At 38.5% G+C, this 131560-nt stretch overlaps 1 protein-coding gene, 1 long non-coding RNA gene and 1 pseudogene across 4 annotated transcripts; 1 reads left to right on the forward strand and 2 right to left on the reverse strand.

The window, feature by feature from the left end:
• Positions 1-9617: 9617 nt before the first annotated feature.
• LOC131507112 (uncharacterized) lies at positions 9618-121285 on the reverse strand. 3 transcript variants are annotated; one of them, XR_009259335.1, is made up of 4 exons: positions 121223-121281; positions 69856-69952; positions 28284-28484; positions 25478-25672 (listed from the first exon to the last, which is right to left on the reverse strand). It is a non-coding gene; the product is annotated as an uncharacterized LOC131507112 (long non-coding RNA). The 3 variants fall into 3 exon arrangements; XR_009259334.1 differs by lacking the exons at positions 25478-25672; positions 28284-28484; positions 69856-69952 and adding exons at positions 9618-9773; positions 98208-98270 and having other exon boundaries at positions 121223-121285; XR_009259336.1 differs by lacking the exon at positions 69856-69952 and having other exon boundaries at positions 121223-121282.
• IL21 (interleukin 21) lies at positions 49660-58208 on the forward strand. The gene is made up of 5 exons (XM_058721454.1): positions 49660-50156; positions 50265-50300; positions 54652-54807; positions 56599-56676; positions 56773-58208. Exons 1-5 carry the CDS (start codon positions 49989-49991, stop codon positions 56794-56796), a joined length of 462 nt encoding a protein of 153 aa, XP_058577437.1. The 5' UTR covers positions 49660-49988; the 3' UTR covers positions 56797-58208.
• Positions 96070-96799, reverse strand: LOC131507110 (large ribosomal subunit protein uL16m-like; annotated as a pseudogene).
• Positions 121286-131560: the final 10275 nt, after the last annotated feature.

Here is a 131560-nt window from a genome sequence, read left to right on the forward strand (position 1 = left end):
CCTGGAAGATTTTCATAATATACCCAGGCTCTTTCTCTGAGAACTTTCTGATGGATTATATCATGCCAGCACTGTTGGGAACTTCAGAGACTGTAGGGTATCATTGAAAGTGAATTCACTTCAAGGGACATTGATCCTGCTCCACCACTCAACAGCTGACTGATCTTGTCAAGTTACTTAACCTTTCTGATTTTTCACTTCTTCATCTGTAAAATGAGTATAATAACTGGAAAAATATAACTGAAAAGCACCTACCATAGTGCTTGACACATATTAGGTGTCAATAAAAGGTACCATTATTATTACTAGTATTCTGAAAAAACTAAAAACAGCCAAAAAAAAAAAAAAAAACACAACAACAACCAAAAAAAAAAAAATTAAAAAAACCCAAGCCGACAAAACAACAACAAAATCTCTTCCTCTTCTCTGGTATTCTTTCCTCTGATTTAAAAATGCACAGGTCTGCTCAGTCCTGGGGAAACCTTTGTTCAACTACAATGTGCCTTTAATCTACCATTTTATCTCCTCCCTGACTTTTAACACCATTTCCTTACCATTTGCCATTTCATTAACACTTCAAAATTTAGCTCTTCTGAAACTTCATCTTCACTCTGTTGAAACTTCAAGATCCTCAGTGACTCAGTGTCACACTGTGTAGCATTGGGCAATTTTAAGATTTCCCCTCCCTTGACACACACTACTTGTCCTTTTACTCTTCTGTTTCTTCTTCCTTCTTCAGTTGATTTGTCCTACCTCAACTCTGTCCCAATGGTGGCAACTGCCCAAGTTGTCCCAGACCTTTGCTTTACATAATCTCTACTCTCACTGAGGAATCTTATCAACAAATATCTTTATGTAGATGCCTTCTAAATCTTTCTCTCTACAGCAGATCATTTTCCCATATTACAGTTGCAAAACTGCTCACCCACCATTTGAACGTCTAATGTCTAATAGGCATCTCAGACTCAATGTACTAAAGTCCATCATCTTGCCCAAATATAATCTCCCTGCGCAAGTTTTAAACCTTTAAATCATCTTTGATTCCTCCTTATCTCCCCACATCACATCAGACATGGAAACCTGTCAATTCTTCCTTTCTCATGTAACTCAATGTGTCAATTCTTTATCATCCCTCCGCCACCGCCACTACTATCAATTATCACTCTGTTTTTGGATTGTCATTTTCTCAACTAGTTTTTTTTCAATCTTAATCTATCCTGCATACCATTATCAAGTTAATATTCTTTTAAAAAAAACTGCTCTCATTAAACACATCAAATAACTTCCCACCTCAAAAAATACATGATTCCCTAAATTTTAAGGAGTAGGTGACCTATCCTGTATTCCAGGTTGGAATTTCTAAAATTGCATTTAATTTGCCTTTTTAGACTTACCTACAACTAATTCTTAACATTAATGTTTATTAAAATAAAAATAGCCTAATTACAATTCCTAAAAGCCCATGACGTTTTTGGACTCCAGCATCTATTCCCTGTCTTTCCTTGCCATCTTCACTTAAAAAAACAAAACAAAACACCCAAAACACAAAACTAATTCCATGATTTTTTCTGGCATATCAACTCTTACCTCAATATCAATCCATTTGTTTGCCAAGGTTCTACGTCCAACCTGCGGAGAACGGCATATGACCCAAGCTTGTTCAATGTGCCAAATCTTCCTTGACCATAATAATTGTTTCAGGAATGGTTATATGACCTGTGTATGTACAATTAGAATGAATCCTAGGGCCTGTGAGGGCGTTCCTGAGAAAAGAGTCAGGATAGGATTGACTCGGCCTCAGTAACAAATATCAAATCTCAATGGTTTATTTCTAGCTGATGTCAGTTTAATGTGGGGGGGGGCTCCCCTTCAGGGCACCCCTCCAAGTGGTAGCTAAGTGATCTAGCATCCTGTATACTGCCATTTTAAGCAAATGATGGCAAACAAAAGGGGAGGAGAACATGGTTAGTTGTGGATTTTGTATGGCTAGGTTTGCTTTATATCCAGTGGCCTAAACTCAGTAAAATAGCTTCAACCAAGCTCCCAAATAGGTGGAAAATATTGTCCTTCTATGTGTCAGGGAAGAAGAAAGTGAAATAAGATTTGATAAACACACAGAACTCTTTCTGCCATGTAAGGAAGGGTATGAGCGAAAGTTAAATTATAGAGTCACTTAAAGATGCATAAAATGTCAGGATTAATCTTTTTTCCATAAAAAAAGTTAATATAAAATTTTCCAAAATGTATAATACGCCTAGAAATAGTTGCAGATGTGCCTGTGCCCACCCAGAGGACCCATTGCTTCAACTCCCAGGAATGTAAAATGCACTGAGGTAGAATTCTGGTCCTATTTCCTTATTTTTTTCTTTCATTCAGCAATTTGCCTCACTGTGGATTGCCTATAGAAGGGAGGCGCCCAAAAGAGAAGTACAGATGAGAAAGGGGAGAATGAAAAAGAGCAGAGAGAGAGAAGAGAGGGGCACATCTAAAGAGAAAGAAGAGGAGAGGAGTAGGGAGAAAAAGAAGACAAGTAGTGGTAAGACCCATGGCATTTGTGCTTTGAGTTTTTAGTACATCATCTAAAAACTCAAAGGGCATTAATTCTGCATTTCTTGCAAAGAGATTGTGGCCTCACACATATGGAGAAGTGTGACTGATTCTGCTTATGTATAAAATAATAGAAAAAATATATATTGGCCACTGTCTCCAGTTCCTGGCACAGATCTCCTAAATCCCTTGGAATTGCCTGGATGATAGGAAGGTGTAATTTTTTAAAAAAAAATACTTATTGATTTATTTTGAGAGAGAGAGGGAGTGAGAGAGAGACAAAGAATGTTCACTGCAGAGCCTGACACAGAGCTCGATCTGACAAATAATGAGATTATGACCTGAGCCGAAATCAAGAATCAGTTGCTCAACCGAGCCACCCAGGAGCCCCAGGAATATCTTAAGTTTAATGAGGTGACTCCTGATGGGATCTTGGATGGGGGCTGGTTACCAGAAAGACCAAACCAGGATCAGAAGCTTAGAACTTTTAGCCCCATTCCCCATTATCCGGAGATGGGAGAGGGGTTGGAAATGGAGTTAATGATAGATCAGGCTTCCATGAAGGAAGTACGAGGTGTAGGGATGTGTCACCAGGTTTGGTAACCAAACCCGGTAACACATCTGCATACCAGGTGGGTGTTATACCCTAACTCCATGGGGACAGAAGCTCCTGTATTCAGGACCCTTCCAGATTGTATGTACCCTATCTAACTCTTATCTGGTTGTTCATCTGTATCCTTTATGACATTCTTTATTATATAATAATTATATAATTATTATTACATAATAACCTGGAAAGTGTGTTTCATTAAATTCTGTGGGCTGTTCTAGGAAATGACTGAATTCAAGGAGAAAGGTCATCGGAACCTGTGATTTGTAGCCAAGCTGGTAGGTAACCTGGGGCCTACAATTTGTGGTTGGTGTCTGAAGTGGGGTGGGGCAGTCTTGTGGGATGGAACCCTTCACCTGTGGGTCCTGGGCTAACTTAAGTTAGTGTCAGAACTGAATTGAAATGTAGGACACCAGGTATTATCTCAGAAGATTGCTTGGGGGGAAAAATCTTTACACATTTGGTGACCAGAAGTGTCAGATGTGAAGTGTTCAGTATGAGTAGTATAGAAGAGACACGAGACACACAGGAAGACTATAGTGTTCCCCTTTACATTATAGAAATAGACCTCCACCTTTGTGAAATGATTGGAACGACTCCAAGACATGTCCCTGATAGAAACATAATCTCCCTCCTTGGCTCCTTTCATGACATCCTGGCTTCGTCAGTGTCTACAATTGCTTGCCATGGTGTCTTCCCTTTGGTTTAGGCTCTTGAGAAAATGAATGTATATCTAAGATAATATTTTTTGAACTATTTTGCCTTTTGCATCCCTTTGTACAGACCACTCCACCAAGTCTTTTTCCAGATGCATCTATTTGGCTAACAAGTTTAGAACTGTTCTAGCAGGAATGCAAAGAGAACAGAAACACTAATATCCAGCTTATAATATCTAATAGAGGATTAAGGTAGTTGCTGAAGCCAGCCTTTATTAAAAGAGATAGAGTTTTCTATATTCATTTAGCTTTCAAATGATAGAATTTCTTTTGTAGGCAGAAATAATACCTCTACTGGGCTATCTAGGTCATGAACCTACTGCTCTATGGGCAGAGAAGGATATTTATTCATATGTTAAACAACTTAGTGTCCTCTATGTGCTGGGCATCATTCTGAATGTTAGGAATACAGCAAATGAACAAAAGAGACAGTGTTTGTTTAAGAACGTATATACAGTAGTGTTCTGGTAAATGTTTAATTGGTTCTCTGAAGAAAAAGGCTCTGCTTTCTAGTACTTGCAAATTTCAGGATGTAAATTCTCCCACCTTGGCTAATTTCAAGTTATGCACATAATATTACTAAATGCAGAGCTGGGAAGATATGTGCATAGTTGTTTACTCTCTCAAGCTGGTACAAGCTGGCTATAGTACACTGACGGCCATACGTGAGATAAAACTCTGTGTGTATGTGCTGTGTGTGTGTGTGTGTGTGTGAGAGAGAGAGAGAGAGAGAGAGAGAGAGAGAGAGAGAGAGAGAGAGAAAGAGAGAGAGAGAGAGAGAGAGAGAGAGAGAGAGAGAGAGGAAATCAGATCCTGAGCACTTTAAAGAGATGGAGAGTAACCTAAAGGGATTGTTGAATTCCTTAGCAGGCGTAGCTTTGTGAATGTGTGACCAGAAGCATCCCTGGTTTGCTTTAGCACTCTACTGTACCCTACTGTAGAGTACCCTACTGTAATTTACTCTACTGTAAATTGAAGTTCTTAATTTTTTAATAAGGACTACATTTCCACTTTGTGCTGAGTCCTGAAAATTACATAGCTGTTTCTTCTTATTACAATGTACTAAGTTTACTTACAAACTAAACTAATATTTAGGGTTTTCCCCCTATTATCTAGAGGATGCAGTCATGAAGAAATTGAGATGCCTTATGAAGATATAAAGAAGTACTCTCTCAACCCAGTTTGAGGAGCGATTTCGCCTTGTGACAAGTGCACAAAAGTTATTGTCCATTAACAACTCACCCTACTCTTGGATCTCAAGGATCTACATCTAGTCTGGTTCTTGACCTCCATCTCAATTACAGAGCAGCAGCACAACTCCATATTCACTCCCTGGATCTCATTGTGAGATCTCAGAATTTATACTGAATCTTAAGCTACAACCACCTTACACATGAACCTCTCCTAACTCCCTGCATGTATGGAACTTGCTTTTCACCTGGGACCTTTAATCATCCAGCTTTAGTCATCAGCTCATTCTGACATGATCTGTCAACACCAAACTGGCCTCCATGGTAAGATGCCCGCACCCCACACTAGAGTGCCAAGTCTCAATGCTCACAGTCAAATAGGAAATCAAGTCTGGCTTGTGCTGCTAGCTCATTAAATTTTTTTTTTTTATTATTGATGCTGAAAGACTGGGAGAGTCTAGATGAGAGAGGACATATTTTATTCATTCTTTTATTTCTTTTTTTTCATGTTTGTTTATTTTTGAGAGCGAGAGAAAGACAGCAAGAGTAGGGGAGGGTCAGAGAGTGAGGGAGACACAGAATTTGAAGCAGGCTCCAGGCCCTGAGCTATCAGACGTGGGACTTGAACCCACGAACCACAAGATCATGACCTGAGCCAAAGTCAGACACTCAACCAACTGAGCTACCCAGGTGCCCCTCATTCTTGTATTTCTAACACCTAGCATTCTAGCCAGTCCAGAGCAGAAGCTCAAAAACAGCTTATGCAATTGTACTGAACAATGTCCTCTCAAGCCCTCAATCCTAACCTCTTGCCTTTACCATCATCGGGTGACCTCCCTTGAACTCCAGGGAGGAAATCAGTCATGAGACAAGATACACACATGTCCACTCACCCTCTAGGAGTGGGGCTTTCCCAAAGCTCCCTCTGAGGCCCTCTGTTCATTCCTCTTCATCCTGCTCCTCCCTCCCATCATGTCTCTTCTCAGTTCATCACAACACAATTGTGGCAAGTTTCATCTCAGTAGGATTTCCAACACCCTCCAAAATGTGGCTTTATGCTCTTTATTCAACCTCATTTCTTACTGCTGTCCATCCTGGTCAGGGCACTTTCTCACAAACACTGCTGCTTGCACATGCTCCCTGGTCTGGGGTGCTTTTCTCCTTTCCCAATTCCCTCTTTTACACCCCTTTCTTCACAGCACCTGAACGAGGCCAATCTTGATGGAGAAAGATTTAGAGGAACTTTTTACAACACAATGAGCATCTCTTTTCTAAATTTTACTACACCTTCTCAGTCCTAATTTTTAAGCACTTAGGGACAATAAACTGAAAACACAAAAATTCCAATTCCCTCTTTATTCTTTGTCTTCTGCATCTTTCTTTCAATTCTGATCTCCATCCCTCAAAGATACACACACACACACACACACACACACACACACAGGGCGGGGGGTTGGGGTAGGGAATAACAGTATCCTCAGGTACAAGCCCTGGGGAGGATAGGATTACTTAGGACTATGGGGAGTCAGGAACCACATGTTCCCCTGCTTTCCCCAGGTCTGACTCAATTGCCATTGGGCGATTCTTACATCTACACGTGATAGGGAATAGAGTAAGGGATGAGTTAATATTAGAAACTTAAAGGAGTGGAGAACTGGAATTATGACATTCTGGGAAAGTGATTCTAATAATCCCATAGATTTATACCACTGTTCACAGTAACTAGTAGGGAAGAAATGGTTAAATCTTTGGAGCATGGAGGAAAGAATTTTACCAATTTTGCTAGCTATGAAAATTACTATTGATTTGTCACACTCCAGTTGGAGTTGAGGTAACAGTTTCCCTTCTGAATTTTTATAGATGTAGGGAACCAGGTTTTAGTTTGTAAAAACATAAACATTTCTGGTGAATCCAGAGAAAGAAGAGTTGTATCTGATGCAGTTTATCGAGAGACCACTCTACTTATTCTGATAATGTTGAAAATGGGACATGGGACAATGATCTATCTCTCTACAGGGAGTATCTGGCAATGTATGGTGGTTAATTTTATGTGTCAACTTTGGTAGGTCACGCTACCCAGAAATTTTGGTCAAACATTATTCTAGATGTTTCTGTGAAAGTATTTTTTTAGATGACATTAACATTTAAATCAGCAGACTGAGTAAAGCCTATTACCAGTACTCTGGAACATGGGTGAATCTCTTCCAAGCAGTTGAAAGCTTTAATGGAAAAAGACTGACTCCTGAATAAGAAGGAATTCTGCCAACATACTGCCTTCAGACTTGAACTGCAGCATCGACTCTTCACTTTGTCTCTAGCTTGTCAGCCTATCTGGCAGCTTTTGGACTTGCCATCCTCCACAATTATGGGAGCCAATTCCTTAAAATAAATTTTTCTCTTTCTATAAATATGTATACATCCTGTTGGTTCTTACTCTCTGGAGAATCCTAATACCCTGTCTTACAGAACTTCCCTGAAGAGTGAGTTCATAATATCTCAACACTGACTCTTCTCCATTCTACTTTTAGAAACAGACCATTTTAATACATTTTTCTCCCTTGGAAAAAAATAATAGACATTATCTACAGACAAGGAGAAACAATAAATGAAGCCAAACATAAAATTCATGTTGATAGATGTCAATTTTGTAGTACAATATGTGATTTCTTTGTATGAACTAATTTTAATGCTCCAAAAAATGGAAAAAATAGGAAAAGGTGGAGGTAGAAGATAAGAGAAGGAGGAGAGAAGGAGATCAAGAATGAGAAGAAGGAGAAGAAAAAGAAATGAAATTATTGAAATGAACAATAGGTCTAAAAAAAAAATCTAAAACAAAAAACAGCATCCGTCCAGGATGAATCAATATGTTGACCAAGCCCTTTTCTAGTAAAATGATATTTAGTTGTAAGAAAAGCAACCACAAAGGTTTTTTTTCTTTTCTCCCTCTCTTTTAAAAATTTTTTTAATTTATGATTCGAACATTGTCTACTTCAAAGTCTCATTTAAACTTTCTATAGTGAATCATCTTCATTGCATATTTTCTGAGTAATGGCAGTGAATCACTCTTTTAAAATGTTTTAAGAACTTAATGTTCTTTAGCACTCAACATTTAACATATTTTCTAAATGTTACTTTATATGAATATTGCTAAATAGCATTATAAGATCATCATTTTTCATAGAGTTAGGTATCAAAATGATATATGAAGGGATACTGTCTTGTTTCTGACATTCCAGAAAATATATTCATTGTTGACAAGATCAGGAAGCAGAATAGCATAGTATAACAACGCCTGAACTTGAAGTCAAAAGATCTAGATCCTAGTGCTAGCTGCCCCTACCACGGTTATCTTAGGCAAAACTATTTGATATCTTTACACTTTAGTCATGGCTGTATCTATAATATCTGAATATTATTATGAGTATTATGAGAGGGTATTTAATGTGAGAGTGCTTGGTACAGAGAGGGAATTGTCTATACTGCTGCAGTTTAGGGAGGTGTGGAATCAATAATGTTACATACGGTGAAAATGCATGGTGGAAGGAGGTGAGAGAGTCAAGAGGACAGTCAAGGATCTTACTCTGGAGCTCTGGGCTAAGAACAAGGTGACACAAAGGCCTAAAGGACCCTCTGCAGAACCAGAATGTACAGAAACCTTGCTTCTATGGGGGTCCAAAATATTTCAAGGATGTTTCCTTGGAATGAATTGCTATCAGGAAACCCATATGTGGATTATTATGAATCACTCAAATTGTTATAAACACAAAGGACTTAGCATAGTTCTTGGTAACCAGCAGGCCTTCATTAAATGATAGCTGTCATTGTGTTTACTGTTACCATTATTATCAACATTAAATGAGAGAAGGAGGTGAGAGAAATTAAAGGCAAAGGAGGGCCCTCTGTGGATTATTTCTAAATTATTCTAGAAAGGATGAAAAAACATTTGATTTTCTCTGGATGAGCTGAACATAATCATAAAACTGATATAGCTCAGCAGATTCATCTGAATTGTCTGAATTACAACTGGAGGTGGGGCAGGGAAGCCTCTAGATATGAGACTTCTAGAGCTGGGGTAGGGACTAATGAGTCCTCACATCAGTGCATGTTCACCCAGGGTGAGAGCCCAAGGGTGGCATGTGTGCACGTGTGAACAGGGAGGTGATGATGTCAGAGCATTTAATCGCCATATACCTATGCATTAATGTAAGTAGGAATACTAGGAAGGGAGCCTGATACATTCTTCTAAAGTCCGGGCACTTTATCTGTTTAACTTATTTGACACTGACTGCAGTCTTCTAAAGCTTGTATCCTTCCTCCCAATTGCTATGTGAGAAGATAGGGGTGCAGGGAGCTTGAGTGACTTTTCCCAGCGGGTATTGAAACTGGGATTGAAACCCAGGCAATCAGTCCTCCAAACCCCTGCATTTATGTAGTCTTCTTCCTGTGCCCTCTTCCCTTGATGGTGTTATTCCCTAAGCTCTCCTCTGTGTAGAAGCAATATTCATTTTACATGGCACTGTAATTGGCACATGTTACATTTGCAGGAAAACTGTCCCCTTGTGAACACTGACCTGAGCTTTTTGAAGTGGTTTCCTCGTGAGTGTTGTTTATCATCACTGAGCAGCTTGTTGTTTCTCAGAGTGCTGGTGAGTATGGGTGATGGCACGTAATTTAAGCAGTCTGAACTTTGGCCACAAACCATTTGTGTCGCTAAACAGAAGAAGAAACAAAGGGAAATCAAGCATACAATAATGGTACAAGTGCTAAATGGCAAAAATCATGATTTCTCAGTTTACCCTCTTGGTGAATACTCTCCCAAGACATATTCATTCCTTTCATTGTTTTCTTTACAAAGAGCATACCTTATACATCTACTAACGTTAAGCATATTGCCTCTGCTTTAAATTGGATATTTATTTTTCATTTAAAATAATGTGTCTAAAAATAGTTTTAGTGTCTAAAACTAATGATGCTAAAACATTTACTGTCGTGCTGATAATTTCTCCAACTCTGTGTGCTGCAAAAATGCAACCAAGCAGAAAAAAAAATAGATTCTAGTTAAATTGACAAGATTTATATACTTTTTAAAATTGAAGAAAGTTAAATCTGGATCTTCATATTACTGGTTTTCATTAATTCTTGCTTCAACATTACAGAATTAGTGGGGAAGAAAGTGTCCTTTCAGCATTCTGTCTCTTCACATATATTCATTTTTAATTAGAAATATTTCCGGTTAACTAAAATTAGGTCATACTAAACCTTCTAAAATATGACACTTAAAGTTTTGGCTGACTTTTGCCGTCTCCATAACATGTATATACAAAATGAAGAATAATTCTTATCATAGATTTCAATAGTTTTATTCAGAAAAAAACTCCCACATTTACTGTAGTTCCCAGGGCGTCTTCTACCTGTTCATAAAAGAATTACTCTGTGAGAGAAATGTTCAAGGAATGTATGAGTCGTTTTCCAGGCAGTCACCCACTCCATTGTCTGATGGTTAGGATTTAGCATTTCACAAGTAAAAACATCACTTTTTCTTATGGTTAACAAAATCTGGATTTTGAACACGAAGAAGGCTCAGAGCAGCAGAGTATTGTTGGTAAAAGGTGAGATGCTAGAAACCATTCTGCCGCCTTTCATTTCAGTGACTTCCCACCACTTCTGTTCACTGTTGGTGTGTATGCTATAGGTGTGTCCGCCTTCACAACTTTCCACTTGCGTGGAATTCCATCTGTTTAATCAAACCGAAACAAACTGTAGTGTCAAGGTCCTTGTACCTTAAAAGATTTCCTTCCTATTATCTTGTTAACCCATTGCATCATTCAGAAGAATAAATACCCCAGCTCAGCACACAGGAAATGTAACAAAAAAAAGAAAATAGACAATATTAAGATATACACATGTATGTGTCACACACACATGCACACATGCAAAATATATGGTCTGTGTAACGGAAGAGTCAATGATTTGTTAAACACATATAATGATGTCTGCCTAGTGCATTTAAAATTATAAGCCCTGCTAACTGGAACTTGAATTTTTTCTCATTTTTTCAAAGAAGGTAATAATGATATAATGCTGAATTTGCGATAGAACTGTGTGGCAGGAAAAAGATGTAGCGGGATTCCAAATTCACTCCCAGCACACTTACATGTGCAAAGGAAATGCAGCTCCTTCATTTCTCTATGGCTGATTTCATTCTCCTTATGAGCCTCCATCCTGCTGGATAGAATGGACATTTCAATGCACCAACATTTGAAGAGTATCCTTTTGGTCTAAATTTCAAACTATTCATGTATGATGTGAGACCATCAATCACAGCTGGTTAATGTTTTGTTTTGGGCAATTCCAACCTTTAGTGAATGCTCAGACTTTCAGAATGCTTCTTCCCCTTTGGGGTAGCAAGTGGGTGCATGAGGGGCTTCACTGTGCTCTCTGTGGCCTGCCTGGCCATGCACTGGCTGGTGTCCTCTGAACTCTGGCTCCCCTGCTTCTGCCCCTGGGCATCTTGCTGGTGGCTGCTCCTGAAGTCTGAGGCTGCTCTTTCAGGTTGGTCTGAGGCCAAGGTTTCTCTCTGGTGACTTGGCTCCTGAAGGCTGGCTGCAACCTGGCTTCAAAGCTATTTTGCTTTGCCTTGAGATTTCTGCCAAGTTGGACAGCCAACACCGTCTGCTTCCTTCTGCCGCCCTCCTCCTGCCAGCAGAAACTTCAGAACTCACTGCATTGTCTGAGTGCCAAGGGTAGCTCAAGAGGGCTAGCTCCATACTCTGCCTAAATGTGTAGTAGCCCAGCATGCACTGCAAGTCAGTGCTCTCCCATACAGGAGTAGAGCTGTTCAGCTTATCTAGCAGATCGTCCCTGCTGGGGCTTCAGCCAAGAGGAGGAAGCCAGCATTCCGTCTTTCCTCACCTGTACCCATTCACAGCTTCCTTCCATATTTCTCTTCCAGATTTCTAATCCTCCCTCCTTACTCCAAACCTCACGATCAAGTCACTGGATCAGCTTCTCCCCATGTTAACAGGACAATAAGGAATTTAGAAACAGTGTTTTATTTTCCAACAAATTCAGAAAAAAATTCCTATTTTGGTTTTCGTCGGGGGGGGGGGGCGGGCGGAAGATAAATAGTGAATCTTTTTCTTTGCACTCCTGCCACAAAAAGTTCAAACACACAGCCTTCCTTCCAACTCCACCTCCTCCCCTTTCCCCTGGACTTTTCTTCAGGTTCCAAATAGGAAAGTCCAGTAATACATTTCCAAAAGATATTATCCGTGTTCTATGTGCAAAAGGAGCTGCAGTTTCAAGGGTCTCTTAGGTTAATAAATCGATAAAGGAGTCATATTGTATTCTGAATGTTAGCAAACCTTAATAATCGAGAGATCTTCATTTATAGCTAGACTCATTGTAGCATTTATGTGGCAGCAGAAAAAAGAAGGCTTTTAGAAATTTGATATCTGATGGAATTGTTGTTTTTCATCTTATTTTATAGAATTATTTCTTATTTCATGTTTGGGCATCCTAAAATAACTTAATGACCCTCTCTGTATTAATAAAATGTGACTTATAGTTCATTTAATCAAGAAAACTTCAAAATAATTCAACATTCTATTTGGATGTCTATTCAGATTTCAAAATAACTCAACATGTATTTGGAAGGTGACCTCAAATTTTATCACTGAAATAAGATTCTGAATTCATTATTAAATCCAAAATGAGGTTTTAGGTAAGTACCTAAGATTCTGTATATAATTTCCTTGTTTAAAAAACCTGTCAAAACAAAACTTCCATTTAATTGTCTACCTTGAACTTAGGAATTTTTCAGGTCCATGAAATTATATGCAATATTTAGTATCTACATTTTTATGGGAGGAAAATCATAGCTTCTATCAAGTCATTAAACCAGGGATTCTGATTCCCAAAAAGGTTAAATTTTCTTCTGTGCTTTAAGCCCAATAATATTGAGTGGACAATCAATTCTTTGAGAGAAGTAGAGTATAAATGACAAATTGCACTTTGCAATGAAATAAGTAGGTTGAAGATTCTTATTATGAATAAAGTACTACTTTGTTAAAGGTAAATAACTATATAGTTATGTAAGTTTTCCTTCACAAAAGATATAAAATCAAATGAGCTCAAGCTGACTGGACAGAGTGCAAACTCCTTAGCGCTATACAAAATGCCGTCTACAGCTGACCTAGCATAGTCTTCCCAGATTTACCTGTCACTTTGCCCTCACTCTATATCGCAGACAAATCCAATTCCTCTTTCCTCTGAATCTCTCATGCATTTTCAAGCCTGTTCAAAATCTGTCTGGCAAACTTCTTCCTATCCCTCAGTGTCTCTTCCTCCTCCATATGCATAGTCACCATCATAGTGTTCTGAACATCTCGTTGCTGTAACAGCACGCTGGATTGCAACTGTTATTTCCGTATCCTTACCCACTATTAACAGTGACTATCTTGATGACCAGGACAATATTATATTCATTCCACATCCCCAGGACTGACCACAGTGCCTGACATAGAGGAGAAACTCAATACATGTTGGTTGAACTAATAATTAAAGATGAGGATTTAAGAGAGTTAATAAAGGACTCTGGCAGAGGACAGTGGGAAGAGGCTTAGCCTTTGGACAAAGAAACATGAATTCACCATATTCTCATGACACTATCAAGAATGATACATCATTGTCCCAACGAAGATATTCATGTATCAGCTGGGAATAGTGGCAAATTAGGGCTGCTCAGGCCTTATGACAGAGTACAACACCCTTCTGCAAGGACACCTGGATTACATCAGGACTCCTGAAGGCCTCCCATCTACCCTCTCCTATCTTAGCCTCTGTTACTCCTCCTTCTCATTTCTTTTCTTCCTGCCCCCCTCCCTTCCCTGTCATTACATCATAAACCATCCCTGCCTGCCACACACACATACCAGGACCCAGATAATGTCAGTCATGGTGGGTTGTTCTGGGCACTCTTCCACAAGCCAGTGTTACGGATGTGCCTGTTGAAGCTTACAGTTTGCAAAGCACTGTCACAATGTCACATATATCATCTCATATGATCTTAATTTGGGCCTAGTTATGTCAGGTCAGCCACATGTGGGAAAAACCATAGCAACTTAAGTCATCCAAGGCAGAGTACCTGGAGGAGCCCAGCCTGGGACAAGGTCTTTTAACTCTATTTGCACTTTGGAGTTCATGTTGTAAAACAGAGTGAAGATAGATGATGGTGTCCTTAGTATAACCAAATATTAATAAAAATGTTTTTGTTTTTCTAAAAGTAATTAATAGACAGAAAAAAATTAAAATACATAAAGGCTATATAGTGAAATACAACACATCCTTCCTTACTGCAGCCCAAGATCTTTATCCCTGCTTTCCCAAGGTTACCACCTGAAAAATTTCTTGTGTATTCTTCCAGAAACATCTTTAGTGTATGTGTGTGAGATACATAATTGTGATTTATAAAAATATTATATGTATTTATAAGTGTACACAACCAGAAATAATGCATGCTATAAATATACCTCTATATACAAATATAAGAACATTCAAATGTAAAAAATATAACATATAATCACACACATATAGCTATATGTATACATACATACATGAAATAATTCTACATAAACTTCTATCTATCCTACCTATATGTGTTGTTTGTATACATATGTATGTATGTATGTATGTATGTATATACACACACACATATATTCATATATATTCATATATCTATCTCTATCTATCTATCTATCTATCTCTATATCTCAATCTATCTCTATCTATATCATCTATATCTATAGTTAACTATGGATCTGAATGTTAAGGGGCATGGCTGGTGGTGAGGCTAGTGACATTATTATTTCTGATCATTCGCCAAATTTAATGAAGTGAATCAGGGAGCAGTTTTTTTGTTGTTAGAGAAGATAGCTGTTTATACAGTAGTGTCAGATCTTCTGTTGGGCCCAGACTGGTTTGGGCAGAGTCTTCTTTCCTAGGAAGCTTGGTCTGTGGGTCCCACTAGAAGTTTTTCTGCTGTGATAGCAACTGCTGTGACCATTTGGGCTTCAAGACTGATCTGCTGGTTTCTTTGAAACACACCTATGGATGTGCTCGATGGAGTTGTCTAGAGTGGTAATTGACTGTTTATTGACTCCACCCAGCCTCCCTGCCAGTGAGTGGAGGGCAGTGTTTCAATTATTTTTGGTGCCCTAGCACAGACCCCACACCTCCTTGAGTGCTTGTTGAAAAGATCTGAAGCTGTAACTGGCATTTACAATAGCTCACTGGCAAAGTCTACACAGAGACCTTGGAGAGGTAGATGTCTTTTCTTACTGAATAGTCATCAAGGGCATTCTCTCTTCTAGATACCATTTGGAAGTAGGTCATTTATCTTTAGTGCTTCTAGCTTCCTCTTCTATCCTCATACTGTTTGAAACTAGCAAATGAAAGCAAGCCATTTGGTGTGATTTCTGTGCTTGACAGCTGAGGTTATTTTGGGGGCGGCCATTGATTTATGTGCTGAAATATTCACACAGAGTTCATGTACTCTTTGTTCTATTGGGGAAGAAATAACCTCGAATCTCTTAGGAAGCACGCAGTGAAAAAAGAAAATAAAAAAATGGAACAACAACAACAAAATGGAAAGAAAGATAAAAGACCAAGAACTTCAACTCCATAAACTCATATACATAGATTCTTTAATGACATAGTTGCTAGACTTGGAAGCAGTAAGATTGGACTGGAACACACCAACTGGAAACCTGCATTCAGTCCTAGCTTCACCATGGATCATGAGGCAGGACTGCTCCAAGCTTCAGCTGCCTCACCTGTGGCATAGTCTAACTGGGAAAGAGAAGTCTAAGTAAATACAATAGGGGTACCTATGCTCCCATAAAGTTCCAGGTGGAAGAATCATTCATTTATCCTGTGTTTGGAAGAGAGCAGAAGTTAAAGGGATATGGATTTTGACCCAGTTTAAGGAAGAACTGTCTACTATAAAGTTTTCAAAAAATGAAGTAGACTGCTTTGTAAGGTGATAAATTCTCTGGTACTGGAAAGATCTGAACCATCCTGGATAGAAGAATGTCTTAGGTGGTTTCCAAGTTCCCTGACATCCCTTAAGAATATGATTCTGTGACTAGTCTAAGGCAGCACTATCCAATTAAACATTTTCTGCAGTGATGAAAAAGTGATATGTCTGTACTGTCCAAAATGGTAGTCACTAGCCACATGTGCCTGTTGAGCACTTTAAATGGGGCTAGTATGGCAGAGTAAATTAATTTTTAATTCTAGCTAATTTTAATTTAAAAAGCCACACATGGCTAATGGCTACCATAGAAGTCTGGCTCTGAAATCCTGCATTTTTCTGGCTCTCATCATCATGACCTGTCACATTATCATCTCATATTCTGTCCTGGACACTGTATATAAAATTGCTTTATTTAGGATATGATCTTTCTTTAGAGGGAATTATCTTTTGAGAAAGAAGTAGAACCCCAAAACATGGAAGTGGAATAAAGAATAAGAATAGATGGCAAATAAACTATTGCCAAACTGGAAAGTGCAGCCAGAGAATCTATTGAACAGCCACAATAAAAACACTGGTGTTTCTAAGAAGTCTAAAGATGTGAACTCCCCCTGGTCGTGGGGGTGGGAGAGAAGTAGCTCTGAGCTCAGTGCTCCCAACCAACATACTGTTGCGCTGAATACAGGATTCTTCCCGCAGTACACGCTCAGTGGGCTGTTCGTCTTTTTCCTACACGTTTTAAGAGCACTAGAGATTTAGAACAATGTGATAAAGTAACCTCAGGCTTCATGTTACTTCACCAGAAAGAGGAAGTTGTTTGAATTAGAACTTATCATTTCAGATCAGGAAGAGGCCTCAGAGATTATATAATCTAGTCTCTATATTTTATACAGAAGAAAACCAAAGCCTGAAGCCCAGAGAAGGCTTGTGTCTTGCCACAGTCATGTGGTTATTAATAGTAGAATATTTCATTTGTGAAAAAAAAGTTGGTGTGTAATAAATAACACATAGTTACTCATCGAAAAGGTAACCTTTTTCTTAAAAATAAAAACAAAAATAGTGCTTCCCAAGAGCTTATTAGAGCTGAAGAAGAGTCAAGGATGTTGTTAACAGCTTTCCTGGGGAACGTTTCAATCCTCTCATGTTTTCTGAGAGTGTGACAGAGGCCTTTACTGGAAACCTGTGTGGAGGACTGGATTGAACTCCTGCTCACGCTTGCCTTGGTCAAGACTGTGTCTCCTCAGACTTGATCCAGAGGGGAACTGCAGTGTACTCAGGGGCTGTTGTAGGGCTGTATTCTCTCCAAACAAGGCTCTCTGGGGCAGTTCCCAGGAAGAAATTCTTCCCTCTCATAGTTCATTGAACATTCTTGTGTGTCCCCTAGAAAATGACAAAATCTAAACAAACAGGTTCTATTTTCAGTTTGTCTTTCTGAAAACCAAACTTCACCCACATGAAACTAGCCAGCAGGCTTCAAATGCTGAAGGCTTCTAGGTACTTTCTGAGTTTGCTCTGACTCATGTCTTACCTACATTTTTATCCTTGATTTAAACAAAAATAAAACAAAATAAAGCAGAGAAATGAGGGCTGTCTTTCAATGTAAACTATTTGATTTTTCCCACATCCTCATCTTTTCTCCATTACCACGTAAAACTCTTTTTTCCTTGAAGTGGGTATAGAATTCAGATAACCAACATATTCGGAAGAATATTTATGGAGCATTTAGTATTTAGACATTCCGCAGTTCAATAGAAGGTACTGTCATGTCAAATGCTATGATCTAATCACATTTCTTTTCATAATGACTAACAAATTATCATTATGTCACTTGCCCATATAAAAACCATAATTGGCTTTCTTCTGGGATCTTTTTAGATTAAATATGACCTCCTAAGCCTAGCAGCTTATCATTAATGTTTTCTTTCCTTCTACATATCAAACTACTTCTTATTTTTTTTAAATGCTTATTTATTTATTCCAAAAGAGAGTGTGACAAGCAGGGGGTGGTCAGAAAGGATCCCAAGCAGATTTTGCGCTGTCAGTGCAGAGACGGGCATGGAGCTCAATCTCATGAACCATAAGATCATTATCCGAGCCAAAACTAAGAGTTGGATGTTTAACCGACTGAGCCACCCAGGCACCCTTCAAACTACTTCTTAAATTTGCCCCCAACCCCACTGTTACTCATTCCTTTTCAGCCTGGCTATTCTCCTTGCCATGCCCCCCTCCCCGAAATTCTTGTTTATGATCTTCTTTATGCACTCCCTGCATGGCATTCCATACCTCATTCCCTCTATTCAGGACTATCCCCTCTTCCAAGAATGGGCTTAAAGCTGATTCTCTTCTAGAAACCTTCCCATCTAAGCCCATCCAAGACTTGTATTCTATCACTTATCTACTCTGAGAGTCCCAGAGCGTTTTGTTTTGCTTTGCACTATTTCCATGCAAAAAGCTGTAAACCTTTAGAGCTAGGGATATAGGGTGGGAACAGACTACACAGATACACAGGTGGCTCTGCCACTGTCAGTCTCCAAATAAAGACTGGAGTTCAGATTGGCTGAGTGACATGTCCAAGATCTCACAGATTTAGAAGCCACATCTCCAAGACCACTGCTCATTCCATCACACTACACTGCCTTTTAGTTTTGTACCTGTGTTATACTAATAACTGAGAAAAATATAAATAGTATTACATAATACATAAAGAAAAATTCACAACTGCATTAGAGTGAGGCTTATGTTTTCATTACTAAAATTGCGACTGTGACAGAGACTGCTGGGCCATGTTTCTCAGTCTTCCCAGCAGTGAGATGCAATTGTGAGACAGTTCTGATGAATGGGGGGTGGGTGGGGGGCTGTGGGGGAGGGTTGAAGTAATGTATGTAGCTCCAGGTCTGGCCCATAAAAACCTCCTCACATACCTCCATGCCCTCTCCTCTTACTCTGATGGTGGATGTTGGGCTCCAGGATGACCTTGGAGGCCAGAGTTGAAGATGGTGGAGTCATATGATGAAAGACGCTTGGTCCTGTGATTCAGGAGAGCTGCCTGATGATTCAGAGCACCCATTTTGAACTGTGTTATGAGCAAGACACTATGAAGTTAACAACAGACTGTGTTCAGCCACTTAAATTTTGACTAGCATCTACCCAAACTAATATTCATTCATTACATAATTCTTACAACATTCATATAAACTAGGTATTATCCCCATCTAACAAATGGAAAACCCAAAATGACAGTGGTCACACTTCTCACATGAGGCACAGCAACGATATGAACCCAAGTCTATCTGATTCCACATGCTGGGTTTTTTTTTTCATGAATACAGAGGTTCCTGTGATGACAAGATTCAACTTACAGACTTAGATAAGAACCATTTTATGCACCTATGCTGAAATGCATCAGTTCTGGCCACTACCAACAGATGGCAGTAGTGGCTGCCTATAGATAGTCACTGAATTTATGAACAAAAGGATTTAGGAATATCATAAAATGAAACATAGCCTCTATGTGCATGGAGGAGTTTCTGAATGCTTTGCTGCCTTTTCTCTGTGAGGAGTGATTTTACCTTCTTGAGAACTATCACTGAAATTTATTCAAACTTGTGGGCCTTTAATTCTCTCCTCTGACAGCTGAGGAAATCAGCCTAAAATCATTTGCAATCAGTACATTATTTCAGACTCTGACATTCCATTGTGTGTGTGTGTGAGAAGATAGCAAGAACTGACCCTGTAAAGAAATTCACACTGAGCTGTCCCTCTATCCCTAGGGGAGACACGCTGGGTAGTAAATTATGTTCTGTGATTACTCTTAGCAATGGGTCAACAGGGCTACAACTAATACCTGTTTATTATTTATTTATTTATTTATTTATTTAGCTTCTTTATATTAAATTTTTTTTAACGTTTATTTATTTTTAAGAGACAGAGAGAGACAGAGCACAAGCAGAGGAGGGGCAGAAAGACAAGGAGACGCAGAATCTGAAGCAGGCTCCAGGCTCTGAGATGTCTGCACAGAGCCTGATGAGGGGCTTGAACCCACGAACCATGAGATCATGACCTGAACCAAAATCAGACGTTCAACGAACTGAGTCACCCAGGCAACCCTAGCTTCTCTAAATTTTAAAAATTTCCTCCAATAAACACATGTAATTGTACAATTAAAATAAGATTACAGATGGACGCTCAAAACCAAGCAAGCAGTGTGAGGAACACACTATGAAAAAATGAAGCAGTATGACAGAATGGTTGACAAAAAGGTTTTGGATCATGATAATCCTGGTTTCAAGTGTTCCTATAGAACTAGGTAGACTAGAGAACTAGAGAAATACAGATTATTGAACTGTCCTGCATACTGTGGTTGCTGCTTATCCACATGTGGCTATTTATTTATTTTTTTATTTATTTTTTTTTTTTGTTAAAATTTTTTTTAATGTTTATTTATTTTTGAGACAGAGAGAGACACAGCATGAGCAGGGAAGGGGCAGAGAGAGCGAGGGAGACACAGAATGTGAAGCAGGCTCCAGGCTCTGAGCTGTCAGCACAGAGCCCGACGCGGGGCTCGAACCCACGAACCGTGAGATCATGACCTGAGCTGAAGTCGGCCGCTTAACCGACTGAGCCACCCAGGCGCCCCACATGTGGCTATTTAAATTTAAATACAACTAAAAACACACTTCCTCACATTAGCCACATGTCAAGTGCTCAATAGACACCCCACTGAACAGTTCAGATATAGACTAGTTCCACCACTGCAGAGAGTTCTACCGCAGGCTGATAGTCCAGAACTCCACAGAAAGGCCCTGAAAGTGGAAGAAGAATTGCCAGAGTCAGAGCCTTCTGGCCAAATACTTCCTTCCCCAATATTAATTTATTAAAAAACCATTAAATGGCAACTATGTGACATATTAATGGCTACAATTTATTAAGCATTTAGTACGTGCAAGACATAATGCTAAGCCCTTTGCACACACCATTTATCTAATCCTCACGATCTAAAAGGCAGGTATTATTAACTATTATAATAGTTATTATATTATACTATTAATAATTAATATGTGTATCAATTATTATAATTCTTAATTAATAATTATGATTAACTTTCTTTTTAGAAGTGAGAAAACAGAGGCTCAGAGAGGTTGAATAACGTGCCTGAGATCACATAGCTTGGAAGTGGCAGAGCTGGGATTTAACTTCAGCATCTGTCTGACTCTGTGCTTAACCAGTAGGCTCCACTGCTTTCCCCCTTATCCTACCTCTCTGAGGCACAGTTTAAGAGCTGTGGAGATATGCAAATGTATGCAACAGTAACTACTTTCAAAGCCTGTTGGTATACACCTAGTTGGGAAATAAATGGATAAACATGTATAAAACTACCTATAATTACAGAACAAACTCTGTTAAAGAAAAATGATAGATATGGTAAAAAGAAATATGGAGTGGACTGGAGGTAAGAAAACCAATTAGGAGGCCATCGCATTAGTCAGGGCATAATCAAGATAAGGTGTAGGAGTTGAAGAGTGGAGATAGTGGAAATGGGAAAAGGCAGGGAGGAAGAACAGTTAGTATTCAGGGACTATTTGAATTTATCGAGAAAGAAAAAAAGGGAGGTATGGTTACCAGCCTTCAACATGAGCTCCCTCCCCAGTGTTCCTTGCCTCCTGGTACTCATGCTTTGGTGAGTCCCTCTCATATTAGAGCTGACCTGTGTGACCTGTAGGACATGGTACAAGTGATGGCATGTGACTTCCAAGCCTAGGTCATAAAAGACAATGCAGTTTCCACCTGCTCTTTTGGTTTGCCCACTCTATGGGAGGCCAGCCACCATGTTGTGAGGTCACTCAAAAGTCCTACAGGGAGATCCACATGGGGATGAACCTGTGAGACATAGTAAGTGCTTATTATTGTTTTTAGCTGCTAAATTTTGGGATGATTTACTGTGTAACAACAGATAGCTAAAGGAGGCATCAGAGTATTTTATGATTTCAAACTTCGGTGATGATAGAGCTAATTATCCACTTTCTTTCTTTTCAAAACATAATCCATACAAACAAGCTAATTTGTGATCCAATCCCATGTAGACTTTTATTCAAAGAAACAGCTGTCTGGCAACTGAAAAGTAGATACACACTATTTAATCCTTTACAACAGTCTCTCCTGAATGTGCTGGAGGGGGGGACTACTTTCAGAATACTTAGCTAAATTTCTTTAAAATCTCATTTCCCCATCTTATCCTCTATATTGCCTTGATACCAAATTAGTTCCAAAATTTGTCTTCAAGATCTTTTCAAAACGGTGTACCATAAACTCAAGCTGAGTAGTCTTTTGTCACTCTCTTCATTGATCAGAATTTTATTATGGGGAATCTCTATTAACCTTTGTCTTTTCAGCTTTCCTATCCTCTCAGTATTTGTATTCCTACAACAAAGCAGAGCTCAGGAACCATCCCTGAAAGCAAAGAATCCTCTTTTAGAGGGAAAGAGTGGGGGAGACAGAGTGAGAGTGTCCATGTCGCAACTGCAAATAAGAAAACAAAAATTCCTGGGGCTCCTGGGTGGCTCAGTCGGTTAAGTGACCAACTTTGGCTTAGGTCATGATCTCACAGTTCATGAGTTTGAGCCCCGTGTTGGGCTCTGTGCTGATAGCTTGGAGCCTGGAGCCTGCTTTGGATTCTGTGTCTCCCTCCTTCTCTCTGCCCCCACCCCGCCCCCACTCTCTCTCTCAAAAATAAATAAACATTAAAATTTTTTTGAAAAAAGAAAACAAAAATTCCTTGCAATTTTTTGTTCATATGTATGTTCGCCACAGAAACCAGTCTCAGGAGGTAGCCTGGTACAGATGAATTCATTTGCTATCTGTATGACACTTGAGGATGTCACATAGCATTTCTGTATCTCAGTTTCCTCATTTGCAAAATGATAATATCTACCTGATGGCTTGTGGAAGGATAATAGGAGTTAAGGCACAGAAAGCATGCAATAGGTATTAAAGTCTAAAATATCTCAATTATTGGAAATTCCATGTCCTTAAATGTTACACAAGGGGTAAGTGATTTCACATGTGAGTATTTGAGTATTCCTTATAAAACATGCTTTGTTTGCCTCTTCTCATATTTTGAGATAGCTGTTTCTATGATTGTTAGGACAACAGGTGGCTGTGATATTGCTGTGGAATTGAATAACATGCATCACATCTGGACCCAAAAGCTGTAAGCACATTAACTCTGATTTATATCACGTCATATGTGACCAACACCTTCTACAACCAAGTTTTTTCATATTTTTATGCATATTTGTTTCTGATTATGAATATATATAATAGTATCTATCTAGTGTAAGCATTCACCTCAACTCTCCAACTATTTTTTGGGCCCCCACTATGTACCACAGTTCTTGGTATTTTGTTTGCATCAAGGCACAAAAAACCAAAGACCTGCCCATTGGATGGAGCTTACATTCTAGTGGGAGAATACAGAGAATAAATAATAAACATATAATATTAGTAAATTATATAGGATATTAGAAAGTGATCATTACAACAGAAAAATAAGGAGGGTCAGAAGTGAGGTGGCAGGTGGCAGTTTGCTATGTAATAAAGCTGTCAGGGTAACTTCATGGAGAAGGTAAGATTTGTACAAAATCTTGAAGAAGTGAGGAAGTTGGCCAAATGTTCCAAACAAAGGGAACAACTAATGCAAAGGCCCTTGGGAGGCTGTATTCCTGCATTCTGAAGAGATAGCCAGGAGGCCAGTGTATTTGGAGCAGAGTGAGAGTCAGAGATCTAAGGGGCAGCAGATCATGTGGGGTCTTTTGGACCATTGCAAAGATGTACCACTTATCCTAAGGGAAAACCCAACCACTGGGGAGTTTGAACATAGGAATGACATCATCTGACATATTTAAAAGAATCCCCCTGGCTACTGAGTGTTGTGAGGGGAGGGTAGAAGCAGGTATAGCACATAGGAGTCTCTTGTAATGCTCCATACCGAGATGATGTAGGCTTGGGCAAGACTGTAGTAGTGGAGGTGAACTACTACTCCACCTACTTTATAGATTTCCCCTAGATATAAAAAAACAATTTTGATTCTCAGATAACAACCAGCTGATTAAACAACTTTTTAATATTCTAGGAACAAAGTTATGTTATCTTGCATATTTAGAAAATGCTCATAAACTATAAGGTCATTCCCATCCAGTCAGAAAAAAATACCTTTAAACACACAGTGATTGTGAGTTATGCCTCAAATCCAGTTCTAAATTAGAGATTAGACCAAGTTCAGAGTTGCTCTTTCTTTCACATATCTCAAACCTCCCTCTCTTTCCCACCATAGAAGAGTATAAATGTGGTAGACAGCATAATTAATGAGCAGTAGGAGAAAATTATGGAGACCATCATGATATGCCTTGAAAATGGATCCTGAAAATAAACTGTATATTTCTTCTTCATAATTTTCTCTACTTTCAAGAAAAGCAATATCAGGATGGTGAGAATTTCCTTCCAATGCAGCCTCTTCTCCCAAAATGCATAATCAAATTTAGTCTCCTTAAGGTCACAAAGTTATCCTGATATGCAAATCTCCTCAATCTATCAGAATTGTTAGGGCTGTGTATGCTTGGTATATAGAAAGAAAAATAAAAATACCAAGCCAATAAAAGTGGATTATAAAGAAATTATATTGATAGATATATGTTGAATAGTATGGCCATTACTTCTCTAAGGATAGTATCTGATATGCCCAAAGACAGATTCATCTCTAGAATATGCACAACCAGGGGTGCCTGGGTGGCTCAGTTGGTTGGGCATCTGACTATGGCTCAGGTCATGATCTCTCAGTTTGTGAGTTCGAGCCCTGCATTGGGCTCTGTGCTGACAGCTCAGAGCCTGGAGCCTGCTTTGGATTCTGTGTCTCATTCTCTCTCTGCCCTCCCAGCCCCTAACTTGTGTCCTCTCTCTCTCTCTCTCTCTCTCTGTCTCTCAAAAATAAATAAATGTAAAAAAAGAAAATTTAGAGTATGCACAGCCAGAGTAGTGAAGTAGATAAATCTGATTTAGAGATGGAAGCCTTGATGCAAGTGAGTCCTGAATTGGGAATGAGAGCTTCCCTAGAGACCTGGGTTCTCTAGATTAATCTAATGCTTCTTCCATTCTTTTGAGAGCCATTAGGGGAGTCTTTCCAAGAGCTTTAGATGTATGTCATTAGCTGTCTTTTGGACATTCTTCACATACATTCATCTAGTTTATCTTCCAAGCTAGTGACCTGGAAATCTTCCATCATTTTCTTCCCTTATTCCCCATTTTGGTCAAGGTTCCATTGAAGAAACAGAACCACTGTGGAAATTAAGGACTAAGGAATTCATTGTAGGAATTATATATCATGCAATTATAGGAAATAAAGACAAGAAAGGATCAGAGAAAAATCACTAATGAGCTGCTGGAATGCAACTATGAAGGCTGATGTTGAAGTCCATGGAAGGTTGTTGGCTCTTTGTGGCAACTGCCTCTGTGAATCCCAGTGAACCATCTGATGGTGGGCCTGGGGTCACTCTTGGTCAGGAGGGCTGGCAGTCAGGAAGGAGAGCTGGACATACGTGGAAAAGAGTGAGGAAAAACTAGAATCCAAAAATAAACTAGAATCCACAAGGAAACATTGGAACTCATGTCTCTCTCACTGCATCTAATCCTGAAGACCAGCAGGAAAAGCTGTTACCATAAGTCTGACAGCTGTTTGTATGCCCAGCCCAGTATTTGGAGAGGTGGTAGGAAGATATGGGCAATAGCTAGACAAGGTATGGGCCAGGTGCTGCTCAGGTGAGTCAGCAGATCAGTGACAATGTGATTGCTGCTGTTTCACTTCCACCTTCCAAACCATGGCCAAATGCCTTGTGTGACCACCCTTGACCCAGAACTGTACAGAGAAGGAAATTCTGGGAAATGTAATTACAACTAGTAAAGTTGACAGAGTACAGAATCAATGTAATCCTTACATATCAATCAATTTTAATTCTTACAGTTTTCTTAAATATGTCCCTTTCTTTCCTTCTCTTCTATCATTGTTGTAGTTCAGATCCCTGGCCTCTCTCTCCTGGTCTATCAGCATAGCAGAGATACAAAACATTTGATGAATTTTAGGGTCCTGCTTGTAGGTACTATGATAAGAGCTTCTGCCCATCTAACTCTCTGTGGGCATCCCAGAAATCTCAGGAATACTCTTGTTTGGCTTCATCATCACTGGCCAATATTGTTGGCATCACCCTTTCTCCCCTGCTGACATGTTCATAAGTACTGTTCATGTGTACTCATTAGTACTCAAGAATGTGTATGGGCCAGAATGGAGAGGGTAAGTAGATATTAATAGCAGCTAGCATTTAATGTGTTAGGTATTTTATCACATAAATTGTTTCACAGTAATGTTTCAACCAACACCTCAATTTGATAAAAAAGAAAACTTAAGTTTGTAGCAGCTAAGTGACTCATCCAAAGTTAAACTATTAGCAAGTAGTTGAGCTTGGACTTAGACCTAGGAGTGTTTGTTTCTAAAGCAGATGCTCTTTTGTTCCCAAAGCAGATGCCCAAAGAGCCAGGGGCAGGTCTTCTTTTTCAGTTTTCACAACCACCAGGGTGGTTTATCTTTTTGGGTTTGGGATCTTGTTTTCCTGGGTTGGATTCCATTTGTGGTATTTGTAGAGAAGATGCCCAGCACAAAGGCCTCCATGAGCTGGACAAGTACCATAAATGAGTGAAGAGGCAGGAGGTTGGGATGGATGAGGGGTGGTGGGGGGAAACTGGAAAACTTAAACCCTGTCTAAGGGGCATAGAGTGAATCAACTGTAACCAATGATTGCCTGGCTGGAATGTAGACTCTGTTACATGAAAGTTATAATATCTTCTAACTTAAAATGTTCACTTAATATTTTTGCTAAAGATAACATGGCCCTAACAATATTTTTAAGATCCTTTGTAGACTAAAGAGAACACTGATCAGAGTCCTCTAAGGGCTGCTAATTTGCAGCCTTTACTCTAGAGACATTGTGCTTATTTCTCTAGATTTATGCGTGTTATCACTGACTCCTCCAAAAGTTGATCTAAATACTGGAGGAGTGGGGAGAGTCACAGGTCAACCTGTGGCTGGTTTAGCTGCTTTGGACTCCAAAGGCCTACAGACCTGTAGGATTCTCCTGATGAGAACCAGGCAAAAGCTAAAAAACCAAGGCATCTGGACAGAAACGGACATGAAAGGAGCACACAGTGAGCAACTGTGTGGGTGACTATGAGAGCATGAGTCAGTGGATGACATGTGGGGGTAGGAGTCAATTGTGCATGTGAGGTTGGTATAGAGGACTACAAGCAGAAAGAGAAAAGGGCCAATCGTAGGAAGAAAGGGAGAGAAAAGAGGGAAGAAGGAGAAGCCACTTGCACTTTTACCCAGTGCATCCATGGACATGTTCTATCTGCCAATCTTTCCCCCCTAATATGTGTGGGGACAAGCAGGCGTTAATGCTCACTAGGCTAGAGATGGGCAATTTCATGGCCAGGGAACATATATTTAGGAATTTCTTTTGGCCACTACTTTCACCAGCATCTTTCTTTTCTAACAAGTTATAAATAGTTCCCTATCATCCTTTTGCTAACTGCTTAGAAATGTCATAGCTTGGTTTGGGCATCTCAGAATCCCAATTGAATAGATAAATGATGGCTAAGAAAAGATTATGATTATAATTAAAGTACAGGATTCCAAGACATTCCTGTCTTCCCTGTCAAAGATTTAAGGCCTGTGGTGAAGGAACCAGAACCATCAAGTTAATATTGGCAAGCATATTAATATGTGAGTAAATTCACAAAATTAAGTGCACTGATGACTGGCCCTGCTGCAGCAGTGAAGGGACAATAAGAGTGTGGACACAGCAAGCAAAGTACATCACAGCCTCAGAGAGGGCTTCTGCCTCCAGAGCTCCCCAACATTGTGACCTCATTCTTGACCCATCTTGTTCCTTTAGCAGGCCAGAAGAAGTTGAATGCATATTCTGAAACTTCTTTTTTCCACTTTGTGAGAAAAAATTATACAATTTGAGGTGATGCTCATATGAGGGATGTGCAGTTTTCACATCATAAAACGCAGGTGCTAAGTGAGCCTGGCGTGTGCAACACTCCTACGCAGAAACCATCTGTGAGAGAGCCCCAGCGTCAGTTACCTAGGTACATTTCGCATTTTTAGAGGGCAGGAAGGAAGTGCAGAGATCATCTTGGATGTACAGTGTAGTGGGCTAGCCTCATGGATTCCACTTCATGGATGTTGCAAATTCCTGCTGATGTTTCGGAACAGACACCATCATTTTACATAGATTGGTATGTTTCTTCCCACATTTCTCTCTTTTCTCAAGTCCCATCTCCATCTTTAATGTAAAAGATTTTTAAAAATCAATGAAGTTTACGTTTTCTCATTAGAAAAATAAGGGGCTTCGTGTTAATCTTCTTGAGTCAGGAATATTTTCAAGGATGTGATGAAAACCATGGACCATTCTCTATAAAAATGTATATGCCTACAAACACTCAAACCTTTTCACATTTTTCCCTAGGGCAGTGGTTCTTAACTTGTCTGTCCATTAGAATCACCTAGAGAACTTTAAACACTATAGATGCCTGGGCCCCACCCCAGAAAAATTAAATCAGTATAGCTCAAACGGCCTGTGTGTACACATTGGAATGTTCAAAAATCTCATCAGGTGATTCTAATGTTCAGTCAGTGCCAAGCATTAGATCCCTAGGGCATTAAATGACCACAATAAGAAAAAACATTTGAGTAAAGAAAGTCAAGAAGCAATATGCCTCTAAAATACCTAACTGGAAGGATATATTATAGGAGATGCAAGAGATGAAGAGGAAAGAAAACAAGATGGCAAATGACTTGCTCCTTATTGCTAATTCCAGATTACTCTTGCTTCCTCCACCCTAAAAACAAAACACCTGCATTGAATTGCATGCCATAAGGCCCATACCACTAGTTTCCTTGTTTCTGTGTGTTATCCGCCCCTGCTCCCCTCAAAAACATATCCCAGGTCCCTTTCCCTCATTCCTTGAAATTTTAATCCTTAGCTAACTGTCACTTCCTTCAACATTGCTCCTGACAATTCTTGGTGATTTAAATGTTCACATAGATAATGCTTCTGATATTCTGGCCTGTCAGTTCCTTGACCTCATGTCTTTCAAAGATCTTGCCTAAGATCGTCAAAGATAATTTCTCTGCCACTCACTTCCATGGTCATATCCTACTAGACCTTGTCATTATCGATCACGTTAATCCCTTTATAACCTCAATTCCAAGCATCCCACTTCTGACCACCACCTCCTGTCTTTCCAGCTGATTCTCTTTAGTGCCCCGACACCAACTATCCTCCATGTCACCACCTGCAACTTATTGACCCTACTAACTTTGGATTGTCCCCTACTCCATCTTCATGTCATCACTTGCCTCCTATCCATCATCATTATTATCCCCTTTCTCACTCCGTCTTCATGTAGCAAAAGTACAACCATGGTTAAATCCATCTCTACACCTATTATTATGTGCTCACATGCACACAACTGAGCTTGGCTGGAGAGAAACATGCCTCTATGTGAACTGGTCTCACTAAAAATGCATAACCATCAACCGCAAATGGGCCACAGAGCTACCCGATAATCGCACAAAATTCCCCCATTCACTCTCTCTCACTCTCATATGATTATTTCATATCTTATCCTCTCTTCCATTTCCTCCTTCCCCATCTGCATTCTCAGCTAATGACCTTGCTGCCATTTTTTTTCTGAGGAAATAGAGACAATCAGAAGAGAACTTCTTTTTTTTAATTTTTTTTTCAACGTTTTTTTATTTATTTTTGGGACAGAGAGAGACAGAGCATGAACGGGGGAGGGGCAGAGAGAGAGGGAGACACAATCGGAAACAGGCTCCAGGCTCCGAGCCATCAGCCCATAGCCTGACGCGGGGCTCAAACTCACGGACCGGAGATCGTGACCTGGCTGAAGTCGTATGCTTAACCAACTGCGCCACCCAGGCGCCCCAGAAGAGAACTTCTTCAGGGTGCCTGAGTGGCACAGTCGGTTAAGTGTCCAACTCTTGATCTTGGCTCAGGTCATGATCTTGCAGTTTGTGAGTTTGAGTCCCACATCAGGCTCTGCACTGATGCTGCGGAGTCTGCTTGGGATTCTGTCTCTCCTTCTCTCTGCCCCTCCCCTGCTTGTGCTCTCCTTCTCTCTCTCAAAAGAAATTTTTAAAAAATCAAAAATTAAGAAAAAAAAGAAGAAGAGGTCTTCTTCATACTCTCACCACTCTATCTACCTACCTAGCTATACCTGTGTCCATATACTCAGCTTTCTCTCCTGTTACACTGGACAAACAGTTTGTGTTCCTAAGGGTAAGCCCTCCACTTGGGCACTAGATCCCACCTTCACTCAATCACTCAAGGACATCCCTGCAGCAAGTTTTCCCCCACCTCCATTATCATCAATTTTCTCATTTCTAGTAGATCATTTCCATTAGCATAAAAACAGACTACTATTATTACCATCGTAAAAATAGTTTTGACTGTTCACCCCTCTCTTCCTACAATTTCATTTCCCTGCTCCCCTTTACAGCAAAACTCTTTGAAATAATGATCTCTTCCCACTGACTCTATTTTCTTGCCTCCCATTCTCTTTTTTTAAAAGAAATTTTATTTTTTTAAGTTTATTTTTTTATGTTGACAGAGTGTGTGTGCACAGAGGAGGGGCAGAGAGAAAGGGAGAGAGAGAATCACAAGCATGTTCTGTGCTGTCAGTGTGGAGCCCAACGTGGGGCTCGATCTAAAGGCAGTGAGATCATGACCTGACCCAATATCAAGAGTCGGATGCTTAACTGACTAAGTCATCCAGATGCCCCACTTCCCATTCTCTCTTAAACCCAGTTTTTGTCCTTACCAACTCACTGAAATAGTCCTTTTTAAGTTCACCAATGACTTCTCCCACAGCTATATCCAGGTCAGTTTGCAGCCTACAGCTTACTTCATCTATCAGCATTTTGTTGGGTAGATCACTTCCTCTTTCTTTCTTCATTTGGCTTCCACTCTGAGTTTTTCTCCTTCATCAGTGGGCATTCTTCTTCACTTTCCTTTGCTGATTGGTCCTCATCATTCCAAAGTTTAAACTTTGAGGCTTAATTCTCACACCTCCTCTTTTCTTCATCTACACTAACTCCTTTGGTGATCTCAACCAGCTCCTCAGCTTAAACACCACATGCATGCTAATCACTCCAAATTTATATTTCCAAGCCTGAACTCTCTCTCAAACTCCAAAATTTGTACATCTAACTGCTTACTTTACATCTCCACTGGCTATTCCTTCTGCCTGGGATGTTCTTCTGGCAGATATTCACATGGCTTACTTCCTCACTTTTTCATTCCTAAGACTTTCTTTGTGTACACTATGAAAAACAGTACCTCTTACCGCCCCCCACATTCCCTATCTTCCTCTACTGTTTCTCTCTTAAGCAATTATCTGTGCCTTACATTTTGTGCTATTATCTCTGTTCATTATCTGTTTCCACCCATCTGAATATAATCTCCATGAGGGCTGGCATTCTTGGTCTATTTGCCTGGTACCAAATATGCATTCAAATCTTTGTTGACTGAATGAATGATCCTAAACTCTAGATTCGGAAAATCAGTGGGAGAAATGCCTACTTGTGTGCTAGATTACTAACAAAGAGAACTTTAAGGGTATTTTATGTTATCTCCCCATTTGCCTCTGAGTGGTGGCCACTGAAGTTAGCCTGCTGGGACTCAATGACTAGGTGGAAAACCTGAATGAGGGAGGCTTGTTCTATTCAGCTGCTTCCCTTGGGAGAGATGCTTGAGGTCTGTGCTGGGGATATGCCTTTACAAGTTAGGCCACAGTTCCCAGAATGGATCCTGTAGGACTTGTCTCACATAATGCTCCACAAGGAAGAGGCAAGTATGTAAAGCAGGTCCTGTAGAGATAACTCTCTTCTTTATGCACTCAGTCAATCCATTTCTGCTACTTTTGTGAGAAAATGGTAGGATCTGAGTAGTTAAGAAAAAAAAAAACAAGGAAAGGCACAAGGGGGAAAAGACCAGGGATTGTAGTAGTTCAAAATGAATATAGTGAGCATAAGAGGACTGATCAGAAGAGAAACACTTATCAGGCTGCATGGTTAGAAGAATGACTTATAAAAGCTAGAGTTTGGGGTGGTGTTTTTTTTGTTTACCATTTTTAGAGTTATAGATTTTGGGTACCTGGGGTCACTTATCAGTGATAACCCACAATGGTGGTTACTAACAATGGTTGGTGCAGACAGGTGAGGGTAAATCACATCATTTGGGGCTGGTTTTTAGTTTAGATGACCTTTTATTACAGTAAATAAATAAAGATAAACTCGGGGGGCGCCTGGGTGGCTCAATTGGTTAAGCATCCAACTTCGGCTCAGGTCATGATGTCACGGTTGGGGAGTTTGAGCTCCCCTTTCGGGCTCTGTGCTGATAGCTCAGAGCCTGGAGCCTGCTTGGGATTCTGTGTCTCCCTCTCTCTCTCTTCCTCCCCCACTCGCACTCTGTCTGTCTCTGTCTCTCTCAAAAATAAAGATAAAAAAAATAAAGATGAACTTGGAAGGAGATAGGAATCTTAATTAGTTACCTGCATCCTAAAGAGTCCGTGGTAAAAAGGAAGGATTCTGCTACTATCTGCTGTGATGAGGAAGGATGAGTTTATTGATGGAGTACACTTATATATGAAACCTTCAAGTGTTTTTCTACACTTGTGCTGGAAATCTCCTCTTGTTCCTCCACACTCCACCTCCTGAGTCATTTCCTAGCCACCTGTCATTATAATGTGCATGCGGTGCAGTTGGGGTGGGGTGGGGACACACAAGGTGTAGGGCCTGGGAACTGTCCCCATTTATCATACCCTGGGCAGCCCAGTCACCACATTTAAGAGAAGATGTGGCAAAGAGCTGCAAGGTCTAGAGAAAAACAGGGAACAAAATGACGATATTGTTGGAAACTAGGTCCTATGAGAGAATATTAAACTGGTTTGGTTAATAAGTTAGAGGACAGCAGACCACATGGTGTCTTTAAATTATGTGGAGGTTTATTTAAGGGTCTGAGCCATTGTGTTGCTATGACAGAATTTGGAGGTATAAACTAAATTAGGAGGTATATGTGCCAATTTTGAGAGTATTTTTGCAGATCCTAAAGCAAAGATCCAAATGAGAATTCTAACAGGCAGCTTATATACTTTGGAGGACGTGCAGGTTATAGTAACTAGGATTTTGCAAGCCAGTTGGAACCAGCTATTTGATGGGTGCTTGTCTGCTCTTTCTGAGTGGCTTCTATGGAGCTAAAACACCTAATTGTTATGAAAAAGAGAAGCTAGATTAGGCTTCCTCTTTCCACAGGCTAGTCGAGCTAGGCTCCCCTTTTCAAGGCTAGTCTAGCCTAAGACAGTCTTCTATACTGCATAATCCAATGTTTCAGTTTTACCCTAGCAGGGATAAATTCACCCTACCTTTTTATTTTTTATTTGCCTTAGAAGGATTTTGCTAACTGATTTCTAAAAGAACAAATTAGAGGAAGTTCATGAAGAGAACTTAAGATTTTGCTCAATCTTTAACATTCAAACGTTAAAGCTTTCTGTTCTTTGTCTGGATTTTCTTTTTCTGGATTTTGTACTGCTTTTCAAGACATTTCTTGTGAATAAAGCAAGAAAAAGTATATGAATATGTGTGTGTGTGTGTGTGTGTGTGTGTGTGTGTGTGTGTGTGACTGAATATTAAAACGAAGCTGACTACTAGATAAATGTATAAGCTAGAAATCTTTAAAACTAGTATTTACTGTGTGTGGTAGATTGTACTTGTGGCCCCAGTTTTCATGCCCCGCTCTATCCATATGCTTTGGTGGTATCCTTCCATGCTGATTCTGAACTTGGTCATGTGACTTGCTTTGGCTAATGAGATAGTAGTAAACTTGACAGAGCAGAGACTTAAAAAAAAGACTTGTTATTTCCTTTCTCTTTTGGATGCCTGCCACCATCATCAAAATATGCCTAGGCTGGAGGGATACGGGAGCCATGTAAGGAGAACTTAGTGTCCAGGCCAAGCTCAATATGCTCTTGACTACAGACACTTGAGTGAGCCCAGCCAAGATGAGTTAAGTCTATCCCAGATCAGCAGATCTATTAAGTCATCCCACAGACTCATGAGAAATAATAAATGGTGGTTGCTTTTAGCCACTATGTTTTAGGGCTGTTGGTTATACAGTAATGGTTGATACACTGTCCTTCTTTGGTGTTTCATGAATTCCTCTGCTTGATGGATTATTCTTAAGAATCTCTAGAGGCTGCTTTTGGGAATCAAACACAAATTATTTGATTCAGGCAAAACTGCCTGCTACTTGACTCTCTCCTAGAAAGATAGCAAGTGTCTATAGGGATATTACAGTAGTATTAGATGATAGAGGGCAGTAGCCTTATCAAGGCTTACAAAATGAAAGTCCTTATTTACCTTAGTGACCCAGAAAGTGTTATAATTGGCTGAGTGGAAAATGTGGATAAACAAGTGTTAGTGAGATTACTGATGCTAGAACTCTGTTAGGCAAAAGATGGGATTGGCTGCCCTTCATTTTCTTGAGATGTGGAATCACACTGTCATCGTCGACATCATCACCATCATCATCATCATCATCATCATCATCATCATCATCGTAATGGCTAATGATTCTTGAATACTTACTCCAGATATTGGACCAAGTGTTCACATGCTATATCACATTTAATTCTCATAATAACTCTATGAACTAGGTACTAGGCACTATACCTCCATTTTACAAATGAAACTGAGGGTCAAAGAGATTCTCCAAGATCAAATTGCTCTTAAATAATATAGCCAGAATTCAAACTCAAGTAGTCTGACTCTGAAGCCCATGCTCTTGTCCCCCCTACTATATAACCAAAATGCATATTTTAGGGATCTAGTCTAACTTCCTCATTTGGTGGATGAACAAGTGAGACCAGAGTCTTTGGTATAGAGATTCTTTGTCTAACATAGATTGAAGGAACTCTCCTTACACTTGGTCCAAATCATCAAAAATTGGACAAAACCCAGTAAGGCTTTACCTAAGACTAGCTTCTACATATAGGTATGACTTTTGTGTACTGCAAAATGGTGCCCAGCTAGGGGCTGAAATCCAGAATGCACTCCTCTCAGCTAGGGCATAGGGCTTCCTCCACTCAGAGGAACAGGGACTTTTGAAAATAATTCTTTTGCACAGAGAGGGAGCTGTTTTTGTTTTTGTTTTTCATTTTCACAAAAGTACTATATATGCTAGGAAATCCCTGCTAAAACATTTGCAAGTTGTGTGCAATGAAAAACAGTTGGATTCTATTTTTTCACACACAGAAAAGAGAGAGGACAAAGTATGACTAGTTGATGTTCAATAAATACTTGTTGAATGAATGAATTTTTTATGAATGAATTTTGAATGAACAAAGATGCCTTCATTATGCAGACACACAGAGACCAAGGCACATGAGACATGCAAATTTGTCACTGGAGACCTAATCCATGGCACCAAATCATTCTTGAGAAAAGATTGATACAATCTAATTTTCCAGTCTCAAACAAACAAAAAAAGTACACATACTACTTTCCTGAGCCATCACCTTACTTCTATAAGTGAGGCTTTCATGAAATACAAACTCAAAGAAAGTTTAGAGCCGTATTTATTCCTTCCTCATCTGAATTTATTCCCCAGCAACCTTTCTCTTCTAGAACAAAAGAAACCAATTGCATTTGCAAGCTAAGTGGCTTGCATTACAAATTTTAATGCTTCACCAGAAACTGAGGCAAGCCAATTCCCTCCTCCATTCTCACATCCTCCCCCACTATGGCCCACACCTCTGCTGACTATAGCGATTTGAACTGAGTACTCCTGAAGGCCACTCTTCTCTCTTTGCCTCTAATAACCCAATCTAACAATTGTGGTGAGTAATTTCCTTACCACTTCTGTTGTTAACAAATGCTAATAATGCTGCACGATACAGATCGAGCACGGCTACTGAAAAAGAAACTACATAAATTATTTTTTAAAGTTATCATCAAAAGAAATGCTTTTCTGAAGGAAATTTTTTTTTTTAACGGCTCAAGGCATTTGCCTAGCTTTCTGTTCAAGTGACCGCTTCTGTGTTAACAAATGCTTCTGTTTCACAAATGGAAACTGTCTTATCTAGGCTACACCTTCATGCTTTCTTGGGTGGCTATCACTGCAGGGAAGTCACCATCTGTTTTCTAGAACCTGAGTTATCTGCTTTTTGCGATGCTTAGGTTAAGCATAGGTGGCCTCTCTCATTTTGGTGCCTGCTAAGTCTCATTCTACTTGCAAGAATCAAGGTTGAGTAGATGATTGGTTTCCTACTACATCCAATTACATGTCTTGTATATGCCCATAATCAGTTAATGAATTAAGTCTTTCAATCAGCCAATCAATCAACCATTAATGTAGACAAGTCACAAATACTTATTAAGTGCCTTTCTGTGCCAGGCATTGTGCCAGACCCTGAAGAGAAAGCAGTGAGCAAGGCAGTCATACAGAGTCTTTATGCTGTGGCAGGAGGCAGTTATCTGAGGTTTTTCTGCCTAAAAAGGGGGAAAAAAATGACCAAGGAATTTAACCCAATAGTATCAAGATGAATTCTAATGCTAAGCCTAATGAAGGAACCTCACCGACTTGTTAAATTGGTAAAATTTTTATTTCATAATAATTCACCCAACTAATTTTATCAGATTAATTCAGATATAACTAATATTGTCATGACTTCCATATCCTACCAGTGTCTTACACTAACATGTGTTTTACTAGCCTAGCCCCAAATTCATGGAAGTCCAGATTATTTTTACTGAAGCTTCATAGTATGGTGCTAGGCACTTGCTCATGATTTTAATTCCTATGAAAATCTCGAAGACAAAAAACCTTTTGTGAACAAAGACGATACTTCTAACTCTGGCTAATCATCTTAAAATCATAACACGGGTCGGCAGCACTAAATGTGAATAGAAATCATGGAAAAAAAACCTCAGTGCAACTGAAAAACAAACCTCGAATGCACATTTGTCTGATCGTATTTAGTGTCATTTTCACACATAAAGGCCGGCGTGCTTTCATTTTCTCAAGCACGTGTGTCATTAAGTGTTGCCGTGTGTCTTCACAGAGCAGTGACCTGATAGCATCTAAAGAAATACCAAATACACACAGGCTCAAGAAATGTTTTCTGATGATGTAATGCTTCCTATTTATTGTTTTAAGTAGCAACTTATTTTATCTTTCAGATTGGTACATTTTTATGGTAAATGCTGAATAATGAATTCAAGACTCCTCAACTTAGAGGTTGAAAACAAATTCCTTGAAAGCAGTTTTGTCACTTTGCCTCCTTATTTTCAGAATGCTATTTAATCTGCCAGTGACTAAGCTGTAGGAAAACCCTTTTTCTGTTGTTATGTAAAGGAAAATGTGGGTGGAGGGAACAGGGTCTGCTATGTATCCACCTCGCGATTTGGACTGTCACAGAGATAGAGGAAAAAGGAAATCTCTGCTCTCCCCAGGTAGGGATATGAGGTTGCTTAGAATTCCACTTTTGGGGAAGTCCACCATCAAGGTGATGTAAATTCTCAAGTAGCAAATTGACTCAGCATGTTCCTAAGCCACAGACCTCTTAGGTGACGTATGCTACCTTCACGTCATTTGCCCATTTGCTCTCACTAGGTGACAGGGAAACCGTGTATTTTCCCCACCTCATGCACACAAAGCGGAAGTATACTGAGCTCCCCTGTGGGTCTTGTTCTTATTCATCATTCTAACAATCAGGACATTCTGCACCTGATCAGAGCTATTCATTTTTAATTCTCTTCACCTTTACTCCATGGTATTCCAGTGAGCGTACAGGACACAGTTATAGATGATCCTCCTTTACTTGAAGGCCTTTCCTATTTCCTGAGTAGTCAGGAAAATTGTTTTACATATGACAAATCTGTTCAGAAATCAACTGAAATTGTCAAAGCTCTAACCACAGTATTCTCCAATGCCTATTTGGCAAATAAATTAGCATCAGATGTGGCAGCCACCAGTATGACATTTTAAAAGTATGATCCATGAGAAAGTGGGGTTTTTTTGACCCCTGAAGAAAGTTATGGAACTAACATTTAACAGGTCCCTGCTATGTGCAAGGATCAGTTTTAATGGACTTAACATATATCCTTTAAAGGCAGAACATTTCTTGACATCTGTCTTATTAAAAAGCTGGCGATTTTTATTGTGAATAAGATTAGTGAGAGAAGGCAGAATCGATAGAAGCACACAGAAATATAAGTCTTAGGCTTCCTTTTCCTAGCAGGTTGCATATAACTTCATATTATGCCAGTGATTTATTGTCACTGGTTCCCATATTCAATCGTCTATACCTAGTACTAACAGGAATCATCTTAGGCCTCTTTCCACCTTGCCAATAGCAATCTTGGTGTTTTAGCAGATCACATTAGCACTTACAAGTGTGACCTTGGGCAAGTTTCCTAAACTCTTTGTGCCTCAGTTTTCTCATCTCTAAAATGAGTGAAAATAATAGTTACCTCATAAAGGTGAGGGTTAGGTGGCGTGTTGTACTTCATTGACTCTAAGTTGTCATCCACTTTAAGAGGCAGCCTGGTTTGTGATATATTAATATATGGAATATGTTGTCTAAGGATACTGAAATGTAGAATACGTACAAAACTGAAATAACGCCTGGTACAGAATATGTATCCAGTAAATGTTAACTGTAATTATCTATTAGCAACCTGTGGGCCACAGTGCAACAGTGGGCCTTCCAAACCCTCTGTGGGCCATGCCGTGGTTTCCTCACCCAAGGCAGAACACCTGGACATGGGCAGGTGACTCCACTATCCTGGGCTCTGCAACTAGGGGGCTCAATCAGTCACTTTAAAACTTTTTTTTTTTTCCCTAAAGGGTAAACCTTGTTTCTAAACTAACTCTTAACAGGACCCAATGTGTAAAACAGATAAAAGAGGATTTTTTCTCATTAAAATAGGGGTGGAGGGGTACAAAATGCTGCCCACCTTCCTTCCTCTTCACCTGCAGGATAACCTCTCCAAGGATCCCTGCCAGGGCAGCAATATTGCTTTGTTAACATAGTAAGATAATGCATCTCCTAAAACTTCTACAGGTGTTTATCGATCAATTACTCCAAGCTTTGTCAAATTTTACCTTATTGAAAGTCACCTTATTTGTGGCACATATTAACGTTTAATATGTTCACTAAATATGTAGACAAAACATACATTTAATGTATTTTCTCATTTTCCTCTAGTTTGGTCTCCAGACTCCCTTAATCTCCCTTAAACTCTCATGTGAGTGAGACCGTCCTTCCATCTCAACCAAGTCACCTCACAATCCCCACCAGATGTAGTTTAATGCTCTCAGAATGCACAACACGTCATTCTACACATAGCTTTCAGCTATCAAGGACTTTTTATTCTAATACCTTTTTCATAAAACCCTCCTTGAGCCCTGTCGCAGGAAACCTCCACCCAGTAATAAATGTAATTTAATTAACTATTATTGTACATCAATTATGATATGCAAGTATTATATGGGAAACATATAAACAAATAGCTTTCTCTTCCTGGAATATCCACATAAAACTTAGTAGGTGAAGGAAATAAAACAGAAATACTCACGTAAAATTGTTTTCTCCCTGGTGGTACCTGCTGGATGATGATGATGATGATGATGATGATGTGTGTGTGTGTGTGTGTGTGTGTTTGTTTATGTGTGTTTCTCAGGTTTGGGGTGTATTATGTGCAAAGTAGGAACTAACAGTGTAGAGGTTTCCACAGAGGTCCACGACTGCAGCAGCTCAGAGAGCTTCGAACAGGGAAAAATTAACACAGGTGAGAGCTCTTTCTAAAATAGCTCCTAGCTCCTTAGAGATTCAGAAAGTAAACAAGGATACTCCCAAATTATCTTTTCCCTGATGCTAAGCAGATAGTGCCTTTTTACAGCTTTCCGTGACTTATATTTTTATAAATCAGGAAAAGGCAAAGTGTTGTTTTTCTGTAAAAGTGCCATTGACTCATGAGAGAGAGGGGGGAGAAAACAACAAAGATCGAATACCAAAGGTCATAAAAAAGAGCTTTCCTTGCTCCTAAAAGAGAATATAGCACTCTAGTCATTTAAATTTAATACTTAGAAACTAGAAAGCTTTGTTTAATAAAACAGTTATAATTAAAATACATTTTGGTTTCAGGGTATGAGGATTGAACAAGAAACAAATTAGGATGGACGCAAACCAATCTGGGGAAGGAGAAGAAACAAGAAATCTGGAGTAAGAAACAGAAGAGAAAGGAAGAATAGAGAGATCCAGAGAGAAAGTGAGTCAGAGTCAAAGGAGGAGGTGAACACTCAGCTTTCCTGGGCTACTAGGATCATTTGGGTTGTGGTAATCCGGGGGTCATCATTCTCAATGGTTACTGTTGACCTTCTTCAAGTGCCTTAATCCTTATATTTCTAAGGTCTCCATTCTATAATTTTTATGTTTTTATTAATTTTGAGAGAGAGAGACAGAGAGAGACAGAGCATGAGTGGGGAGGGGCAGAGAGAGAGGGAGACACAGAATCCAAAGCAGGCTCCAGGCTCTGAGCAGTCAGCACAGAACCCAATGCAGGGCTTGAACCCACGAACCGCAAGATCATGACCTGAGCTTAACCAACTGAGCCACCTGGGCACCCCGTTTTTATAATTTCTTAAATGTTTTTATTTTCTAAGGTCTCCATTCTAAATGTTGATCTGAACACCAACTCCATGAAAAGTTATTCTCTAAACACAGCAGCAATGATCAGAGCAGTGTTTCTGAAAGCTGGGTAAAAATCAAGTCAAGGACCAGAGTCCTACATCACTGTCATGCCATTTAAGCCTCCAGTTGATGATACACATACAGATGGCAGAAGTAACAGGACTTTTGTTAAATACACTGGCATGACCTGTGATGACTCAACTGTGGATATCCACAACCATTGAACTATCCATTTTTAGCTAACTCTCTCTATAAGCACGTTTCTTTTGTCTCCCTCTGTACTGATTTCCCCCTTGGTGTCTATTTTAAAATTCCGGGAGATAACTGGAGTAGATGAGTGTTCTAATGCTCTCATTACCATGAGAAGGCTTGAATAACGTGGAAAATTAAATAGATGTAAATCATTTAGCTACATTTTTGGCTATGAAACTGTCAAGATAGCTGATTTTCTGATTGATTTTGTCTATGCTATTCAAGACCCAAATGACTGTAGGAGTTTATTCACTTTTTTCTTTCTTCTTTTGTGAATATAAAAAAAAACATCAGAAAATTATTGTCAAGTCTTTCATTGGACTAAATAATTAATAAATCAAAGAGAGGCAACTGGTTATTCCAACCCAGATTGCAAGCTGATTATTTAATTAACCCAGACAAGATATACATTTACATTCTGGATGCCACCAGGAATAATTTTGCAACAGGACTCCTCACTCCACCTTATCCCAAATCCACGTGTTTGAAGCATCATCACTGGGTCCCAGTCCTTTCATGGAGTATCATGAACTGCACAGACTATTCTGCTATAACCCAGTGTTATTGGCAATGAAGGAAGTTTCCTGTTGTGGAGAGAAGTGGTCAGGCTCTATAGGCAGTTCACCCAATTGTTCAATGTTTCACTAGAGTCTTTGTGCCTTGATTTCCTTATCTGTAAGGAGGGATAATCAGAGCACCTACTACTCACATTGTTGCTCTAAATGAGGTAATGTCTGTAAAGCACTTAGCTATATAAGTGTTTGTTCTAATAATTATTAATATTACTATTTTTTTGATTGGTCCAAGGTCTCTTCCTAACAGGAGCTACCCTTTCCCCCTTTATTAGTGGCAGAAGAATCTCTCAGGTGTGACTATTTCTCCATTTAAAGGGTGATTCCTTTGAGACTTTGAGCCCTGAGCCTTTTCTGTGAGAAAATCTCACAGAGTCTGTTTTCCTTCCTCAGTTACTCTTGTTTATTAGAACTGTACACGGAAAATCAATATTTAAAGAACTAAAGTACGGAAACTGTCCCAAACATTCAGCACTAAAATGGCACTGAAAAATACTGATTTTGATGCCCCAGATGCCATTTCAGGATTCTTGAGAACCTTGTCCCCCTGAGTGTGCTTTAAGATTGGATTTAAATGTACAAAATAATTATAGATTATGTCTAAAACTTGTTCTAAAAATGAATCCATGAATCCATCTATACAGGGGGCATTGTCTATAGATTAGCTAAATCATCTTCAACCATATGGGTATTATTTTTCAAAAAAAGTATATAGCTTGTCTAATGATTAATTATGTGCAAATTCATTTAAAAGCACTCCTGAGTTCATAGGGACCCCCTTGGCATTGGAATTACACAAGCAAGATGAACACTAAAGCAATTACTACCATTTACTATTATGGAAAGTAAGACATTTTTGATATTAAATAGGAGTTCATGTCGTAAAACATGAGATTCTCAGATGTAATAACATAAAAATTTTAAATTTCCATATGGTAAAAGATACCATAAAGGAAATAATATCAACATGTTTAACATATTTTTAATAGAAAAAGAGCCTTACAAGCAAGAAACAACCCAATATATGGCAAAGAATAGGAACAAGGATGTTCACAAAAAAGAAATAAGGTGATAATAAAGATATGAAAATAAGCCAAACTTAACTATTGATCAAGGAAAGACAAACCAATGACAAGATACTATGTTTCTGCCCAAGCATATTGGGAAGTATTAAAATATTCATAACATAAAGTATTTGAGAGTGGAGGAGCAAAGGAAACTGTTGTTGGTGGGAGTGTAAATTGATATGGCATGTTGGAGGGCAATTTGGCAGTTTCTATCAAATTATTAAAAGGATATAATCTTACCAACTGGAAAATGAAATGTGGGATATGTATCCTAAAGGGATATATTTCACATATGCTTAAGGATATAGATGTTCATCAGGGAAATACAAATCAAAACCATGATGAGATACCACCTTACACCTGTCAGAATGGCTAAAATTAACAACACAGGAAACAACAGATGTTGGCGAGGATGCAGAGAAAAGGAGAAAAGGGAGCCCTTTTACGCTGTTGGTAGGAATGCAAACTGGTGCAGCCACTCTGGAAAACAGTATGGAGGGCCCTCAAGAAGTTAAAAGTAGAACCACTCTATGATCCAGCAATTGCACTACTAGGTACTTTTTTACCCAAAGGATACAAAAATACTGATTTGAGAGGCACATGCACCCTGATGTTTATAGCAGCATTATGAACAATAGTCAAATTATGGACAGAGCCCAAATGCCCGACTGATGAACGGATAAAGAAGATGTGGGGTGTAAATATCTATCTATCTATCTATCTATCTATCTATCTATCTATCTATCTACACATACCATACACACACACAATCGAATATTACTCAGCCAGCAAAAGAATGAAATCTTGTCATTGGCAGCAACGTGGATGGAGCTAGAGTGTATTATGCTAAATGAAATAAGTCCGTCAGAGAAAGACAAATGCCATATGATTTCATTCATATGGAGAATTTAAGAAACAAAGTTGATGAATATAGGGGAAGAGAGGGAAGAGAGGGAGGCAAATGATAAGAGACTTTCAACTACAGAGAACAAACTGAGGGTTGCTGGAGCGTAGGTAGGAGGGAGATGGGCTAAATGGGTGATGGGCATTAAGGAGGGCACTTGTGATGAGCACTGGGTATATGTAAGTAATGAATCACTAAACTCTACACCTGAAACTAACATTACACTATATGTTACTAACTAGCATTTAAACAAAAACTTTAAAAACAAAACAAAACAAAAAATAAAAAGTAAATTTGCTTCAGTATTGCTTAAAAAAAAGATATAGATGTTTAAGAATGTTCATTGTAGCATTATTTGTAGGTGATAAAAATTGAAAACAACAAAAAAATCTATCAGTAGGGCTATGAATGAATAAATTATGGTATACAGCCGTGCAATGAAATATTAATCCAGCTATTTAAATAAGATAGCCCCATATATGAATACTGTATGGACTGCTGTCCCCGACGCATTAAGTAAAAAAAAAAAAAAAAAAGTTGTAGGATATGTATAGTATGATTAAATTTTTATTAAAAAACATATTTTTTATGTCTGCATCTCTATTTCCATATACTTCTATCTCCATATATAATTCTAATTTATTCAATATCTATATATCTATATCCTTTGATATTCTATGTACATAGAAAATAAGTCTATAATGATACATAGTAAACTCTCAAGAGTGTCCCAGGAATGAAAATTGGGGAAGGAAAGGGAGTAATTTCATATTTTGCTTTTTACTTCATACATATGTACTTTGAATTCTTTGTTTTATGACACAGATGTATTACTTTTGTAACTAGAAGATGAAAAGTAGTAATTTTCCAAAAATGATCCTTATACCCAGAAACAGAAGTAACTGTCCAAAATGAGGCCTGTCTTCAGTCTGCAGACTTCTCTCTATGAGATCCTGCTGTTGACCCTTGAGAGAAAGTTGGGGGGGGGGGTTCCTATTCGGGTGATTAACATGGGCTCAGTAGACACCCTAAGAGGAGGACACAGTGAAGACCAATATTGTATTTAAAAAATTTTTATGATCATGTGTTAGGGGCTGCAGGGCCAAGAAAGAAGATGTTTATAGCCACCCATAACTCTAGAGAGGAAGAGAATAGTGTTTCCTTGATCATAGACATTGGACAGGATGCTACATGAGGCTGGTGGAGCTTATCACATCTCCTGATGTGAGGCTGGTGGAGCTTGGTTGATGGAGTGAAGGACATCTGATCTCTAGCCTCACTGAGCCTATGGGTGTCATAGTTCTCTAGAGACCAGCCTAGGGATGAGCCATTTGCCTAAATACCTTTAGTTTGAAGGAGTGCTACATATTAGAATACCTTAATGTTATTCGAAACAATGGAGGCCTCCCTTCCCAGAGCTTGCTGTGGAAAACATCTAATTCTACCATGAGGGGACAAAGCAAGTGAAAACAGGGAGTATTTGACACATGATGATCACAAGGAAAGGCTGCAAGACAGGACAAGGGAGTTGGGCCAAATAATATCCAGCACAGCTTTGCCCTCGCAAAACCATGAACTAGCAGCATTCATTTTCAGACTTCCAGTTCTCCTTTCTTTTATTCCTCTTACCCTCAGCCTGTTCTTCCTGGCTGGAAGCCTTCCTTCAGTTCCCAGGCTTCATTCCTACCCAGACCAGGAAGTCTCTAAGCACAGTCCATTAGATAAAATGCTTAAAATATGTCCATAAATCCCCTTGGAGGGTGACTAGAGCTTCATGCTTTCGTGGTGATGACCTGGGCTATATTCCTGGAAAGAATGCATGTAGTAGAGCCCACCGCCTCATTGCAAGGCGCCACATTAACACAGAAGCTAAGTAAAAGCAGTGTGCTTTCTATACAAGTATGACGTCCAGCCAGACTGCTGCGCCTCAGCTTTTCCCGTATAGAAAATCTGGAGCCACCCCACACTCACACAGTGGTGTATGTACACAAAAGAAGCATGGATCACTCTGCCCTTCACAGAAGTCTCTGGAGCCTGAAAAACAAAAACAGCAGCTGTCTGGTATTTCCTTTGAGAAGTGGGTGAAATTTAAGGTTTTCCTCTTCCCACAAACATAAATGCTAAAGTTTGCAAATAATTTCAGGAGGTTTATGGTCCTCTGAAACACACTGATAGTGGTCCCTGGCCGGGGCGGGGGGGGATGTCCATAGATGCCAAGAAAAACTCTCTTGTGCTAATGGGGAAGGACCACGGGAGGAATGGCACCAGGGTTTTAAAATACCGGAGCCCAGTTGGGCCAAGTATAAAACAAGAAATAGTTGGTTTTTCATTCTCTCCTTTCCTCCATCATCTCCCTTTTTTCTTCCCCCTCAAGAATAAATCCTATATCCTAGACTCGCTCTAGGATATAACTCATTGCTGTTGAGGCTTAAATGTGACCTCTTCCAGACAAAATACAGTCAGTTCTGGTATAATGTGACACATACTTTGCTAAAAATCATTGCGCTGTACAACATTGCACAATAACAACCACAGAGCTTACGGGGAAAATGAAATTAGGGGCACAATACTCAAAAAATGTTGTCAGTGACACTTAAAAAAGACAATAGGAACCTAATAAAAAGGGTAGCAGTTTTACACATGTTAAATAGTTAAGAAATACATAAACACTACAATAAATATGGCACCTTACCTAGAAAAAGACCTGAAGTTTGCCCATGCAGGTGAGAGTCAGAGCTATCAAGAAATGGCAACAGAGGGTTTTCGAGCACAGAAAATTATCACACCCGAAGTAGATGAGTATGGCTCATGATATACCTGGTGAATCAAGGCAGCTGGAGGATGTTTGCAGCATTTGTGTGCATTCCTATACAGTTCAAGTCAGCTGGAGGCAGTTTCTGCATTCAAAGATGAAATCACACATAGGCAAACACAAAATTCTTGTTATACTCAAATTGTTCCCTGGTATATTTAATCAGTGGAATAAATTCCCATTTTTGATACACGCATTAAAGCAGGACTGACTAAAATCTAGGTTATAAAAATGATTATAATTTAAAGAATAAAAAGCCATTAAGACCCCAGTGGAATGATGCCATAAAGGTAGCAGTAGGGTTATCTTGAAGCAGAGGATATGTAACTCAACTAAATCTGAGTCCCCTTACTCCCACCCTAAATTCCATCTAAGCATAGTGATAGATTCAAGTGAAATGCAACTTGGGTTCCATAACTTGGAAACATACTGTCAATCCTAAGCAAATCCTACTTGGTGCCAGGAAGAACTTGTAACAATACACACCAGACTTCCTGAAAGTCCTCATTATACATTTTTGTCCTTATCATCCCACACCACGTGGTGGCCAACACTAATCTTCCTTCCCTCTTCTCCAGCATTTCTTGTCCCCTCTATGTGCACTCCTCAAAAGCCCAGAAAACAAAATCCCAACCTTTACGGGTTCTCTCATTACCCCTTCCTCTCTTTCCCACCTTTTTCCCAAGAGTAAAAACTCTATACATAGGTGTATTACTTTTCTATTGCTGTTGTAACAAATTACCCCTTAACCAGTGGCTTAAAACAGCACAAAAGTTATTCTTTCACAGTTCTAGAGGTCAGAGGTCTCAAATGAGCTTTATGGGGTTAAAATCAGAGTGTTGGCAGGCTGCAGTCCCATAGGCTCCAGGGGAGAACATGTTCTTTGCCTTTCCCAGCTTCTAGAGGCTGCCTGTATCTACTGGCTTCTGGCTCCATATCACTCTGACCTCTGCTTCTATTATCACATCTTCTCTGACTCCTGACACGCCTGCCTTCCTTTTAGAAGTACCCCTGTGATTATATCAGGCATACCTGGATAATGTGGGCTAATCTCACATCTCAAGATCATTAATTTAATCACATTTGCAAAGTCCCCTTTGTTATTTAGGGATATATAAAGGTAGCATATTCACGGGTTCTAGGGATTAGCCTACCACACCAGCGATAATGTTCAAAACGCTTCACAACTGATATGCCACTTAAGGCAGGGTGTCTAAAATGAGCTTTATGGAACTAAAATCAGGGTGTTGGCAGGCTTCACTCTCGTAGGCTCCAGGAGAGAACATGTTCCTTGCCTTTCCCAGCTTCTAGAGGCTGCCTGTATTTACTGGCTTCTGGCCCCATATCACTCTGACCTCTGCTTCTGTTATCACATCTTCTCTAAGACCTCAGAAAGATCTTAGGTCATAATGCTGCAGCAGGACCCTGGAGATCCTGGCATGCTGGTTGATGAATAGTAGAGAGGGCTGGGAGGTCTCAGAGAGGGACTGGGATTTGTAGGGTGTTGGTGAGGCACTCTGGGGCTATAAGGAATGGTTCTCTCTAAGCAATATGAAAGACTTTCCACTTTGTTACAATCAGCACGGTCACACCAGTGCATTTTGGCTGACCACTGACCTGCCATGCTCTTCCTTATCCACAATCAGTACACAAACCTTCTGGGATTTTATCATGTGCTGTATTCACCCCCTTCACCTGGAATGTCTATTTAAGCCTCATCACAACCCAATGATTAGTTCTACACTTATCTTCCTTTTGCAATAACATACCTGGGGTCATACGTGCTATTAATTGCTAGGGCCTGAATCTGAAAGTAAGCACTTAACTTTAGAAATTGAGCTCTTAACCATTGTGGTTAGTTTTTACAAGGAGACTCTTTAGGCAGATCAGGAAAGCATGTACAAAGACTGTGCAGGCAATGTTGAGGTACCAAGTGACAACATGTAGTCCACATGCATTTCATAGGTTTACATAGAACCCTCTCCTACAGAATTCAATGCTTATTGGGAGGGCCTCTTGATCATACAGTAAGAATTCTTATCTACTTTGTAAGCACCCAACATGTATAGTCTTAAATAGATATTCTATGATAAAAAAAAAAAACAATTATAGTGAAGCAAATCAAGTACAAACTCTAATTTACCTTGTCTACATACAGCCTAGAATAAAGCATGGTTTAAGCATGCAATGAAATAGATGAAGAAACAAATGAATAAGTAAAATCCATAGTCAAGAGTTTTATTTGTAAGACCTAACTGACTGTGGTACAAAACTACTTCTGGTTAGAATATTATATTTAACTTTCTCATATGAGTAGAGCAGTAGGAACAGAAGCAGCAGCAGAGAGAAAGATGATTAAAACCACTAATGGACTTTGAGTCTTTTGTAACCTCTACCTGGTCATAGTTAGAAATGTGTTGCTCATCCCTTGTCTCATATCTACAAGAAATAAGTAACACTACCTCCCCCCCAATAATTTATGGGTATTTTTGATTTTGCTGTTGAAAAAGTTTTTGGTTTGGACAAGAATGAGAATTAGTACCTTTCATTCATTTAATTGATGCATTGTATAGAAGAGATGGACATCAGAGAGTTTTTTTGTTGTTTTTTAAATGAAAGTAGAGTGAGATCCTGATTGGGAGATGGCATGAATTTCTTTACAGTCTCTTAGAATCATTTATGACACACATAAAAACCAGATTGCTAAGTAAAATGTTAGGAGCCAAGGTTAATGTTATTTAAAGATGCTCTCAGGGAGAATTGTAAGCAAATTCTACTTTCAACTCTTTAACCTGATTAAAAGCCTAAAATATTCTTGCTAGTTTGGAAAATACCCCTGATATTTAAAATTTCCTAAAATGTAGCTCCCCTCCTACCTTTACGATGGAATACTGGATGATTTCAGTCAAAAGACATAGTTATTACTATAAGAAAAAGTCCTGCAAGAAAGCACATGTTGCCACTTTACTCATTATTGAAGTGCCCTTATGACTGTTAGAGGGAACAGGTAAGATGCTAGGGGAGGCAGAGAAAGAGAGATCAAAGTGTTTTTGTTTACTTCTTTGAAGTTTTGTAGTACCTACTGTTTACCATGCACACTTCTTGATTCATGCTGAAAATTGGAATTCACCCATTTCTCTCTTTCCTGTCTAAGATGCAGATGGGGCACATTTCGTTGACTCCATCAATCCCTGCCCCCCACGCATTAGCACATGCACACGTATACCTAGCCAGTGGAAAAGAAAAAAGAGTTACTCACATTCATCCATTTTACAAAGATTTCCAGGCTGCAATGGGAGGGCTTTACCTCTCCCTGAAGGATGAATAAATAGGTAGCTTTACTGACAACCTGTTCACAGTCAAACTGCAGTGAAAACTGAGACCAAGGTCTTACTCTACTGGCACTTATGAGATCCAGTGCTGGCAACATGGAGAAGATAGTCATCTGCCTGATGGTCATCTTCTTGGGGACAATAGCCCATAAGTCAAGCTTCCAAGAGAAGGATCTCCTCTTGATTAGAATGCGTCAACTTATAGATATTGTTGATCAGCTGCAAAATTATGTGAATTATTTGGTAAGGCCATACTTATCACAACAAAATTTAAATATTATTCTTCAATTAATATAAAAGGTGCTTTTTGACTTATAAAAATAACCCAGAACTAATTTTCTTTTGCTCTAGGAACCTGAACCTCTGCCAGCTCCAGAAGACGTAAAGGTAAGACCAGTTGAATTTATTTGTGATAATATTTGTGACACAAGTTTTTAAATCCAATTAAGAAAGCCATTAACATAATTATCTAGGAATATACTTAATTTCCATGAATTTGGGTGTTTAATAGTTGGTAAAATAGTTATTCCTATTTTGGTCAAATATTCATTGATTTACCAGCAAGCCAATCATAAAAACACCACATACCTTATAAAATATATTTTTATCTTCAAATACCTCTAAGAGTCCTTCCAAGTAGCACTATTGAGACAGAACAACAAAACTAGAAAATAAATCTATTCTATGATCAGCTCCTGAATAATGACCAACTAATTAGATTTTAAGAGCCCTTGTAGAATGACAGTTCTTGAGCCCTCCTTTGCAAACCTACCTAAGAAATATAGACACACACCGGAAGAAGCAGAATTCACCTTTTAATAACAAGAAAGAAAGAAAAGAAAGGAAGGAAGGAAGAGAGAAAGAAGAAAGAACAAATTACAGGAACAGCATGGAAGAATGGTAGTATGGAAGTCAAGGCTGTCCTTTAGAATATAATTCCCATATACCTTGGCCTCAGTGAGTCTTGTCTTTGGCCTTTGGAGAGGTCTTTCAAAAGGACTTTTTTCAAAAACTCATCCAATTCTCTTAAGCCATTTAAATCCCTTAGGTCCGAGGAAGAAAAGACCTAGCACATAGTTCAAGAGGGCTGCGTGCTGGTCTTTTCCTTAGTAACTTCGTTCTAGTCTTCACATTCTATCACAGGGTAGTCTAGTACCCTGAGGATAGAAATGCAACTGGGGAAATGTTTTCATTGTCTCAGACCTTTAACTGCATAAATTAGAATAACTATAAAAGTGCTACCAGTAATTAGGACACTACAGAGGAGGAGACATATGAAGATACATTGCAAAGAAAACAATTATCGTAAATGACTATGTGTAAAAGTTTAGAAAGTGAATGAGTCACAACCATTGCTTTTCTCTAAAATTCACTCTCTAGCTCTGAACCTAACCACTCTCATTTACTAGGTCTTTTTCTAATAAGCAGCATCTAAAATGAAAGCAGCACATTCAGCTTATTGGAAAGCCTTTTCTAATAAGTGAGAATATTTCTTAATTGATGACCTAATTATCAAAACATACATTTTCAGCATCTCACGCATTTTGTTTAACTGCTGTGGTTAGAGTCCTTTTGGACTAACCCTGTCTATAACTTGCAGAATAAGAAATAAGAAAGATTTCCCATTTTCTAACTTGAGTTGATCCAATGGGTACTTCCTTCATTAAATATCTATGCTTTGTTAAAGATAGAGGCTTTTTACCTTACATCATAATGAGAAGATTTCATCTCAGTGACAGTGTATCTATCTGACAATCTTATCAAACAATGCTGGCTATGATACAAGTGAGTAATGGTATAGCTAAGATCTTTAAGCTATGCTGGCAGGCAAACTTAGGAAGGAAGAAAATAATTCAAGGCCACAGTAGCATTATGTCAAGTTTTTCAGGGCTAGCATCAAAGCAGGGCCCATAAGAGATTTAAAAATAAGGAAAATAAATTTATTTACATGTTGCATGTAAATGTTGATACATTGTGATTATCTCAGATCCCTTATTGGCCTTGCCAGGCATTGTTCTCTTTCTTATAATTATATAACCAGTGATCCTCAACTGGTAATGACTTTGCCCTCCTGACAACATCTGACATTGTCTGGAGAAATTTTGGGTTGTCACAGTTGTGTGTAGGGGAGTGCTTTCTACTCGTCAGAGATGCTAGTAAACATTCTAGAATGCACAGGACAGTCCTAACAACAAAGAATTATCTAGCCCAAAATGTCAACTGTATTGTTATTGAGAAATCCTGATATAAACCTAGTTTGCCCTTGGGACAAATGTATCTTGCCCAAGACTTCCTAGTGTGAGTGGTGGTCAGGCCTTTCTGTGAGGGGGAAATGTAGGTTAAAAATAAACTATAAGGAGGCAAATATTTTCAAATATCCAGCTGCAAAACAACAAAGGCAAGCGTGCTTCCTTGCAAAAGCAGCACTTGACTGTTCTCTTTGTTTGTTACTCTTGCTTTTTTGACTTCCGTACTGCTCCCTCTATTTTGCAATAATGTAGGACACACAACTCCTCATTTTATCATGTGTTGAAGGATGAAGGAATCAAAGCCTTGCCCTCAGAGTTTGCTGCCACCAAGGCATAGCAAAGGAAAATAATTGTTATGCTCCCAGATGGTGGTTCTACACAGGAGTTTGGGTTCATTCTGTAAAGACCAGGAGTGACAAGCCATCCATGGCTGCCTGAAGCAAGGTTAATATCTCCACTCCCCTTCCCAGTGCATCTGTAAGGCAGTTGTCAGGATAGCTTCTCCACTTCTTTTCCTCTCTGAGGCTGCCTTTGGTATGTGTCTGAAGCCCAATGCAGCAGTTACTTGTCCTGGACTGTACATGGCTGGGGACAGCTCTGCTGCTTGCAGAAAGCACTGAGCAACATACCACCGCCTACTGACACAGGTAAACAAGGAAGGGCATGAGACAGTGCAGCCTGTCAGTGTCCAGACGCCATCCAGAGGCTTTCAGAAAAGCTTTCTCAGGCATAAGCTCTTTCATTACTGATCTTGACCATTCCTGGCAATACCAAGGGAGTTCATTCGGTAGGGCCCCTATACTTCTTTGGAACGTAACTTTCTTTCAACATACCCATGTAAATGTTAACTCAGCAAAATGGGCTTCTGTGAGAAATGCTGGTTTCTCAGATCATCACGGATGAAGCAGTTAGTGTTTTCAGTTTCAGCTGGAAAATTTACCTCTTTAAATATGAATATTATTTTTTTCCAGTAAGTTAAGCCGGTTGTGGTCAAAAAGAAGAGAAAAGAAAAAACTTCAACAAACATGAGCATGTGGTTTTCAAGGAAAAAAAAGTGCTATAATTAACATTTATAAATAGTTTCTATTAAATAAGCATTTTGGCAAACATATGGAAAGGATATTACCTTGCCCTTATGAGAGAGGCAAACTGTTCTGATAGAAGGAAACCAGATAAGCTGGTTCTCAGCTTGTGGCTATGTATGCAAAGTAAGCCTGACAGGCTTGTGTCTTAATGATGCATGTTATTAATCAACATTCATATTGGGTAAGCATATGGGTTGGAAAATGCAAAGCAGGCCAGATGCTATTTTCAGCTGATTGTCCATGAGAAGACTCAGATAATTTTGTTATATGTGGAACTGCCCTTGTAGGAACTGAGAGAGATTAAGGTTTCTGGTTTCATATGGCTGTGTCTTCCATACACATTAGTGAGATAGGGATGCGACTACTGGGGTGGGGTGGGGTGTGGATAGAATAGCATGATGTACACACATTGGCTGAAAGAAAAAAGAAACTTGGATACAAGTTTTTAGATCAGCATTAAAATGTTTTTAATAAGTCAATTTAAGTTTTGTTCTTTTGATATATTCCATTTTATTTTCAGTTCGATTTCTAAGGTTTTTGAGTTACTACTCTCTAGTTATTTGACTAAACCAAGAGACAAGGTTTTGGTCCTTGTTCCGCCCTCTTCTTCATTCTTTGAGACACCATCCTTAGTTTCTAAGGAACGGTCCTCCGTCCCATTGGTTGCACAAGTCTCAAATTCTGTTCCTTGACTAGGTAGTTCAGGCACAATCCTACCCTAAATGACCTAAGAGTGTGAATAGCATTTTAGAAGAGTCATGTGTAGTCTGTCACAGGTGTACGGACTTTTAGATGTAGAATATGCCATCAGAGGTAGATAGCCACTTCCTTCACCCAAAGTAGGGGCATTAACTCATTTACTTCGTTTGTTGACTCCACACGTAGTTATTGAGCACTGACTAGCAATAAGACAGGATGCCAGGTGTTGTGCAAGGTAAGACGTTGCTTGAGACATGTCACTGTTAGATGCTTCCATGAACATTGTAGAGAGAAACAAACAAACAAAAAACAAATAAAAAAGATTGCTAATCAGATTACAGCATATCTCACCCAAAGCTGCAACCAGTCATAGTGTAACTTTTAGAAAATTTAGAAAATTTAGAAGATCCTGTCTACTACCCAGACCTCAAAATGGCATTAGAAATGGAAAAGCTAGGATCCCTCCTTTTGCCCGTAGGGAGGGAAATGTTGTCTCTTCCCTAATACGGGATGAAATTTTACATTGCAGGTGCCTCCTTCTAATGAGCCCAAATGCATAGGGCGTGAACTCCTTCCTCACAATCTGCTGAAATAAATGTGATCTAATATGCTGTAGTAGAAGTAGAAAAAGAGGACTGGGAAGGTCATTTACTTTCTGAATAACTTTTGTTTTGTTTACATATATATAAATTATTTCTTTTTCAGAGACACTGCGAACGGTCAGCTTTTTCATGTTTTCAGAAGGTCCAACTAAAGGCAGCAAATACAGGAGGCAATGAACAGATAATCAGTGTATTAACTAAACAGCTGAAGAGGAAACTACCTCCCACAAATGCAGGCAGAAGACAGAAACACAGACCAGTAAGACTGTCATTTGTCATCTCTCTTATTTGTACTTAGTAACTACATCTCTTACGGTACATAACGCACTTAATACACACATTTGTAGCCAGAGATTCCAGTGCCTTCCTTCCAGTTACACGCTGTCTTTTATGGCGTATTTTGAGAAGTGAAGTCACCTCTTCAAAATCCACAGACTCAAAAGTGCCCAGAAATCCTGTTAAGAATTTGCTAACAGTCTCTGGTAGCTGGAAGAAGTTAAAATAGCCTCCCAAGGTGAGGAAGTCACTTGGCAGGAAATCTAATTGTGACTTAGGAGTTAAGTATTTTTCTTTCATCATATGGTCACATATAACTTGTATTCTTATTAACAGGAGCTAGGGCCTAGTTTTCCTATAAGAAAAGAGACAGCCTACAGGAGACCAAGAAAAATCTCATATTTTGCCTTCTTCTCTTAAAGAATATTATTGTCCTATATAATCACAGAGTCAGCACTATACTTAAATAGACAGATCTCATTATTTGGCTGGAGAATTTTAATAGTCCCTAGGAGGCCCTGAGACCCTCTTGTATATTTCTTCCTATGCCAACTCATAAGCAATGCTGATACTGTCATCACTAATTCAAGAATTAATCAAAACCAGTGGAATAACACATAAGATAAATTTCTCCAAAATATTTTTTTGAATCAGTTCTCTCTCTTCTAAGGAATTTCACATATGATTCAAATGAAACCTTAATGACATTATCAAAATGATTTTTATTTCCTTTGACTTCTTAGCCAGGTTTCATTGTAAAAAGTATCCCTCTAAAACTTTCCTCAGAAAGAAAGGAGCATTTGAAACCCAATAGCAAAGACTTATGAAATGGCAGTGCGGGCACTGAGCTTTTATCTAATTAAGCACCTTTTTTGGTAGATGGGAAAATGAGACCTCATTAAGTGACTTGTCCAAGCCCTGCAAATACTAAGTTGCAGAATGAAAACTAGAACTTACATCTCCTACCTTTCAGTCAAAGGCTCCCACTACAACATCAAATGGGCTTAGAGACATTGAATACCAAGCAATGGCCTGGTGTTTTTGTTCTCAAAAGGAATAAGGATAAAGAAGAAAATCCCAGAATTTAAAAAAAAAAGAAAGAAATACAAACAGGCAAGACACATAAGAAAAATTGCTCAATCTTCTTATAATCAAATAAATGCAAGCTAAGGAAATCCTACTTCTTTCCAAAAAAAATTTTAACAGTACTCAATAATAGTACAAATGCTCTGCATGAATACAGGTGGAACTTTTTTACAATATACAGCAAGACAAAAATTTTTATTCCTTTAACTTAGTAATTGTACTTCTAGAAATTTTAAATAAAGATGTATATAAAAATTATTCAGAAATGTTCTTGCATTGTGTGCAATAGTGAAAAGTTAGAACAATCTATGTGCCCCAAAATAGTAACAGTTTGATGGTACGTTGGAATACAGAGCAACAATTATATATATTTTTGAAGAATATTTAACAGGTAGGAAATGCTTGTATATGTTGAGTGTAAATAAAGCTAATTACCAACCAGTGTAAATAACATAAATGCAAAGAAAAAAAACATTGCTGGGAGGATATGCATCAAAAGATTGCAGTGGTTATCTCTGAGGATGGGGATTACAAGTGATTTTTTCCCATTGTTATTTCTTGAACAATTTTATGCACATCTCAAAATTTTTTTCAGTGAACACGGTTTATATCTCTAATTGGAAAAAATATATTTTAACTGAACATTTATTAAATGGGAAAAATGTTGAACTTTTTTGTTGATTTCTAGACATGCCCCTCATGTGATTCTTATGAGAAAACATCACCGAAAGAATTCCTAGAAAGATTGAAATCACTCATCCAAAAGGTATGCAACTGAAATTGTATTTAATTTTCTACTTCATATTTATCTATCCAGATTTCTTCTTACATTTATGTTACTCATGGTATACTATTTCCACAGATGATTCATCAGCATCTCTCCTAGAACAAATGAGATATGAAGGTTCCTGAGGATCTAACTTGAAGCTGGACACTATATTACATACTCTAACACAGTAGTGAAACTCACTTCTTGGTATTCTAAATGGAGGAGTACAACATATTGGTGATGGGGAAAAAGACTCAGATCAGTATTTCAAGTCAGGATTATTTCCCCCCAGTTACTATACAGTTCTTCAGTTTGATCCACATGCTCTGTATCTGGTCAACTTGAAAAAGCTGTCTATTCAATTAAGTCTGATTTCCTATGTTATGGATTTCTATGGTTTCTAAAATTTTTACTTTATATTAGTGCCCAAATATGGCATTCCTTGATGGAGAGAGAAGCTTAAATTTTTTTTTAAGCTTAAAATTTTTAACCAAAAACATGGTTTGGGAATTTAGTGGTCTTATATTAACCTTGACCTTGATTAGCACAGGAATGAGGTGTCTGATGATCATTAATTTAAAAGTTATATACCTTCATTCAAGATGAGAAATATAGAAGCATAGGGTCAAGATGAAATGTTGGTCTTTATTCTCTTAAGGAAATGGAAACGGAGTGTTTAAAAATGTATATCTGAAGAGTTTATTTTTTTATCTCAGAATATCTAACGTATAAATATACAGTTTATTTATGTGCCAGGAGATAGCTTTACTAGATGGCTACAGAAAAAGGTCTTATTTCTTTATTGGGATTTATCAAAAATATTTAAATACTATAGATATGAATGTATTTATGGAATACATTCTTGTAGTCTTTTTTCTTTAAGTCGTTTTAACATACCTTCCCCAGTTCAAGTCCCCTTATAAGCTAACATTTTAAGCTTGTGGAAATGGCAATTAAAACGTATAAAGGGACATATTCAGGTGGTATTCTGGAACAAAATGCATTTTAAGCAAAGTCTTGTAGCTCTCTTCTCAAATTGTTATAATGATTACATGGGAGCGAGCTAGTAACTCCAAATGTCTGTCACCTTTCTTCCTTTCTTTTCTTTCTTCTTTTGAAAGTGACAGACACTTTGTGCTTGCATGCTTTGCATAAGGCAAATTCAATCACTTGTATCAAATCAAAATAAGGAGACAAATCAAGAGGCCAAGACTTCTGTCCTAATAGAAAACAGACTTTTGCATAAACATTCCAATCTTTCAACCATGGATAGTAAAAGTAAGCAACCTGTTCTAACTGCCATTTCTTATCAACTCCAGCAGAGTTTATTTAAATATGAAATTAAAAACTCTAGGAAAATAAAATTTTTGCTAGAATGTCATAAGCTATTTGAGAATCTCTTGTTGTTAAAATGGCTGTGAACGTGCAAGAGGATGTGGGATGGGAAATACTGTATGTTCTGAGAAGAAAAATTATCTACTTAGAAGTATTTTTTTTAAGTACAGATAAATTTATAGTTCTAAAAGATACATTAGCTGTCAATTATTTCATCAAATCTCAATGAGATGTGTCATCAAAAACACGGTATTCTATCTTAAAATTTTAAAATGTTATCACAAAGGGATCATGTAAACAATAATGATGATAACATGCATGTAGAGCCTACCTATGTGTCAAATGGTGCCAGCCCACATTATTGGGATAAAAGCAGAAAGCAGCCACAAAGTTGCCTAGGGAAGGATGAAGTCTGTATTTCTTGTTTTTGGCTTTATAGTTGGTGACTTCTTTGACACTGTGATTTTATATTTAAAATAATATATTTATTTTGGTGTGTTTACTGTTAAAATCTCTGTTCTAATCCTTTGACCAGAGATTCTACCTTAAGAGTAAAAATAATTTAATGGGGTGTTGGTTAAGAGCCTTCACTAAACTGAGTTTAAAGACTCAGGTAAAGATCCTAGCAACACTCCAAGAAAAGCACTGCATTGAAATAAACAAAATGAAGAAGTAAGACATGAACAGCTCCATCTTCACTGCTCTGTGTTCAAGACTTGAGCAGCCCTCAAAAGAGATAGAGGCTTACCTACGAACATTACTGTTCACCTACAGATGGTGATACAGGAGGCCTAAAATCTTGCTGGCTGTGAAATCATGGTCACTTGCTTAAATTTGGGGGGTTTCCATTTCCTTATCTGTAGAATGAGGATGTTGGACTGAATCTCTAAAGTCAATTCTACCTTTTTTAGAGCTTTTCGTGTCTATGAATGTCTAAAGTTCTGGATGTTCTGGATACTCTTACAGGAACATCTAACCATACTCTGAGTAAAACTTTCACTAAATCTGATGTTCAGTTGAACAACCTTATTCAATAGCATTTGTAGCAACACTCACTGCAGGAACAAAGAAAATGTTCCCCTCTCCCCCCCAAAAAAGGAAGGAAGAAAGAAAAAAAAAAGGAGAAAAACATTGCAGTAGGTCATGGAAGTTCAGGGAAAATTAATCATGATTTTTACTACTGTAGCTGAAAGTGTCTTCTTTGGACACTTGTATAAAATTGTAGCATTATTATTCTATATTATTGCTCTGTTGTATTTACACTTGCATCTGAGAATTTAGTTTTAATACAAACTATGTACTTTATAACTTAATAATTATTTATTATATATTTGGTTTTAAATGTTTATGTTCATGGCTTCTTATTTAAGACTTGATCATATTAAATACTTCCCAGTCAGTACAACTGTTTTTGTGATTCCCTGGAAACCCTTAATTCAATAGTCTTAGCAGAAAATAAAAGATGATCCTCAGTTTCTGGGAGCATATTGTTTTTATATGTATATTGCTAAGACAGTCTTCTCTCCTTACATACTTTCACTGAAATGGAACCTTCCGCTTCCTGTCTCCACCTCAAGGATATCACGTCCTTTTGCAGCTCTCCCAAATGTATGGCACGTTCTGAAGGAGTTGAAGATATCCTTGCCAATGCCCATTACATGTACACTCTTGTGTAAAACTCTTTCCTGCTTTGACATTTATCCCATTTAGCTTTTCTGTACCTTTATTTGTTATTGGTGATTGTCATCTCCTGGTCTCTCCTCCATTTTTACAGAGGAGTTAGGCATACTCTTTCCCTTGAATTCAACTTCTGCCATCATCTTGGGTAACTTCAGTGCCCACAAGGAGGATTCCGCCAACACTGCCACTTGCCAGAACATTGACTACCTCAGTTTCAAACACTGCAGGTGGCCCATTCCCATGGCCATGTGTCAGACTTTATTGCCTTGGAACTATTTTCAGTATGAAATCCTTATATATATAAAGCCATCATCCGCTAGTCTCTTAATTCTTAAACTGCCTTACTTCTCCCACATCTGTTCACACACACACACACTCTCTCTCTCTCTCAAAATAAAGAAAAGAAAAGAAAAGAAAAGAAAAGAAAAGAAAAGAAAAAAGAAAAGAAAAGAAAAGAAAAGAAAAGAAAACAAAGAATAGTCTCTACATGTGTCTCTACTCCCTCAACTTCTATCCATACATCAAACCACTATAATCTGATTTCTACCCATCCTACACCCTATCTGTGTATTAAAATGCCCTTTCTTTGATCAAAATGACCTTCAAATTACCCAACTCACAAATATGTTTAGTCCTTATCTTACTTGACCTTATCATGGCCTTTGTTACCTTTAATAACTCTCTTTTCTTCTTTGACTTTGGAGGGTCCTCCTTCTCCAGGTTCTTGTCTTACCTCTCTTACCACACATTCCCCATCTCAGTTGTTGGTTTGCTTTCCTGTGTCCTCCCTTTAGAAGTTGATATCCCTGAGGATTCTGTCCTTGCCACCTTTTCACTTTAAACTTTTCCTTCAATAGTCCAATAGATTCTTGGTGTTTTAAACATGCCCTTGTATGTCGTTTACCCACAAATCTACAGATAAAGGCCAGACCTCTGTTAATTCCCAGACCCTTAAATCCAATTTCTCCCTGAAGATTTCCATCTTTATCTTCCAGGCCCTTCATCTCAACATGCCAAAACTGATCTTGTCACTGTTTCCCACTTCCATGACCTCCTCTACTTTCCAGTATTCCCTAATCTTAATTAATGGGAATGCATCTTCAGCCTCCCTGACTCTGCCTTCTCGATCATTCACTATAACCAATTGGCCACAGGCCTTGCTATTTGTATCTCTTAAGAACATCCTTTCTTTTCCATTCACTCTGTCATCATCTTAATGCAGGCTCTCAGCAATGGTTACAATAACTTTTGATTGGGTTTCTGGTCTCTTGCCTTCTCTTCTCTCCAATCTATCTCTGCATGGTCACCAGAATTATATCTGATCAAATGTAAATTTGATAATGATTTTCCCTTATTTAAAGACTTTCACTGGTTCTTCTTTGGAATAAAGCTGAGGCCTGAAGCTGGGCATGTAAGACCCTTTATCATCTGCTCCACTCAGCTCCCAGCCTCTTCTCACCTTGAACTTCACATTCCAGCGATTCCTGTCTGCTTCTAGTTCCGACACACCATGCTGTTTCATGCCTCTGTGTCTTTGTACTTGCAGTGGAATATTACTCCTCCACCCTTTCCTCAACATCCAGAAAAACCCTCAGGCAACTGTCAGTATTCAACTTAGTTATCACTTCCTCCAGAAGTATTTCCATCACCATCTCATTCCATCTCTGTGACAGTATTAATCTCTTCTCACTTTTAGAACTTGAGCATACTATGGTTATTAGTTTTAATGTGGTATATACACATTTATTGACCGATACTTCTGTTTCCCTTTCCAGAACATAAGCCTCTTTGGTAGAAGGAAGTGCATCTTGCCTGCACAGTGCCTTATATATAGTACATAACATATAGTAGAAAACAATGTTCAAAAATTGAGTCAGACCAAATACAAAATACATAATTATGCACTAAAACTTTCCTTGATATGCATTGAAGTTTTCCTTGACATCTCTTTCTCTTACCCATTGAATCCAATTATCAGCAAAGCCTGTCAACTCTGTTTTCAAAATAACTCTAGAAGACAATCATCTGTTGCCATCTCCAGCTTCCACTTTATTTGACTCCACCACCATTTTTCACTTAGATAATTGTAATATTTTCCTAAATTGTTTTCCTGATTTTGTTCTTGCCCCTCACCAAACTTTATTTGCAACAAGCAACCTTAATAATCTTTTAAAACACCAGAGTATGTCACCCCTTAGCTTAAAACCTTCCAATGGCTCCCACCTCATTCAGAAAGCCTGAGTCCTACAACAAGGGCTACATGGTCATTATGTTCCGTCCACTTCTCTAACCTCACTTTCATTCTTCTGACTCAACTCAAGCCACACTGACACTCTTCCCTGTCTCCAGCACTCTAGGAACATTCCCACCCATGGCAGTTGCACTTTCTGTTTCTTTTGTTTGGAATGCTCTCCTGCCAATGTCCACATAGTCCATTCTTTCCCCTCCTTCATGTCCCTGCTTAACCAGGTCTTCTCTGACTATCAGGTCTTCTCTATCATCTCTTTTAAAAGAGGACTACCAGGGGCACCTGGGTGGCTTAGTCGGTTAAGTGGCCAACTCTGGATTTCAGCTCAGGTCATGGGTCATGAGTTTGAGTTGGAGCCCTGCATTTGGCTCTGTGCTCACCATGCAGAGCCTACTTCACCTTCAGATTCTGTCTCCCTGTCTCTGCCCCTCCCCTGCTAATGCTTGCTCACCCTTTCTTTCAAAAATAAAGAAACATTAAAAAAAAAAAAGAGGGCTACCATCCTCTTTAAATTGCAACTTCCCCAAACACTGCTGCTTTATTTTTCTCCATAGCACTTACCATCCTCAACATATATATTTTATTTATTTATTTATTTATTTATTTATTTATTTTTAATTTATTTTTTAATGTTTATTTATTTTTGACAGAGAGAGAGAGACAGGGCATGAGTGGGGAGGGGCAGAGAGAGAGGGAGACACAGAATCTGAAACAGGCTCCAGGCTCTGAGCTGTCAGCTCAGAGCCCGACGCGGGGTTCGAACTCACAGACTGCGAGATCATGACCTGAGCCGAAGTCGGACGCTCAACCGACCGAGCCACCCAGGCGCCCCTCAACATATATATTTTAATAATTTATGTGTTTATTGTCTCTGTCCCCCACCAGAGTGTAAGCTCAATGTTGAGCAGAGATTTTTGTTGGTTTTGTTCATTGCTATATAACTGGCACCCAAAACAATGCCTTGATCATAGATAGAAATCACGGAAAATTTGTAGAAAGAATTGATGGATTCTACGATAGCTGGCATTGGAGTTCTGCCACAGGGTTTTCCCAACACATAGTTTGCCTTTTCTTTATTATGCAAGTTGTGTACTATTGAATTTTTTTCCCTTATAGCTTCTCCCTGATCTCCAGGTATTTTGTATCTTCTGCAAATTTACTCCCATCCTCTTATCAGATGTAACTATACATCTTCTATATTTTTCAAGTGATAGCACTTCTCCTTTTATAAAAATAGAAAATTAAAATATCCATAAAACGACTTGGGAGTCTCTAAAAATGTCTTTTTCTACCTTCACTCATAATATAATATTATTTTCAAGAAAGTTTCCATGTGTTTTACAAATTATCTTATTTTTCTCACTTTTTAAAATTTTTCCTTTATTCATTCATCCTGAATGAGATGATAAAGTGCTCTGGAGAAAGACAAGCAGAGAAAGGGGGATGGTTGGGGGCATGTGTGGGGCAGATGCGGAGAACAGTTTTAGCTAGAATGAAAACCTACATCCAATGGAATTTTTTGTTACTTCCAGTGAGCTTAAATGAGGAATAATATAAAGGTGAGAAGAAATCACATGATGATAAAAATTTTGAGAGAGAACTCTTTGAGGTACAGTGTTGAAATGGACTTTAGTTAAAATGAATCATCTAACAAGTGTCTATAAGATGGCAAGTGGTTCTCAGCTCTGGCGTGCATATGGTCATCTGGAGAGCTTATAAAAACTACTACTGGGGGGGGGGGTGTCTGGGTGGCTCAGTCGGTTGAGCGTCCAACTTCAACTCAGGTCATGATCTCACAGCTTGTGAGTTTGAGCCCTGTGTCGGGCTCTGTCCTGACAGCTCAGAGCCTGAACCTGCTTCAGATTCTGTGTTTCCCTCTCTCTCTGCCCTCCCCAACTCATGCTCTGTTTCTCTCTGTCTCTTAAAAATGAACAAATGTTAAAAAAATAAAAAAAATACTACTTCGTATTTAATTAAAATAAAATCAAAACGTCTGAGGGCCTGGTAATTAATATTTTTAAAACTCTCCAGGTGATTCTAGTATATAGTCAGGGCTGAGAACCACTGAATGATTCAAAGCAATGTTGACATATTATGGTCAGGAGATAGAGATGATATATACTACAGAATTATGAGTACATTTATGTACTTTTTCTAGATCATTACCCTTTGCAACAATTTAATTCTCTCTGAGGCCCTAACAGCAAAGATAGCACCCAAAAGATGTGCTTTCTCTTTATAGCAGAAAGATAATTTTGGAGATATTAAAATTTTTTTATAATTTTTTAAATGTTTTTATTTTTGAGAGAGAGAGAGAGAGAGACAGAGGCAGAGTGCGAGTAAGGAAGGAGCAGAGAGAGAAAGAGAGAGGGAGACACAGAATGTGAAGCAGGCTCCAGGCTTTGAGCTGTCAGCACAGAGCCTGACACGGGGCTTAAACTCACAAATGGTGAGATCATAACCTCAGCCAAAGTCAGATGCTTAACCAACTGAGCCATGCAGGCACCCCAAATTTGGCACCCCAATTTTTTTTTAATGTTTACGTATTTTTTAGAGAGAGAGAGACAGAGCTTGAGTCAGGGAGGGGAGAGAAGGAGGCACAGAATCTGAAGCAGGTTCCAGGTTCTGAGTTGTCAGCACAGAGCCTAAGGTGGGGCTCCAACTGCAAGATCATGACCTGAAAAGAAGTTGGACATTTAACCGATTGAGTCACCTAGGCTCCTCTTGGAGATATTTTAAATAGGATTAATCATTTGTTTAAAAGAGGAATAATAGATTATGTAATAATCCTATAAAAAGATTCAACACAGTAGTAAGAAAATGATAGTAGTTACATGCCTGAATCTCAGAAACACAATTTTAACAAAAGATGCTAGACGCTAAACACAAAATACAGATTTTATGATTCCATTTATATAAAGCTCCAAAACAAGCAAAACTAATAGTATTAGAAAGTCATTGGTGGTAATCCTTGGAGAGGAGAATGAAACAGTACCTGAGAGAGAATATAAAGGGGGACTTCTAGGGTACTAATAATGTTATATTTCTTGTCCCAGGGGGAGCTATTTATTGAGTTGTACACTTATGATTTATACCATTTTCTCTACGTATGTCATAATTCAATAAAATTAAAATTCAAATTATTAAAAATAATTGACAGAAAAGGTCTTTTAGAAAAATTCTGTCACATTAACAATACATGGCACTTATAGAAATAAAACTTGCAGAAGGCTATGGAGAGAGAAACAGTTGGCTAAGTGATAATAGGGAGGCAGGGAAAGAGGGAGGGAGGAAGGAAGGAAGGAAGGAAGGAAGGAAGGAAGGAAGGCAGGCAGTTAGGGAGGAAGGAGAAACAGCACTTGCCACAAAAGAAGACTCTAGGTTATGGAACCTCAGTCAAAAATCACATTTTAAAAATTATGTTTTTAGATTGGCTCTGATTATGTTACAATCTTCCTATTAGGTTGAAAGATTTCAATTTGGAGAAGAAAAGTTTGTGTTGCTGTGTTTTTGCTCTATAATCTTAATTCAAGCAATATCCCAAATATAACTTACAAAAGAAGAGAGAGAAGAGAAGAGAAAAGAGAAGACAAAACAGTAAATATCCTTGGTCAGTGGTCAGGTTTTCCCAGAAGTAGAGCCTAAATCAAGGATTGTGGTACAAGTGGCTTACTAAGGAAATGCTCCCAGAGAAACTAGGAAATGAGTGTGGAAGGCAGGGTTGGGAAGAGGGAAATCCAGGCCTGGGGGTAAATTCAAGTGAAGTCTCAGATCCTACCTGATCCTGCAAGGTGCCTTGCAGCCTAAGTTACACCAGAGTTGTTAGTTCTGCCTAGAGACACAGGAACTGGGCTCTTGTATTCCACAATTACCCTTTTTGTCTTGGAACTTCAGAACAGAGGTGAGGCCACTCCAGTGCCCAATGGCCATCCTCTGAGTGTCCCAAGTTGGAGCTACCATCAAAGCACACAGGATGCATACATAGAGCTGATGGAAAGGATCCAAGGGTATCTGGGCAGGCACCAACTCTGTCTACTACAGTAAGAGTAATTTTTTTTTTTTCTTTTACAAGTTTATTTTCTAAGGTAAGAAAAAGGGTTAGGGCAAGGATTAATTTTATTATTAAAACAGAGGCAGTTTTAAGAATGTTGGGATGTATTTGTTCATATATAATTATATAGAATTATGTTATATTTATTAGGTATATATTTTATATAGGTTGTTCCCTTTTAGGGGCCACAATTTAATTTTAAGGGCCCACTTAACCTAAAGGAGCCCAGTTTTGGAGAGAAATGTATTTGTAGCACAAAGAGTGAGTTGTCTAGGGCAAGAATATGATACCAATGATGTGCACCCCAAGTCCTGAACACCATGAGGAACCACTGCCCTTCATTTTCACCCCCTACCCAAGGGCAGTCATCATTCCCATGCTGCAAACAGAAGATATTTTCCCTGAGAAAATAAGATATTCATATTCTTAGAATATAGGGCAGTTGATGAATTCCAAGCTTCTAGTAAGCCTCCCTTTAGTTGTTTGTTGTTTGTTTGTTTTTTTGTTTGTTTGTTTAGACTTGGAACCAACCATTTCTTGGAGGGTCTTTTAGGAGAAATCCCACTGTGAATGAAATTAAAACATTTATATATATTGATAGATAAATTGATCTTACAAAGAGAAAATTGTTTGGAGCTGGTCATTCTGAAGAGAGTGGAGAAGGGAACAGTGTGGCCAGAATGGAAAAAAAAAACATCCACAAAATGGTGGGTGGGGAAGTGTTGTCTGGCAGAGTTTCTCCAGTATGCTAAGTCACTGATGAGGGGAGAACCAAATAGCATTAGAATTCAAAGTAGCAATGTCATGCTTCAATGTGTGTTCTAAAGATATTATGGTGGGATCAAAACCTGTTGAATGACTTGAGTTGTGACCATGAGCAGTATATTCTTGGTGGGTCAAAGGAAAAATTTATTATTTGCCTATATTATTAGTGCCTCTTCCTTTCCCAACAGAAGATTTTTGCTGAGGTTGCCCTTTAAAAAATATACCTTTTAAAGGAGAGGACATGCTGCCACCTATTGAAACAATGCAAATATATACCAGACACCCAAATTCTAAAATGTCAGTCAGGACCTTGTCACCCCACACCTAGAGAAAAACAAATGGTATAAATTCTAAAAGATTTTCTTAGCTCTTTCAGTCCTGGACTTACAAAAATCTTCATTACTGAGATCATTTTTAAAAGGAGCTTCAGGACCAGGAAACCCATTTCTCTTTGGAGCTACAGAACTCAGTGTTAACAAAAATGGGAGTGTTTGAAACCTGCTCTGGGACCATTAGCTGCTGTCCTGCTTACACACGAACATCTGAGAGACCTTTCAGCATCCTTAAATAGGCAGAATCCATGGCCACTAGATCCTGGTAAAGTAACATTAATGTAGCTGGGGTCCTTTTTAGGAGTCCTTAACCAGGACACTGTTAACCTTTATCCTTTGCTGAGGATGAAGCCAGAAACACTGCAGATTTCTTCACCTGTGAAATAGTTGTAAAATTCAAGCATCTCTAACACCATAGAATTCTCACAAAGATAAAAGGAAATGAGGCATGGAAAAGTGTCTTGTAAAGTGTTTACACATTTGACAATGTAGGAGCTTGTCTCAGACTTATTTTGGCATAATAATAGCAGCAATTAGCTTGTGCTGAATTCCCATTTACCACATTCTGCTTAAGGAATTTCTCTCATGACAAAGAGAGCAAATGGGGAACTCTCTTCCACAACCTTGGACTCATTGAACTGTATTTTAACACACCGTTTCCTAATAAATAAATAAAAAAATACTCCTAGTGGTTGCAGCACTTTAATTAAACACATCAATTAAATAATCCATTTTTTTAGCTGCTTCTGATCATGTCTCCTCCCTCCAAAAGTTTACCATCATTTTCTGCAAAATGCAACTCTCTTCAATATAGTCCCAATGTTTTAGCCAATTCTGTATTATTTACCTTCTTTAATTTCCCATTTCTGCTCTCCTCATCAGGTCTAGACTAATAATGGCTCAGATATTCTGGCCTCTGTTGCTTCTACGTGTAATGCTAAAACATCTTTCTCCCTGTTGAGGAGAAACAACCAAACCAATGAAAAATGAAAACCCTTTGTTTTTGTCTGTCTGGCATCTATTTTGCCTCCTCTGGTTAGAGACCCTCTTTTTCTTTGAGAATCCCTCCTTGACCAACTCTTAGTCGTTGGGGTCAATTGGGGCTGGTCTCACCGCCCCCTGAGCTCTAGGGGTGGGATCATAACATAGCCAGAGCATGGAGAAACCTTTCTGTGACTTTTGTTGTAATTATGCAGAAGGAAATGTTCTTCTCCTACAGGGGTTTAAACTGATGGAATTGAGGCTGGGACTGCCAGTGGCCAGCTTTGCTACTCTTTGGGGAGTGCTTTCTGAGCACAGAGAAGCAGAGTGAGAGATAGGGAAATAGATTGTGTCTGAAGGTTCACCACTAAACTTAATTATGTGAGCCAATAAATCTACTTTATATTTAATATAGTTTCAGTTGTATATCTGTCACTATGACTGGAAGAGCTTTAAATTAACAGACTCCTCAATCCCAGAACTGTACATTACTTTAAAAATAACTTTGATAAAAGAAAGATAGTATCCTGTTCTTTGCCAAACCCCTAGTTAAATGAAACTGAGGTGTGAAACTCTCTGTAGCAGTACTCTCTCTGGCTAACCATCCATGGAAAACAAGATTGTAGAATCCCCTCTCTCACCTTCCAAAAATAAGCCTGGTTGGGTTATGAAGGCTACCAGTCAGGTTAGAATATTAGCTCTTGACAGCAGGATGGCCACTTGCTGCTTACAGAGCCAGATGTGGAGTCAATCCCCACTCCCAAACTCATACATACCTTGTAGTAAAGGCTACATCACCATGGAAACAGCAGAAAGGGCCATGACCATGTAGAATAGATACACCAAACAAAAGGTTCTAAAATCCCACAACTATTTCCACTGTTTACATTTCTTTTCACAGTCCAGAAACACCACCTTGCCAAGCACTGATCAACACCAAATTAGAACAAATAGCATCTGGGGTCATACTCTTCATTTTTTTTTTTTCTCATCTGGAATCCACTGTGGTTCCATAGAGCTAGGAAATCTATTTGGGCTAGACTGAATATTATTTTTCTCTATTCACTTCTGCAAGAGTGAGAAGGGCCATGGCCACTACATCTGCTGGTTCATTCAGAGGTTTATTCTAAGCATTTTAAAAATAAAATAATGAAATAAAATAAGCAATAATGTATCACTATTTCCTATTTACCATGCTAACCCATAATCTGGCACTAATTGTCAAAGGACTAGTTTTTGTTATTGATATCACAATAAACAAGTGGCAAAAGGCTAGAGAAAAGAGAAGAATTTGCTCCTGTAATCTTCAGAACCTCTTTAAGTGACTCACCTGAGAAAACCAAAGCTCCACATGAAAACTGCTAAAGATGTAGGCCCTTCCAGACTCTGGTTATCAAAATTATAGTTTTATTAGGTTTATTTATTCAATGAACATTTATTGAGCACAATGTGCCAGACATTGTAATAGACATTAAGGACACCCTAAAGAATTTAAGTCTGGTGGGAGAGACATATAATTAAATTCACACTTTCAGTACAATATGGCACATTCTGTGATAGGTGAATGTATAAAATACAGTGGGAAAGCTCTGGTTCTGGTAATGGCAGAGTGGTTTTTATTTAGCCAATTCTCCCCTGGACAACAGTGATAAACTTTGCATAAAATATGAAAAACCACTATTTATAGTTTACTGAAAATGAAGAGGCAAAAAATGAAGAGGTTTGACTCTTGAAAAAAGGAAACTACACTAAATTAGAGCTATATGTATAACACAACTTTTTACCTTGAGAGCTTCTCCAATCCATGAGGTGTGGCACAACCAGAACTCAATCAGAAGGCTTTATCCTATTGATTTGAAGTGTCAGATGAGAGTGGAGTAGCTGAAAATTGAGGGAAGAAAGACTGAGAAGGAAGGAGACACAAATAAAAAGCCTCTAAATCTGCCCATAAACTGCCTCAAGTCCTTGGATGGTCTCAGAACTGTGGATGCATAGAGAAGACTTCAAGGAGCCCAGTGACAGCAATATGTGGAAGGCTGAACAGAGATTTCAGCCTTCAATGGAGGTAAAGTTGGCGTATGATTCCCACCAAGTTAGAGAGACAGGGTAAACACTTTGGCCTTTCTATTAAAAGTCTATGCCTTAGCAGTAAAGACTATATTAAAAGACAACAGATTCACCCCACACTAAACTAAAAGACACTCAATGAAATGTAAAAATCAAGCCTCCGTAAATGCAGGTGATGAGCCAGTAATTTAAATGCCTATTATAATAAATATCAACACTCTCTACAGAAAGACAGCAGACTGCAGAATCTCTACAATGTATCATACATAATATCAACATTAAAATGTTAGTAGACACGCAAAAACAGGAAAATGTGACCCATAGTCAAGAGAAAAAGTACTGAAGAGAAATACATCCCAGGATAATCCATTAGAAGACAAAAACCTAAAGCAACTGTTATAAATGTGTATAAAGACTGAGAGGAAAAATGGGCATAATGAATGAATAGGTTAGAATTTCAGTAGAAACATAGAAGCTATACAAGCAATGGAAACTGTAAAACCAAAAAGTATAATATAAGAAGTAAAAAATTTACTGGATGGGATTAACAGGTTAAAGAGCAAAACTTGTTGACAAATATTTGAACTTATCTCACTTGAAGAACATGGAGAAAGAAAATTGAAGGATGAACAGAACCTTGGGGACATATGAAACAATATCGATTGGTGTAATATGTGAAATTGGAAGTCCCAGAAGGAGAGAAGAAAGATAATTAACCAGAAAAAAATCTATAGAAATAGTTGCCAAAATTTATCTAAATTGGGTAAAAAACATTAATTTACAAACCTAAGAAGCTTGGAGGACCTCAAGCAGTATAAACGTAAAGAAAACCACATCTACACACCACAGTCAAACTGCTAAAATCAAAGATAGAGTGAAATTTTTGAAAGCATTGGTGGGCATGGCAGGGGAGTGTATGGGTATTATATACAGGGAATGACAATAAGAATAAAGTCTGATTCTCATCAGGAACAATGAAAGAAGACTATGAAGAAAACATTCTTAACACGCTTCAAAAAATAGCAACCCAGAATTCTATATTCAGTAAAAATATCCTTCAAAAATGAAGGCAAAATAAAGGCATTTCTAAAAGTCTATAAAAGTCCTACAAGAACTATTAAAAGTTCTTCAAACTAAAGGAAATGCCAGCAGATGGTAACTCAAATACAGAGGAAGGAATAAATGGCAGATGTGTGGGTAAATATAAAATAGTATTTTTTCCTTCTTGTTATTTCTTTCAAAGACAAATATCTGTTCAATATCAAAAATTATAACATTTTATTGTAGAAATTATAAAAAATACATGGCAACAGCATGCAATATGGTGTATAGTAAATTTAGTTACATGGTTTCAGAATCCTTAAATTTAACACAAAATGGTACAATATTAACTCTACAAAGACTATGATAAATTAAGGATATATGCTGTAATCTTAGTGACAGCTAAAAAGGATTAAAAAGGAATAGTTAAAACTTAGGGAAATTATAATGGGATGGTAAAAATATTTAATTAACCTTAAAAAAGCAAGGAAGAAGGAACACAAGAAAAAAACAGATGGTACAAAGAGAAACATGTAGGAAAATGATAGACTTAAATACATATGTAACTAATTACACCAAATGAAAATGGACCAAATTCTCTATTTATTTATTTTTTCTATTTATTTATGTTTTTTTAATATGAAATTTATTGTCAAATGGTTTCCATACAACACCCAGTGCTCATCCCAACAGGTGCCCTCCTCAATAAATTCTCTATTTAAAAGCAGAGACTGAGGGGCACCTGGGTGGCTCAGTTGGCTAAGCATCCGACTTCAACTCAGGTCATGATCTCATGGTTTGTGGGTTCAAGCTCTGCGTTGAGATCTGTGCTGACACACAGGCTCCAGGCTGTGCTCCAGGCTGTGCTGACAGCCTGGAGCCCACTTCGGATTCTGTGTCTCCCTCTCTCTCTGTCCTTCCCCTGCTTGCACTCTGTCTCTCTCTCAAAGATAAATAAACGTCAAAAAAATTTTTTTAAAGCAGAGATTGCATAAAACAATAAGACAAAACTATATGCTTCTTTACAAGAGAAATACAGTAAATAAAAGCAGATAGGTTCAAAATAAAGGAATGGAAAACATTTTGTGATAAAACAATAACAAACTGTTGGGCCTATGTTAATATCAGAAAAAATTCATTTAAAAACAAGTATTACCGGGGAGCCTGGTTGGCTCAGTCGGTTGAGCGGTCTGACTTCAGCTCAGGTCATAGTCTCACAGTTCATGAGTTTGAGCCCCGCGTCAGGCTCTGTGCGGACAACTCGGAGCCTGGAGCCTGCTTCAGATTCTGTCTCTCTCTCTCTCTCTCTCTCTCTCTCTCTGCCCCTCCCCAGCTTGCACTCTGTCTCTCCTTCTCTCAAAAATAAATAAACTTTAAAAAAAAATAATAAAGAAAGACAAGTATTACCAGTGAATGATAAAAAGATCACTTAATCAAGAAGAAATAAGAATTATAAATATGTAAGCATCTAAATATAGAATTTAAAAATAAATGAAGCAAATGCTGACAAAACTAAAGAATCAGACATATCCACAGTTATCATGGAGATTTTAAGACACCTCTTTTAATTGATAGAACACTGATTATATATAGAATATTTGAACAACACTATCAACCAACGTGATCTGATTACTATTATGGAACACCAACAAGTTCAAGTAAAAAGAACACATTGTTTCTAAGTGTGCATGGAACAGTTAGCAAGATAGGTCCTATGCTTAGACAAATAAATCTCAATAAATTTCAAAATCTTTATTTATATGTTTATGTTTATGTATTTACATTTATATATTTATATTTATATATATATTTTTAACCACAATGAAATTAAATTAGAAGGCATTACTACTTAGATATCCAAATAAGCCCTAAATATTTGGAAATTAAGAAACAGACTTCTGAATAACTCATGAATCAGAGAAGACATCGTAACAAGTATCAGAAAATATTTTTAATTAATAATAACACAACAAATAAAAATTGTGGGATGTAGTTAAAGCGGTGTGTGGAAGGAAATTTTTAGTATTATATACTTATATTAGAAAATAAAAAGTCTAAAATAAATTAATATTCCACTTTAAGAACTAGAAAAAGAGGAGAAAAATAAACCTAAAGTAAGTAGAAGGAAAAAATAATTTAAAGAAGAGTAGAAATCAATGAAATAGGAAACAGACAAATAAAGAAAATTAAGAAAAGCCAAAATTTCTTCCTTGAAAAGATTAATAAAATTGACAAATCCCTAGCAAGGCTGATGAACAAAAAAGAAAATGTAGATAGCCAATATGAATAAAAGAAGAGACATTACTACAGCTTCTACAGACATTATGATAGCAAATGAATATTATTTTTGAAACTTTGTATAAATAAATTTTAAAAATGAGATGAAATGGAAAAATTCCTTAAGATATAAATTTACCAAAATGGACACAAGGAGCAATAGAATATCTGAAGAGCTCTATATCTATTAAAGAAATAGAATTCATAATGAAAACATAACTCACAAAGAAAATTCCAGACCCAGCTGGCTTCTCTAGTGAATTCTATTATTTATGCAAGAAATTATGTCAAGTTTATACAAACTCTTTCAGAAAACAGAGAATGAGGAAATACTTCCAAACTCATTTTATGAGGCCAGCTTAATTTTGATACCAAAACCTGAGAGAAATCTTTTGAGAAAAATCACAGACCAATCTCCTTCATAAGCACAGATACAAAAATGCTTAAAAATTGACATTTTTATCCAGAAACACAAAAAAGTTTATTACATCTTGACCACCTATAATTCATGCAAAGAATGAGAGGACTACTTAATGAACAAAAATCAATGTGATCCACCATATTCATAGAATAAAAGAGAAAAAGTAAATTATTACTTCAATGGATGCAGAAAAAGCATTTAATAAAATTTAGTAACTATTTAAGATTTAACAGCAACAAAAATCTCTGGAAACTAAAATAGAAAAAATTGAGAGGCCCTCTGTCGGCTGCCTGGGTGGAGTGGCACTACTCCAGAAACGGGGCATGGGGAGCAGGATCCTTTAAGAAATCGGGGTTTGAATCCCAGTGGAGTGCCTGGAGGCACAGGAGACTGATGGGCAGAACAAACTGGCCCACTCACACCAGCACTGTGAAGACAGCTAAACAGAGTGGTTTAGGACACCTGGGAGGAGAGACTGGGGTTTCACCATTTTTCTTCCCATCACTAACAAGGTGGGGCTTCAGGTAATGGACAAGGGGTTCATAGTGGAGGTGGGACCTGCCTACAACAAACCATGTGCTTCTGTGCCTGGTAATTGAGGATCTAACAGAGCAAGATTGACACTAACCGGACCAGACAGCCCCTCCTCCAGAGCAGGGCAGCCACTGGTTCCAAGGCACTATCAGATATCTGTATATTCATCCAGCATATATATTTTTTTTCTTTTTTTTCTTCCTCTTATTTCTTCCCTTCTTTAGTCTGGTTATTCTGGTTGTTTGTTTGTTTAAGCAGACATTTTAAATCTATTCTTTTTACACCTCTTCTATATCACCTTCTTTATTTTCCTCTGTATCTCTCTATCTCTCTCTCTGGATTAAGTTGTATAGTTTCTCTGCCTGGTCATTTTTTTTTTTTCTTTTCTTTTTCCCCACTGCTGTCATTTCTCTACTTGTATGGGATAAGGCTTCTTCCACCACCAACCCCCTCTTTAAAAACTTTTTCAAGGGTTACTTATTTCAGTGAACAAATCGAAGCACACCTGGTGGAAGATCTAAACCACCACTACAAATAGGGAAATAAAGCAAGCGGAGTCACAACAATGGAGAGCACACAACACACTCCAAAAACACTTGAAGGGCCAGGCTCCGGACAGTGTATGACAGCTTTTTAATATAGTAGTGCTCACAGGTGCAGGACACATAACAAGCTATTAAAACACATAGGGACAGGGGCACCTGGGTGGCTCAGTCAGTTAAGTGTCCGACTTCAACTCAGGTCATGATCTCATGATTTGTGGCTTTGAGCCCCACATCGGGCTCTGTGCTGACAGCTCAGAGCCTGGAGCCTGCTTTGGATTCTGTGTCTCCCCCTCTCTGCCCCTCCCCCACTCGTGGTCTGTCTCTGTCTCTCTCAGAAGTAAATAAACGTTAAATTTTTTTTAAATACATAGGGACAGAAAACTAGCTAAAGTGACAAAATGGAAGAATTCTACTCAAAAGAAATTCCAGGAAAAAACGAAAGCTAGAGAATTGCTCAGAACAGATATAATCAATATATCTGATCAAGAATTTAGAATAATAGTCATAAGATTAATAGCTGGGCTTGAAAAAAGCATAGAAGACAGCAGAGAATCTGTTGCTGCAGAGATCAAGGAACTAAAAACCAGTCATGATAAATTAAGAAATGTTGTAAATGCATGCAAAATAAACTAGTGGAGTGACAGCAGGGATGGAGGAAGCAGAAGGGACAATAAATGAAAGAGAAGATAAAATTATGAGAAATGATGAAGATGAGAAAAAGATAAGAAAATACTATGGGCGCCTGGGTGGCTCAGCTGGTTAAGCATCTGACTTCAGCTCAGGTCATGATCTCACGCTTTGTGAGTTTGAGCCCTGGGTCAGGCTCTGTGTTAACAGCTCAGAGCCTGGAGCCTGCTTCGGATTCTGTGTCTCCCTCTCTCTACCCCTCTCCTGTTCTTACTCTGTCTCTCTCTCTCTCTGAAAAATAAATAATAAACAGTAAAAAAGAAAAAAAAAAAAACTAGACCAGGAGGGAAGAAGTAGAGAACTAACTGATTCAATGAAAAGTAATAATATCTATATCATAGGAGTCCCAGAAGAAGAAAAGAGAAAGGGGCAGAAGGTTTACTTGAACAAATTATAGCTGAGAACTTCCCTAATCTGGGGAAGGAAGCAGACATAAAAATCCAGAAGACACAGAGAATCCCCTTCATATTTAATAGGAATAGGTCCTCTCCATGGCATATCATAGTGAATCTGGCAAAATACAAAGATAAAGAGAGAATTCTGAAAGCAACTGGGACAAATGGACCTTAAGCTTCAAGGGTAGACACATAAGGGTAGTAGCAAACCTGTACACTGAAACTTGGCCGGCCAGAAGGGAGTGGCAGGAAATATTCAATGTGATGAATAGGAAAAATATGCAGCCAAGATTCCTTTATCCAGCAAGTCTGTCATTCAGAATAGAAGGAGAGGTAAAGGCTTTCTCAGACAAACAAAAACTAAAGGAATTCATGATCACTAAACCAGCCCTGCAAGAGATCTTAAGGGGAACTCTGAGTGGAATGTTGTAAAGACTATAAAGGACCAGAGACATCACCACAAGCATGAAACCTACAGATAACACAATGACATTAAATCCATATCTTTCAATAATAACTCTGAATGTAAATGGACTAAATGCTCCAATCAAAAGACATAGGGTATCAGAATAGATAAAACAAACAAACAAACAAAAACAAGATCCATCTATATGCTGTCTACAAGAGACCCATTTTAGACCTGAGGGCACCTTCATATTAAAAGTGAGGGGATAGAGAACCATCTATTATGCTACTGGAAGTCAAAAGAGAGCTGGAGGAGCCATACTTCTATCAGACAAACTAGATTTTAAACTACAGGCTGTAACAAGAGATGAAGAAGTGCATTATGTTATAATTACAGGGTCTATTCATCAAGAAGAGCTAACAATTATAAATATTTATGCTCCCAACTTGGACACCCAAATATATAAATCAATTAATCACAAACATAAGCGATCTTATTGATAAGAATATGGTAAGTGCAGGAAACTTTAATAATCCACTTACAACAAAGGACTGATCATCTAGGCAGAAAAATCAATAAAGAGACAATGGCCTTGAGTGATACACTAGACCAGATGGACTTGACAGATATATTCAGAACTTTTCATCCAAAAGAAGCAAAATACACATTCTTCTCGAATGCACATGGAACATTGTCCAAGATAGACCATATACTGGGTCACAAAACAGGCCTCAATAAATATAAAAGAATTGAAATCATACCATGTATATTTTCAGATCACAACACTATGAAACTTGAAATCAACCATAAGAAAAAATTTGGAAAGCCTTCAAATGCATGGAGGTTAAAGAACATCTTACTAAAGAATGAATGGATCAATCAGAAAATTAAAGAAGAAATTTTAAAAATATATGGAAGTAAATGAAAATGAAAACATGACAATCCAAACCCTTTGGGATGCAGCAAAGGCAGTCCTAAGAAGAAAATACATTGCATTCCATGCCTATCTTAAGAAACAAGAAAAATCCCAAATACAAAACCTAACAGCACACCTAAAGGAAGTTGAAGCAGAACAGCAAAGAAACCTCAAAGTCAGCAGAAAAAGAGAAATAATAAAGTTTAGAGCAGAAATAAACAATATAGAATCCAAAAAACAAAAACAAAACAAAAACAGTATAACAGATCAATGAATCTAAGCGCTGGTTTTTTGAATGAATAAACAACATTATAAATACCTAGCCAGAATTTTTCAAAATGAAAAGAGAGGGGACCCAAATAGATAAAATCATGAATGAAAGAGGACAATTCACAAGGAACACCACAGAAATACAAACAATTATTAGAGACTACTATGAAAAATTATATGCCAACAAACTAGACAACCTGGAAGAAATGGACAAATTCCTAGATACCCACACACTTCCCAAAACTCAAATGTGAAGAAATAGAAAATTTGAACAGACCCATAACCAGTGAAGAAATTGAATCCGTTATCAAAACTCCCAATAAACAAGAATCCTGGGCCAAATGGCTTCCCAAATGTCTACCAAACATTTAAAGCAGAGGTTAATACCTATCCTTCTCAAGCTGTTCCAAAAAAAAAAAAAAAAAAAAAAAAAAAGAAACAGAAGGAAATCTTCTGGACCCATTTTATGAAGCCATTCTTCTGTGCAGAAGAATGAAGCCAGATGGCGACCCCATTAAAAAGGAGAATTACAGGCTAATATCTCTGATGAACATGGGTACAAAAATTCTTAAAAAGATACTAGCAAATCTAATTCAACAGTATATTAAAAGAATTATTCACTATGATCAAGTGGGATTCATTCCTGGGCTTCAGGGCTGGTTCAATATTTGCAAATCAATCAATGTGATACATCATATTAATAGAAGAAAAGATAAGAACCATATGATCCTGCTGAAAAAGCATTTGACAAAATACATCATCCTTTATTAATAAAAACCCTCAAGAAAGTAGGGATTGAAGGAACATACCTTAACATCATAAAAGCCATGTGTAAAAAGCCCATGGCTAATATCATCCTCAATGGGGAAAAGCTGAGAACCTTTCCCCCTAATATCAGGAACACGATAGGGATGTCCACTCTTACCACTGTCGTTTAACATAGTGTTGGAAGTCCCAGTCTCAGCAATTGACAACCAAATGAAATAAAAGGCATCCAAATTGGCAAAGAAGTCAAACTTTCACCTTTTGCAGATAACATGATACTCTAAATGGAAAACCTGAAAGACTCCACCAAAAAGCTGCTAGAACTGATACATGAATTCAGCAAAGTTTCAGAATATAAAATCAATGTACAGAAATTGTTTGGATTTCTATACACTAATAATGAAGCAACAGAAAGAAATCAAGGAATCGATCCCATTTACAATTGCACTGAGAACAATAAAATACCGAGGAATAAACCTAACTAAAGATGTAAAAGATCTATATGCTGAAAACTATAAAAAAACTTCAGAAATTGAAGAGGACACAAAGAAATGGAAAAACACTCCACGCTCATGGATTGGAAGAACAAATACTGTTAAAATGTCAATATTACCCAAAGCAATCTACACATTCAACACAATCACAATAAAAATTGCACTGGCATTCTTCTCAAAGCTAGAACAAACAATCCTAAAATTTGTATGGAACGAGAAAAGGCCCCGAATAGCCAAAGTAATGTTGAAAAAGAAACCAAAGCAGGAGGCATTACATCCTGGACTTTAGCCTCTACTACAAAGCACTAATAATGAAGACAGTATAGTACTGGCACAAAAACAGACACATAAACCTATGGAATAGAATAAAGAACCCAGAATTGGACCCACAAATGTATAGCCAACTAATCTTTGACAAAGCAGGAAAGAGTATCCAATGGAAAAAAGACAGTCTCTTTAGAAAATGGTGCTAGGAGAACTGGTAGCAACATGCAGAAGAATGAAACTGGATCACTTTCTTACACCATACACAAAAATAAACTCAAAATGGATGAAAGACCTAAATGTGAGACAGGAAACCATCAAAACCCTAGAGAAGAAAACAGGCAACAATCTCTTGGACCTCAGCTGCAGCAATTTCTTGCTCAACATGTCTCCAAAGGCAAGAGAAATAAAAGGAAAAATGAACTATTGGGACCTCATCAAGATAAAAATCTTCTGCACTGTAAAGGAAACAATCAACAAAACCAAAAGGCAACCGACGGAATGGGAGAAGATATTTGCAAATGACATATTGGATAAAGGTTTGGTACCAAAACTCTATAAAGAACTAACACCCAAAAAACAAATAATCCAGTGAAGAAATGGGCAGAAGACATGAATACTTTTCCAAAGAAGATATCCAGTTGGCCAACAGACACATGAAAAGATACTCAACAGCACTCATCACCAGGCAAATACAATTCAAAACCACATTGAGATACTACCTCACACTGGTCAGAGTGGCTAAAATTAACAACTCAGGGAACAACAGATGTTGGCAAGGATGTGGAGAAACGGGAACCCTCATGCACTTTTGGTGGGAATGCAAACTGGTGCAACCACTCTGGAAAACAGTGCAGAGGTTCCTCGAAAAACATAGAACTACCCTATGACCCAGCAATAGCACTAGTAGGAGTTTATCCAAAGGATACAGGAGTGCTGATACATAGGGGCACATGTACCCCAATGTTTATAGCAGCACTTTCAACAATAGCCAAATTATGAAAACAGTCCAAATGTCCATCAAATGATGAATGGATAAAGAAGACATGGTTTATATAAACAATGGAATACTACTTGGCAATGAGAAAGAATGAAATCCTGCCTTTTGCAACAATGTGGGTATAACTGGAAGGTATTATGCTAAGTGAAATAAGTCAGTCAGAGAAAGACAGATATCATATGTTTTCACTCATATGTGGAACTTTAGAAACTTAACAGAAGACCATGTGGGAAGGGAAGGGGAAAAATAGTTTCAAACAGAGAGGGAGGCAAACCATAAGAGACTCTTAAATACAAAGAACAAACTGAAGGTTGATGGGGGTGGGGGTGGGGGAGAGGGGAAAATGGGTGATGGGAATTGAGGAGGGCACTTGTTGGGATGAGCACTCGGTGTTGTATGTAAGTGATGAATCATGGGAATCTACCCCCAAAACCAAGAGCACACTGTATACACTGTATGTTAGCTAACTTGACAATAAATTATATTAAAAAAATAAAATATAAAAAATCTTCCTTAGTCTGGTAAAAGGCAGTTTTTAAAAACCTACTGAAATTGGACTTTCATTTAAACTCTAAATGAAAGGATTTAAGATCAGGAGCAAGAAAAGGATGTCTACACTCACTTTTATTCAAAACCATTTTAGAAGTCCAAAAAAGTGTAATAAGGTGACAAAAGACACAGGAAGTATAAACATTGAAAAGAAAAAGCAAAACTATTTCTCTTTACAGATGACATGATATATAGAAAACCTTATGGAATCTAAAAAACTACTAGAGCTCATAAAGTAAATTTATGAAGGTCTCAATATACAAGGTCAATGTAAAAATTCAATTCTATACATATCAACAGTAAAAACTGAGAAATGAAAAATTTTTAATCTCATTCATAATAGTATCAAAATTATAAAATGCTTAGCAACATATATCATAAAAGACAGTCAAAACTTCTAAAAGCTACAAAAACATTGATGAGAGAAATTTAAAATACCTCAATAAATGGAGAAGTATATTATGTTCAGGGACTGGAAGACTGAATACTACTGTGTCAGTTTTCCCTGAAATTAAATTCAAAATTCTATAAATTCAGTGCAATTACAGTCACATTCACAATTCCAACAGGCATTTTATATTTTTGGAAGAAATTGGCAAGTTGATTCTAAAATTTATATGGAGATGCAAAATACTTTGATTAGCCAAAATTTTCTTGAGGAACAAAGTTGAAGGTCTGAATAATCTGAATTCAAGAATTACAAGACTTACTTACCAAGACAGTATGGTATTGGCGTAAAGATAGACAAATCGATGAAAGGAATAGACTAGACAGTCCAAAAATAGACCCACACACATATGGACAAAAGAGTATATACCATATGATTCTGTTCATATAAATTTTAAGGACAGGTAAAAATTAATCTGTGGTGATAGAAATTAGAATGTTGCTTATGCAGGGTGGGGGTGGGTGGAGATAGACTGGGAGGGAGCACAAGGGAATTTTCTATATCTTAATTTGGGTAGAGATTAAATGGATGTGTGTAGATTTATTAAAACTCCTTGAATTAGACATTTAAAATCTCTGCGTTTCACTGTATTCAAATTTCCCTGAATAAATAAAAGCTATAACTGGAGCTTAGGGAGTAAAAAGGTTTCCTGGAAGAGGTAGATGTTTGAAGAACAAGTAAGAGTTGGCTAGGTGAAGGATGGAAGAAGATTGGAAGTAGACCGTGTGACATGTGGAAAGGCACAGAAGTGTGACACAGCACAATGCCTTTAGGAGGAGGGGCTGGGAGAGAGAGAAGGTTGGAGAAGGAATTAGGGGACAAATTAGAAAAGGCTTTGGGATTAAGAAGTTTGAAGTTTATTCTGAAAGCTAAGGGAAGCCACTGAGGCATTTTATGTTGGCAAGATCAAACTAAGAGCAGAGTAGGGGGTGGGTGTGAAGGGAAGCCAAGCTCTAAAGTGGCACCAGACAAGCAAGAGTGAGGGTCCCAGCCAAGGTGGAGAGAGAGGCCTGTAGGAAAAGAGAAATCTTTAAGAGGTAGTAAAGAAGTAGAATCCACAAGTTTAATGAAGGAGTGGATGCTAGGATGGGTGAGGGGGATGACAAGATTGACAGAAGAAATCCAAGTCCAATGGACTCCATTCCTTCCATTTTCCCATTAGCCTGTCATTAGCTTTGGAGAGTTGGTGGCACACAGGGTACTAGGGTAGGAGTTGTGAGTAAAAACTAGATGACATTTGGGTTTCTCAAGTTATCTATAATATCAACTAAAAAAAAAGACTTACAAAGCAAAATGTTTTGCCTTCCAAAGATCAAAGTTTTCTAAGGCGAAAAAAAAAAAACTACTGTGATATAAAAAGATGTCTAATTTACTGCCCTCCCCCTGAAAGCAATGGCAAATAAAGCTAACCTTTATTGAATATTTACTATGTGCCAAGCACTGTGTTTATGCATAGTTTATGCATAGTTTCTGCATAGGCATAGTTTATGCATTGTCTTGATGAATCCTGGCACCAACCCTCAGAGGTTGGACAATAAACATTATCCTACTTTTCAGAGTGGGAACTGAGATTGCCCAAGATCATTGAACTTGTTCCTGGTGGAGGTAGGACCTAACCATGCACTGGTATCTGACTTTGGTCACCTGTGTAAGGGTGTTAGCTCCAAGATGACACCCGGTGATTTTCATTTTCTGATCTCACAACTCTCAGTGATTTGGAGGCAGAAGGTGGGGAGATTGTTGAAGAGAAGCCAGAATTGGGAAGGGATCAGGAGAATTGTTCTTCCTCAACTGAAACCTTCCTATGGAGTTGAATCTCAGAATGTAAGAGATAATAAAAATCTGTTATGGTCTGAATTGTGTCCGTCCCAAAATTCATATGTTAAAGTCCTAACTACCTCAGTCCTAGAACCTCAGAATGTGATTGTATTTGGAAACAGGGACTTGAAAGAGGTGATTACATTAAAAAGAGGTGATAAATTAAAGGTTAGGAAGGGCCCCAATCCAATCCGATTGGTGTTCTTATAAGAGGCGATTTTGATGTGTGTACACAGAGAAAAGGCCATGTGCAGACACAACAAGAAGACAGCCATCTGCAAGCTGAAGAGACAGGTCTCGGAAGAAATCAAAACTGCTGACACCTTGATGGGCCTCCGGCCTCCAGAACTGTGAAAAACTGAATTTCTGTTGTTTAAGCCAAGTACCAGTTTGTGGTGCTTGGTTATGTCAGCCCTAGCTAACTAATTATCCATTCATTCATCTATCCATCCCCTTGTTCAGCTACATTATGTGCTAAACTCAAGAGAGACATAAAACATTAAACAAGAAATATTACCTTATCTCCAAAAGAGAACAATTATAGCATATGGGGATAAGTGTTCTGACAGTTTTATGTTCAATTTAGGGCATTAGCTAAGGTGTCCTGTGGGAAGTGACACTTAACTTGAAGGCTACAGGACTCGTAGAGGTCTAGAAGAGGGTTTCTAAACCTGGCACTATGGACATTTTGGGCCAGATAATCATTTGTTGTGAGGGCTTGTCTTGTGCATTATGGGACATTTAGTAGTATCACTGCCTCTGTTCTTTAGATACCATTCACACCCCTACCCCAAGTTGTGACAACCCAAAATGTCTGCATACATTGCCAAATATCTCTTGAGAGGCAAAATTGGTCTAGAGGGTGGGTACAAGCTTTTAAGTGGAGGACACAGCATGGAATCAGGCCAAAGATAGCATGGCCATTCAGGAGCCTGCAACCCTCTCATGTTATAAATGAGAAACTAAGGTTCAGAAAGGCTCAGTTTTTTATGCAAGACTGTGAACTGGTCACTATAACCAGAAGCAGCAGTAGATGTAGTGGGAGGAAGTGCAAATCCAGAAGACAGCTTCAATTTGAGGCTGGTCTCTTCATCTTAAAGAAAAATATCAGACTCTTACCTATTGCAACATTTGAGTCTATGGGGCTACAACATGTTAAAGGCTTATTTTCTAGTGCCTGGAATAATGACTGGATGAGTAACTAGTAAACTAGGACCAATTACTGGACCAAACCTGAAACAAATAGCAAATGCAATGCTACTCACATGTTTCAAAGAAATAGTCTAAAATTTATGTATTGGTGACTAATAACTAGCCAGTAACTGTGGGTGAGGGTTTTTGGCAAGGGCAGATGCTAAACACAAGAAATTTTAGCTGGCATTGTCATGTCTTCCAGTAACAGGAAACAGTCTACAGACCTGGGCCTGGCTGGTGGGACAGTCCACCATGGCAAGAGGTGCTGTTAAGAAAGCATCTGGACATGTGGGAACTGAATAATGGTCAGTGCAAACACTACAGCTCACTGGCAAAATTGTTTGCTTAGAATTATAGCTAAATACAAGCAACAGGAAATGGTCTGACAAAGGTGACCTGTTCTTTTAGGTTCACAATTTATGACAAATTTTGCCTGGTGCTAGGGGTTACTTGGCATTTCTTCCTGAAGCACAGAGCTTCACAGGGCATTTACAACAGCAACATGAAAAGACTACTCTCTCATTGGGTAAAGGCAGGACATACACCAGTCTCAGAATCAATTCCTTTTTGGGACCTAACTGAAAAATATCTCCTCTATGAAGCCTTGTGTGGTCACATTGGACCTTGTACTTCCTCCACCTCCTTCTCAGTCCTTATGTAGACCATCTGGCCTAACTTAGGAGGCACTCAACAAGTGTTGACAAGAATGAGGTTTTCTTGTGTGTTTCTCAATCCCAGAAGAGGACTCTACTTTCCTTTGTATTCTGTCCCCACCCTGCCACCCCAGTTCTCCTGACAGTGTCCCATCCACCATCAGAGATCCTATAATGCCCATTAGGACTTTGTCATTTGCTGTGCATGGGTGTATGGTTCACAGGTGTGGTCAGAGTAGGGAGGGACTGTCCCCCAGCCCTGAAGGGTGATCCTCACTCCTTCCAGCAGTCCCTGAATTCTCTTCAGAGAATCTCTGAAGGTTCCACAAAGCACAAAGTCTGAAGGTTTCACAAAGTCTGAAAATTCCTGCTCCAGTCCAATGGCCAGGCTACATACAAGAAAACAGAATCCCAAAGGCCCTAAGAGTTCTACCCAGGCCACAGATCTCTAGTTTGGCATTACCTGAAGCAGAATCTGCATTCCTTCCTCACCTTCACCAGGGTTCTTTGAACCACCCCTCTCAGAGATTGAAGTATTTCCTCCTGTAGGCCCCTAGGGATGGCTGCTGTCTGGACACAGAGGGCAAGGGTAAAATATTCCTTCCCACCATCCCATAGGAATAGTAAAAGATGTTGGTTGACTGACTAGAGACTTAAACAGTATTAATGAAAAAAGTCAGTTCAACAGGGTCATGACTACTTTTGGTCCTTATGGCACAAAACACTATCTATGAGAGCAGCTCTCATTCAGCTTTTCACATTAAAATCCTAAGGCCAGTTACTGGGCATGTACTGTACTTTGCTCATCCAGTGGCCTTAGTGGTGCAGATCAAACCTGCTCAAAGACTGCTTTTTCCACTCTCCACACTGGCGTACTGTTAATAGGGACAATAAGAGCTACCACCTCTATGTAAACACTTTTCGTTTGCTTTGAAGGAGATCAGACTATGCCATTCCAAAATATGACATCATAGGAGTAGGAAAAAAAAAGCTTTCCTTACGTTCACTGGCTGGGATCCTGTGAATTAGACTGCCACCAGACATATCAACATAAAAAGCACATAAATTATGTAATATAAGTTTTATGTGACATGGGAGCCTTCATAAAGAAACAAGATCAAAAGAAGTGATTAAGCCTGAGTGTTTTTGTATTAGGTTTGATGTGGAGAATCATGGGAAAATGTAATAGGGCAAAATGGTATGAATTAAGGTGGTAAATTGGGGGAAACTCAGCAAGGCCTATGGGTTCAGACTTCCCTCAGTGTCTCTGTATCTTTGGAGATAAGGACACTCCTTCCCTTCAGTTATAAGGAGGACACCTCTCACATAAAGGTCTTAAGACCTAATTCAGCAGAGATGAAGGAAGTCAGACAGTCCTTCCTTCACCTGCCATTTCTCAAACTCCTCCAGCTTAAGATATTCAATATGCTAAGGTGTCATATTTTGGGTTAGTGTGTTCTGAACCCTGCTACTCCTTAGGCATAAAGATTATTTTGAGCTGAAGATACTTGAGAATCAACAGATACATAAAGAAGTCTTCCCAGAGATTTCCTTATCTGACTAAAGGGAGAAAGTCCTGAGAAATAAGGGCTACCATAGATCCCCTATCCCCAAGATGGACTTGTACAAACAAACCTGCTGAGATAGCCCTTATGACTCATTAGTTTCCTCCATATATCTATTTTTGCACAGTTTGGCAGGCACCCTTGGAAGCTCCAAACCTTTTCCTTTGTCTTGTCATATCTCCGTAATTTCTCATTCTTTGTTAAAAACGGGTGACTCAGTTGGTTAAGCACCCGACGTGGGCTCAGATCATGATCTCACGGTTCATGAGTTCAAACCCTGCATGGGGTTCTGCATTAACAGTGTGGAGCCTGCTTGGGATTCTCTTTCTCCCCCCCTGCCAACACTCTCCCTCTGCCCCCCCCCCACTTGTGCTTTCTCTCTCTCTCTCAAAATAAATAAATAGACTTTTTAAAAAATGGTGTATAAGCTCTCAGCCCTATCCACTTCTTTGAGTCTTCACTTTTCTAGAAAAACCCATGCCTGATAAAAATTAACATCAAATAAAATGTGTATGCCTTTATTTCTGTTAATCTGTTTTTTGTCAATATAAGATGCAAGGCCCCAGGTAGTGAACCTAAAAGGGCTGAGGAAATTTTCCTCCCCCACAATTTATGGGTTACCTCACTATTTTTTTTTGTTCACTATGTTCACTATTCTTCCATGTTCACTGCTTGTTAACATTTTGCCATGTTTGCTCTATTAATCTATCCATTTACCCATCCATCCATTCATTTATGCATTCATGATCCATCCATCTAGCTAGTTATTTATTTATTTTATTAAATCTTTTGAGAGTTACTTACAGATATCATGATACTACATCTCTAAATACTTCAGCAAGAATTTCCAAAAACAAAGGCTTTTTACCTTTACAAATATAATTATCACACTTAGAAATTTAACATTGAGCTAATACTATTATTTAATTATTTGCTACTCACAGTGTGGTCCCAGGGCCAATAGCATCTGATCTCACCTCTAGGAACTCTTGGATGGTGTATGCAGGAATGGGGTTGGTGGGGAATCTGTTTTTTTTCCGCTACGATTTTTTATTTTTATTGTTAACATAATCACAGGATTTCATAAATATGCTTTGTTTTGATATTCTATTTTTTCTTTAAACCAGACACACAGAGCTATGATATAGACCAGCTATTCCCAACATTTTCCCACCCCATACCCTGTACATTGGAAGGCAGCAATCTTGTCTTTATTTTTTGTCTTGGAATCCAGTGCCTATTGCAGATGCTCAATACATAGTCTCTGAAATGCACTTGGGAAGAGGCCTATTTTTTTACAGTGTGAAATGATAAGACAAAGGCACCACAAAAACACTAAATTTTATAGAATTTGTTTTGAGCTACCTGGAATCCCGTAAAGATATCTAAGTTTGTTTTTTATTTCTTTTATTTTTTATTTGAGTATAGTTGACACATAATGTTACATTAGTTTCAGGCATACAACATAGTTATTTGACAAGTATATACATTATGCTATGTTCACCACAAGTGTAGCTACGGTCTGTCACCATATAATGTTGTTACAAGATCACTGACTATATTCCCTATATTGTGCCTTTTATTCCCATCTTATTCATTCTATGAATGGAAGCCTGTATCTTCCACTCCCCATCACCCATTTTGCCCTTCTTCCCATCCTCTCCCCGCTGGCAACCATCAGTTTGTTCTCTGTATTTATGGGTCTGATTCTGGTTTTTGTTTATTAATTTGCTTTTACTTTTTTAGTTTCTAAATATGAGTGGAACCATACAGTATTTGTCTTTCCTAGTCTGACTTATTTCACTTAGCATAATACCCTCTAAGTCTTTCCATGTCTCAAATGGCATGATCTCATATATTTATGGTTGTGTAATATTCCATTGCATATATATACCAAATATTCTTTATCCATTCAGCTATCAATGGACATTTAATTTGCTTCCATATGTTGGCTATTGTAAATAATGCTGCAATAGACATAGGGGTGCATATATTTTTTTCAAATTAGTGTTTTTGTGTTCTTTGGGTAAATATCCAACAGTGGAATTATTGGATCACATGGTATTTCTATTTTTTAAAGTTTATTTACTGAGAGACAGAGAGACAGAGAGAGTGGGGAAGGGGGAGAGAGAGAGAGAGAGAAAATCCCAAGCAGGCTATGTGCTGTCAGCACAGAGCCCAATGTGGGGCTTGATCCCATGAACCGTGAGATCATTACCTGAGCTGAAATCAAGAGTCAGACACTTAACCAACTGAGCCACTGAGGTGCCCTGGTATTTCTATTTTTAAGTTTTTGAGAAACCTCCATACTGTTTTCCACAGGGATTATACCAATTTACATTCTTGCCAACAGTGTGGGTATTCCTTTTCTTCCACATCCTTGTTAACATGTCTTATTTCTTGTCTTTTTGATTTTAATCATTCTAACAGGTGTAAGGTGGTATCTCCTTGTAGTTTGGATTAGCATTTCCCTGACGGTTAGTGATGTTAAGCATCTTTTCACATGCATGTTGGCCATCTGTATATCTTCTCTGGAAAAATATCTTTTCGGGTCCTCTGCCCATCTTTTAATGAGATATTTTTTTTTTTTTTTTTTTGGTGTTGAGTTGTGTAAGTTCTTTATATATTTTGGATATTAACCTGTTACTGGATATACCATTTGCAAATATCTTCTCCCATTGTTTTGTTGACGGTTTCCTTTGCTGTGTAAAAACTTTTTATTTTGGAGTAGTCCCAACAGTTTACTTTTGCTTTTTTTCCCTTCACCTTAGGAGATAGCAAACTGTTTTTTAACAAACCCTCCAAGTGATTCTGATGCATGCTAAAGTTTGAGCACCACAGTTCTAGATTAAAAGATAAAGAGATCTAAGAACTAAATGCACTGTGTGATACTTGATTAGGTTCAAATATGGAGTTGGGTGGATTGGGAAATAGCCAAAAGGGATATTACTGGGTCATCTGGGGAAATTTGAATATGAATTGTACATTAGGTCAGAGCTTCTTAGAATTGAATGTGCTCACAAATCACCTGGGCGTCCTTGTTAAAATCCAAATTCTGATTCTGAGTCTGGTAGGGAGGCTGTGCTGAGATTCCACATTTCCAATAAATTCTTAGGTGATGCTGATGCTGCTGGCACATTTTGAGAACTAATCTAGGATAATTCCCGAATCATTTGTTTTTCATTACACTGACATTTTTTGAAAATCCTAAGCTAGCTGTTTTGCAAAATATCTCACAATTTGGATGTGCCTGATTATTTCCATCATCATTAGACTACATCCTTTTGGCAGGAATACAATATAGGAGATCCTATGTCTTCAGTATAGTACATCGGGACACACATAATTTTATTACTCTTTAATGTACTTGCAATTTCCACTTTCTTCCTCCACACATTCTGTGGCCTCCTGAGCAGGGGTGGTATTAAAATCAGGCCCAGGAGACTTTCACCTGCACTCACACTCTTCCAGGTACTGTTGACAGGAGCAACAGTGAAGACATAACTGGAAAGTTGAATGCCCGTGAGATAATTCTCCTTGATCTGTTTCCCTAAGTCAAACCTTAATGATACAAAACAGTATAGCAGTGTTTGTGAAATCCTGTAACAAAGATGAATCACTGGTTTGGCTCAGAAATGAAAGGGAGACTGATTCAGACAAGCCCTGTTGCCAAAAATACCCTACGGAGGATGTTACACCAAAAAACAGAAAGCAAGCAGAAGCCGACAGAGAAACACTGAAGATGTTATGACAGACCTACAGAAATGCTCTTGAAGATACAGGTAACGAGGTTTGAACCTTCTCTGGAAACTGGTAACCAGTCCAGTGAGCATTTTTTTTCCTTTTTTTGAGAGAGAGAGAGAGAGAGCAAGCAGGGGAGGGGCAGAGGGAGAGGGAGAGAGAGAATCTTAACCAGGCTCCATGCTCAGCACGGAGCCCAACACTGGCTTGACCTCACAACCATAAAATCATGACCTGAGATGAAATGAAGGGTTGGACATTTAACCAAACGAGCCACTCAGGTGCCCTGCAAGCATCTTTACATTACTTTTTTTTTTTTTTTTAATTTTTTAAATGTTTATTTTTGAGAGACAGCAACACAGAGTGTAGCAGGGGAGGGGCAGAGAGAGAGGGAGACACAGAATCTGAAGCAGGTTCCAGGCTCTGAGCCCTCAGCACAGAGCCTGAAGTGGGGCTCCAACTCAAGGACTGTGAGATATGACCTGAGCTGAAGTTGGTTGCTTAATCAGCTGAGCCACCCATGCATTCCTTTACATTACTTTCAAAGAGAATCTCAAAATTGAAAGAGAGACACATATTTCACTGAGAACATGCACTGATTAAAGACAAAAATTAAGAATACATAATTTTTGTGAATAGGCATTAGTTGAAACAGATTAATAATGAGGTGCTTGGGTGTCTCAGTCAATTAAGTGTACAACTTCGGCTCAGGTGATGATCTCTGTCTGTGAGTTCAAGCCCTGTGTTAGGCTCTGTGCTGACAGTTCAGAGCCTGGAGCCTGCTTCGCATTCTGTCTTCTTCTCTCTGCCCCTCCCCTGCTCGTGCTTTGTCGCTCTCTCTCTCTCTCTAAAATAAAAATAAACATTAAATTTTTTTAAAAAATTTTATTTAATATTTTATTTAATTAATTATTTTTGAGAGAGAGAGACAGAGAGAGAGAGACAGAGCACACAAATGGGGGAAGGGCAGAGAGAGAGGAAGACACAGAATCCGAAGCAGGCTCCAGGCTCTGAGCTGGTAGCGCAGAGCCCAACATGGGCTCCAACTCACAAACCACGAGATCATGACCTGAACCAAAGTCGGACACTTAACCGACTGAGCCGCTGAGGCACCCCAATATTTAAAAAATTTAAATACAAAAATTATTAATAAAAAACACTTTAATACTTGATACTTTAAGGCAAACAAAGAAATAGAGGGAGAATGGTATACTTGAGAAAAGACAGTTATAAAATCCTAGTTAGTGGGAATTTCAGCATTCAAGTTCTTTTCTTGGTAGATAATTATTGTTGAGAAAGACAACATAAGAACTGTAAAATAAAACTGGCCAGTCTGCCAGGCACACTATGATTTCCACTGAAGGCAGGAGTGTGGGCCCAGCATATGTCCTTGTTCTCTGTACTGGGAGACAGCTGGTCCCAAAAAGTCTGTCAAATGATGGCTGGGGGAGTCACTTTTCCTCAAAGCTGTTAATCCCACTTCCACAGTCTGAGCCTATAAATGTGATAAAGTTTCCAGACACTGGCATAGCTGAAACACTCAGTCATTTCACCCCAGAAACTGAAAGCATGATGAAAGGAGAGCTTTTACCCATGACCTCCAACCTTATCTTTCAGGTCTGATGTGTTGTTATTAATTAAGGGCAATAACAGGCAAAAAGGTTTAAATGCAAGTCAAGGGGAAGGGCTGTAGTCAGCTCCACAAAATTTAAAGAACTTCTACAAAAGTTGACAGAGAGCAAGAGCCAGCTAACCTCCCCTCTCCTGCTCCATCTCTCCCACATCTCTCTGGCATTCTGCCCCTCAGTTGTTCTGAACCACTTGGGTACCTCAAGCTTGCCACACACTCTTGCCTTTCCCTGCCTTTAACTGGTTGGCTTCAGATTTAACAAGGTCTTCTTCAACCTTTAACTGGTTGACTTCAGATTAGACAATCTCTTCCTTGGCAAGCCTCCTTGATGCCAACCCTCTCCAGTGCTGCCCCCAAAGAACTCTGTGTTTATGGCCATAGGTGTGCCTGTCTCTGCCCCTAGACTATAAGCTAGTCTTCAAGGCAGAAAACCTATTTTGTTCCATTTCGAAATTTACTATCAAGTCCAGTGCCTGGCACATGATATTAATCATTATGGAAATGTATTTATTATATTCCAGGCATGACTCTAAGTACTTTAGATTGATTAATTTAATGTGCACGATATTGTGAGGTAAGTACTGTTATTATCCCCAGTTTACAGAAAAAGGAGGCACAAGTATTTAAGTGATTTGTCCATGGTCTCATAGTTGGTAAATGGTAGAGTTATGATTTGAACCCAGCCAATTTGGTTCTATGGACCATGCTTTTAAACTGTAAGCTATTTGCTCTTAACAAATACTAGATGGAAGGATGGATAAATGGAGATGATGGATGGATGGATGGATAGATGGATGGATGGATGGGTAGGGGGTTGGAGTGTGCAGGTCTCTAGCCAGTTAAAAAGGCTAGGGCATGAGAGAATTGTTCCCACTATAGGCCTCTTCTAAGGAAGACCCAATTAAGTGCAGGTATATAGGCACAAACTATTTCACACTAAAACAAGAATCTATATGTTGATGAACACACAAATACACAAAAGTAGACACAGAGGAACCCATGGAAATAGCATGGCTTTTGGAATCAGAGGACTAGATTTGAATCATGGCCCTGTTAATTTGGGGCCAATTACTTTATTAACACCTTACCAGTAGAGAATATGTAAGTGTCCAAGTGTCCTAAGTTCCAGAGTGCTTGGAACTTAGGAACCTCCTAATTAATTTTAGTTCTGCTCCTGCTCAAGAAAATGACATCACCTGGATCTGATTTACCATAAGCAGGAAAATGCTGAGAAAAGGACTGGAGTAGCTGGCTCACTGAAGGATAAGAAAGTAAGACTTGTCTGGATCCCCTTCCTGGAACTGGGCTTTGGGCTTTGAAAAGAGAGGTGAACTTACAACTTAGCTCTGCCAATTCTGCCAATTCTAGAATTATTAAACTACTTTTACTGCAGCTTGAAAAATTTTTGCCTGTGTATACAAATGTGATATCTTTGAGGAAAGAGTGTTTGATATTTATATTTCAATACTTTTTTTGCATATAATAAAAGTAACTAAAGCTCATTGCAAAAAAATTAGAGAACTACAGAGAAGCCTAAAAAATATATGAAAGATCAGTCCATGTTAATCATCTTGGAGGATCTTTCTTAATTTCTTAGTATGTGTATAAGTATGTATATTTTTTAAAAACAGAAATAGGATGAGCTTGTTTCTAGTGTTCTGTTATTTTCACTTGATGATATATTATGGATACCTAACAACATAGGAATACATAATCAACTGCACTGCAATCCACCGAAAGGATATACTGTAAATTACTTAATACTACTGTAAATAAGATTTATATGAAACCACTATTATAAAAAATACTCCAATGAAAATCTGAATACACATCTTTGAGCTTTTGTATTACTGCCTTTATTTACATTTCCAAAATGGGAATTATCAGGTTAAGATAAACATTTTTATTTTGATACATACTGACAAACTCCTCTAGAAAAGTGGTATTTCATCAACAGTATAGGAAAGTTATCCACATTCTAACACTGGATATAACCATTATTTTTAGCCTTTGTCAAACAGATAAAAAAAATAAAATAAAAAATGACTTCTCATTAGTTAGCATATAGTGCAACAATGATTTCAGGAGTCGATTCCTTAGTGTCCCTTACCCATTTAGTCCATCCCCCCTCCCACAACCCCTCCAGTAACCCTCAGTTTGTTCTCCATATTTATGAGTCTCTTTTGTTTTGTGCCCCTCCTTGTTTTTATATTATTTTTCTTTCCCTTCCCTTATGTTCATCTGTTTTGTCTCTTAAAGTCCTCATGTGAGTGAAATGACTTCTCATTTTAACTTATTTTTTTTCCTGAGGTAATTTTCAAATTCTATTTAATGTAAATATAATGCACTTTAAAAAATCAACAGATATAAATTGTTTTATATATTTGAGTTGTTTCAAGTTGGGGGCATAAATATTTACAATTGTTATGTCTCCTTGGTGGATAGTCCCCTTTATTATGATATAATGCCTTTCTTCATCTCTTGTTGCAGTCTTTGGTTTAATATCTTGTTTGTCTGATATTGCTACTTTGGCTTTCTTTTGACATTCATTTGCATGATAGATGGTTCTCCATTCTCTCACTTTCAATCTGCGGGTTTCTTTAGGTCTAAAATGAATCTCTTGCAGGTAGCATATAGATGGGTCTTGTGTTTTTTGTTTTTTTTTAATCCATCTGATACCCTATGTCTTTTGATTGGAGCATTTAGTCCATTTACATTCAGAGTAATTATTGATAGATATGTATTTAGTGCCATCTTATTACTTGTTTTGTCATTATTTCTGGAGATTTTCTCTGTTCCTTTCTAGTTTTTGTTGCTTTTGGTCTTTCCTTTCCACTCAAAGAGTCCCCTTTAATATTTCTTGCAGGGCTGGCTAAGTGGTCACAAACTCCTTTAGTTTTTATTTGGGAAATTCTTTATCTCTCTTATTCTGAATGATAGCCTTCCTGGACAGAGTATTCTTGGCTGCAGATTTTTTCCATTCAGCACATTGAATTCAAGCCCTTCTGGCTTGCCATTTTTCTATGGAGATATTGCTGCTAGCCCTATTGGTCTTCCCTTGTAAGTTAGGGGCTTCTTTTATCTAGTTGCTTTTAGGATTTTTTCTTTATCACTATATTTTGAAAATTTACCTACAACATGTCTTGGGTAGCCTGCTTTTGTTGATTTTGATGAGAGTTCTCTGTACCTCCTGGATTTGGGTGTCTGTTTCCTTCTCTAGATTAGGGAACTTTTCAGCTATAATTTCCTCAAATAAACCTTCCACCCCCTTTTCTCTCTTCTTCTTCTGGGACATGAAAAGATGCTCAACATCACTCATCATGAGGGAAATACAAATCAAAACTACAATGAGATATCACATTACACCTGTCAGAATGGCTAAAATTAACAACACAAAAAAAACAACAGGTGTTGGTGAGGATATGGAGAAATGGGAACCTTCTTATACTGTTGGTGGGGATGCAAACTGGTGCAGCCACTCTGGAAAACAGTATGGAGTTTCCTCCAAAAGTTAAAAACAGAACTATCCTATGATCCGGCAATTGCACTAGTGAGTGTTTACCCAAAGGATACAAAAATACTGATTCAAAGGGATACATGCACCCCAATATTTATAGCAGCATTATCAACAATAGTCAAATTATGCAAAAAGCCCAAATGTCCATTGACTGATGAATGGATAAAGAAGATGTGACAGCCATGCACGCACGCATGCACACACACACACACACACACACACACACACACACACACATTGGAATATTATTCAGCCATCAAAAAGAATGAAATCTTGCCATTTTTAATGATGTGGATGGAGCTAGTGAGTATTATGCTAAATGAAATAAATTAGTCAGGGAAAGATAAATATGACTTCACTCATATGTAGAATTTGAGAAACAAAGCAGATGAACATAGGGGGAAAGAGAGAGGCAAATCAGAAAACAGACTCTTAACTATAGACAACAAACCAAGGGTTGCTGGAGGGGAGGTGGGCAGGGGGGATGGGTTAAATAGGTGATGGGGATTAAGGAGTGCACTTGCGATGAGCACTGTGTATTGTATGAAAGTGGCGAATCACTAAATTCTATACCTGAAACGAATATTACACTGCATGTTAATGAACTGGAACTTAAAAACTTGAAAAAGATATAAAAAAATCCACATATGTTGTACAAATTTTCAGTAATCATTTACTCATATATTGCACCTTGGTTAGACATTAGAGCTACCCAAAAACTTTAAGGGTAGGCTGAGGGCATTAAAGATGTAGATTCTTTCTCTCTCAGTAGCCTTCGTACATTTATTTCTCACATTCTCACTACACATGTTCAGGCATATAGGACTTGCCCCAGAACTGCGCCTTCTGGGTCAAGTTATAGGGGCTCAGGACTTTCCATATCCTCAGCACATTGGCAGTGGCTATACGCTCAAAGGTCCAGGGGTTTTAGTTGTTCTGTTCTCATTCCTCTTGATCTTTCCACATCTTCTCTAGAGTCACACACTCATGGCCTTTGCTCAGAAGGGAAACTTGTGGGCACCTGGTCAAGTAAGCCTTGTACCTCTTTGAATTCACAATGCCCACCCATCTCTATTATGGGCCAGTCATGTAATGATCAATGGCACCTTTGGCTCCCATGTGTGTCATACCCTTGCAGGTGATGGGCTGAAAAGGGGCTAGTACTCTTCATAAGGCAAATATGTTCTTGGGGTCCACAGAGCAGTACATTGTCAGGTGCATCATTTCAAAATGGCTCCAATGGAGGTGACCACCACCCAGTGCCAAGATTGCACAACTGCCTTCTATGAACTCAGTAGCTTCAGTAGAAGGTCCTCATATGTCATTTTTAAGTTCTCCTCTCACTTTTGGCACACACAGATGTTGCCCTTTCAACAAATTTAAGCTTGGGCTTTTCAAGAATGGAAACATCCTCAAGAGTTGGCACCAGGAGCAGCATCCATAGTCCAGCACTGGCAGGTGGGGCTGCCCAAGAATCTGACAGCAGCACTCACAGGAGTGGCCCACTGGCTCGAGCCAGCAGCTGCCACATGGTCACCTGCATCTAGCAGCACCGGGCTCCCCATAGTGACTCTAAACTTACATATTTTTAATTGTTAGTGAATCACACACATTTAAGGTGTTTATTGACCATTTGGAATTCTCTTCTGTGAATTTCTAGATCATGTTCTTATCATATTTTCCTATTAGTTTGTAAGAGCATGTATTCATCTTTGCATATCTCATGCCTAGTATAGAACTTGGCACATAGTAGTTATTCAACAAATATTTGTTGAATGTCTAATTCAATATCTAATATTTAATATCCCTACTTGGCTGCAAAAATATGTTTATCCCCAGAGGACACAGGCCAGTGGTTCTAAGTTTGAATCCTGATTGCCAAGATTTTACACCTAACTTTGAGAAAGTCAGATTATTGGAATCTGAAAATACTGACCATAGTCAGAACCCCAGGGGCCCTGACACCATGTATCCTGAAGTCTAATACTTGAGAGAAAATACCTCCTATATAAAAATTTTCTAAAGAATAGACCAGGAAGAAGAGCTGGAGCCATTCACCTGGTATCATGGAGAGGTACCACATGGTTGGTTTGTACCCAAATCTTCCTCTTTCTTCATCTGCCAGGAGCCCAAAAGCCTTCATTACTAAAGCAGTCACCATACCTTAACAAGTCTTGGAGTAACTAAGAACTCCATAGAGTACCTGAATAGCTCAGTTGGTTAAATGTTCTACTCTTGGTTTTGGCTCAGGTCATGATCACATGGTTTGTGGGATCGAGCCCCATGTCAGGCTCTAAGATGACAGGGCAGAGCCTGCTCGGGATTCTCTCTCTCCTTCTCTCTCTGCCTCTCCCCTGCTTGTTTTCTCTCTGACCTGAGGCAAAATCAAGTCAGACGCTTAACTGACTAAGCCATCCAGGCACCCCAATGATCAGGACGTTTTTATGATATAAGAGTTTTCCACTAATAGAACCCAACCTTATAAATTGTGCCTTTAGGAAAGAGTGTCATGTGTCTGTTACACAGGATGTCATTGAGAATCATTTGAACCATCATTCAAGAGATAGCAGGCCCTCTAAGAAAAAATCCCGTAGCATTTTTTTTTGTCTACCTTGATATACTGTTAAGTTTTCTTAAGAATTATCACATTAATTTCCTCACATTAACTTGTGAGAAAGAGAAAAGAAAAAAAAAACCCTATATATAGTTTGTAGTTCTATGGGGCCATTAATTAGAAGATACACCAAGTATTTAGTAACAGCTTTTTGGGATATATATATATATAAATAAACACTACCATATTAAATGTACACATTTAAAAATGTTTCCAGAGTTCAGAAACTCAAAGAAATACATTTTTTGTTTGTTATTTTAGCATCAGGGAACCATGATGGCACTAGCCCCCTTTTACAAGAGAAAACAGAAGTCGAATTCCTTACCTGAAGAGTCAAGATTGTGAGTGAACATTTCCTTGGTTTAGTGCTTATTATATGGCAGGTTTGCTGGAGCAAAGGGAGTAAGAAAAGAGTCTGAAGTTTGAGGTTAAGTCAGCCAGAGGGGAGAAGGTCTTGGCAGGAAAGGAGGGGGAGCTGAGAATTTGGGCCTCAAGCTAGAATTTGGAGCTCTGTCCAGGTGTGATTTTGCTTTTAGCCACCTGGTTTCTCACCATGGATTACAGATTCTATTCCAAACATTCCAAGCTGTAAGCACAATCTGTCTTGACTCTTTATTCTCTTTTATCATTCTGTTCCCCTTCCCAGCACTCTGCCCCACCTTCCGATACCAGTCATTTCCTCTGATCCTACCAGATATACCCACCAGAATGTTTGTATTCTAAGAGATCGAAAACACTCTTGACTCAAAGAAATAAATATTCAGTGGTACAACTGAGGAGATAAGATAAATAGTGGGAAAGACATTTTTGGCTAGGTACTCAAATTTATATGTCTATATGTGCCCTCAGAGTTGTAACTAAAAATGTACAGTTTGTGACCTTGGTGTTTTCCTTAACAAATGTGGCAGTTTGTCCTTGGGTGGTGATTGGATGGCTTGTTTAATGGCACTGTGGCAGAAGGCAAGGCTGAAATACTGTGTAACTTTGCTTCTCTCACAAGGGTTTGCAATGCCCATTTTAGCTTTGAAATCTTGCAGCCATTGGCCTCTGCCCTTAAATAGCCAAGCCAAGCCAGGCAATCCGGAACACAGTGGCTTAAAACGTCAGGCTAGCTTCAGAGTGCTCTGCATTTTCCTCCTGGGGGGGCCTCATGTTGCAGTCTGAGCATCAGTCAGCATGCAAGCATGTATGACATATCCAGGGGTGTGGAGTTGCCCCTGTGATAAGGAAGAACTCAACAGAAACGTGATTTTCCCTGTTGAAAATTCTGCCCTGATCTATTGCCCAACTTCCTCTCCTCTCACCCTAGTGTTTCAAGAGAACAGAGACTCTGTCTGATAAAGTTCTTTCTTTGCCCACATGAAAGGGGTATGGAGCAATTGCAAGCTTGCTAAAGAGTTGTTGTCTGTGGAGACAACCACAGCTTCGGTTTTTGGGCCGCCAGCCCCTATGGCTGCCTCTCTTCCTACCATCCATTTGAGCAGGAGCAGTAGTTTGTGCCAACTCCAGAAACTTCAAGCATGTCATTTCTGAAACCACAACAAGTCTCTTAAGCTTCCTGAACAAAGTGCTCGGAGTGGAAAGCCCTGAAGTTCTTTTGGGCCTCCTAAAGCCACAAAGCTGATTACTGAACAAAGCCCAGAGCATCTGAGCACATGGGTGCCTTTCTTGGAGCTCATCTCAGAACATGAAAAACAGTTATTGAGTAGTGACTGGGGAAGAAGTGGGGGTGGGGGCGGGGGGGTGGGGGTGGGGAGTCTTCCCTCTCTGCTCAGAGCAGTAACACCATCTAGACAGTCTGTACCAGTGATGGTTTACAACTTTGTCAAGCATAAGGACCTACTGTAATACCAAGTTTTAACATTTGTATTGTTAGCAGAATCTGATTAAGAAAATATATAATAACCAAAAGCTAGTGTGAATTCAGTAGTTATTTTACATAGATTTGTATTTTACCAGTTATAGTCATCATATTTTTTGAAAAATATTGGTACACTTGCACAAAAGATTATTTTTTCACTCCTGAAATTATGCATCTAGTCTAGATTCATGGGCACTTTGCAATAACTCCATGGCCCACTAGGGGTCCCACCAGAGGTTAGGAATCACTGACAAATGGGAACTATTCATCACCTCTAGTACTAAACGAGATATAGTGACAGGTCTGCAAGCTCCCATGGAAGAGAATCAACTATGCATTTGGATCTTTCAATTTGGTGTTTATTTATGAGTCTAGAATTTTATGCCAGGAACTATGTATGTGAAAACATTTCAAATTTTGCCTCAGCTTTATTAAAAATGTAATTGACATATAACATTGTGTGAGTTTATGGTATACAATATGTTGATTTGATATATTTATATGTTGAAAAATGATTAACACCACAGTATTAGCCAATACCTCCATCCAGTTACAGAAATTATGTATCTCTGAAGGACAGTTGTATTGTCTCCTTTCATGCAGTACAAACTATATTAGTTCCTGTATTTCTAGTTTTTCCTTAGCCAGGAGGAAATTCAGAACTGAATGGAATGCTCAGTTGTGACAATCACCTGTGTCACAGTCCCTGCACTTTCTGTATTCCTCAGCATTGTTTCTAGTTTTCTTTCTTTATTTCTCAAACATCTTCTAAATGTGATATTCATTATAGGCCTCCTCACCTCACTGAAATTAGATAGACATAAATTATAAACAAGCACCAAGGCCCTTCTTTGGCTTAGCCTCCAAAGTAGTAAAAAGAGTCAAATGCTCTGCATAGGGGCTTCCTCTGGGCTACTGAGCTATTCTGCCATCTCCTCTGCCAAGTGTATTTTTGAGGAGTAGTGTCATCCAATTTCCTAGGCCACATTTCTCCAAGATGATAGGGAGCACAGGGTAGTGTGGCTAAGCGTGACCTGGTATCATAACACCTACCCTGCATGGAGCTTCAAGGCAAAGCAAAGCAAAACAAAACAAGCATAATCTTGTTTGTCCTAGGGAATTCAAGAGAGCTGACCAACACAGATGGTCAAAAGCAGCTCCTACAAGGGGCCAGGGGCTCTCTCCCCAACATCCCCACTGGCAGGATCTTCTGACCACTCTTCCAAGAAACTTCTATTTTATTTCTTATCTGACCTGTTGCCCCTGCCTGTTACAGCCTTTCATCTATTTCCTTCACTCCCAACCTGCCTCTTTATTTTTCTTTATTTTTGATGTTTATTCATTTTGAGAAGGAGCTAGTGGGAGAGAGGGGCAGAGAGAGAATACCAAGCAGGCTCCGTGTTCAACCTGGAGCCTGACACAGGATTCAATACCCTGACCGTGAGATTGTGACCTGAGCTGAAACCAAGAGCTTAAGTTTAACCGACAGCCAGGCACCCTGATCTGCCTCTTTCTGCCAACGGACTAAGTCATGTTACCACCAGGGGGCAGTGCAGTTAAAGAAACTGGCTCAATGGGTTTGCTGCTCTCAGACTAGAAAGTATTAGTGGTTAAAAGCATTCCATAAATTGTACTTCAGAAATTTGTCTTTCCCCGTGATTTTTTCCCCTTCCCACTTTTAAACTTAAATTCTGGTGATATTTACACTCGTAAATCTATATTCACATCAGTGTTTTTATAAATAGGACTGTCTTGGATTCTGTCAAAATCCTCTTTACTATGAGATACAACTTAACACATGGTGCTGTGATGTGTATATCCAAATAGAGACTCAGAGGTCGTACATTCCACTTCAGCCTCCTTTGGGTGTGAAGCACAAAGTTATAATGATGAGGTATTTCTTAGAACTAAACCCCTTCAGATAGTGTTGTCACTACTGCAAAGTAAGGGGGTCTCTGAGCTTGAAAGGACACTACTGCCCTGTGGGTAAGAAGTACTTCCACTCTGCTTGGTAATTTCCCTCTTTATTATAAATAAACGCCCTTGAGATTTTGATCTCTGTGTTGTGATTCTTCTTAGTGTGAGTCAGACCCCTTAAACTGGCTTTGACAGTCTCCAGCTGCTGCCCTCAGAGGCAGTGGCCTTATTCCATTATCTCTAAGCATCTGCTATTATAATTTGGATATAAGGTTTGCTTTGCTATGCTTTTAGGAGTTTGTCACTATAAATACAGGTACTGGCAAAGGAGGGTAAGCATTATACACACGGCCACAGCTCAGTCATTAATTCAAACTATGACTACCATTTCATCCTTAATGAGCACCAAAGGATTACTAGGCATTTTCCAGAAAAGAGAGATAAAAAATAGGTCTGCAATTTCTTCTTTAGATCAGAAGAAAGCACCAGTCACTAACAAGGAATGTGGCCTTTGTTCCTTAGAAAGAAACCTGAACTGACCAAGAGACTTAGGATTTCACTAAGATAAGTGGTTCCAGAAAAGTGTTGAGAAATATTTGAAAATGGAAACAAGAATGAGTTGATATTCAGGTATGGTGAGATTTTCCAGATATCTTACATTGGTATATAAAAAAATCACTAAGATTGAAAGAACTAGCCTTGTGGTTATTATTTCACAATGTATACAAATATCATTATGGTGCACACCTGAATCTAATATAATGGTATTGGTCAATTATATCTCAATTTTCATTTTATTTTTTTAAATGTGTATTTATTTATTTTGAGAGAGAAAGAGAGCAAGAGAACACACACACAGACGGGGGTGGGGGGAAGTGCACAGAGAGAGAGAGAAAGAATGCCATGTGGGCTCCATATTGTCAGCACAGAGCCTGATGCAATGAGGGGCTCAAACTCACAAACTGTGAGATCATGACCTAAGCCAAAATCAAGAGTCAGATGCTCAAATGACTGAGCCACCCAGGCAACCCTGTATCTCAATTTTTTTTAAGTTGAACTTCCTTAAAAAATACTGAAAAGAAAAGATCAAACTTCTGGGTAATTTAAGGCAGATAGGAGGAAGCAAGCATCTGTCTCCCAGTTTCTGTAGGAGGAGAGGAACCTAGCTTAGATGGGCGCCTTATTCCAAGATACAGCACTACCTGCTGTCATAAAGATGAGAAGTTATTTTTTTCTTCAGATAAAGTCAGTTAAGTAACACAGGTGGTCACTCTAATTACCAGGCAAAGTTAGGATAAACTATGTGTGACAAATGGTACTATCAAACTGTCTTGAGGACTACTTATTGTTCATGTTGAAGACATGCATGTAACTGGGGGTGAGATTTCTTTCTGTCTATGCAATCTTTTGCATACTGCCTGTGATGTGCATTTAGGTTTAATGCTTCTTCAATAATAAAATGGTTTTCTTTCCCTAAAAGAAAAGAAAAAATACAAAAGGAAGGGAAATTTATAAAGGAAGTGTACTGAATATGGGCACTGCATTTGTATAGCCACCCTATGAGGTGGGTATCATCATCATCATCATCATCATCATCATCATCATCATCATTACTCTTGCATAAAGGAGAAAAATGAGTGAGGGAAGGTAAATAATTTTCTCAGAGTTTCCCTGTGAAAGACATTGGATTCTAATCAACCCATGTTCTGAATTGCTACCATGATTTATGACTCGAGTTTGCATTCTTAACCATGTCCTCTCTCCAGAAGAGTACGTAAATCTAGAACAAATTAAGGAAAGACAGGACAGAGGCTCAAGGGAGGTGGTCCTGGATCTAGCTTCTCAGCATTCCTGACGTACTGATAAATGAGTGTAACTTATTTTAGTTTCTCTGGTAATAAACATCTGTTACTTTATTCCAGTACTATGTACTTGAGGGTCTTTTAGCGCAGACATGGCATTACTTCTCAAGTGAATCAGACTTCAGCACTGAGAAAGCATTCAGTAGATCATTCAGTTTTATGAACAAAACTTGAGAGGAATGATATCTATAAACTGTATGATAGCAAGTTCTCCTCTAGGAACTAAGATAAATAACATACACCTACATCACTTCAGTCAAAATTATGTAAATAAAACTGCATACATTATGGAAGAAAGCAAGCATACTAATTAGTGAGAAGGGAAATCAAGCATCTCTATTTAGTGAGGGGGAAATATTTATTAAAGGAATTCATGTCATAAACAACTGTAGTCGTTCAGAATTGGTATCGCATATAACTGTAGGGGCATCTGGGTGGCTCAGTTGGTTAAGCCTCCAACTTTGGCTCAGGTCATGATCTTGGCAGTTTATGAGTTCGAGCCCCATGTTGGGCTCTGTGCTGACAGCTCAGAGCCTGGAACCTGCTTCAGATTCTCTCTCTCTCTCTCTCTCTCTCTCTCTCTCTCTCGCTGCCCCTCCCCGGCTCATACTGTCTCTTTAAAAGCTAAATTAACGTTGAAACAATTATAAAAAAGAATAACTGTAGATACACACAATGAAGGGAATCTTAATTAATCTTGATAATGTATAGCGGTTAAGGAAACCACAAAAGACAGAATAGGGTAGTTGTAGTTTATATTAACTGGATGATAGTGGCCACACATTATTTCACAAGGGTAAAATTTCAATTTAACTAGAATAGAGTGAACCTAGTGTCACATTAATGACTCAGAATTATCAACATGAATATGGACATGTGGAACTGTCTTGATGCATTTCGATACTCTTAAATTTTTGTATCTGATTCGTAAATTCTTTTACTTTCTCTTGTTGCTGCCAGGTTGTAGTGATGTGCTCATCTCGAGTAGTTACTACCTGTGGTAGATGCATTGTGTGAAGGCTGCCTAGCTGCTTGTGGTCACCTTAACTCCTCTCTGATATACAGGAGCAGGTTCCTAGAAGAAGCAAAGTTTGCTTATAATACCTGGTGCCTGTTAACAGTTGACTACATGAAGGGCAGACTTCCAAGTAGGCTAATCAGTGGTCTCTCCCAGGTAATGTGGAGTCTGGAACCCTAGTGAGTGTTAAATTCTCTGTGAGTCTGTAATTGTAATACATGAACTTGGGAGCTATGAGAAGCTGTTATCTAAGCCCATTATATGGCCTGTCCTCTAAGTCCTATGTAAAGTATATGCTTAATGAGAAGGAGAAACAAGAGGCAATGAAAAGTATGCAAGGATTCACAATGATCTTCTTGTTACCAATTCCATTCCTTCTTGAGGTCCAGAACATTTCTGTCCTTAGGTTCTATAAGACATTACCATATTTTGAGAACAGATGGTGCTTCTCATCATCCAATCTTTATTTCCTCCTTCCTAACAACTTCCCAAATTTCCAGTCATATGTTTTGGGTAGAATTGATCCTAAACTTTGGTTTCAGAGTAGACCCAGACTGAAATTAATTAGAGCACCCCATTTTCCTGTATAGAGTTATTGATGAAGAAGTGTAGAACATGACCTCATCAGTTCTGATTGAGCTATTAAGAGAATTTTCCGGGAGCTTTTAAGAAAAAAGTTTCCTCTCTCATTCTTAGGAGTTAGCAAAAAAGATGCCCAGTGGACATAAATGAGGAGATATTTAAGTGTCAGGTGCTTTTGATAAGACTCCTTACAACAGTAAGGAAAGTCATATTTAAGATAAAGTCAAAACCATGCAAGGAAAAAGAAAAGAAACTAGGTCCTTTGTGAGAACCTGGGCCAAACTTTGCCTGAAGCCTCTAGACATGTCACTTACATGGACAGTACATTTTCTTTATTTTAAAAATCTCTTCGAGTTAGATTTTTGGTTGCTTGTAACTAATAGCATCCCAACTGATAAGCACTTTAAGTTATTTGAGACAAAAGAACAATAACTTTAATGACTTAATCTGAGTAGTATATGACAGAGCCAGAGTAATTAGGCACTGAGGAATGACCCAAGGGAATCTCCTACTAAATAAAGTACTCACACTGTATGTGTGTTTTTAAATACAATTTTTACTTGTTCTGAAGCCTTTTAAGGGTTATTTCTTGATTTTTAAAAACTTTCTCAAGAAGCTAGACCCCCAAATAAAGGAATTCAGGTAAGTCCCAGCATATTTTACTGACAGAAGAGACTTTAGAAAGATGAACTAATTCAACCTCTTCCTTTTATATGTAACCTATAAAAATTACTGCACACCTTCAAACACAAGAATAGAATGTTTTCTGTTGCCTTGAAATTTCAGCTAAAATACAAAGTTGAAGATAATGGGTAATTCCTCTACATTCTATAATCACTGGATATATCCCAGCATGACTTGCTGAGAACTATCTGACCTAGTCCTGTGACCTTCACCCCCAACACACTGTGTAAAATCAAACTAACAATTCCTGGGAAAAGAAATATTTGCATAGAATTAATAGTAGAGAAGGCATTTCCCCTACCCTCCATGTGAGGAAAGATACAAGTTACATGTCCCCTAAGTTCATTTGGGAGTCTCAAGAGAAGTACTCCTGGAGACTAGGGTTATCTGCCAGAACAGGGGCTGACCTCGCATCTCTTGGTTCATCATTTGCCACATGCTTCCACCAGCAGAATGTTCACAGATAAGCTTTGGGGTCAAACTCATGTGTGCTCCCATGGGCTTTGGGGCACATGTGAATAAGAAACCAGAGTAGCCCAAGAAGGCAAGGTAAGGGGAGAGGACAGCAGTAGGACTGGGCAGAACAAAGACACCAAATGTTCCCCGGGCCAGTTCTGGGAGAATGGGTGGTAGAGTGGCCACATGGGAGCCACTCCTAAAGGGCTTCAACCCCAAAGGCTGTCCACTGGGGTAAGGGAATCCTGGCAGAACAAGGCCATGGTGGGTTATCACTAGGGATAAAAGCTGATGGGGTATCGCAAGAGATCATTTGGAGAAGAAATCACCTAGGTCAAGAACCAGGGCAAGTGGAGATCTCTGGGAATTCACCAATGTGTGCCATGAAAGTCAGCATTTGAATCCCCAGTGTGAGACAGTAAGGTCAACAGCACCAACTAGTTAAAGCATCACACTTTACTTCTTGTGTCTATTCTGCCCCTGGTTCTAAAGAAGCCAAGGATAGAAGAATTGTGTGCTTGCGGGGGGAGAGAAAAGACAGTGAAAGAGCAGAGTATCCCACTCCCTCTTTTTCCCAATGACTGGTTTAAAGCCATGAGCCCATTCTACGATGGAGGGTAGGAGAAGCTTTAATTGGATGAAACATTTACATTTTGATGCTAGATTAAGTTGTCTCTATTACCTGAAAATAGGAATTGTTCTAATACCCCAGAATGACTGGAAAAGATTAGAATCTGTCTTACATATTATCCAGATTTTGGAGATACAGAGCTGATACAGTATTTGGGAGAAGGGATAGGAGAAGAATAACGCTGTTCTGCCTGCTAAATAAATCTGTAATGGTAGTATTATTAATACAAACCAATATACAGCAACATTATATATTTTGAGACAAATAAGAGCAGATCAATAATGAGGAACATTGTCATTAAGATGGATATAAATTTCCTGTCTCAGAATAAAGACACCGAAAATGAAATAAAAAAATCCAGTACTATTGTATAATTTAGAATCCATTAGAAATCACTACCATTAACTTCTTTAGAGAGTTTTATTTTTTATTAAAAATTTTCTTAAGTGTTTTTTTTTTATTTTAGAGAGAGAGTGCAAGTGAGGGAGATGGGCAGAGAGAGAGAGAGAGAGAGAGAGAGAGAGAGAGAGAGAATCCCAAGCAGGCTCCATGCTCAGCGAGGAGCTTGATGTGTGGCTTGATCCCATGACCCTGGATCATAACCTGAGCCAAAATCAAGTCAGACACTCAACCAACTAAGTCACACATGCATCCCAACTTCTTTAGAGACTTTTAAATTTCATTTTGCACACAGAGTTTTTTTTCTGTCTCTTTGCTACTATCCATTTTATAGTATCATTATTGTCAAACTTAAACATGAAATACAATTAATGAAGTTTTGTGGCTCAGATTAGCCTCAGTTGAAAGAGAATTAAGAGATATATCATAAAGTCTTTTAAAATAGAAAATTTTAAGCTCTGGGTTTTTTGAAATCCTAAATAAATGATGTATACTCCATTATCATTAATAAATAGATTTGCTTTCCTCATAAGTTTAAGGTACTTACAAAGAAATATAATCATTTATTCTTCAGCATTTAATACTTGATCCTCTTCCATCTTCCTTCCTCCTTGGTTTCATGATACACCCAGTGCTAATCTTCCTCTTACTTTTCTGATTTTTCCTTCTTTGTCTTTTTCTTTAGCACTTCTTTTATTTTTTACATAAGTTAGATTTTGTTCTATGTTTGCATTAGTTAGTTAGACTAGTTACATTTACATTAGTTAGATCATGTTTGCATTAGTTACATTACGTTCAGTTGAAAGTAACAAAGACCCACCTATAGTGGTTTAAACAAACAAGGATTTATTTTCTCCAATAAGAGAAAACCTAGTTACAGAATATCCAGATCTGGTATGTAACAGCCTCAGGAAGTCAACAGGAATTCCGATGTTTCTACTGTTTGGTCCACAACAACGAACTTTCCCAAGGCCATCTCATGACCAACATGATTTCTAGTGTCAGCCATGACCTTTGTATTCTGAGCAACAGGAAGGAGAAATGGGGAAAGAGGATGTGCTCTGTTCTTAAAGTCCCATACAACACTTATGACTAACAAATAATTGGCTGGAACTTAACCATGTGACCAACAGCTCAATGGTTAGCTGAGAAATGTGGTCTTTTATTTCAGGAGCTGATGCGCTCAGCTAAAAGTTTGCCTTCTCTTACCAAGGAAGAGAGAGGAGTGGATGTTAGGTACATAGCTAGCAGTCTCATCAAACCTTCTTTTATCTCACTGTATATTCTACACTGGTAATCTTACCTAGTCTCACTATTGCATGGATGGTCTCTCAAATCTCCTCCAGTCTCAATTGCTCTTCAGCTTTCCATTTCCCATTTACATATTCCTAGTTGATTTTTCCATTCAGAGCTTTCTCTAGATTCTATTCAGACATCTCAAATTCAATATAAGTAGAACCAAATATGTAATCATCTTACCAAATCCCCAAATCAGCTTCCACATGGTGCTCTACACTCACATAACCAGTTCACAGCACATAAGACAGCTTCCCAAGCCCTGTCAGCATTTACTGCCTTAGGGCTAAACAGCTTGCTGCAACCTGTATCATGTTACACATCACAATTTACTTCTGATCTTAGGTGATTCCAATAACCATTTTGAAAAACACATTTCAGGGTTGTTTTTTAAAAAAATTTTTCTGCATTTAGCAATGCCTCCCAAAGATGCAGGACTAATCTCTTTACATGACTCGACGTTATAAAGTAAAATAAGCATCAATGCCAGAAAAGATGCAAAACAGGAGACTGGAAATATGGTTTTGCAGCCAGTTTTGGATTTCTACCAATTTGTCTTTTCAGCAAAATTGTTTTTAACCCAATCATCTGGCATGTGCCACATGGCTTTGTTGGTGGAATGATGGTCCGGTGGGGGTGTTTTTCTTTTGCCAAGTTAAGACAAATTAGAAGCTACCAGCTCAGAGAGTTTCTGTCCATATAAGATTTCCTTCTACCAGAACTTCGTGTGCAAATAAGCCAAGAAACAACAGCAGCTTCTATATGGCAAACAGAAATGTGGGGAGGAGAGAATGATACTTCACATAGGAGGAAGATAAATCTCAATATGTTTGGGGAAGAGAAGGGAGAAGAAAAAAAGGAAAGTGCACAAATCTGCTTGTGGTTGTCAGAAGAATCTGGGATTAGAAGTAGAGGCTTTAGAAGGCAATGTTAATGCCCTACTTTTATGACTACTAAGGAGACACAGGCTGCATGAGTAAAATAATGTACCAGATACCCTTTGTCCATCCTTCTACTGAAATTGACATCTGAGGTCACTGATGTTGAAGGCCCTTGTCTTTATCCACCCTACCTAAGCTCTCCACAGCACAGCATCAAGCGCTATAAATTGCACTGCTCTTCCCTCGGTTTCAAGAATCGAGAAACACTTCCATCTGATTCTTCTCCTACCTATGTAGCCAATCCTTCTCAATCTCATTGCTGGTTCCTATTTCTTAATCCTTTTATTAGTCCTGCTGCTTCTTGGGATTAATCTTCCACTGTCTTTTCTTTTTCCTGTTGATCTGATTTATTTCCATAGCATTAGCTTTATACATCAATGATTTGCAGATCTGCAGTCCAATCCAGATGTCTTTCCTTATCTCTAGACCTATATTTCTGTCTAGGTATCTCCACCTGAATAATTTGCAGATATTTAAAATTCAACCTGTCATCTCTCTTTTAAATCTGTTACTGTCCTTGAATTTTCTGTCTTGGCTAATTATGTTTCATCTACCCAGTCACCCAGGTTAGAAAGCTTGGAATCATCCAAGATCCCTGTATCTTTTTTGTTCCCTTCCTCCATTATATCAGTCACCAAGATTTGTGGATCCTTATAAAGCACATACCACAAGTATTGTTTACCTGACCTTTTCCACACTCCACCTCCACCTCATGAGTGATTTGAGAGCAGAAATTATGTCTGCTTGATTGTGGATCCTTGGCTCATACTGCTGCACTTGATACCTGGCACAGTGACTACTTTGTAAATGCTTCTGTATTGTTGCTGATCCTCTTAGACACATATACCATTTACAATAATCAGTTAATACCTTGGCCCAATAAGGGATTCTGAGAGAAGAATACTCTCTGATACATTTGTTTCTCCCAACAGAAAAACATATGTGTTTACATTTGTATAATGAATTATTGTTCGCATACCTAGAGTTTTAGTTTCTGTAAAGAAATCCAGCCTAGCTTCTCCTCAAAAGGGAGGATGCAAAAAGAAGGATAGTGTGGAAATTACAAGAAACAAAAATTATCAAGGAATTCCAATGAGGAGGTTTAGTTTGGGTTCCCCCCAAAGCAGGGCCTAAAACAAGGATGTAGGTGCAGGCCTCATCACATATCCATGTGCTGATCCCAAGAAGCAGGAGTGATGGAAAAGGGAGAGTTAGGCAGAAGAAGAAAACAAACAGGTAAGAGAGCTTTGTTGGGCTAGTTTCCACTGTGTTCAACTAGCTGAGACCCTCAAAGAAACATGTGGAATGCCCCTCAAGATTGTTCAAGTGCTGAAGATTGGGATATTTGCCTACTGATTCCTGTCTACCCCTAGAGGAGGGTTATCTCCAGGAAAATACACTTTCCTTCACTTCTCGGTGCTTAACGTGTATGGGCCAATGAATTCTTTAAGGTTTGCTGAGAGCCCTGGGGCAGGAAAATGGAGAGGTTACAGTGTATGTCTGAAGTGGAAGATTTTCAGTCACGTGCATAGAAATGTCCACCATGGCTGCAGTTGAAATGAGAGGTGGGGTGAGAAGAAACACATCTACGATAAGAATGAAAAACTATCAAACAACTGAAACAGGCAGGTTTCCTGGGCATCTGAGCAGACTAGGTGAACGCTAGCTGAGGACTTAAATGAGTTTGATGGCTATTTCCACTGGAAACATACTTGAGCATTCTCTACTTTTTAAAAAACATTGCCATAAGGGATGGAGTAGAAGGGAGAAAGTGGTATGGAATGTTTCAGAACCAGTAAAAGACACTGTATGTTGGTTTCCCTACACCTGAATCCAGCTCTCTACCGACTCTATTTGAGAGAATGTAGAAGCTAAATAGTTTATTTCCTGTCTTCCTTGCTAGAATCCCCAGGCATTACCAAGTGATACCGCTCTGGCAAAAAGACATTAGAGAAAATCTGTTGACACTAACCCCTTTCTCCTTGCCCCTCTTCTGCTGTCTTGAGTGAACTGTGATGTGATATCCCGAATGCCAGTGTCTATCTTATAACCATGAAATGACACAAGAGAAAGAAAGCAGTCCTAATTGATATAGAGGCAATACACATCCCAGTAGGGCTGGCTCCCTTTAAGGCTTGGCCAGGCCAGGCCATGCATGAGGCCCCCAGCCACTGCTTCACCTAAACATTTTCTTTTTTTTTTTTTTTTTTTTTTTTTTAATTTTTTTTTTTTCAACGTTTTTTATTTATTTTTGGGACAGAGAGAGACAGAGCATGAACGGGGGAGGGGCAGAGAGAGAGGGAGACACAGAATCGGAAACAGGCTCCAGGCTCCGAGCCATCAGCCCAGAGCCTGACGCGGGGCTCGAACTCACGGACCGCGAGATCGTGACCTGGCTGAAGTCGGACGCTTAACCGACTGCGCCACCCAGGCGCCCCACCTAAACATTTTCTTTATGAAAGAGTGACCAGCTCAAGGAAAATGCTTAAGCCTAGTTCCATTCCAAATGCTATAGGATATTTTACTGGCAACACCTTTTTAACCTAGCCTTGATTTTGAACCACTCATTGCTCTATCTCTACCTATGCATGTTTTCCCCAGCACTGTCTCACTGCTTCTAGAATCTACCATGTTTTGAGCTTTTAACCCTTCAGTGGCATTCCCATTCAGTAGCTGCCAGTCTACCTTACCAACCTGTTTTAGTCTGGCCATATTGCCTTCTCTTGCTTCCCACCTACCTTACAGGGTAGACAAGGCAGAGATAACATCATAAGGGAAAGAAAGGACTACAGAGCATGAGAGCACCCAGTTCCCTTTTCCTCCACCTCAAGTTCTGCCAGAATGAAGTCTTTCATTGGCTTCCTGAAGTCAGCATTTATGTTTATGAACTACTACATCTAAAGAGGATCAGGAAGGACCCTGGGCCAAAGGTTCTTCTCAGCTACAGTACTATGCAGAAGAAACAAAAATCTGTACAGAGTGAAGTATAAAAATTTACTAGGCTCTTTCTTCTGAAATCACCCCAACCTTTCTATGTTCCATTCATACAAATCAAATTAAGAATTAAGTAATTGTTAATTCTAGGACAGCCTTACAAATGAAAAATCAACACAGAGTTATTATTTTCCTCCAGAAGAAGCCCCCTCCTCCCCGCCAAACAAGCCAAGAGTCAATAATATGTACCCATTGTCCCCTGAGACACTCTTGAATCAATCCTCCCTTCTCTAGTGTGGACTTATCTTCTTAACACGGTAGAAAGTTCTTTGAGGGCAGGGGCTGGAGGCTTCCATTTCTCTTGTAACCTACAGGGAGCCTAGCACATTGTAGTCCATGTTGTAGGCCCAAGAAAGCTTTAATGAATATTTGGTACATTGCTTTCTTTATTCCAATCAGAACACCTTCTAAAGTGATTTAGGCCATTTGTTAAATCACATTCTTCTTAGATGGGAATGGAAAATTCCTGCTCTTTGGTGGTTCACCGGCCAACATAAAATTTGATGGTAGGTGGTTTCTGTTTAGTTACTGTAGGTAGACAACTTTTCTTTCTGAAGACATTGCCTTTTACAGTAATTAGTACTCCTGGTGTTTTTAGTTGGGAGGCCAAATGAGTCATGGAGGTCTCAGGTCATAATTGAGGCAGGTTTTAAAACCACATGGGAAAAACATTCTACCTAAGGAAATCAAAGTATATAATTCTCTATCATGATATCATGGCCATCCATTCTTGTATTCGTTCAACACATAATTGAGCACATACTGGGTGCTAAGTCACATGGACATTGGGGTAGAAAGACAAATGCATGAGATCAGCTGCTTTTCTAGCTTATAGTTTAATAGTGGGTACAGACAAGTAAACAGGAAATGTCAACAGAGTACAATCACCATACAATTAATAGATAATTATGTATAGTATAGTCAAAGCAAGTCCTGAGAATCCCCATATTTAAAAAATGTGGGTGATAACATACAAGCAGACCACCACACAGTAATCAGGAGAGCTTGGGCAAGAGGTTCTGTATTTTTCCTGATACTCCAGCTCAAAACACCAACAATAATGGCAAGGATTCTTCATACTTGCAAAGGGAAGGGGGAGTCCTAAAGAGTTGTAATATGTTATCTCATTTAATCCACGTAACTTTTTGACAAATATTTTATTATAACACTTCACAGAAGAGGGTATTGTGGTTCAGGAAAGTTAAAGTTACTCCAAGGGACTACTTTCACGTTTAAGTGACAACAGGACATGACACTGTTTATCATGGGCATGGGCATAGTCTGTATTAAACGTTATTTGATAATTGTTGTCAGTTCTCCAGATTAAGCCCTTGTACTCCTAAATACTGTGAATAAGATTTTTTTCTCTTATATAAGCAGGGGCATATTTACCAAAGATAAAAGCACCTTATGAGAAATGACTTGGGGACTGTGACTAAAAGACCCAGAACTACTTAGAAATTTCAAGTCTCACTTTCTTTTATCTTGGAATTCTTTTTAAGTTTCTCAATTTTAAAATGTTCCACTCTCTCCTACATGGGAAAAAAGTAAAACCTGTCTTTCTATTTTAAGTTAGTAAAAACATGTTGAATGATCCTTTATAACACAGTCAATATTCTCAGGACCCACAGTTAGCAAACAGCCACATCAAGCAGCATTTCATAACTCAATGGAGATTAAATAACTAACTATATGAAATCCTATTGATACATTCTATAATCATCGTAATATCAATATGTACATCCTTCAATTCACTTTTCCTTCAAAGCATGAAGAAATGTGAAAATCAGTAAATTCTATTTGTGTACCACAGTACCAAATGCTCAATATTTACACACAGTGGTTATAGTTTGAATACTTTCTTATTACTTGTCAAAACTCAAACATTTTTAAACTAAATTTAAGTTTGTTTTTCAAAACCAAGAGTAACATATTGATAGCTATATAAATATTTCAGTTCTTTTAAATGTTTTCAGTTATCACTATAAAATCAGTGAACACTTTACAAGAAAACTTTATCTAAAAAAATGCATGGCCATATTATGAAATCAATTGTTACTATGCCTGAGAAGTTACTCGATTTTGAAATAATAGGAGGGATTAGTTTATCTGTAGATTTCTCACAATCTTTTCTGGGGTTTTATTAGTCTGTTTCTTTGCCTTTTTAGACCTGGAATGAGTATATTATCTTGTTTATAAGGGATAAGAAGGACATTAGGACGTTTGCCTGGTTTGATGAAGGGAGAAGATGTTCTCATTTTTCCCTGTGACTTTCTTATTAGCCATACCACAAAAGTCACACCATGTTGGAAGAGGTGTATTTAATGTGAAGGAAAGGCAGGGTAAATCTTCACTCCTTACTTAAACGGATCCCTTCCACAGCACTAGGGGTGTTCCAATCAATGTGTTTATATGGTCATATATTTCTCTCCTTTCGAATTTACCCTCTTTCACATTTCTCCTTGGGTTGAGTGGCATTACAATGGCACAAACATTTTGGGGGGATTTGGCTAAGGCGTGCTTTCTCAATGGGGGTGACATTGCTCTGAACAGAGGCAAAACATCTTACTTTTTATGTATATAGTGTATTTATATACATTAATAGATATATGTATAACATATCTTTGGTATTAAAATTTCATGTGGGGAGCAATTAGGAAAAAAATGTATATGTTCCATGGATAAAGACAATAAAAATGAAAAAAAAAAAGTTGAGAAGCACTGGGCTAAGGGGAATTACACTGGAAATACTTTAAGTTTAGATTCAGTGGCATATACTTTTCCTACGAAATCAAAATCATATTGGATGTGTTTGGATTTAGGTTACAAAAATGGATATATTTAAGGTGTATTGTTTGCTGTGCATAATTGAGAGGAAAAAAATTGTGCTCCTCAGCAGATGTAAGCCATAAAGATGTTTTAGTTGTAATGCTTCCCTGAAAAGACAAGTAGTTATTAAATGTGGGCTCCTGCTTCTAATTAATGAGATTTGGTAGTAAAATGATTAAAAGGGAAAAAAAATACCCTAACATTTACTGAGTAATCACTATGTCAGATAATATTCTAAGCACTTTAGGTACAGTAACATTAAATACACACACACACACACACACACACACACACACACACAGGAACTGAAGGAAGATACTATTATTTCTCAATCTTATGGTTACTTAAGCACTGAGAGTTAACTAAGTTACCCAGGATCACAAAGCTGGTAAGTGGTGGAGTTGGACTTGAAACCTGGCAGGCTGATTTCAAAGACTGTGCTTTTAGCCATGACATTTCCTGCCTCCAAATAAACAATATAGGAATTTGTGAAAATTGGATGATTAATCAATGACCCTTCAATAATTGATGGACTAAGGCTTGCATGAAACAAAGGGAAAGAGTATCAAGAGCACTTTAGTGGCTACATCTCAAGTAAAGATTAACTTCTGCTTCCTCTGAGGCATCTTGGGAGAGATGGATCAGCAGGATTCAGGCTCAGAAATAAGAGCTAGACCTTGGAAAAAGACCAAGTTCTATGCCAGTGTGTCTCAACCATGCCTGTGCATTAGAATAACCTGGGTAGCTGTTCAAAAAATACTGGTGCCCAGACCCTACTCCCAGGATATTAACTCAATTAGTGTAGGGCAGGCCCAGCCATTCGAATTTTCTGACCACCTGAGTTGATTCAAAAGTGCAGATAGGTTTGACACACTGCTCTAGGCACACCACAGACTCCTGCCATTGCTAGTTTATACATTTCCTGTCCTAAAGCTGACCTGAAACCCAACTCTAAACCCTTGGTGCCCACCCAGCCTCAACTCCAGCACATCCACGGTCAGAGCCTGGGAGAAGCCCAGCCACTTTGTGGAGGAGCTTCATGACAATACCAATCCTGTCCCCTTGGGAAGGAACCTCACAGTGAGGTGACTCCTGCTCTAAGACCAAAAGAGGAAAGCAAGGTGGAGGGGACAAAGTCCTTCTTTGCTTCTCTCCCCTTGGAGTGATTTCACTCTACAAAGCTGACACAATCAGTCCCTCCCTTGTTTTCCTTCCAAAGGTGACACTAGGAAGAAAAAGGAATGAACTACTGATAGGATTGGGACTTCCTGGAAGCCTGGCTCCTAGCCTACGTTAACAGAGACAGTGAGGAAATCAGGGTCCAAGATTATGGCTGTCTGCTAGTTCCTAGGGAAAACTCATTATTTCAGTTGTGATCCTTATCCTTTTTAGTGACTATTTTAAGTGAATTTGTTTTAAAGTCTCTTTTCCTTTAAACGTTGCCCACATAATCAATCAATCTGAGAACTGGGGGTATGACAGAGGAGGCCCAGTATGGCAGAGCATTTAAGCAGGAGATGGGCAACGGGTGCACACCACTGTTAAATCAGCTGGAAGGAGCTAGGGCCAAGGACAACACTCCAGAAGTTCTGTCCTTGGGGGCCCCAGAACCTCTGATTCCTAAATGACCTATGGCTGTGGAACTGATTCATCCACTACAAGTGACCTAGAACTTACGCTATGCCTTAAAAGCTTGGTGGATTCTCCTGTTAAATTGCACGTTTTGGTAAGTCTAACTTTACAACCAAAATTCCATATTAGAATTCATCCGTAAGTGTGGAGCTGTAGCTGTCCCAAAGGAGATAACCCATACAGGATGTTGACTGGGAGGTGGGAACAGAAGTATATATCCTCTCCAAGAAGAAAAGAGTAACTAGAAAATCTTAACTGGAAAGAAAGCCAGGGTTTTACTTAGTGACTTCACTGTACTCTTTCAGAAATGGCAATGGAGAAAAACAGTTTCTTCCTCATTTTAGAACACAAAAAAAGAAAACCAATCAAGAGTTTAAAAAAATCCCCATTTCAGGGAAGTTAAAGCCTACAGCAAAATAAAAGTCCAAAGATATACTGACTCCTGGCATATGCTTTTCAATTCTGGCATGGTTTTCAATTCTAAGTATAAAGAATCAAGGTGAAGAGAAATCTATACAAGTGCAGACAAACAGAGTAAGATTAAATAATAATTGGTGACAGCTAAGAACTTGTAAAGTGCCTAACTGTTCTTAAGTGTTTCTATTTATTTAATAATCTTTTCTGTATTTTTTAGTAATATGACTTATATAGATGTATGTTTTTGTTTTACCTTGTTTACATTTTTAATAATTTAAATGGAAAAGAATTTTTTTCCCCATGAATTGTAAGAAGTCTAGCTGCATCCAAAGTCAGCCACTGCATTATTAATATTCTGCCCTTTGGAGCCTTATCACCACACTCACCCACCTACTCTCCTACCAGGCCAGAGTGGAGATCTCTAGGTAGGGATTAGATGAGTGTGTCAGGGAGAGGTACCTGTACTGGGCCCTTTCAGATCCTCCAATCCCTTTAGCTCCACATTGCCTTCCCCTTCTCTAACCAAACCCCTGGAACCTGATGTTCCTATTGACATTCTTGATTCTTTTCTTTCTTTCCTCCACCTGTGCCTTCTTTGTCAAACCTTATTAGGTTAAAGTCTTCATTCATTCTTTCTGTGCTTGCTTTCAACCTTAGAATAAAATCACAAACCTGGGCTGCATGGATCCGCAATGAAACCACACAACGTGATCCTACTTGGGCCCTCACTGTTAATTGACAAGGTTCTCTCTTTAAAAAAAAAAATTTCTTTTATTCTTTATTTATTTTTGACAGAGAGAGACAATGAGACAGAGTATGAGTGGGAGAGGAACAGAGAGAGAGGGGAGGGAGATACAGAATCCAAAGCAGGATCCAGGCTCTGAGCTGTCAGCACAGAGCCCGGTGTGGGGCTTGAACTCATGAATTGCGAGATCACGACCTGAGCCGAAGTCAGACACTTAAGCACCTGAGCTACCCAGGCGCCCCAAGGCTCTCTCTTTTATGGATGTATTGATACAGGTCTATAGACACTTACTCTAAACATTTCTGTCAAGTCCTGCTGTCATATTCACTCTCAAGAAACAGCTTTCTGTCCTAATGTAGACCAAGCCTACTCAAAATCTCCTACACATTCTCTCTCTGTCTCTCTCTCTCTGTCTCTCTCTCTTACACACACACACACACACACACACACACACACACACACACAGAGTCTTTCTTCCTTTATATTTCTTTTCCAACTACTCTGCCAAGTTGATCCCAGAAGCATCATTATCTCAAAAGATCTTTCTTTGGGCACCTGGTTGGCTCAGTCAGTTGAGCAACCAATTCTTGATTTTGGCTCATGTCATGATCCCAGGGTCGTGGGATCTGGCTCTGAGCTGAGCATGGGGCCTGCTTAGGATATTCTCATTCTCTCTCTCTCTCTCTCTCTCACTCTCACTCTCACTCTCACTCTCACTCTCTATCTCTCTTGCCCCTCTCCTCTACTTGCATACTCTCTCTAAAATAAAATAAAATAAAATAAAATAAAATAAATAAAATAAAATAAGACTTTAATCTTATTTGAAAATCCCTTTCAATTGACTCTAATCATCCCCTTTCTACTGACATTTTTCCTTCTAAATAATATTCTCTAGCACCTTCCAGTTTCTTTAAAAAGAATCTCTCTCACAACACAACGTTTTACTTTTTGTTAAAATTATTTCTGTATATGTTTTATGTCCTTTACTAGAATGAAGATTCCTTAGACCAGGAATAAAATTTAAGCATCTTTAATTTCCTCCAAAGTCTAAGATTGAATCTTATACACAGTGTGGGCTTATGAATGTGTACTGAATGAATGAATGAATGAATGAATATCTCAGTATAGTTAAGTCATTCTTGGGCTCATTCCTGGTGTCTGAAAGAAAATCCATGGGAGTGCTCTGAACTTGCTTCAGTAAGACTCATTTAGGGTTTGGAATGCCTAAGACTGCCATGGACTTCTCAGATAGTTATCTTCTCAGTGTAATGTAATGCCATAGTCCCTTAGTCAATGCTTCTCCATCTTATTTAATGATACTAGAAACTACACAATTAGGTATTAATTCCCTTGACTTAAATCTTCAGTTCCTCTTTAAAGTTGCAACTATTAAAAAATAAATAAGTAAATAAGTAAGTAACAGTTGTAACTGTTTCTGGGAAAGGTATTGCATTTAGATTGCAGTAAACTAATTTTTGTGATATTTTGTGATATTTTGTCCATGAGAAATAGGGGCAGAAATAGATGCTTTGGGGTTCCTTAACAGGACCTCTTTGATTCTTTCCTTTCTCGCCTCCACTTGTGTTTTCTTTGCCAAACCCCATTAAGCTAAAGTCCCCATCCAGGCCCAAATCACAGAGGGGACCCTGTGAGCCTACGATGGCTCTCCAATAGCCTCCTGTGTTGTTCTCCCTATTACATGGTATGAAATCCCCAAGGGTTGGTGCTCTCTAGGGCACTGTCTCCAGAAGGCCACTATTAAAATGTAGTTAAAAGCAGACTGGAATCCTGATTCAATTTTTTTTCTGCTATAAATAAGCTGAGGGGCAACTTTGATCCTCATCTACAGATGGATTGGAATCCATTTCTCTGATCCTGCAAGTACAAGTTGTGATTTCCAAAACAGGCATACGGCAGTATATGATTTGTGATATTTTCCCTTCTTTCTAAATTTCCATAACTGCAAATGTCCTATACTTCATATACTTTCATTTTACCAGAAAAAAAAGTAAACTAAAGAAAAATGAGAGTACATTAATTACAAGCTTTAGGGGAAAAAACATGGAAATATCTTTGGGCCTAGAATATTTTTCCCTAGATTAATTTTGGTGAGAAAATGTTCTTTATAGTAAACAATGTCGTAGTTAGTTCTAGTCTCCACCAGTTTTCTTAAATTTATTTTTTAAATTAAAGTTAGTTAACATATAGTATAATATTGGTGTCAGAAGTAGAACCCAGTGATTCATCACTTACATATAACACCCAGTGATCATCCCAGCAAGTGCCCTCCTTAATGCCCTTCACCCATTTAGCCCATCCCTCACCCACTTCTCCTCTAGCAATCCTCAGTTTGTTCTCTGTATTTAAAAGTCTCTTATGGGTTATCTCCCTCTCTGTTTTTATCTTATTTTTCCTTCTCTTCCCCTATGGTCATCTGCTTTGTTTCTTAAATTCCATATATGAGTGAAAGCATATGATATTAGTCTCCATCAGTTTTTAATCATCAGATTAAGAAAAATATTTTAAGAATTGTTATAGAATAATTATAGGAAAGAAAAGTCCAGGAAAAAGATCTACTGATATAATAAAGATGCCCCTCACTGTATATAATTGTACTAGATATTAAATCTTGACTGCCTTCAACATTCACACACACAGATACACACACGTGTACACACACATGCCCCCCACCCCCCGCCAGAGTCATGTAGAGGGCATTTCTGATTTCATCAGAAATTTCTAAATTACTATGTCCCTATGCTTGCTTGCAGGATTTCAGTTTCCCCTCAACATCTCCCACAATTAATTGAGAGCACCAATACAAAGGGTAGAGACTTCATATGTGTTTGTCTTAGATCTGCCACACGTTCCCACAGTGTCTACAGTTCAGAGGGCCACTGGAAGGAGTGCCATTGTAGCCCCTCATGAGAGAAACATCAAGGCCCATGCCAAGGGTGCTTCTCTAGTGCTCCCAAAGCTGACAATTCTGAAGGCAAAACAGCAATGGCAGCTCCACAAAGGAAGCAGTCTCTCTATAATTTGGTGTGCTTTGTCACTCAGTTTATCCAAAACATACCTCCTTTGCCCATTGGCTTTTTCTTCCTCAGTCCAAAGGTGTCAGAGGATAAGCATCACATCCACTCTATTACATATGCTCAAGTCTAGTTCTAGAAGCTAGACAGAGAACAGAAGCTATACCACCATTCCATCTTCCTCAATTCCTTTATTCTGCTTTGGCTCAAATCCCAGAAAACTTCTCCTGCCTTCCCCTCCACCTCCCAAATTCTCCTGCTCTTCTGTGGATGCAAAAACTACTTCTGGGGGTAGAGGCAGGTGGGTTAAAATGAGAGGATGTTATTTATGTTAGCAGTATACAAGTCCTGGGTCAATCAGTCAAATGTCCTATTGTAATTCATACACCCAAAGACACCCAACTTGTCTTCTAGTCAGTAAAATCATGTCACAGGCCATCTTAGGGTACAGGTTTTGAAACCAAGAATTGTGTACCATTTGCTAGCAACCCCCACTGAAATCCTCGTGCATGCTAGGAAAATCTAACAGATTGTTTCCAACTGATTCTTCTTTCATTTGTACGAAGAAGACTGGGTTTTCACAAGTTGATGAAAAATCACTCTGGGGACTGCTGCCTACCCAACTCTTAACTACTCAGCCTGTCGGGCCTCCTATTTAGACCCAATTAGTGGCATCTCAAGTTAATGCCAGACGACCTTCAAGTGCTACCCTAAACCGACCTCAAACTAAAGACAGACTTTGGAAGACAGCATCAACAAACTTGGAACAACTTCTGTGTAGCACAGCTGATATGACTAGGTTTCTGTAGCCACAATCCCCTAAAATATTTGGAGATTTTGAACTTACAGAACAAACAAACAAACAGAAATTCCTGACTCTTTTCCCATTTGGCATTTAAGTCAGATGAGCATGTTTTTTTTCTACTGTCCCCATTGACACCCCATCTGAGAAGTTCTTAAAGATGAGGGAGAAGAGAAAAAGGAATGGGATAAGAAGCAGATAAGGGGAATGGAGTGAAACAAAGGAATGTAGTGTAAGTGTGAAAAAGAAAGAGAAAGTGAGGAAAGCCTATAAGACAGATTCTCTTAATTTCATCACAGACAGGAAATACTGCTAGAATTGCTGATTCAAGTACTTTGGGACTATTTTAAAAACCAGTGCTTTGTTCCGAACACAGAACTCCAAGGAAGAATGTTTTCCTCTCTGTTTTTGCCACAGACATGACACTCAGGGAAAGCACACAGCTTTGTTTTCCCCCAATCACTCCACGACTAGACTTAAATTCTTCCATTAAGTGGGTCTTTTAAAATACAGCCTTGAATCTAGGAGTTAAGTGGAAAATATTCATTAGCAATCAAGAATCCTTTCCAGTTAGTGGTTAGCTCCTGGGGAGGAATTTCTCTTTTCATGGTCCTTCATCTTTGAAGGCAATCAAATGCATCGATGCAAAATAGGGTTATGAGACCATTTTACCTGGCTGTGATCCAAGAAGAGGTTTACTGGGCATTACTATATGAAAGAAAGTTGCTAAACTATAGTAAACACCCACAGATCTCTGGGACCAGGAATGAATCAGAAAGTTAAAAATAGTCCCCAAACCTGATCATTTCCTTTTCTGTGTCATCTACACAGGGGTGAATAGGTTAATATATTTCAGACAGTTAAAAACAGGACAGGATATGGAGTCCTTGAGAACTCCCTCCTACAGAGAAGCCAATTAGCCTCCAAACCTCAACTTTATCAACCCTGATACAGGTCATCATGATGTGGATTAGCAAGTAACAGGATAGAGTTATCTATCTATGAGATGGTGTACAGTTGTAAAGCCAGAAAACACTTGAGAGTTATAATAAGAATTAGACAATTAATCAGATTCCTTTCCACCTTGTGACTGATCAGCTTTTCTGATTAGTGTTGTAGAGATAGTCCTACATGGATACTTGCCCTTTTCAAAGTATGTTACCACTCCAGTAGCTAGAATCCTAGAATCATATAAATTAATGAGAATTAAAAACATTACACACTTGGTTGAAGGCATGGTATGGCTCTACTGTTTTGCTAATAAGACTTGAGGTCTTTTGGGAACCTGCTAACTCTCAAGGTTAGAGCATGGTGTGACCAACACTACCTAAGGTTCAAAGGAATTGATTCCATGTTGTCAATGCTATAGGCAAGTATTTCTGAGGGATGGCATTAGCGACTTCTTATATCTTAGTTCTATCTATATCAACTCAGGAGTAAAAGGCAACCCTCTCATTTCCTTCCCACAGTGAGGAGACCACTGAGAATGTTACCTGCTTTCTGGAACCTGACATCCATGATAAACTACTAGTTTTTTTCTGAAAGCCAGATACACACAGTGCTAGAAATATAAAAGTTTGTTCTTAGTCTATAGAAGAATGATTTATCCTGGGGGTCATGATCTGCTGCATTAGTCTGTGACACACTGCAAAATTTATATGAGACTTCTTCCTTTGATTGAATCAAACACATTTGTGAACTCTAATTTAGCAACATTTCCCTTGACCATATGGGCCTCAGACAGCAATCATGCTCCACAATTCTATGAAAAATATCACTCTGGTACTCCTACAAAGGCTTATTCTTTCTTTATTGAGTCAGCCTCAAGACTTCAGTTGTTCAGTTATGAGGTAAAACAAAATATCTCTGTTTGTTATTACCTTCAACTTAATTCTTCATTGCTCCCTTGACTGTGGCTTACTTGAGTATTCCCTGGGTTTTTTCCTTTTTTTGTCAGGGATTTTTATGGCACAGATAATATACCCATTATGTTAAAATCCAGCTTGCTTTGTTCACTTTATTTGTCAGACTATTAGGGCTGGAAAGCTTAAGGGCTTAATCAGGCAATTTTTCATTTTTCTATGTTGTAACAAATCTCCTTTAATTTATCAGACAATACTCATTATGTGATACATCCCTCTACCATAATTTTAAGACAGGAAGCCACAAATTATCTCATTTTACATAACTCTGAGCTCTGAGTCATTCAGAAGGGCTGATTAGAATCACAGAATCTAAATCTTAAAGGGAATAGGGAGGTCATCTCACTGACTTATCATGGGAATCACCTAGGTTGTTCTTTGTTTTTCTGTTTGTTTGTTTTTCTAAAATACAAGATTCCTTCTTTCTTCTCCCCACCCCCAGAAATGCTGATTTTCTAGGTCTGACTTGGAGTTCAGGAATGTATATTTAGAAGTTTCCCTAGTTGATTCAGAGGATTAGGTGTCAGGGATCCACTAATGCAGTTCCCTCTTCCTTCAAATGGAGAAATATCTACTTTAACATTTTTGATATATGAACATCCAGCTTTTGTAGGAATGGTGTAAGAAATGAGACCTTCTCTGTAGAGCTGTATTTATCACTTCACAGACTGTATAGTGCATTCATCAATGTCAATGTCTTTCTGCAAACATGTGTTAATGCTTAAGCTGAGTCCTGGTACTATTAACAGGAACTATCTGTGAAGGGCCCATGATAGGCAGGCATTGTACAAAACATTTTACAAATAATATAATTAATCTCCAAAACAGTCCTGCAAGGTGGATTTGTGTAATTGTCCCTATTTTAAGAAGAAGTTTAGGAGAGCTGGAATCTAAGCCCATACCTACTAGGAGCTCTGTAGCTCATGTTTTCAAGTGTTTCATGTGTACCATCCAGTTCCAAAATAATTATGTACATAAGTATATACTTTGCTTTTTTTAATTAAGAGAAGCTTTCTTTTTTTTTCTCAGGAAAATGCTTAATGTTTTCTGGCCATCTTAATTATGCAAAATTAATTACAACCAATAATTATTGACCACTTATGTCCCAGATACTTCATGTGTTAGATTAATTATAATACTGACAATCCCTTTGGGGATAGACTAGTAATGTCTAGAAGAGCCTTTACGATTTTAAATTTCCATTTCTTTACAGACCTTTTAAAAATAGGGTAGATTCTTACCTGTTGGGGAAGGTTTAAACATTGTACTACTAGAGAACAGACAGATTTCCCAAAGTCTCTAACAGTCCTCCAATTCTGTATGCAGGTTATATTTAGCTTTCTATTTCCTGTCAAATTAAAAGCTGTTTCCAGTGCATGCATGGATTGAACCAGATCTGGCTTTACCAGATCACAATGGTTCACTTTTCCTATGAGTTCAGTAAGTTCTATTTTTAAAATTTTTCTGAAGCCAGAAAAAAATCACCCCAAAATCTGAACAAACCCCAAGGTGCTATTTTCAAAAGGGAGTTGTTTTGTTTGTTTGTTTGTTTGTTTGTTGCCACAAGCAGGGGGCTACCTTTCAAGTGATTGGAATAAAACTTAGCTCAAGTTAAATTTGAGGTAGTCTCTTTTTTTCTTCCATTCAGACTAAGAACAATGTCTAGATAAACTAGAAATAATTCTTAACAATGCGAATAACTGTTTTAAACTTGAATCTTTAAATGTAATTGTAATTTTTAATTTAATTGTAATTTTTAAATTTACAATTTAAAAAATGTAATTTTTTAAAAAAGGTAAAGTCATGTGTATAAAGTCAGAGTAAAATCTAAGATAATGAAAACTAAACTTTCACTCTAAACTTTTCACTTCTTGAGTGTTCTTTAATATAAAAATGATTAAATTAGTAAACATTTCCTTACAGTCTGTGATGTGCCAAAAATCATGCTAGCCACTAGATAAATGGAGATGAATGAGACAAGGGCTCTAATCCTTCTTTTACATTACTAAATTAAACTGGATCACAGTTTGCCAATTTACCATCTTTTACCTACAAAAATAGCAATTTCATATGGTTCAACCTAATAGTTACTATATTGTATTGCACTGATTTATATTCAGAAGGATAAGCAGGCATTCCCATGAGGAGATAGAGTGGAAGATGATAGGAAGATTTCCTCATGCCAATACTATTGAGATAATATTGAAATCTGCAGCCCAGGAGAACCACTGAAGATTGCTACAGTATTCTGGCAAAGGGAGAGGGGTGGATAAAACAGTCTCCAATTGTGTTGTTAAAAAAGTAATATAATGTTGGTAGTAGTTTAAGCGATGAATGCAAGGAAGAGAAGCTGAATATCATGAGATTAGTTGTAAGTTTGTTCCATTAGTTCAGGTGAGAAATGTTAAGGACTTGAATCTGTTCTACAAAAATTATAGACGATATTTATGAAAATAACAAAATGTCTATGATGGTTAATTTTATGTGTCAACTTTACTGGGTCAGAAGGTGCCCAGATACATGGCCAAACATTCTGTGTGTGTCCAGTAGGGTGTTTCTTTATGAGATTAGCATTTCAATCAGTAGACTGAGGGAAAACAGATTGCCCTCCCTAGTATGGGTGAGCCTCATCCAATCCATTGAAGACTTAAATAAAACAAAAAGGCTAAGTAAGAGGGAATTGGTGACTGACTGAGCTGGGACATTGGTCTTTTCTGGCCTTTAGACTGGAACTTACACATTGGCTCTCCTGGGCCTCCAGCTTGTCAAATGTAGATGTTGGTACTTCTCAGCTTTCATAATTATATGACCCAATTCCTTATGATCAACCAGCCTGTCTGTCTGTCTATCTATCTATCTATCTATCTATCTATCTATCTATCTCCTATTGGTTATGTTTCTCTGGAGAGCTAATATTTTTTGCACTGGTTCTAGAAACATAGAATGTTAAGGATGTGTTTCCTGAATTGTTTCTGGGGTTTCTGGGATCGTTTATCCATTCTGATTAGATTTAAAGATGCTACTGGCTCTATTTCCAGTAATAAAGAAAGCACTGATATTCCATGGTGTGGTCTGGAATAGAGATTTATAAGAAGACTCTGATGAAGCTGGGGACATTAAGTATCTAAATTCTGATGAGTTTTGTCAGTGGAAGAGGCCTCCCCACTCCCAGTGGAAATAGTCTCTACCCCTGTCTGAGAGGGTAGACTTGAATGAAGGGGAGGCTGGGTCCCCTAAAGAAGGACACTGGTACTCTACCAAAAATATTATACTGCATTGCCTGTGGAAACTCTAATGGCCTCTCTTGAGGCAACTGCTGTATGAGACAATGCTGATCCTCCCCAGGACTACCTCTACCACCCATCCTTGCTTCCAGACCTATACCAGAAAGTCCCTAAAGGTAAGGTACAAAGTGTGATCCATGAGGAAATATGCTACACTTTAAAACAACTACTTGAGTTTTCTAATTTATACAGACAGATATTCAGAACACATGTATTAGAATGAATATTAAGAGTGTGGGATAATGGTGGAAGGAACATAAAGTTTAATCAGGCCAAATTTATTCATATTGGTTCACTAAACAGGGATTCTACATTTAACACTGCAATTTAGGGAGCTAGAAAGGGTTCTAACAGGTTGGTTGGTTGGTTGGCTAAAACATGGATCAAAAAGTGGCCCACAGCAAACAAGTTGGAAATATCAGAACTCCCTTGGTTTAATGTAGAGGAAGGGATTCAAAGGCTTAAAGAGATTGAAATGTTAGAGTGGATTTGTCATTTAGATGACACACTGGGAAGATACAGAAGACATACTTTTCATGATGATTGTGTGAAATAAATGACTAACTATGATGGGAGTTCCAGCATCCTTAAGAGCTATGTGATCACTCTTCTCTCTAGGCCAGACCTTACAGTGGGACTATAGTTACTGAATCAAGAAACCTAAATGCAATGAGACTAACTAGATCCTGGGGTGGCAGGAACCAAGTAGCAGCACTCAATCACCAAAGGTAAGGTGGGTGTGGTTGCCATAATAGACAGCAGAGTCAGAACAGCAATCAAACAGTCTCATTAGCATAGACTTATGAAGGTGGCTAGTTAGTTGACCTTGGTGTTCCAGAAGTAAAATACACAGAAAGCCTATTAAATTCTTCCATGATCTGTATAAGCAGAGAAGTTCTAGGTCAAGTGAACAAAGTCTAGCTTGAATTATAAAAACAGAGAGTCATAGCCCCTCAATTAGTTTCTAGACTTGAGGCAGTTTACTTACCAAAACTCCTTACATGAAGGGCAGGCTGGGTCCCCTAAGGAAAAACCCTGGTACATTACCAAAAATTTATACTGTCAGTCTTCCTCCCCACCCTCCCCAAAGGGATTTATGGCCTTTTACCAGAGTAACTGTGCATGGGGGAACAGGAAATAATCAGACCTTTCAGGGACTACATATATTGGCTCTGAACTGATAACAATTCTAAATAAGACCCCAAACATCATTTTTGTTCAGTCAGAGTAGGAGCTTATAGAGGCTAGGTGATTGATGAAGTTTTAGCTCAGGTCTGTCTCACAGTGGGACCATTGGGTCCCCAAATGCATCCTGTGGTTATTTTCCCAGTTCCAGAATTCATATTTTGGGTTGATATTCTCAGCAGTTGCCAGAATCCCCATACTGGTTTTTGACCTATGGAGTGAGGGCTAGTATTGTGGGAAAGGACCAGTGGAAACCACTAGAACTGTCTTTACCTAGAAAAATATAAACTTAAAGCAATACTACATTGAGTACTAACTTGCAGAGACTAGTGCCATCAAGGACTGGAGAGATGGTGATGATTCCCAATACATCACCATTCAACTAGCCTATCTAGCTCTTTAGAAGCAGATAGATCTTGGAAGATGACATAGGATTATCCTAAATTTAACCAGGTGGTGACTCCAGCTGAAGGTTCTGTACCAGATTTGGTTTCATTGCTTGAACAAATTAACACATCCTCTGGTACTCAGTATGCAGCTATTGATCTAGCAAATGCCTTTTTTCTCTAGCCCTGTCAATAAGGACCACCTTGTTTTCAGCTGGCAAGGCCAGCAATATACCTTCACTGTCTTACCTAAGGGGTATATTAACTCTCCAACCCTATGTCATAATTCAGTTTTCAGGGATCTTGATCACGTTTCACTTATACAAGATATCACACAGGTCCAATACATTGATGGCATTAGGCTGATTGGACCTAGTGAGTAAGAAGTAGAAATTACTCTAGATTTAGTAAAATATTTGCATGCTAGAGTGTGAGAAATAAATATGACAAAAGTTTAGAGGCCTCAGTGAAATTTCTAGGGGTCCAGTGGTGTGGGGCATGTTGAGATATCACTTCTAAGTGAAGGATGGATCTAGGTCCTCCTACAACCAAAAAAGAGGCACAATGCCTAATGGACCTCTTTGGATTTTGGAGGAAACATATCACTCATTTGGATTTGTTCCTCTGGCCCATTTATCAGGTTACCACAAAAGCCACTAGTTTTGTGTGGGACTCAAAACAGAAGGCTCTGAAATAGGTCTAGGCTGCTATGCAAGCCTGCTCTGCCACTTGGATCATAAGGTTCAGTAGATCTAATGGTGCCTGAAGTGTCAGTGGTAGACAGGGATGCTGTTTGGAGCCTTTGGAAGATCCCTATAGGTGACTTACAGTGATTTTGGAGCAGAATCCTGCAGTCCTCTGCAGATAGCGACTTCTCTTCTGAGAAATAGCTCTTGGACTGCCTGCTACTGAGGCTTCATAGAAACTGAATGCTTAACCATGGACCACTGACCCATGTAACATGAGCTGCCTCTCATGAACTGGTATTATCTGACCCACCAAACCAGAGAGTTCGACATGAACAGCAGAATTCCTTCATCAGATGGAAGTGGTATATATGTGATCAAGTCTGATCTGGCCCTGAAGGCACAAGTTATATGAAGAAGTACCCAAATGCCCATAGTTTCCACTCCTGCTACACTGCTGTTTCTCTCCCAGCTTGCACCTATGGCCTCATGAGGAATTCTCCATGATCACTTTATTAAGCACTTTATATTCATGAACTCACAATGACCTTGAGGTGGGTATCATTATTTCCATTTTCATTTTCATTTCCATTTCGAGGAAGCTGAAGCACAGAATGGGCAATACCTTGCCCAGGATCATTTGGCTGGAGTTAGGCTATGATGCCAAACAGTCTAACACCAACGTCTCCCTTTGACAAACATGCCATACAATATTTTCTAAAATCCCACGGGGCAAATGTTGCAGATCTCTCTTTTTAGCCTTGCCATTATTTTTAGCAAATTTCTGTTTCACCTTGGGGCGCCTGGGTGGCTCAGTCGGTTAAGCGGCTGACTTCAGCTCAGGTCATGATCTCGCAGTCCGTGAGTTCAAGCCCCGCGTCGGGCTCTGTGCTGACAGCTCAGAGCCTGGAGCCTGTTTCAGATTCTGTGTCTCCCTCTCTCTGACCCTCCCCCGTTCAGGCTCTGTCTCTCTCTGTCTCAAAAATAAAAATAAACGTTGAAAAAACAATTAAAAAAAAATTTCTGTTTCACCTTACTAGAAAGGGATGATGGTATGACAAAGAGTGAGGAGAGGAAGCAAGCTATATATCCAAAAGATACTTCAGTTAAATGGTATTTAGTCAAGTTAAATTATTCTAAAAATTATCAATAACAGAGAAAGTGACTTAGGTCTTTTCCTGTTGTAGACACAGGATTTTTAGAAGGAGTACTATTTATTTTTCACCCCAAAACCCAACGGACTTAAAAAAAGTGTTGGAAAGTATAGGATATACTATACTATACACTATAGTAACTATAGTGAACACTGTATTGTATACTTGAAAGTTGCTAAGACAGTAGATCTTCAGTGTTCTCACCACTTACATACATACACACACACAGTAACTATCTGAGGTGATGGATGTGTTAACTAACCTTACTGTGGTTAATAATTTTGCAATATATATGTATGTCAAATCATCATGTTGTACACTTTATATTTATACAATGTTATATCAATCATATTACAACAAAGCTGGGAAAAATTTAAAACTGACATAAGAAAACAGCATTTATACTGTCCTTAAAGTGATCAGAACAATAGTTCCTCAAGTAATTAGACAGAAATTTCTCCATTTATTTTCAAAAGACTGTACCATCTGTTATCATAAAAGCCCAAGTAATATTAGAGATAGTTTGGTGGACTTTCCTCAGAGATACAAATAGTATCTAGTTTCTTTTCTGAAAACTGTTTCCTTACTGGCTACTCAGTACAAGAAAAGAAGTAATAAATATCAGAGCAGAAATTAGTCAAATATGAAAGAGACAAACTATATAGATAAAATCAATGAAACCAAGAGCTGATTCTGTAAAAAAAAATCAATAAAATTTATAAACCTCTAACTATAATGATTAAGACAAGAAAGGGTATTCAAGCTACCAAAATCAGGAATGAAAAAGGAGATACCAATACAGATCCTACAGATATTAAAAGGATAATTAGAAAATGTTACAAATAACTTTATGCCAACAAGTGACAACCAGATGAAATGGATAAACTATTTTAAAGACAGAAATTATTAAAATTACCTTGTAAGAAGAAATAGGAAACTTAACAGTCTTATATCTACTAAAGA

Source organism: Neofelis nebulosa, chromosome 3, assembly GCF_028018385.1.
Source record: "Neofelis nebulosa isolate mNeoNeb1 chromosome 3, mNeoNeb1.pri, whole genome shotgun sequence".
Taxonomy (NCBI): Eukaryota; Metazoa; Chordata; class Mammalia; order Carnivora; family Felidae; genus Neofelis; species Neofelis nebulosa.

Coding starts and splice junctions, on each gene's coding strand:
- IL21 (XM_058721454.1), top strand. CDS start 49,989: ATGAGATCCAGTGCTGGCAACATGGAGAAGATAGTCATCTGCCTGATG. Junction 50,301..54,651: donor CAGCTCCAGAAGACGTAAAG/GTAAGACCAGTT, acceptor TTTCTTTTTCAG/AGACACTGCGAACGGTCAGC. Junction 56,677..56,772: donor TGAAATCACTCATCCAAAAG/GTATGCAACTGA, acceptor CTATTTCCACAG/ATGATTCATCAGCATCTCTC.